The 144,179-nt window shown below is 42.8% G+C and overlaps 1 protein-coding gene across 4 annotated transcripts; it reads left to right on the forward strand.

Annotated features, from left to right (window-relative positions):
• Positions 1 to 1,416: 1,416 nt before the first annotated feature.
• Positions 1,417 to 118,058, forward strand: SGK1 (serum/glucocorticoid regulated kinase 1). Of its 4 annotated transcripts, XM_051854146.2 has the most exons (14): positions 1,417 to 1,741; positions 43,887 to 44,102; positions 85,892 to 85,967; positions 112,794 to 112,869; positions 113,247 to 113,322; positions 113,697 to 113,801; positions 113,914 to 113,997; positions 114,115 to 114,246; positions 114,465 to 114,577; positions 114,898 to 115,021; positions 115,453 to 115,548; positions 116,063 to 116,218; positions 116,338 to 116,427; positions 116,846 to 118,058. In XM_051854146.2, exons 1-14 carry the CDS (start codon positions 1,673 to 1,675, stop codon positions 117,011 to 117,013), a joined length of 1,581 nt encoding a protein of 526 aa, XP_051710106.1. In that variant the 5' UTR covers positions 1,417 to 1,672; the 3' UTR covers positions 117,014 to 118,058.
• Positions 118,059 to 144,179: the final 26,121 nt, after the last annotated feature.

A 144,179-nucleotide genomic window follows, 5' to 3' on the forward strand; every position in this document is an offset into this window, starting at 1 on the left:
TCTCATCCCTAATTAACCTGCATGTTTCTTTTCTCACCGGAGAATGCCATATAAATATTTTAACAGTGCTGGGCATGTTGTTTGAATGAGGTGACTATTAGTTTCCGTCAACTTGGCCTTGTGCCTTTCCCTTATTTATCGATTCTCTCCCTGTGATGCTGAAAGACTCCACATCCCTGGAATCTTTGCTACAGTTGGATTTGATCTGAGGGACTTAGGGCACAAAGCAGCAAACAAGTGAATGACTGAATAAATGAATGAATGGATGAAGGCAGAGTGGTCATCTCCATCTTAAGGCTGAGGCAGCCTCTGAAAGGCACAGTGAGGTCATGTGCCTGGCAGGAAGCCACACGCCACCAGGAGCAGCACCTGATCAAAACCAAGTTTATTTTCTTTGCTCTGTCCATTTAACTCTAATTTTTTACAATTCCTATAAAATACTAACATCAAAGAGCAAAAGAAAAAAAAGGAAAGCTAAATCACATACAATTAAATGGTTTTTAAAAAAAATGAATGGGATTTGCAAAGGATACTATGAGTAAGGATTTTGGGGTAAAATTTCCTTGGTAGGAAGTAAAAATATGTTTCTTAGTTACCAGATCTTCCTCTCCATTTAACAGATTCAGGAATACTTTTTGGTAATGCTCTCATTGGGGGTGGGGGCTATACCATAGAATACTGGGTATGCCCACTGTCTTCCTTTAAAAATATGTTTCCCTGTTGCCCACTACATTGCGACAAGTAAAGGAGAGGACGCTGGAAGGGATCCTACATGGTGACAGATACTCCATTGTTACATCGACGCCTGTACTTTTTAATTCATTTTTCTCCACATTTGGACAGGTCAGGAATAAATTTGATGCCCTATCTGTCGAGGGGCTTTTATTCAGGAATAGATATCCAAAGAATTTCAACGAGCATAAAATAAGAATAGTCTGCATTGTCTGAAACTCTGACTTGAAGGGTCCTAGCGGCGAAGAAAAAAGCTATTGAAGTCGCCTTGCCAAGGACAGTGCGGGACTGCCCTGCGTCCTGAGCTCTCTGCATCCCCTCTCCATCCGCTGCTCAGATATTCATGACTCGTTGCTTCTTCCAGCCTGGCGTTCTCTCTCCCTCTGCCTCTCTCGCGCGGCTCCCCCTCCCGCGCTTCCCTCCCTCAGGCTTCTGCTCCTTCGTACTCCTCTCCGCTGCCTAACTACAGCTCCCACTGGAACTTGCACAATCAAAAACAGCTCTGCTCTCCGGCACCTCCGGCAGCGCATCACCTGGAGGAGCGCGGCTCGCTCCCGCTCCCGCAGCCGCAGCCGCGCAGCCAGGTAGCCGGGGGCGGGCAGGTACCCTCGTCGGTTCGGTGCTGCCAGAGCATCTCCCGGGGTAGGTGGCCGATTCCCGCCGCCCGCCCCCCACCCCCGACGCGGGGTCCTGCAACGGGGATGCTGACCCTTCGGGGCAACGATGGAGAGAGAAAGATCACTGCCGGTGGCCACTGAACGTGGGGAGAGGCTGCGGCAGTCGCCGGCGCTGCAGAATGTGTGAGTGAAGGGAGCCCCGCCAGATTGCCCATCGCCCTCGGTCTTCACTCACTGTCCCCAGGAGGGGACCCCGGGAGACAGATGCACTAACCAGGCGGTGCCACCCTGGATCTATAACTGTGAATGCCCCACTGTGGAAGATGGTAAACAAAGACATGAATGGATTCCCAGTCAAGAAATGCTCAGCCTTCCAATTTTTTAAGAAGCGGGTAAGGACAGGTTGTGCTTCCTCTCTTTTGTTTTCTGTGCTCCTCTTGAACGCTTCTGAATGCTTGCCTGAGGTACCCCTAAGGTTTCCTGGCTGAGTCCTCAGTGACAGCCGGGCTCCTGCTAGCAGCGGTCAAGTCCCCAACTCTACCAGTGCCTTGATTCACGCGGGTTGGGGTGGGGTGGGGTGGGGGGCTGCCAGGAAGAGTTGCATTGGGAGGAGGGGGCTGGGCTGAGGTGCCCAAGAAAGGATTTGAGCTGACAAGGGAGATGTCTCCATCAAAGCCCCTAGGAAGATTACAGGGGCAGTTTAAACAGTCTTGGCTTGTGCACAGTTGTGGGTAGTAATTTAGGCAGGGGCTGGTGGAGTCCCTGGCTTTCTCTTGATCTTTGAAGGGTCCAACTTTCCCACACCCTTCACTCACCCCCTGCCGCATCATCACCTCTATCCCTCAAAAGCAGCAGCTTCCAGTGTCCCAAGTCCTTGCAGCTGGTAATTTGCTGGGTCTCTATCTGTGGGCATAAATAGCAAAGGACTAGAGTGACCTTTTGCAGATATGATGGAATCCGGCATTTCAAGTTGCTTCAGTTTTGCTTGGTGTGCTGCCTCATTTTCTTGTGTTTCTCTTTAAGAGAGAGTAAGGGGTGACCTGCATTTGAATGACAATTCAGGCTTATGCTGCTGTATGTGGTTATTGCTTACATTCCTTGTTTGTCTATTCATAGCAGGAGTATTAATAATGCTTCCTCAGTTGTAAATGAGCAGGAAACATTTTCTTGTCTTTTTTGTGTGCTTCACAATGAACTCAGTTCTTTGTAATGGCCACACTGGTGGTCTGTATAGATCTGCAGATTTTTACACCAGTGGGAGGGAAGAATTGAAGGATTGTTAAGGACTAGTGACTGACATCCTTAGGGAGAATATTTCTTCAACAACAGAAACATCCTGTGGTCCCTGGCTGCCCCGGACTATTTAATACCCAAGGGCACTTCCATTAATATGGTTCTCTCCATTCATTCTTCCTTGCCTTCATTCAGGTCCTTTCAGTGTCATGCCTGAAGCCCAGCCCTTCAGTTAACTCACCAGCAGAACATAATGAATTACAGGCTGGGCTGGACTACCTCCTGCACCAAGTGGGCAAGCTGGGAAGATAGGGCTGGATACGTGGACAGCCCAGCCTGTCAGGTCCCAACCAGAGGCTGAGCAGAGCCTCCCACACACCTTGAGGGAGCAAAGGCCTCCCCCTGAACTTCCTGGGCCAAAACACATGCACTGAAACCAAAACACAACCAGCTCCGGGAGCTGGGGTACCAGGTGAGGTCCTGCACTCGTGGAGTCTGCAGACTGAATGGCAGCAAGTCAGCACAACTTCTCAGAGCTCCACAGTGATGCTTAGCTTTTCCCATCAACTAAAATATTTTTCCAAGGGGAGGGACCTTTGTGAAGACCAATTTCCATCAACAAACAATTTTGCTAATAAAAATACCATAATCCATTATTCAGTAGTTAAACTCCCTACTTTATTTTAATGAATGATTTTGTCTGATAGTCTTGGAGGTATTGTAAAGCCCCTCCATCAAGTATCCATTAGTCACCAAGTAACTGTCACGTAGATTTTTTAAAAAATTGTCTCTTATGTTCTTTGGTATCGAAATATACCAACAGAAATATTAATTTAACATTTGATTTCCTGTTGCTTAAAAACGTAATTTACCGATGGAATTCAGTTGATGCTCCTGAAGATCTTGAATTTTGGGAAAGCTAAAGCAAGGTATCGATGTCCTACGTGATCTTATGAGTACATGCGAAGAGAACGTAGTTTGCACCAACATAACCTGGAGGCAGCGTCGTCTGCCTTCAAACCTGGCTCTAGCAGTTGCTGAAGGTAGGATCAGAGATGCCCCAGCTGCTCTGCTCCTTATCCTTCAGGACTCCCGGGGAGAAGGTGACTTTGTGTCAAGTCATCAACAGACCCGGGGTGAATCCCTTGATTCCTGTCTACTTTGGCTTCTTGTACAAACTCTATGTTCTAAATGTCCATTGAAGTTTGGACTGTGACTTTACTTTTGCTTTTTTCTTAGTTTTTGGTTTTTAATTATACAACTAAAATGTAAGTTAATGTGAAAAGCATAAAATAGTACCCAGGTCTATCTTGCCTCCTCCCCCATCTTCTTCCCTTTTCCAGAAGTGACTGTGGTCATGTTGGTGTTCATGTTTTCTCAGGCCTCTCCTACGCATTCACATCCACATCCCTGTACCATCACACCTTTGTTGGCTGCTAACAATAATCCGTTTGCCTATATTCTGTTGTTGAAGTTCTGTACATTTCTGCACTTTTTTTTTAACCTAGCTAGACAATCTCTTAGCATGAAACTTTGTCCAGTGTCCGCATAGAGCCTAGGTTAGAACACACTAAAAAGACTGAGTTTTGAACTCAAATCTGATTGCAAAAGGCTTACATAGTGCTTGCTCTGCCTCTAAGACATTCCAAAGAGAGTTAAAAAGCCACCAAGAGAGTAGAGATGATCTGCCATTGGAGCTGTCCACCAGTCCCCGTGTATTAGTGCTGACTGCGCTGCAGACGCTACAGCCAAGTGCTGTCTGTGGATTACCCCCACAGCAAGCTTACGAAGTAAGACAAATTATACCAGAGAGATTAGACAACTAGCCCAAGGTCACATAACTGAAAAGTGGCAAAGCTAAAATTTAAACCTTAACTGACCCCAAACTGGTATTTTTAATGCAGACTTCTCAATTCCAACCAGTCTACTTTATCCCTTTTTATTCCATAGCATGCTTTCTTTTTTCTAAATGAAATCTTCATGCCTCCATAACAGTTTATAAAGATTATAAAGGCGGCCGAGCTACAGCAGACAAACCTCTCGAAACTCTGTCCTTGCTCTCAGCATGACAATGATTTGAGGTAGCTTCGGAGATCCAGATTCCAGGAACGGAATCTAAAGAAAGGCAGGCTTGGTGCTAGCTCCACAAAACCCTTTGGATTTATGCTTTTCAAAGCTCAACTAAATCAGCTTAATTTCACTTAGCTGAGAATTGCTGCACTAAACTAGATAAGAGTCCCACTTTCCTTTTCTATGTGCTAATGATAAATTAGCATTAGATAGGTATGAATTATATTTTATCCTTAGAGTCTCCAACAATTCATTTGAGATGAATGAAAAATGCCCTTATCAGTTTTATTCCAACAATGGAGGAGCTTTAAAAGTTATCTGTCCTATTAAAAGTAATCCATTCCCAGGGATTTAAAGATTTGTTATGGCCCAAATTCTTACATAATGACTCAGAAAACACAAACAAATGACATTGTCTCCAACTTGATAATCCTTTTGGGAATACACTAGGTATGTGAAAAAAAAATTCTATAGCCACGATTACATTACCCTTTGTAAAATTTCAAAGGAGATCTAGCTGCCTAGAATTCTGGATTTGGAATGAACCACCAAAATCCCTTCATTGACTTCCCTGTTTCAAAGATGGGAAACTGAGTGTCTGGACCAGCAATCTACACCGATTAGAGTGGGTCAGCCTCGTGTTTCCAGTTCTCACTACCGGATCTTCATTATGCTATCAAATTAGTCTAGTGCTTACTGCCTCATTTAAGCATGTTTTTAAACAAATAGAGTAGGAACAAAATACACTGTTTTGTCCTCGTGGAGCTAATTGCCTAGTGACTGCTAAGTTTGACAAGACCCTTCTGTCTTGACTCAGTATTTCATGCTTATGTGCATTTGGGCAATTCCTTGTGTTGTCCCTTTATAATAGCATCTTTTATAACAACTCTCCCTTATATAGCACTAATCTTCCCGGGCACTGTTTTAACAGCTTTAAGTATATTGCACACTTAATCTGCACATACGGAAAACCTGTTACCTTATTTTCACCGATGAGGAGACAGGTGCACTGAGGTTGAGGAACCAACGCTCAGTCTACAGCGAGTGTGTGGCAGAATCAGGGTTTGGATCCAAGCCCCAAGTTCCAGAGTCCATGTACCTTAAACCACATGCACCCCCGCCCCCTGTGATGTGAAACAAACTAGAGTGCAGGTGAAAAAAATGAGAAGCTGTGACTGGCCTGGCTTCCTCCTTTTTCTGGCAATCATGGGGAACAAAGGAAAGGATTTCAACCTGCTGTTCACTCTAGCAGAGCTGAGAAATGAAACCAAGCTCCTCTCGAGGGGCTATTCTTCAGAAATGTTCTATAGACAGCGTCCTTTACCATTACAGTTCTATTAAAGAGCCTCTTCTTGCGGAAAACCCTGGATGTCCTCTCGGAAGCATGGCATTCATTGAGCATTTACAATGGGCCAAGCAGTCCTCAAAGCACTGCCCTTGTGAAACCCTCACAATCATCTCATTGTGCCCATTTTATAGCCAAGCAAACTGAGGGTCAGAGAGGTTAAGTAACCTATTGATGGTCATAGAGCTGGGAAGAGGTGTAGCCAGAATTTAAATTCTAGCAGTCAGTCTTTTTATCTGCATCACTGCTGAGATACTACAGTGATGGCTTTCCCATTGGATGTTACACGTGGGAAGACAAGCCAGAGAGGATTTCTGTTCTTTTGGTTAGGGTCAGGGCTATGGATGGAGGTATTTACCAGGTGACCTCTGAGGACATTAAGGGATGCTTTCCAGCAAATCAGAAACCTGCCTTGGATTTCTCCAGGATATATTGGATCATGCATCCTGGAACCATGGTGGGGACTTCAGTGCCTTCTGGTGTATTTTCTTCAGGAGTAGCTGAGGTCTGAGCTGTTGTAGTGCTTCCCATGCATGCTCCTACAGCACAGCACGTGGCCCCATTCCTCTGCACTGTAATGTTAGGACTGTTTGCTCATCTGAAGCTCCCACTGGGTGGAGAGGTTGTTAAGAGAACTGGTTACCTTGCTCCTCATATCTCTTACTCATCAAATCCTACTTGTTGAATGGAATAATGCATAAACGAGTGAAAGAATCCTCAAGTGACTTGTCACTGTCATTGTCTTCCTATCCTTCCTCCTTTTTGCTGGAAGCAGATCAATAATTTGGAGTCTCATCTATTTTAGTTCTCTGTATGTTTGGACGTGGGGTAGATATAAATTAAGACTTTGACAACTAACTTAAATCTGACCCAAAGATAGATTGTTACTACCCTTTCACAGCTGGCAAATGCTTAGTGAATCTTGACCTCAGCCTGTTTGCTGAACTAATGCCCGGACTACATTTTCTTTCTATGATGCTTTTCCTATCAGACCAAACAAGACAAATATGATAGTGATTCACTGACCTCTTTGTACTTTATATTAACAAAAAGAACTAACTTTATTACCACACTATATTTCAAATTATTATTCTTCCTCATTTTTCAATGTGGTCTTAGAACACAGATGTGAAGAAGAGTTTGAACTCAAGATGCGTTTTCCTCTTTGGCTCCTAAGTCTTAAAGAGTATTGGATTGGAGCAGAATGAGCTTGGCTGATAGGCTTTGTTTGTCCTGGGGAGTTAGTCCCCATTACCAGAGAATGCAGATGATGAGTGTCTTCACTAAATAGATGTATTATGACCCCAGCAGCTTGCAAGAAAGTCCCCATGGTGCCTACTTGCTCTGCTAAAGTACATGGGAAAGATTTTGGATGAAGAGTGTACCAGAGATCCTTGAAACTCTGTTCCATTTATTTTTCAATGTTTATTTATTTTCATCCTCTTGAAAGGCAGAGAGACAGAGACAGAGAGATCTTCCATCTGCTGGTTGTACTCCATAAATGCCCAGAACAGTCAGGGTCGGGCCAGGTCAAAGTCAGGAGCCAGGATTCCATCCAGATTTCCCATGTCAATGGCAGGGGCCCAAGCACTTGACCCATCTGCTGCCTCCCAGGCTGCAGCAGCAGGAAGATGGATTGGAAGCAGAGGAGCCAGGACTTGAACCCACACTCTTATATGGGATGCAGGTGTCCCAAGGGGCAGCTTAGCCCTCTGCACCATGCTAGCCATTCCTGCTCCATTTTTAAAAGAACTGATGTTTGTACCATATACATCAGTGGAATAAAGGTATTTGGAGCTTACCATACTTCATGATCTGTAAGTGCTCAACAAAGTAAAGCAAAGCTAAAACAGAGAGGAGGAAGTCATCCAAAAGTACGTTTGTCCCCAGTAGATTTCCGATTGTGAAAGCATGAAGGGAAGAACAGTAATGGAAACTGGATCAATAACAAAGTTAAATTAGTTATTTAGGTCAACTTAAAGATAGTTTACTAGAGTAAGCATTATGGGAGCATATTTTTAAAGTGTAGTTGTTGTTATAGATACAAGTTAATTTTTTTAAGATGTGAGTTCGAGAAGCTAAATGGTAGATATCAACATCACTAACACGGGCAAAGAGGCCCGCCTGCCATGCTGGCTGCTGTTTCCTTCCTGCTATGGAAAGCTGGGGCTCCTTGACTGGGTGTGGTGTCTCTACGCCCCGTCAGTGTGAGGGTGCAGACTTTTCCCCTCACTGTGGGCATGAAGAAGCTTCACAGGGCAGTTTCCCCCGAGGGTTTAGCTGAAGGCATAGGCGCTCCTGCTAGAGATCAATATCTTCCTCTTGAGAAACCGAACTCTGGAACTTAGCCTCAGAGTGTCTTTGTGACCAGAAGGATAGTTGTGGCCACCTGCCCTGGTCCTTGCTCTAAGAGCAGGTTTACCCAGCAAGCGGCCAGGTTTCTCTGGCAGAGTGCTCAGTGATGCTGGCAAATTTATAAAAGATTATATGAGGGAGGAGGAGGAAGAAGTGGAGGAGGAAAAGGAGAGAGGAGAAAAAAGGAGAGGAGGAGGAGGCAGGCTAGGTGCTGCCTTGGCTTGCTCCTGCAGCTGCTCCAGCATTTGGAAAAAGAGTTACAGTTATAGTTTGTTTACTCTCACATCTATTTCTTTGCAGCATTCTGAAACGATTTCGTGAGTATTTACGACAAAGGGAAATGAAAATCAAGGATGTAAGTAGAGCAAAGAGTGTAGGAGAATCTTCCATTCGGTACTGCAAGCTGACAAAATATTACTCTAATTGCTTTCCTGAGCCTGCTGTGGCATTTTTCTAAGCAGCAGCCAATTAGTGACTTTGACAGCATTGTAGCCACCTTGGCCCCTTTTCCTTCCTGGGTCAGGCATTCACCCAAAATGCCATTTGTTGGGGAGATGTCTGGTCCTGTGAGATGTGTGTGAGTCTGTGTGTGGCCCTTTCCCCGGCTCCTTCTCTATGTGTGGTGTGTTTGTGATCTGGGAAGGGTAAGCTCACAGAAAAACAAAAGAAACCCCCCTGAAATGCAGCACCCAGGGGCTGCAGGAGCACTGTGCTGTGTCCGGGTCCATTCCCGGGAGGTGAGCCAGCACACAAGACCTTGACAGCTGGAAGACTTCAGTGTCTAGAAATAGCAAGACGGGAAATATTCCCCAAATAGAAAAAACACATTTAGATTCGAGTCCCCATAAGATCAGAATTAAAATATGCCAAGGAGGGAGAGAAATGAAAGTTGGTAATTTGAGGATTAGAAATCAATCTGTATTTACAATGTTTATTATTCATAAATATAAACTTTGTGAAAACTGGCTGAATTTCCTTTGAAGTTTGTATCTTTCTGGACCAGTACTTATTAGGGTTATATTATAGGGGAAAAACCACAGGGAAGAAGGTTGTGAGGATTTAGCTTCCCAGGTGGATGAAAAGATCAGGATGGGAAAAAGCAGCAAAGCAGTGGACATAGTGTAAAAATAGAGACATTCAAAAAGGACTCTCTGTAGACAAGCAAATGACTTCTCTAAAACCCATCCTGAGGACAGGACTTTGTCGGTCTTGTTCATACTTCTGTCTCTGTGCCTGGTACACAGTAGACACAATAATATGGTTGACGAATCAAAAGGGATTTAACCAGGTCAGGCATGTCACACAGCAGTTGAGTAGCTGCTTGGGATGTTGGCATTCCACACTGGATGCCTGGTTCAAGTCCCAGCTCCTCCACTTCCGATTCATCTTCGAGTTTTTGTGCACCCTCAAGGCAGCAGATGATGGCTCAAGCATATGCATCCTATTACCCCTGTGGGAGATCTGTCTGGAGTTCCAGGCTTCTGACTTTGAGTTGATCCAGCCCTAGCTGTTGTAGGCATGTAGGGCATGATTCAAAAAATGGAAGATCTCTCCATGTGTTTTCCCATATCCCTCTCTCTCCCTTGAAAATAAAATGAAAATTTAAAAACAGAATTAACTGAGGGGTTTGGGGAAGAGACATCACATGTAACTATAACATTATTATTTGGTTAACTAGAGAATATTAATGAAGAGAAGAAGTAAAAATTTAAAGAAAAACTTGAAGTGATTTCCATTACTTCCAAGTAATGCTGTTTTGACTTTCTAATACATAAACATGAAGAAGAATAAAAAAAGAATGCTTAATAAATTAATATTCTCAAAAGTAGCTAACGAGGTGACATTTTTTGATTGGTTAGGCTTTGTGGAAAATACTGAGCCCTAAAGTGGGCTCTATTTTGATGATTAATTTGAAATTCATATATGAGGATAGATGTGAATAACTTTTTTAAAAAATATCCTCAAAATAATTTGGAAGGCTTATTTTGTGAATGCCTATATCTTTTGCATCAGTTTTACATGATTAACAAGAAAAGAGCAACAGAAATATTAATGATTTCTCAAAGAATATGTCTAAAGCAATTATGAAGCTTAAAAGGTTAAGAGATATTAAATATATCCAAAAAAAGAAGTTCATTACAGAACTCCTAATTCACTATTTCCAGAAACTGTCTTTGATTTTTATAGGGAAATGGAGGTTGTATTAGTTTGTTGGGGCTACTGCTGACAAAGGGCTATAAGCTGAGTGCTCCAATACCAGAAATCTGCTGACTCACAATGCCAGCAACAGCTGGAGGCCACAGGTCTGAGTTCAAGGTTGCCAGAAGGTTGGTCTCTTCTGAGGCTATGAGAGAAGTGTCTTTCTCTTTGGCTCATGGATAACCATTTTCTCCTGTGTCTTCTTCCCATCTTCTCTTTATGTCTGTCTGTCCAAATTTCCCTTCTCTGACACCAGTTATGCTGGAGTAGGGCTCACCTAACTAACTGCATTTGAACCTGATTACCTCTATGGCAGTCCTCTCTCCAAGTAAGGTCACATTCTTAGATACTGGGGTTAGGACTTCAATATACAAATTTGGGAGGGACACAAGTGATCCCATTACAGATTTTCCTCTCCCTAACCACAGAAGTCCCATTTATGGCTGAAAGGGAACATCTTCAATTGGATAGATTCTAAGGTAGCATCTTTCACTTTGTTAAAATTAGCAAGTTCTGTGAAATATCAAATATTACTAAAAACCCCTCTGTGTTGAGTCCCAGAGGGAACAGAGATGGGTTTCCTCTCACACAGAACATGTTCTTTCAAAAAAGAAAGAAATGTGATAGACAGATGTGAGTAGGGCTTGGAGGGGGGAGTGTTGTTGTTACATGTTATATAAGAGGTTAAGGGGGTAGATGTCTAATATTGCATTTAAGAGCTTACAGTTAAATAATAATCTATAAGCAGTTTTCTCCAAAGAACAGTAATATAATTGCCTTCTATTACAACCACTTGACCCCAAAGATTAAATGTTACGTATACAGGGCTTTAGTTATCAGCTTTGGCAAAGCAGTCAGATCTAATTTATTTGTCTATTAGTCAACTTTTACGTAAAAGGCGGGCACCTCCTCTGCATGGCCACTAGTAAGATAGTGTGGTCATGGCTAATGATCGATCTGGAACACAGAGAACGCATTGTGTCAGCCACTTGCGATTAACCCTTGGCAACCAACCTCAGTAAGGTGGGATTTCAGAATGTGTACATTATTTTTCCTCTTATAACTTGACAGTTATTGCTTGCATTGTACACTTCTTTCTTTTCCAAAACTCAGAGCAAAGGACATTTCTCATGTGTCTTCCTTCAGAATTCAGGTTTGAATGAAGGCTGAACTCCTCCCCAGCCCCTTTATTCTTTAGCATCATCCATAGCCAGTGATCTGAGCGCCTTTATGAGTCAGCATTATGGTGGTAAGAGGGTGTAAGAATCCTAAACTTGCTTGCCTCTCCCTAGCCCCTCCCCTTTCCTCAGAAACTTTGATTATCCCCCCCCATCGTATACTCTTTATAGCTCCCTTTACTTTTTATCAGTGACACCTGCCAGATTGTAATTAAATATTGCGATGACAATTTAATGACTGTTCTCAAAGCTAATCAATGTCCCCTTGGACTATGATCTCTAGGAGGGCAGGGCCCTTCCTTTTTTTTTTTTTTTTTTTTTTTTTTGACAGGCAGAGTGGACAGTGAGAGAGAGAGACAGAGAGAAAGGTCTTCCTTCTGCCATTGGTTCACCCTCCAATGGCCGCTGCGGCCAGCGCACCACGCTGATCCGAAGCCAGGAGCCAGGTGCTTCTCCTGGTCTCCCATGGGGTGCAGGGCCCAAGCACTTGGGCCATCCTCCACTGCACTCCTGGGCTATAGCAGAGAGCTGGCCTGGAAGAGGGGCAACCCGGACAGAATCCGGCGCCCCAACTGGGACTAGAACCCGGTGTGCCGGTGCCGCTAGGCGGAGGATTAGCCTATTGAGCCGCGGCGCCGGCCTCTTCTTTGTTTTTTACATACAATTCTACTCTCCAGGCCTGGCTCCTTGAGGGTTACCAATAAGTACTAACTGGAACCAAAAGACAAAAGATGGTGACATGCTGAGGCTGGTGTTGTGTTGTAGCAGGTCGAACTGCCACTTGCAATGCCAGCATCCCATAAAAGAGCACCCCCTTGGAGTACTCACTGTTCTGCTGCCAATCCAGCTTCCTGCTAATAAACTTGGGAAGGCAGTGGGAGATAACCCAAGTACTTGGACATTGCCACTCATGTTGGACACCCTGATGAAGTTCTTGGTTTGGGCCTGGTCCAACCCCCACCCCCACGCCAGCTGTTGCAGGTATTTGAGGAATGAAGCAGGAGATGGAAAATTCTCTTTCTCTTCTCTCTCCCTCCCCTTTCTCCTCCCCCTTGCCATTTCTCTGCTTTTCAAATAAATAAATGATGACATTCTGATTTGTGAGGTGGGGAGTAGAAGTTAATTAATTAATTTATTTATTTTTAATTTTTTGCCAGGCAGAGTTAGACAGAGAGAGAGAGAGAGAGAGTGAGTTATAGACAGTGAGAGAGAGACAGAGAGAAAGGTCTTCCTTCCGTTGGTTCACTCCCCTAATGGCCGCCACAGCCTGAGTTGCACTGATCTGAAGCCAGAAACCGGGTGCTTCCTCCGGGTCTCCCATGCGGGTGCAGGGCCCAAGCACTTGGGCCATCCACCACTGCCTTCCCGGGCCACAGCAGAGAGCTGGACTGAAAGAGGAGCAACCGGGACTAGTACCCGGCGCCCCAACTGGGACTAGAACCGGGGCTGATGGCACTGCAGGCAGAGGAGTAGCCAAGTGAGCCACGGCGCCACCGGCCTGAGGCGAAGTTAATTTTAACACCTACCTAGAAACTGAAAGTCCTTTTGTCTTATTCTGCTTGGCTAGTGGTTAAATTCCATTCCCTGAGACACATTTGTATTTTAAAGAATATCTCTTTTGAAATCATTGTCTCTTCCATCATTTACGGCCCCCTGTGAAGAGATCTGTGCAATAAACTGCTCTAATAATTTAGCGGTAGGTTTAAGATTTTTCTTTTCTGAAGGAAGTCACATTAGTATGATATAATCTCCTAGTGCATAATCCTCAGAACCTCAGTTGCCAAGAAACTCAAAACTAAATTTAAAGGTAAAATTCAGGAAGCAACTCAGACAAATCTTTAGAAATAACTTCTGATGGTGAATTTAGCTTTAATCTTGTATTTCTGTTTTAACTTTCCTGTCATGTGTATTACACTGTAAACTGCTTCAGTTAGCTGTCTCAGGGGCCCGGTCCTGTGGCTTAGTGGATAAAGCCACTGCCTGCAGTGCTGGCATCCTATGTGGGTGCCGGTTCCAGTCCTGGATGCTCCACTTCTGATCCAGCTCTCTGCTATGGCCTGGGAATGCAGTAGAAGATGGACCAAGTTCTTGGGCCCCTGCACTCATGTAGGAGACATGTAAGAAGCTCTTGGCTTTGGAGCTCCTGACCCAGCTCAGGCCGTTAGGCCATTTGGGGAGTGAACCTGCAGATGGAAGACCTCTCTCTCTCTCTCTCTCTCTCTGTCTCTCTCTCTGTGTGTGTGTGTGTGTCTGCCTCTGTTTCTCTGTAACTCTGCTTTTCAAATATATAAATAAATAAACTTAAACAATCTATAAAAGAAAGCATAAAGCAACTATCAAAGATAGTTCTAAATGTTAAAAGATCATCATTATGCCGATGCATTACTATGGTGATACAACAGACACAAAAGGAATGTAGTTCTGAACTATCTGAGGGCATTTCAAAATGTATGACAAGATGGAGCGAAATGCTAAGATTATTTTGGTGCAAATAACAATTTAAATACAGGCAGGGCTTTATTTCATAGTGCACATTTTCTATGAACTTTTTGAAGACCCCTGGTAATTCTTTACTAGATTTCCATTTTGAAAATGCTTGCTGCATAGCAGATGACATTAACCACAGAACCAGAGCTAATTTTTAAGCCATAGGTTTATTACCTCAGATGGACAACATAAGCCATCTAGACACAGAATATAACTATAGGAATGTTTTCTGCTTGTGTCACCAAAAGAAGAGTAATGTACTAAATTCCCATTACCTATTGTTGCGTAACAAGCTACCCAAAATTTGGAGATCCGAACCAACTACAATTATTTGCTGGATTAAGAATGGTTCATTTGGATGGTTCTGCACCCACTGATGCTGCCTTGGTCTTGGCCATGTTCGCCTGAGAGAACTTTACTCCTGTGTGTCTCAGTGGCCTCTTTCTCCGGGTGGTGTGGTTTCCTTATAACATTGTCACCTTGAATACTCAGATATCTTAGATGGCTGCTGGCTTCAAGCGAAAAGGCAAAAGATACAGTTCGTATAAGGCCAAGTCTTGGAAATTATACAAAGTCATTTCCTCCACATTTTATTCATCGAAAGAAGCCGCAGGCCCAGCCCACATTCAAGGGGAGGGGGAATAAACTCCACCTCTCTGTTGGAAGAGTGGCAAGGGGAAAATATGTGGAAGCTTCTATTTGTTCCACTAAAACAAAGCATAATTTTCCAAATTGTATCCAGCTGTACTGAATTTATCTAAGCTGTTTTCAAAATGAAAATATCTGATGGAATGGATAAGTCACTACGTGGGGTGACTGCAGCCCATCTCTGAGGACACGGTTAAAGTCCCAGTTGCTCTGCTTCCCACCCGACTTCCTGCTAATGCACACCCTGTGATGAAACACAGCCCTTGGGTCCCTGGCACCCCCCTGGGAGACTTGGATGGAGTTTTGTGCTCCTGGTTTTGGCTTGGCTGTTGTGAGCATGTGGGGAAGGAACTAATCGATATATGATCTCTGTTTCTCTCATTTCCTTTCTCTCTCTCTCTCTCTCTCTCTGTGTGTGTGTGTGTGTGTGTGTATGTGAAAACAGATAAATAAAAAAATTTAAAATAAACAAATATAGTGGTCGGCATTGTGGAGCAGTGTGTTAAGCCACTGCTTGCAACACCAGCGTCCCATGTCAGAGCACCAATTTGAGTTCCGTCTGCTCCACTTCTCACCCAGCTCCCTGCTAATGCACCTGGGAAGGCAGTGTATAATGGCCCAAGAACTTTGACCCCTGCAACCCATGTGGAAGACCTGGATTGAGTTCCAGGCTCTAGGATTCTCACTGGGCCAGCCCCAGCAGTTGTAGCTGTTTGTGGAGTGAATCAATGGATGGAAGATCCCTCTCTCTCTCTCTCCCTGTTGTTCTGCCTTCAGATATTAAATAAATAAACATTAAATATATAAATATTTAAGATAAATAAATAGTAAATAAGATAAAAATATTTTAATGACCCTAAAGAAGCAGAAGCACCCAGACTCTCCCAGGAGAGAGATGTTAAGGCCTGCTAACTAACATGAGATCAGAAAAACCTGATTGGATTCTTAACTACATTGCTTTCTAATTTGACAATATTGAGCAAGGTATTTGATATCCCTAAGCCTTTTGGCTTATTAAAAATGGGTCTAATGATAACACAAGGCTTGCAGAACTGTCTGGAGGGTTAAATAACATAATTCACATAATAATAAATAATGTGTGTACCAGTGTCTGGTGCATACTTAGCACTCAAAACATGTGAAATATTATCAGGACAGACCTCAGAACTCTAACCTACATTTACAGCTTACCTTTCCAAATTTTCCTTTTCTTTTTTTTTAATATTAAAGAAGAGGAAATGGTTTATTACCCTGCTCTAATCAGTACACATTTTAGACATATCATGAAATGTCACTCTATAACCTGTAAATATGTACAATTATAGCGAATGAAAATTTTTAAACGATAACATGGATTTTTCACAAACTTTTCTGAGTTGCCCTCAAATAGACAACTTTTCACATATTACTGCTGTGAACAGACAAAAAAAAGATATGCAATGTAAACTCTTTAAAGTATTTCTAAAATTTCTTCACAAACAGAACCTGCTGGAATCGTCTGCCTTTTCCCACTCAGCATCGTCCTCTGTGCCATCAAGGTGGTTGATGATGCAGCATTTCCTCAAAGAGTGACTCACTGTAGTCTGTAGGAGTTTCTTCCAAATTGCTTCCAAGCTGCAAGTTTGGATCTGAGGATTTCTCGCTTGGCCTTATCTTGGCAAGACTGCCTTTCCCAGGTGGGAGCTGATGGCTTAGAGGCAGAGGGAGCCGGCAGCATGGCCGGGGGCAGTGGCATATCTGTCCTCTGTCCTTGCTGCCCCAGGGAGTCTCTGTTCTGTTCTGTCACTTTTCGTTGAAAATTTCTCTTTTTTTTAATTTTATTTTTTTATTTTTTGATAGGCAGAGTGGACAGTGAGAGAGAGAGACAGAGAGAAAGGTCTTCCTTTGCTGTTGGTTCACCCTCCAATGGCTGCCACGGCTGGCCAGTGCACCGCGCTGATCCGATGGCAGGAGCCAGGTACTTATCCTGGTCTCCCATGGGGTGCAGGGCCCAAGCACCTGGGCCATCCTCCACTGCACTCCTGGGCCACAGCAGAGAGCTGGCCTGGAAGAGGGGCAACCGGGACAGAATCCGGCGCCCTGATTGGGACTAGAACCCGGTGTGCTGACGCCGCAAGGCGGAGGATTAGCCTAGTGAGCTGCGGTGCCGGTCGAAAATTTCTCTTAATCAGTCTCCTGGGAGTGTGGTCCTTCCTTTGTTTTCCCAGTATCTTTCTGTGGCTGAGGTCAGTGTGGCTCCTCACTATTCAGCCATCTTGGATTCCTTCTCTAAACTTTTTCTTATGGCATAAATTGTGATTTTATTTATGAGTCTACTTATAAACATGCTTTTAGAAAATCTCCTTGCTTTGGGAATATATAACTAAAGGTTATTTCTCAAAAGACCTGTCAGTCATCAAACGGGTTAATACTTTTATTATTTAATAGTTTCCATAGGCTCAGGAACTAGCGGACATAATTTATATTCTACAGATACTTGTCCCAAGAGCAATTTCAATGATCTGGCTTTAGTGCTGAACTAGTAACTCATTTGTACTGGATCTCATTAAATCAAATAACACCAAATTACACTGCTGTTTTAGTTACATGTGTACCAGACGCTGAGGGAGAAAGAGATACTCAAGGACATATGTCTAACATATATAATCAGTTATCGACAAGATTCTACCTAATTTTTTTTTTTTAACAGGCAGAGTGGATAGTGAGAGAGAGAGACAGAAAGGTCTTCCTTTGCCATTGGTTCACCCTCCAATGGCTGCCGCGGCCAGCGCGCTGCGGCCGGCGTACCGCACTGATCCTAAGCCAGGAGCTTCTCCTGGTCTCCCATGGGGTGCAGGGCCCAAGGACTTGGGCCATCCACCACTGCACTCCCTGGCCACAGCAGAGAGCTGGCCTGGAAGAGGGGCAACCGGGACAGAATCCGGCGCCCCGACCGGGACTAGAACCCGGTGTGCTGGCGCCGCAAGGCAGAGGATTAGCCTGTTGAGCCACGGCGCCGACTGATTCTACCTAATTTAATGAGTTGAATACAAACATGTGTCTTCTTATCTGCCTTGTGCCGTCCAGCCAAGACTTGAAATCTATTTAAAATTCAAGATCATCATCCATGGAATGTTCTTTAAAACCCCTTTCTTGTTCCTTGTTCTCTAAAATATTTCTCTTTAAAGGCCCCGGATGTCTATTGGAAGGCACTCCTTCCTTGTCTTGTCTCCAACGCTAAGACCACACTTTCATTCTGTGCTTGCTCTGTCCTACGGGCACTTCTCCATCCTTACCTTAACGTGCCCTGGTTCGGCTTGCCTTCCTGTAGCCCCTCAGCTGTAGCCTCTGTGACATACCTCTATTCAAGTTCACCTCCTGTTTTTGGGTAGTTTCTCAGTTTCCTTTCAGGCTCTTCCTAATCTTTCTTTCCCTAAAATGCATGTGGCTGCAGCCCAATGCTTGGCCAACCAGCTTTTTACCATCTCTTCCTGTCCTTTCCCTCCAACCTTGGTTCTTCAACAGTCTTCACTTTCCTATCTACTCTGCTTCTTCGCTTGCCTGTCCGCAACACGTATTTCATTTGTCTCCAGGCTTTGCATGTAATATATGTACCTTCTATAAATGTATCAGTTCCTGAATGCCAGACCCCTAATCTCAGTGAATATTTAATATTCCCACCAAAATGTGCCAGACACCTTGATCGAATCACATCCAAAAACTGAACTCTTGGTGCAAACATTTGGTACAACAGTAAATGTTGCTTGGTAGGCCTGCATTCTATACCAGAGTGCCTGAGATGGAGTCCTTCTGATACAGCTTGTTGCAATGTTTATCCTGGGAGGCAGCAGATGATGGCTCAAGGACTTGGTTTCTTACCACCTAGGTGTCCTCACACCTAATTCTCTCTCTGAAATTAGGTGGGAGTCCCTGACTGAGCCCTGGGCTCCAGGTTTTGGCCTGATCCAACACTGACTGTTATGGGCATTTGGGGAGTGAACCAGCAGATGGAAAATCTTTCTCTGTCTGCCCATCTCTGTCTGTCTCCCTATCTTTCAAATAACAAGAGGATAGCTCATGTACCCATTTAGGAGACCAGAATGGAGTTCTGGGGTCCTGGCATTAGCCTGGCCCAACTGTCGCTATTGCAGCCATTTGGGGAAATAAATCAGTGGATGAAGATCTCTCTCTAGTTTTGTTACTTCCTCTTTCTGCAGCTCTGCTTTTCAAATAAATAACTGTGTTTAAAAAACAAACAAACAAAAAACAAGCTCTTGCTTTTCCTTTCTATCTAATTTTGTTCTTTCTTAATTCACCCCATTTCTGTAACTGAGTCTGCCATCTGCTCATTTGTTAGAGACAGAAATCTAGAAATTATTCCTCCTTCGTTTTCTTACAATATCAAAGGAATCCATCAGCATTTCCTATTGTGTTTACCTCCAAAACATGTGCTTTTTTTTCTCTCTAGGGCTTATACCTTGGTGCAGGCCTCCACTATCTTTTGCTTGCCATGCTGGCACTGCAGGTGGCAGCTTTACCCACTACAACACAGTGCTGGCTCCTGCTGGATTTATTATTAGGTGTATGTGGTGGTACTTGTTGTTGTTGTTGTTTTTCCCTTTTTTTTTTTTAAATCAGAAGGGAGGTTTGTTCAGCTCTGTTGGCATAGTCTCATGCCCACCCCTCTCCTCAAAGGAGAACAATGCCTGGGCACTAGTCCCAGTGGGTGCAATTTTCATCCGCAGTGCCACAAGAACCACACAAAGGATCCATGCAGTCCTCATTGTGAGTACAAATCCACCCCACAGCAATGACTCTCACCATGGATCAGCAAGCCCTGAGCATGTGGAGCCACTCAGAGTGACTGCCCAAAGCCTCAGCCACACCTTGCACCCTCCCACACAGCTACAGTGTTTTTGCATTCCAGGCATGCAAGGCTCACACAGTCACAAGCTCCCAGCCCCCTGTCAATTTTCCTAGCCAGACTCAGATGTCTCCTCTCAGCTGGTTGCTGGGCACATGGACATGAGCTAGTGTAGCTATTGCGTAGGTTCAAAATGGCACCTGCCCTCTCTCTGCTAGTTACAGGACACCAGTCCCAGTGGTTGGGGAGAGACAAATGTGCTCCCTTTAATTTCCCTCTAGGTTGGCAGATACACCATACCCGACAGGGCTCTAAGCTGAACTTCCACCAGGCTCTTCTTGGAGCTTTGTCGTCAGCGGCTTGGGCTGCTGCAATATGGTATCACCTCACAGCAAAGCTGGTGCTGAGGCTCTTGGCTTATGGGGTCCTGAGTTGTATGCATCCACACCCTCCATGTAGGTCCACAGTGTCTCTCTAATTTGCGTGGAGTTTACTCTGTAGTTTTTTCCCTAACTCAATTGCACTCTCCATTTTTTTTTAACCGTCTTCCCCTAGACCAGAGCAGTGAGCTCCCTCCCTATTCTGCCATCTTGACTCTCTCACAAAAAACTTTTCATAGTTATTTATTTCCACTTCAAATGCATGTAGGATCCTTTTCATCTTTTTCTCCTACTTAATTTAATGCTCATAAAATGATTTCTTTTCCTGTTACATGCAGTCTCTTCCTGGGCCTTATTTTCCCAATGAAATCTATTTGGGTAGAGTAATGAACTCAGCGCTTCCATTAAAGAACTTCCCTGGGATTCACTTTCTTCATCTGTAAGATGGGTTTCACTTCCCCTGTCTACCAGATGGCAGAAGAAGTTCTTTTCACCTCTAAGAGTGTGCATTTCCTGTGAAATAATTTGCTCTTATAATGTATATACTACTGCTCTCCTACAGCACAGGATCTGATTCATTCTCCTCTGGACTCATTCAAAAGACTCCTAACAGAACTTTCCACCACCAGCCTCCTCTCACTCCAAATCCATCCCACATGTGGATGAACTGCAGGTCAACATTCCCTAGGCAAGTCATAGTTGTGCAGCTGGTTTGCTCGGAGAATTCATTACAAACCTCTATGTGGCACTGAGATCCTCAGCAACAGATCCCCAATCTACCTTCCCTACCATTTCGTCTGCATGCCCCTGCACTCATTCAATAGTTAACTCATTCAAATATATTCATTGAGGAGTGACTAGGTGCTTGAAGCAATGATAAACCAAACCAGATGGGAACTAAGAAGGGCACTGCATGTGTTAGCCTTGGATGGGAAGTCATGAGTAATTTATGAGAGGTGACACACAGTCCTGTGTGGCTCAAGTACTGAGCCCCAAAATAAGGACTGAGTTTGGGAAACAAATTAGAAAATAGAGAAGAACTTGTTGACCTCCTTAAAAAGTTCCAGAATTATTTGAAACCCAAAGAAAGGTTCTGCTTATTTTTGCTGTTGTTGTTTTAAGATTTATTTGTTCAAAAAAAAAAAAAAAAAAAAACAAAACAGAGTGACATATTGAGAGAGAGGGAGACAGATCTTCTACCTACTGGTTCATTGGCCAAATGGCCACAACAGCCAGGCCTGGGCCAGGTAGAAGCCAGAAGCTAGGAACTCCATCCAGGTCTCCCACATGAATGGCAGGGGACTGTGTATTTGGGTGCCCATATGGGAGGCCAGCAACACATCTGATGGCTTAACCCACTGAATTACAACACCAGCCCTAGGAGTCCCGTTTATTGAACAGAGCTGCTGTGTCCCGCCATGTTTCTATCCAAAGTTGTTTCTATAGGTCCTTCAGCCTCAGCTATACTCTAATTCTTCATTGATGCTTGCTGAATTCATAACCACTATTTGGAAGACCAATTTCAAATGCCATCTCTACCGTGGGCAGTGTCCTCCTAAACCAAATGGAGCTGGTATCACTGTCATTTATGTCCTGTCCTTTTCTCTTCTATGGACTAGACCTTTAAGGCTCAATCTTGTAGCTGCTAGCTACACATGACTATTGAGCTCCTGAAATGTTGGTGGCCTGGATTGAGATGAGCTTTAAGTGTAAGATAAATAGCAGTGTTTAAAGATTCAGTATGAAAGAAATATAAAATATCCCATTAATAGTTTTGTACAGGGTATATTTTTGAATGATAATTTTTTACTGTATTAGATTAGATAAATTGTACTACTGAAATTAATTCATCATTTTACTTTATTTAATGTGGCCCCCTAGTCCATTTAAAATTAAATTACTCGAGCCGGCGCCGTGGCTCAATAGGCTAATCCTCCACCTTGCGGCGCCGGCACACCGGGTTCTAGTCCCGGTCGGGGCGCCGGATTCTGTCCCGGTTGCCCCTCTTCCAGGCCAGCTCTCTGCTATGGCCAGGGAATGCAGTGGAGGATGGCCCAGGTGCTTGGGCCCTGCACCCCATGGGAGACCAGGAAAAAGCACCTGGATCCTGGCTCCTGCCATCGGATCAGCGCGGTGCGCCGGCTGCAGCGGCGGCCATTGGAGGGTGAACCAACGGCAAAGGAAGACCTTTCTCTCTCTGTCTCTCTCTCTCACTGTCCACTCTGCCTATCAAAAAAAAAAAAAAAAAAAAAAAAAAAAAAAAAAAACAACAAACAAACAAACAAACAAAATTAAATTACTCCACTTTATATACTTCCTGAGTGGTGAAGATTTATTCAATCATTCACCTGTTTATCCCCCCAAGAACACTAGCTTGCCTATAGTAAAGACTCAGTAAATACTGTTTATATGCATTGCCATTTTCTGAAGATTTAAAAAAAGTACTTTGCAGTTTTAGAACACTACCTACTTTCTATCTGAAACATTCAACAAAATCTCCATTGGTATCCATGGGGGACTGGTCCCAGGACCTCCATAGATACCAGAATCTTCTGATGTCCAGTCCCTTACATACAATACCAGAACCCATACACAGCCTCCTGTATACATCAAATCATTGCTAGCTACTTAGGATACTCAGGGCAATGTAAATGCTGTGTATGTTGCAGCTGTCCCAGGCTTTTTTTTTTTTTTTAGGGAATAATGAGAAGAAAAAGTCTGCACATGTTTAGTATAGACACAATTTTTTTTTCCCAAATATTTTCAATCTAAGATTGGTTGAACCCATGGATGTAGAATCCACTGGTACACAAGACTGATCCTGATGGATTGGGAAGGGGGACATGGTTTTCCCCAGGGCCACAGGAAGGCTAAATGTATAGAACATATGGTATGGCCACAGCAAACAGAGGAAGCCAGGCTGTTGACTCAGACGGGTTTCTGTGTATTCAAAACAAAAGCGTTTACAGCAGTGGATGGAAGGAGCATGCAGACAAGAGGATCCTGTGGTTTTTCATGGTATCTGTGGAAAATATCTGAGGTTAAGGTTTAAATGAAGCTGACATTAAAAGAACCTTTGTAGTTACTCTGCATGTTTCAACATCTGCTGCTACAGCTAAACTGACACTGGCCATTAAAAACACTGTTTTAGAAACGATGGAATAAAACTTGGTTCCCTGTCGGTGGATGTTATGTCAGACACCTAACCCTATCAGTTCATCTCTAATACATCATGTCTTGTCCTTATTACATGCCCACCTTCCATATTCCTCAGCGGAAAGACCTTGTTGCTATCAATAATGTCTTTAATCACATTCAAGACCTGGTACATGTTGGATGCTCAGGTCAAAACCTGTTGGCATATCTGTTGTTGAGGTCCAGAATTTTCTGTGGAAAGATGGCAGGAAGTAGTAGATAAGACTCGGAAGGCAATCAGACCTGGATTCTGCATCTTGCTTGCTGTATGACTTTAGGCAAGTCACGTGATTGATCTGAGCTTTGGGATCTTCCATGGGTAAAATGGTGATGATGTTGACCTTGTAAGGTATCATGCAAAAGTGAGTCTGTGACACAGGACACTTTCCATTCTAGAAATCTGCTTTTAATATATATGGATATTGTTGTTGGACTCATTGCTGTAAATTTGACTTCATCATGCTGAAATAAGAGCCCTTATTTTATTGAGTATTGATAGGTTATGAGTCTGGAGTCGAGGAGAAACACCAGACATATGCTCTGTAATCCCAGATAGTGAACTGTTCAGAAACTGATTGCGGCGCTAGCATTATGACATAGCAAGTTAAGCTGTTGCTTGCATTGTCAGCATTCCACATCAGAGCATCAGTTCAAGTATTGGTTGCTCTGTTTCTTATCCAGCTCTCTGCTAGTGTGCCTGGGAGAACAGCAGACGATGGCTTAAGAACGTGGGCCCTTACCACCTACCTGGAAGACCAGGATGGAGTTCCTAGCTCCTGTTTTGTTTTTTTTTTTAACTTTTATTTAATGAATATAAATTTCCAAAGTACAGCTTATGGAGTACAATGGCTTCCCCCCCCCACCCAATAACTTCCCTCCCACCTGCAACCCTCCCCTTTCCCACTCTCTCTCCCCTTCCATTCACATCAAGATTCATTTTCAATTCTCTTTATGTACAGAAGATCAGTTTAGCATATATTAAGTAAAGATTTCAACAGTTTGCACCCACATAGAAACACAAAGTGAAAAATGCTGTTTGAGTACTAGTTACAGCATTAAATCATGTATAGCACATTAAGGACAGAGATCCTACATGAGGAGTAAGTGCACAGTGACTCCTGTTGTTGACTTAACAAATTGACACTCTTATTTATGGCATCAGTAATCACCCTAGGCTCTTGTCATGAGTTACCAAGGCTATGGAAGCCTTTTGAGTTCACCAACTCTGATCATATTTAGACAAGGTCGTAGTCAAAGTGGAAGTTCTCTCCTCCCTTCAGAGAAAGGTACCTCCTTCTTTGATGACCTGTTCTTTTCACTGGGATCTCACTCACAGAGATCTTTCATTTAGGTTTTTGTTTTTGTTTTTGTTTTTGTTTTTTTGCCAGAGTGTCTTGGCTTTCCATGCCTGTAATACTCTCATGGGCTTTTCAGCCAGATCCGCGTACCTTAAGGGCTGATTCTGAGGCCAGAGTGGTGTTTAGGACATCTGCCATTCTATGGGTCTGCTGTGTATCTCGCTTCCCATGTTGGATTGTTCTCTCCCTTTTTTATTCTATCAGCTAGTATTTGCAGACACTAGTCTTGTTTATGTGCTCCCTTTGGCTCTTAGTCCTATCATTATGTTCAATTGTGAACTGAAATTGATCACTTGGACTAGTGAGATGGCATTGGTACATGCCACCTTGATGGGATTGAATTGGAATCCCCTGGTATGTTTCTAACTCTACCGTTTGAGGTAAGTCAAGTTCCTAGCTCCTGTTTGCAGTCTATACCACCCTGTCCATTGACGGGCATTTGGGGGGGGGGGGTGAACCAAAAGATGGAAGATATCATTCTCTCTCTCCCTGTCTCTCATTGTCAATGTCTTCCAAATAAGTAGATAATCTTAAAATAATAATAGTAAATAAACTGATGGCATTTTACATAATCATTGAGTGTATATATATATATATATATATATATACACACACACATCCCCAAATATCCAAGGGAAAAAAACAAATATCCCGGTCAATCATTCAGAGTTTTGCACAGCCAACATAACTGTCTTGCAGCAAATGGCATCTACTAACAATGTGCATTTGTATATGCTTTCACAGTTCATAAAACTGGGACTTTACAAATATTTCCTTAAGTAAGCCTCACAATAACTGTCTGGAGGTCACTGTGTGATGATGATGATTTGATGATGACAATGATGGTGATAATCACTAAGGAAAAGACTATAATATCTAGGTGTTCTGCCCTTGGGAACAGGACAGTGGAAGTCCCTCTGGAGCCCATTTATGTAGCGCCTTCTCCTCCAGCTTTATCAACCTATGAGGTGCCCAGACAATGCCCACCAGAGCGTGGCTCCCCCCTGCACTTACCTGGAGTTTCCCTACATAGGTAGTCCCAACCCTTCTGTCCACTTGCCCTCAGGTTGACCAGATGGTAATTGCAAGCAGGCTTCTGTTCACAGGTTGAACCCACAGTAGTGGGGTGGAGTTGGATGACCTTGGCTGGGGCTTCCTTTGGCACACGTGGCTCTGCCTCAGATGTCAAGTAGCCCCACATATGGCTACCAACATCTGTGTGGTGTCCAGGATAAACCACCAGCTCACAGTTTTATTTGGGGCAACCCAGAGCACTCGGTTCAAATTAGCATCTAATCTGCCAAGAAGAAAGAAGATCATCATTTCTTTTAGTTAGTTAGAAGTCTCCTGGTTCTTGAGAAGAAGGAAGACATTGTATGAAAACTGATTTTGACATACTGTGGAAAGAAAGGTTACTGTTTCTCTGCTTGCCTATTTGAATACTATAATCTGAAGTGGTCATTTAATCACCATTCGAAGATACCATCTCTTTAGCAGATCATTGTATGTTGAATTCTGAATTAAAGGCTGAAAATCTAGGTTACCAAGAAAATCAATGTCAATTGAACTTGGTTTTTAGAATAGCCCCAAATTCCAAATGAATGAACTTTTCTTCTCATCAAGAACTAAAAATATTTTTCTCACAACATGACAGCTCTGAAAAATTTTGCATACTAAAAAATGTCTTCATTTCCAGGAAAATGGGAAAGAGCAAATAGCTAAGAACACCATGGAAATTTTAAGAGCTGAAAAACATGTTCAAATCCAAGATTTGCTATTTCTTTGCAGATTGGTACTAAATAATAACTTCCCTTCTCAGAAATTTATTTTTAAAATACTTCAAAGTCTACATCTTACTGAATTAATATAATTGCATGTAATTTAATGAAGTAGAAGAAAGTAGAAACCAGATTATGTTTAACTAGAACCAGAACACACACAATATCTTTCAAGGTGACAAGTCATAGAGACTTAAACACACATAATTTCCATCTAAGAACTAATGATTAGAGTTAAAAGGTGTCTCATTTTAAATGAGGACATCCATTACATTCGTTTCCAGTGGTGAGAGATTATTATTAGATTGTAATTATGTTTTATATTGACTCCATATTTCAGCCAGAGTTGCTGAAGAGTAGCAAAAAAATAATAATTATAGCAAGAAATCCCTGGAGTGTGTATTGCAGCAGGTAAAATTCAAGCAAGTAGCTCCATGGGAGTTTTTGTATGCATTTTGGCATGCAGGCCTGGATGTATGGAGCGCACTTAAAACATATTGTTCACAGAAATAGTTGGCCGATTTCTAAGTCACCTCCAAGCTTTGAAGTTATTTTTGTGAGATTTCAAGACTTAGAAGATTTGAGAGATGAACAGAGTAGCATGTGACATTACAGTACAAAAATGCCATTTGTATATTTCAAAGATGGCCTTTTTTAAAAATCAGGTTTTCAATTTTATGCTTATCTAGAATAAAATTTGGCTATAATTCTATAGAAAAAAAAAATGTGGAAACTGCACATCGTGAAAGTAACTTAGCTGCAAAGTGCTGCCCAGTTTGGTTAGAAAAACATTGGCTCAAAGTTATGCACTTGCTGACTTTATCACAGCCCTAATATATCACAGAGTCGTTGGATGACTTCAGAAAAGCTTGATCTTCTTTAAAATGAGAACCATGTGCACAGCTTTACCCAGTGGGTACATATGCATCTGGGAACCTGGGGCTTTATACAATAATCCACAGATTATATTTTTATATTTTATATTATAGTATATATGGGCTGTGGTGAAGAACTCAGAAAAAGGGTTTTTACTTTAAACAAATAAAATTCCAAAGAATTGTAAAAGGGCCATAAGGAAGGTATTCATTTCGTGCCTGGAACCAAAAATGCATTATTTTGACACGTTGGGGAGTAAAAGATTGACCAGACTTCCTCTTTGATGGTTCTCTGTAGGGTTGTTGCCTCTTTAAGTGAAAGCCCTGTTTAATTTTTGGTATTTTGGAAGCACAAAAATGCCCCCCAGTTACCTGCAGCCGTTGCTTCCTCTTACACGTAATAGCTATTCACATACCGGGAACAGCCATAACTTTCCTAAGGTTTTTGTCTCCGTCTTTCCTGTTAGAGCTCTGTGTTAGTCACAGTTCTCTAGAACTCTTAGGAGACACATATGGAGAGACTTATTCAGATGAATTGGCTTGGGCAATTCTGGCGATGTCACATCTGAAATCTATAGGGCAGGCCAGAAGACTGGTGCTTCGTTCTCAGGAAACCTCACTTTTGTTACGAAGGCCTTTTAACTGATTGGATAAGGCCCACTCAGATTAGCAAAGATGAACTTTTAAATTTTTTTAAAAGATTTACTTATTAGCCGGCGCCGCGGCTCACGAGGCTAATCCTCCGCCTAGCGGCGCCGGCACATCGGGTTCTAGTCCCGGTCGGGGCGCCGGATTCTGTCCCGGTTGCCCCTCTTCCAGGCCAGCTCTCTGCTGTGGCCAGGGAGTGCAGTGGAGGATGGCCCAGGTGCTTGGGCCCTGCACCCCATGGGAGACCAGGAAAAGCACCTGGCTCCTGCCTTCGGATCAGCGCGGTGCGCCGGCCACAGCGCGCCAGCTGCGGCGGCCATTGGAGGGTGAACCAACGGCAAAGGAAGACCTTTCTCCTTTCTCTCTGTCTCTCTCTCTCACTGTCAAAAAAAAAAAAAAAAAAAAGATTTACTTATTTGTTTGAAAGTCTGAGTTACACAGAGAGAGAGAGGTAGAGAGAGAGGTCTTCCATCGCTTGTTCACTCCCTAGTTGGCTGCAACGGCTGGAGCTGCGCCAATCAGAAGCCAGGAGCCAGGAGCTTCTTCCAGGTCTCCCATGCAGGTGCAGGGGCCCAAGAACCTGAGCCATCTATTGCTTTCCCAGGCCACAGCAGAGAGCTGGATGGGAAGTAGAGCAGCCGGGACTCAAACTAGCACCCATATAGGATACCGGCACTGCAGGCAGCATCTTTACCTGCTACGCCACAGTGCTGGGCCCCATAGATGAACTTTTAAAAAGTTTAAAAAATTCAAGGGGTTGTAGATATTAACCACACCTGTAAAATACTTTCATAGCAACACATAGATCAGATGAGTGTTTAGTTTATCAAATGGTTACTCCAGCCTAGAAAAGTTGTTGCGTAAACTAATCATCGCAATCTTCTTCTCCGTTGTATCTGCTTTTATCTAGTTATATCTTAGTTTGTCAATACTCTCATTTGAATCTGAAGAACAAGTCTAGAACTGATGCTCCAGGGTTGATTTAACAGACTTCACTTGTCATGGCTCAAATGTAAACAAGTTCCAGTATGTACTTAAACTTCAGTAATATGTGAGCAACTTTCTCTTAGTAAAAGGTGTACATGGTGTTTAGCATATCAGAACTGAATAAGATTTTAAAGATCTTGACTGTCCTCTGCCCCTTACTTGCCAAGTGCCTGCAACTTTTTTCTAGAGCAACTCTAGTAGCCAAAAGCTTCCTATTTCGGGGCCGGCACTGTAGCACAGCGGATTAAAGTCCCAGCCTTTATCCCAGTTTGTGTCCCAGCCTGCATCGCCAGTTTGAGTCCCGGCTGCTCCACTTCTGATCCAGCACTCTGCTGTGGCCTGGGAAGACAGAGAAGATGGCCCAAGTCCTCGGGCCCCTGCACCCACATGAGAGACCCAGAAGAAGCTCCTGGTTCCTGGCTTCGGATCAGCTCAGCTCCAGCCATAGCAACCAATTGAGGAGTGAACCAATGGATGGAAGACCTCTCTCTCTGGCTCTACCTCTCTCTGTAACTCTTTCAAATAAATAAAATAAATCCTTAAAAAAACCCTTCCTATTTCTTCTGACAGCCAACTTCATGTTTGGAAAGCTAAAATTAATTATCCTTTATATATGTACATTTATTTTGCATATCACAGAGGGTTCATGTGCCATGCTGTTACTACTATCTGCTTGTGTTTGAATCCGTTACTGCTTATAACACAGATTAACTCATTACTGCTGAATTTTTATACCTACCTAAAAGCGCTTTTCTTTTTCCATGTAATTGCTTTCCCTGTTTCTAGTTACATCATAGTCCACACTAAAAAATGTACGCTCCTTCTGAGAAACTGGGTGTAATATATCTTTGAGTCTCACTTCCGATTCTCACTGGGTTGAATGTTATCTCAAGACTTTCCAGGTGACAAGAGATATGGCTGCTGGTACTTCCTACAGGTATACCCTCAGAGCTTGCAAACCAGACAAAGAGAGATGATTCTATCCAGTAAATCAGTATAGGAAAAAAAAGAAAAAGGCCCAGAGAAGGATCTGATTAGCTTTGTTTTTGAGTCACAAGCCAATATTTGGACTAATTATCATGACCAGAGGCATGAGGTCTTATAATTGTCTTTGTTCGAATCATGTACATATCCCTGTGGTCAGATGTCAGATGTACTGTTCTTGGCAGGCCTCCAAAAGCCATATTTGAGATGCATAGCTTCCAAATGAGAAAATGGAGGTAGAGGGGTATGGGGTGGAGTTGACTTTACCATCAAAACTGTAGAGTGCCAGGATGATAAAAATAATGAGTCTATTCAACATGAGACTTTCTAGGCAAAGCTAAGCACATGTTTATGTTCTTTTTTGGTTTTAGGGTTTTTGTATGTTGTTTGTATCAAATTGCTCTATAGAACTGGCTGAACACCTGCTAATTTCGCATCTGTGTAGAGATTCAAAATTTTATTCCTCTTGAGTGTTGCTTTTACAGTGAAAGATTAACAGTAAAAGATTAAACAAAATAATCAGAAGTTTCTGTTATTTTTAAAAGATTTTATTTGTTTGAAATGCAGAGTGACAGAGAGAGAGACAGAGAGAGAAAGAGATCTCCCATCCACTGTTTCACTCCCCAAATGGCCTCAGGGGCCAAGGCTGGGCCAAGCCAAAGCCAGGAGCCTGGAACTCCATCTGGGTCTCCCACATGCTTGGCAGGGGCCCAAGTTCTAGGGCCATCTTCATCTGCTTTCCCAGGTGCATTAGCAGGGAGCTGCATCAGAAGCTGAGAAATGGGCACTAAAACTGGTGCTCTGATATGGGATGTAACAGCAAACCCCCCAAGTGTCTATAAATCCCCTTTGCATGTAAACTTTCCTCTCTGAAGACCTCCCTGTGAAAGTGCAGGGCTTCCTGCTGCTGTTGGAGGTCTACTGAGGGCCACCCTAATGTAGTACATTAAACATAGATGGGTGGATTATATCCCCCATTTCCACTTTCTGTAACAAGTCAGCTTGTTCTGTCTGGTGTTGACAATCATTGGCAAAATACGCGGTATCTGGAGGGGGTGAGATCACAGAGATAATATCACTGGGGTCTTTGTCAATTCTGATTCTTTATCACTATTATGAATGTATAAAGGCATCGCTCCTGAAAAAAACATCTTTTTTTCCTTCCCCACTTATACGGATTTAGGTTAAGAGCATGTTCTTCTATTCCCATTGCCCTGAGGTCACCGTGCATTTTCCAGTTTTGTCAGTTTCCATAGGATCTTTGAACGTCTGCAACTCATTCTCAACCCACTCTCCTACCCGCCACATTCTCAGACACACACAGTTCTAGAACATAGTAGGTACTTTAAAAATATGTCTGCATTAGCATCGACTCTTACTTTCAGGGAACTGCTAAACCTTGCCATTTTCTTCATTTATAAAACATGAAGGGCGGGGGAGGAAATAGGAGACAGAAATAGAAGCCGTTACCAGTACACATAAGCATAATTTGGAGGGAGCTGGGTTTGGACAAAACCGAAACTGAGTGAGCGTGTGGCTCCTTTTGCAACGAGGACTCCGTGGCTGAACAGAAACAGCAGAGAGTGATAAGGAGTCCCCAGTTTGGATGTTAATCATCTTCCCCTTCATTTACTACTTTCAATTTAATTACGTAATATACACGGTTCGGATCATGAGACTAACATTTAGTCTTTATCCTTGCAATTTAAGTGGATTTTCTAACAACTGCCCTTAAGATCATAAGATTATTCGAAAAGTCTGGTAGATTTTTCTTTAGTTTAGCTAATGAAGGAAATAGAAGCTAGACAGGAATGTGAACAGAATGCCAAGCAGGGAGAAAACGTAGTGGGAGAAGCAAATGCTCTTTGATCATTTGTGCTTTCAACAAACCTGTGTGGCATGCGGCACCCCACAGGAGCAGGGGCTCCAAGTCCTGCTAACAAGACTGCAGTGAGAAGGTGACCCTGCATCTGTGACACGGCCGGAAAGGACTGTGCCAAGACCTTCATCTGACAGAGAAGGTCATTGGCGTGCAAATGCATCAAATGTCTGGTTCAAGGTCTTGGTTGCAAAGTTAGAACCAGAATCCAACTCTCTTAAACTACTTTATCATCCCTTTTTGTAGAAAATCATTTTCACATCCAGAGTTTTCTTGCTTTTGTTCAGTAAATTGTGAGGAAATCCAAATAAATCATATGCAAATAGACGGCATAGCTGCAGAGTAGTGTAAAGAAAATGCTCAGTGGCCTTTCATCTCCAAACTTCACTCTATATTTAGGTTCTAATCAGAATTCAATCGAATTTAGCAGCTACATGACACTGTGTTAGATTGAGGGAGGACTGGAGAATGGAGGGAAGGAGTTGATCACTGCGGAGCTGGCAGTGGGGACCCACCATGGCATTTCCACTCTGATGTTTGCAGGGAGCCCCCTCCCATTGTTTGCTCCCAAGACTGCCCATGGGTCTCTTCCTTATCCTGTCCCTCTCCCACATCTCCAGGGCCCTATTCATTTCATACTCCATTTCGCCTTCCCTGTCCTTTATCCAGGTCACATATAGCCTGAAAATAAAATTTCAATGCTACTCGTGCACCTGCATCTTTTAAAATCTCTCCTGGTGCTACCTAGGTTTGGAGACCCATGGAGAAGATGGTCCTTCTTGAGGCCCCTCCATAGATGGAGTTGTGCACCTGCTCCAGGCTGCTTTTCCCTGAGCCTACTCTGATTCCTGCAGAGCACAACAAATCTGATCAGAGCACTCAAAAGTTTGCAAAAATTGTCAGGCTCCCTCCCTGTGGGTGAGGGCTAACATTTCCAAGTCCTTTGGATGTCACCCTTGGCTCTTTGGCTTTGTATCTTGCTGTTGATGCTCACCCCCAAGCTTGGCACACCCTACAAGCATGACTGTAAACATGCTGCCCTCCATCCAAACCACTGCCACCCACCCCCATCACAGCCCTAGCCCACTGTCCCCAGAGATGAAGTCAGACTAGCTTTAACCCTGTTGTACATTGGCTGATGTCCTTGTCGGTCTCTCCTGTAAGACTCCAGCTTCTTCATGACAGAGTGACCTCTTAAGATTCACTTCTAGGACTTCAAAGGTCCCTAGGATTGGGTCAATCACTAAACCTTCCACCAGCTCCTTCTGTGTTGTGGGAGCTGTGCTAGTCTCTCGCGTCATGGTAGCGTCTCTCCATGTGAGCTTCTGCTCAAGGTGACAGCAAACAGCAAATGAGATGAGAACAAGTTAGGACAGAGGGAACACCCAGAAGAAAGTCTGTGAATGCTCCATTAATGAATCCATAAGAGAAAATGGTGTCTCGGTCCTTATGAAACTCACAATCTAATAGGAAATAGACCAACAAAGAACATGAATGTGTGCCATGTTATTAAAAAAATGTGGCTTTTTAAAAAATTATTTGAAAGGCAGACAGGCAGAGACAGAGAGAGATCTCCCACCCTTGGTTCATACCCCAAATGCCTGCAGCAGCCAGGACCCAAACCCAGGCACTGACTGGGATGGGGGATTCGGGTGTCCCAGGTGGCATCACAACAGCTGTGCCAGATGCTTGCCCCTGTCTGACAGATCCGATGCTCCATCCTTTCTTCCCATTCTCCAAGCTACTATTCCTGTTTGCCTTGTGTTGTATCTACTACTGTTTGCCTTGTGTTGTATCTAGTTTCTAACCCATTCCTGACTCAACTAGCCCCTTGTGTCCTTGATCATCTGAAATCCTTCCCACCGCATGGAAAGGCACCCTGGACCACCCCACTCCTGTGGCCCCGCATTGCCTCAGGACTCAAACTTTATCTCTGCCTCTCCTTTTTAGGGTTTATTTTCCTCACATCCCATACAGATTCCTGCCTCTGTATTTCTGTTTCTGCCAACCCTTCGGCTAGAGATGACTTGCATATGTCTCTTCATCTGTCCTCTTTTAACTCAACAGTCAGGATTCAGTTTAACTACCACTTCCTCTGGGAAGGCTTCCCTGATTCCCCCCTACTTGGCTAAATATCCTTCACCTTCTCTCCCTTGGCACTTTGTATAAAACTCTCTTACGGAACGGAGCTGAAAACCTCACAGCAAACTTGCATCGCTGTTCACTCAGGGTCAGGCACTGGGCTTACTTGCATGGCTTCATTTGGGCCTCACAAAATCTTGGTGAAGTAGGCAAAGTTAGTATGTCCATTCTACATGTGCAGAAACTGAGCCCTGGGAACACATCAGCAGGTTTCCCAAGTGGTGGTCCTGGGATTTTCAACCAGGCAGGGTTTGTTCTGGAGCGCATGCTGAAAGTGTTTGCTACATGAAATCCTAAACTATGATAAACCACAGACCCCTGCATTAGTCTCCACTGAAATGCAAGCATCTTCACTGAGTTCTGCATTTGGGTCTCCCTCCCCCTGCCTCCAACCTAAGGTCAAGCGAACCATTGCTGAACCTTCGTTGGAAGCTTCCAATGCTACACGATACAGTCAGCTCCCAGCATTTAGGACAGCTTGATTTAGGATTTTTTTTTTTGAGTTCACAGTGGTGCAAAAGCCATGCACATTCAGTAGAAACGATACTCTGACATTTGGTTCTGGATCTTTGCCTGGGCCTGTGATATGTGCTCCATTCTCTCTCCCAGCGCTGGCAGCAGCAGTGAGCTCTGCTCCCAGGCAGCCCCCGTCACGGAAGGGGGACACCGCTGACACTCTGCAAAGCACTGCTCCCAGGCTCCGACAGGCAGTAGGTTCGGTGGAAGGAGGGGGACAGTCAATGCATTTTTGACTGAGGCTATTTTGAATTATGATGCATTTATCAGAACAGAACCCCTGTGTAAGTCAAGGAGCATCTGCGTGTGTGCAAAGGAGGTAAGCACAGAGAAACAACCATGAAACTTGGCCATGCAGATTTTCTGGCATCTTGGTGAAAACTGTGTTCAAAGGAGTGAGACTCTTTGTCATGTTCTTCACTTTAGTCCCATCAGGTACGAAGTGACCCATAAATCCAACTTCGTGACTAAGTGCAATAGTGGAGAAGAACACGTGAGGGGAGGAAATGAAAGCTGGGTAAGAAGGAAAGGAATTGGGGTAGACAGGAAAGTAGGGGCAGAGCCCAAGCAGAGTTTGTGGCTGTTCAGGGCTGCTTTTAGTTAGCTTGCTGGCATTTGGAGATATTGCAAGGACAGCATGTTTAATATGCTATGAGACAGTAGCCAAGAGAGAGAGAGAAAGAGAGAAGGAGAAGGGAAAAATACTGGAAAGGGCGTATCTTGGAGGACAGCGGGGAGGAAGGGTCGAAAGCCTGGTGGATTAGATATGAACTGGGAGATCTCGTCCCAGGGATTAGTCTTGCTCCTCTATTTCCCTAGGTCTTACTTTTTAATTCCGCAAGCAGGTAACACACACTGCCCCTTAGAAATCGCATCTGAAATATCATCTCCTAACTTCCTCTTTTTTAAAACATATTTTCTAAATCCAGGAAAGACTCAGGCAAACAAGAATGATCAGTCTCCCAGTGTAAAGGAATGAAAAACAGTTCACCTCCCTTCCACAAGAAAGTCAGGTTAGTGAGTTCCGGGGCTTTATCTCTGCCACTCAGCAGGTGCCTCCCTGGGGAGGAAGAAGAATGCCACTGCATAGTTACTGAGCTGCAGGCAGGATGAGGACTTCAAACAGTTCACGGGAATGCAGAATGAAAAGCGAAGTCTGCTTTGTGGAAACCGGTTTGGAAATCCACGCTCCGTTTTTTCATACTACAGGTTTTCCGTGGACTTTTGGAAGACTCCTCATATGTATGGACCTCCAAGGTTCTGTTACACTAGAGCAGAGCGAGGGGAGTGTTTAATCCTCAGAGCAACCTGCCGTAGTGGAGGGGAGCACAGGGGGCAGGCCTCTGGGCACACACAGCTGTGTCCTCTCTCTCCAGTCCTCCCCCACACCCCATCCCCCAGACCCAGTCCAGAGACACCCAAAGTTAGAACCTGCAAAGCTAGAGCAGGATGCAGGGATGCGGCTCAGGAGGAAAGGAGTGGGGAATCCCAAGGGCACGCAGGATGGGGAATTCCAAAGGCTACCTGTCTACTCCGGTGTTTGTGTGCTGTATCAGGGACATCGCCACATAGGACTATGCATTACCTCATTAGAGGATGTGAGCAAAGCATGTGGCAATCCAGAAAGTCATCCATATTGTTCTCGTCAAAAATAATCAAGAGATTTCTATTTGTACTGCCTATTCTATTTTTTAGACCACACATTAGCCTCTGGGGAATTTTTTTTTTTTAAGATTTATTTATTTTTTACTTGAGAGTCAGAGTTACACAGAGAGAGGAGAGGCAGAGAGAGAGAGAGAGAGAGAGAGAGAGAGAGGTCTTCCATCCAATGGTTCACTCCCCAGATGGCCGCAACGGCCAGAGCTACGCCAATCCGAAGCCAGGACCCAGGAGCTTCTTTCGGGTCTCCCACATGGGTACAGGGGCCCAAGGACTTGGGCCTTCTTCTACTGCTTTTTCAGGCCACAGCAGAGAGCTGGATCAGAAGTGGAGCAGCCGGGACCAGAACCAGTACCCATATGGGATGCTGGCACTTCAGGCCAGGGCGCTAACCAGCTGCACCACAGAATGGTTTTCTTAAAGAGCCAGAGACATCCTGACCCTTGCGGCCCCACTGGAAAGATGACACAGCCCTCATAACCAGTTTGTATAAAAACCCCCTGGTTTTTAAAGATGGCAGACATTCAGAGAAAAGAGGGCTGTATGAGGACCAGGGACAGCAAGGGTGACAAGCTCAGATGGCTTGTAGTGACCTTACGTGATGGCACTGACACACGTCAGGACAAGGGCAATGAAGCAGCCCCCAGCGTGATGGGAGAAGAATCTGCTTCCAGAAGCCTCCTCCTGAAAGACATTCACGCCATCAACTCGTCCTGGAACAGGAGTGGGTATGGGGGGATACACTTTTAAAACTGATTCGATGATCCAAGTAATTTCGCTAGAAAACTGGGTTGACTGGATCAAGAAGTAAAAGCTATTAGGGCATTTGGTTACCATGCCAGTCTCCCATAAGAAAAAGACTTCTCTTCGGAAACTGGAGAGAGTTGCACCCAACTTTAAGTTCCCTGGGCTTTTCAGAAAGAGGTAGCTCTTCACAGAGCACAGGAAAGGGAACAAAACTACCACCCGAGCAGGTACTGCTGCTAAGCTCACATCCAAGTCCCTGACAACCCTGGAACTCCTCTGCGTCAGTGGATTTCACTATCCGATAAGCCGTTTGAAATGAAGAGTAATATCTGTGTACTATTACATAACAGAAAAGCAAAAACCACAAGTGGAAAATCCCCAGAAGCTGACCCACCTCCTGAGTCACAAGGAATTACTGCATCTTAGTAGCAGTATTTTTTTTTCTCAAGTAAAGAAATTAATAAAACCAAACTAGACTGGATCTAGCAATGAGTGCGTTTAAAATCTGATGTCCCTGCTGTTTGTCAGAGTAGCCATGTGGTTTCAAACGGCCTGAACTTTTTCACCTGATGTCAGTTGGCTTCTACAAGACGGATGCACTTTGGAGCGGGCTGTGATAAGGCCCAAACGAGGGACGTCTTGCTTTGTTCAGGATACGGAGGACGGCTCACCCCAGCCTGTGTTTGTTTACGGTGCTCCCCACCAACGGCTGTGGAGCTCTGAATAAACCCAGGGCCCAGATGGTGGAGCAAGCAGGAGTTTCTGCCGGTATCCGGGCATTCATTTTTGTCACACACACAGCTGTTTCTGCTGTCCGCCAGCCATTGTGACAGGTCTCTGAGGGCGCCCCACACCACTCCAGTCAGCTACTCCCCTCCCAGTGAAGCCATTCACTGCCTGGAGGGACACAATGGGCCAGTCGTAGCTGGATTCCCTAAGGGGCAGAGGGAGGGCTGCTCCCCTCGGCAGCTCTGGAGGGCACCTTGCTCCACCCCAAGGACAGAGGGAGAGCCTGGGGCACTGAGTCACGATCCCGCCACTCTCCCAAGACCGAGTAAACATCATAAACCCCTGTCCTGAATGGAGCCCATAAAACCCACTGGTGAGGCCTCAAAGCAAGGGAACAGTGTCAAGAAGTAACAGAGAAGGAACATTCTGGAGCCCATATGCGTGAGGACCCAGCCAAAGGAGACAACGCGTGTGGAGACAAAGCATGCAATGAAAACCAGCAATAGGTTGCTGTATACCCATTTGTGTAACTGACATTCTTGTTGATGCCCCTGGCTAAATGGGGTATTTCTCCATTTCCCTGCCTATGCTCTCCGTGGAGAGAGACACATCATGCTTTTCCCATGTCATAAAGCTCGGAATGGGTTATTTGGAATCATGAAGTTTTCTAATGAAACATCACTCACAGTCAGTCCTCGTTTCCTAAGGCCCAAGACACATACCTCAGAAAATCACATATTTTTCAAACTTTAAATTAAAAATATAATAGATTCTGGGGCCTACACTGTGGCATAGGGACTAAAGCCAGCGCCTGCAGCACTGGCATCCCATATGGGCGCCAGTTCAAGTCCTGGCTGTTCCACTTCCGATCCAGTTCTCTGCTGTGACCTGGGAAAAGTAGGAGGAGAGGGCACGGGAGAACTGGAAGAAGCTCCTGGCTCCTGGCTTCAGATCGGTGCAGCTCCGGCCATTGCGGCCAATTGGGGAGTGAACCAGTATATGGAAGAGTCTCTCTCTCTCTCTCTCTCTCTCTCTCTCTCCCCCTCCCTCCCTCCCTCTCATTCACTCTCTGTGTAACTCTGATTTTCAAATAAATAAATATTAAAAAAATAAAGTTGGGTCCTCAGTGTGGTTATGGTGAGAGTGGTGGAATCTTAGCAGGTGGAGCTTAGCAGACAGGCATCACTAGTCCCTCCCTCACTTCAACTTTCCCTCTGGCCAGGGTGATCCCTCCCTCTGGCTCCTGCTCTCACCGTTGTGACTTCGCTTGCCAGAGGCCCTCACTAAAGCCAAGCTAATGCCAGTGCCATGCCCTTGACCCTTCAGAACTCTGAGCTATTAAACCTCTTTTCTTCACAGTGTTACTCAGCCTCATGTATTTCATTATGGTAATGGGAAGTAGCCTAATACACTTATGTGTATTGTTTAAAACTGAACCCTCCTAACTTCTTTTTTTGTCTTTTTTTTTATTTAGTAAATATAAATTTTCAAAGTACAGCTTATGGATTACAATGGCTTCCCCCCCCCCATAATTTCCCTCCCACTCACACCCCTCCCATCTCCCGCTCCCTCTCCCATTCCATTCACAACAAGATTCATTTTCAATTCTCTTTATATACAGAAGATCAATTCAGTATATATTAAGTAAAGATTTCATCAGCTTGCACCCACACAGAAACACAAAGTGTAAAATACTGTTTCAGTACTAGTTATAGCATCACTTCACACTGGACAACACACTAAGGACAGATCCCACATGAGAAGTAAGTACACAGTGACTCCTGTTGTTGCCTTAACAATTTGACACTCTTGTTTATGGCGTCAGTTATCTCCCTAGGCTCTAGTCATGAGTTGCCAAGGCTATGGAAGCCTTTTGAGTTCGCCGACTTCGATCCTAATCCGACAGGGTCATAGTTAAAGTGGAAGTTCTCTCCTCCCTTCAGAGAAAGGTACCTCCTTCTTTGATGGCCCTGTTCTTTCCACTGGGATCTCACTCACAGAGATCTTCCATTTAGGTCTTCCTTTTTTTTTTCCAGGGTGTCTTGGCTTTCCATGCCTAAAATACTCTCATGGGCTCTTCAGCCATATCTGAATGCCTTAAGGGCTGATTCTGAGGCCAGAGGGCTATTTAGGACATCTGCCATTCTATGAGTCTACTGTGTATCCCGCTTCCCATGATGGATCGTTCTCTCCCTTTTTGATTCTATCAGCTAGTATTAGCAGACACTAGACTTGTTAGTGTGATCCCTTTGACTCTTAGACCTATCAGTGTGATCAATTGTGAACTGAAAGTGATCACTTGGACTAGTGAGATGGCATTGGTACATGCCACCTTGATGGAATTGTATTGGGATCCCCTGGCATGATTGAGCATGTCCCAAATTGTACATCTCCTCCCTCTCTTATTCCCACTCTTATATTTAACAGGGATCACTTTTCAGTTAAAATTTAAACACCCAAGAATAATTGTGTGTTAATCACAGAGTTCAACCAATAGTACTAGAACAAAACAAAGAGAAAATACTAAAATGGATAAAGTATTACATTGTACATCAACAGTCAGGACAAGAGCTGATCAAGTCACTGTTTCTCATAGTGTCCATTTCACTTCAACAGGTTTCCCCTTTGGTGCTCAGTTAGTTGTCGCCGATCAGGGAGAACATATATTTGTCCCTTTGGGACTGGCTTAATTCACTCAGCATGATGTTTTCTAGATTCCTCCATCTTGCTGCAAATGACCGTGTTTCGTTGTTTTTGACTGCTGTATAGTATTCTATAGAGTACATGTCCCATAATTTCTTTATCCAGTCTACTGTTGATGGGCATTTGGGTTGGTTCCAAGTCTTAGCTATTGTGAATTGAGCTGCAATAAACATTAATGTGCAGACAGCTTTTTTGTTTGCCAATTTCATTTCCTTTGGGTAAATTCCTTCTATGATCCTGACAGCTTGTCTGTGCTTTATTTCCTTCTTTAAATGCTATACTTCACTGAATTATTTTATTAAATAAATATCTCAACCCTTGATAAACAAGTGTATTTCCTTACCATAACTCCAACTCTTAAGACAAGTTTCTTGAGGGACTTTGTTGGTGAAATTTTATATTTCAATATACCAACATTTTTAATTAGTCAATCCATGCAACTTTTAAATGGATTTGAAGATAAATCTATTTAAATCCTGTTCATACTAACCCCGAAGTTAAATTGACTTGGCAAAGGAGACACTGAAAGTAAGCCAGAATAAAAAGATTGATTTTAAAATACAAGGCTGGAAACAAAGCAGGAACAATTACTAAACTTCAAGCTTAAAACCCACTGAGTAAAAATAACAAAAAAAATATTTTCCATTTAGAATGAAACTGAATACTTTCTAAGTTGATTAAAAACACATTTGGTACTAACACGAAAAAGAGAGATTACATTGTAGTCTCGGATTTTAGAGTTTCATTTAGTCTTTCATTAACAAATCAAATAAGCACTTTTGAAAATGCCTACTAATATGCTTATTTGGCCTTATTGTGCAAGAAATATTGATGAAAATTCCAAATTTCACTCAAAAAGTGATTTTACTTTTTTTAAATTTGTTTTTGTTTTTTACTTTTTTTAAAAGTAGAGTCACAGAGAGGCAGAGGGAGAGAGAAAGAGAGAGAAAAAGAGAGATAGAGACAGAGGTCTTCCATCTCCTGGCTCACTCCCAAGCCAGGACCCAGGAGCTCCTTCAAGGTCCCCCATGTGGGTGCAGGGGCCCAAGGACTTGGGCCATCTTCTTTTTTTTTTTTTTTTTTTTTTTTTTTTTTTTTTTTTAATGTTAAGTAGCCCAGCAGAGTTTATTTAGAAATACAAACACACACACAGAAAATAAATACATTAAAATCTTACTGAATAGTTCAGTGATAGTTCAGGATCCAATATAGTGTGCAAAAATTCTGGATTTCCCAGTCACTTTGTATAGGAAATGATGTGCTTTGCTATGTAGCATGTAACTTTAGATTCCTGAACACCTCCACTTTGCTTCTTTTTTTTTTTTGCTTTCCCAGGCCACAGCAGAGAGCTGGATCAGTAGTGGAGCATCCAGTACTCGAACTGGCCCATATGGGATCCATAGCAGTGGCTTTATCTGCTATGCCACAGCATTAGTCTCTACTTATTTATTTTTAACTATTAAATTATTTGAGAGGCAGAGGGAGAGAGAGAGAAGTAACAGACAGACAGACACTCCTCCAGGTGCCTGCAATGGCTAACTGCACCAGGCCTAAGCCCGAAGCTGGAACCTATTCCAGATCTCCCATGAGTATGGTAGGAACCCAATTACTTCAGCCACCAGTGCTGCCTCCAGGGTCTGCAGTGACAGGAAGCTGAAGTCAGGAGCTGTAGCTGGGAATCTAATCTAGGTACTCTGATGTAGGTCGTGGAAATCGCCACTGTTTCTTAACTGGTAGGCTGAACGCCCACCCTGAAAAAATTATTTTAAATGGTTATTAAAAATATACATAGGGGCTGGCGCTATGGTGTAGTGGGTAAGGCTGTTGCCTGCAGTGCTGGCATCCATGTGGGCGCCAGTTCTAGTCCCGGCTGCTCCACTTCTGATCCAGCTCTCTGCTGTGGTCTTGGAAAGCAGAAGAAGATGGCCTAAGTCCTTGAGCCACTGCACCCGCGAGGGAGACCGTGAGGAAGCTCCTGGCTCCTGGCTTCGGATCAGCGCAGCTCCCACCGTTGCGGCCAATTGGGGAGTGAATAGCGGTTGGAAAACCTCTCTCTCTCTCTCTCTCTCTGCCTCTTCTTCTCTCTCTGTGTAACTCTGACTTGCAAGTAAAATAAATAAATCTTAAAAAAAAAAAAGGTTACATAAAGATGAAGCACTTAAAAAATACATGTAACCAAAAAGAAAAGTATGGTGACTTTAATTACTTAAGATTCTTGCAAACTTTAAAAAGGAATGATTTTATAAAGACAGGATTTTGCCAAAAGAGGAAAAATAAAACACCCCTGATCCTAACAATGAACATAACAGTTTCTATTTTGCCTCTTCCTTTCTTACTTTGTCTATAGATAGTGTGTGTGTGTGTGTGTGTGTGTGTATTTGCATTTGTAATTATAGTGATTGAACAATTCTATATTTGGCTCTTCTCATATAATTATATTCTCAACATTTTCCATATTGTCATAGGATCTTCATAATCCTTATCTTTAGGGGTGGAAAAATATTCCATCAAGTAATATATATTAAATTGCTTAAACATCCTTTTGCCATTGTAATTCGAGTGTATTCACAGTGTATTTTTAAAAATGTAATTGTAGCATTACTAACTAAAGTTCAGTGTTGTGATTTTATTTTTTCATCCTTTTGCTATATGCTAATTAGTTAGCTATAAAAGAATCCTCAGGAGTTTTAAAGAGCAAGGAAGTGACACATTAAATCAAAATAAATTTTAAGCATTTGATCACCCAAGAGCTTGTCAAAAATTACATGCTTATAAAAATTCTGGATTCATGGCGCCTGAGTCCTTCCTCTATTCCATAGCAGCAGCTGTGTCCTGGGAAAATCAACTTTGTCTCTCTGTGCCTCTGTTTTTCCATCTGTAAAATGGGTTTAATAATAGTATCTATTTTTTTCAGACTGTTCTGAGAATTAAGCAAGATGATACATATCAAACACTCAAAATAGCACTTTTCGTTTTTGAAGTGTTATGTAAATATCATCTCTTTCACTGTTAGAGTGGGTTATACTTTTCTGTAGCTTACAAGAATTCTACATACAATCAAGACAAGTGGAGAATTTTAGGACATTAAACACAAACAAGATAATTTTTTAGCCAGAAAAAACTTTTGTAACTAAGTTTTTGCAATAGTGAAAAACATCAATTTACTTAGCAACAATTAGATTCTGAGCTGAATGGGGTTAGTAGTGTCCCAGTAAGAGTAACTAGCAATCCATTTTAGAAATGTGTGAAGTATCAGTCCATCCACACAATCATAATGTTAAGAGTCAAAGCAAAATAGTCCCCACCTCCTGAACAGCAACCAAGAGCCGGGCAAAGTACTTGGGCATTTAAAAACACTGCACAATTTTCTCTTCCTACAATCTTGCAAATGAGGTGACAGACTCAGCAAGGTAATTGAGCAGCCAGATATCGCGCACCCCTGGGGAGTGTCTAAAAAGCACTGACCAAACCCAGTCTTGTGAAGGCTGGGAAAATAGAGAGGCCATGAGACAGAGTTCTCCTTTCATGAGTATCCACCCCCCAAAATTTACATTAGAAGTCAAACGCACTCATTCTGTCCTTTCTTTTGCACTCTGTAGGTACGAAGATGGATCAAGAGCCCCATGGTCAGTGTGGACAAGCATCCGAGCCCCAGCCTGAAGTACACAGGCCCCGCGGGGGTACACCTGCCTCCAGGGGAGCCGGACTTCGAGCCTGCCTTGTGTCAAACATGCCTGGGCGACCATGCTTTCCAGAGAGGGCTTCTCCCTCCGGAGAAGGAGTCATGCTCATGGGAAACTCAATCAGGGTGCGAAGTAAGTTCATTTTTGCTCTGGGTTCATTCTTCTAGAGGATTCTAGGCCTTTGTTTTTCTTGTATTTATGACACAGTGTGCCAAAAACAGACTTGTGCCAATGCTTCTCTAGGGGTTAAAGAGTTATGAATGCAGGATGGCCCGCTGAACTCATTTTTTAAAAATACACTTTGTACCTTCGTTTGACATTCACTGCCATATTGAGCAGAAGATATGAACATGAATCCCTTTCCCCTACACACATGTTCAGTTATCCATATCCCCACTACATGACACATTTATTACAAATGGTGAGCTTGCATTGATCCGTCGTTATCACCCAAAGCTCACAGTGTACGTCCAGGTTAGCTCTTGGTGCTGTAGGTTCTGTGGGTTTGGACACATGGATAATGACATGGACCTACAACTATGGTATCACACAGAGCCTTTCCACTGCCCTAAAAGTCCTCTGCCTGGCCGGTGCCACGGCTCACTAGGCTAATCCTCCACCTAGCGGCGCCGGCACACCGGGTTCTAGTCCCAGTCGGGGCACCAGATTCTGTACCGGTTGCCCCTCTTCCAGGCCAGCTCTCTGCTGTGGCCAGGGAGTGCAGTGGAGGATGGCCCAGGTGCTTGGGCCCTGCACCCCATGGGAGACCAGGATAAGTACCTGGCTCCTGCCAATGGATCAGCGCGGTGCGTCGGTCGCAGCACGCCGGCCGCGGTGGCCATTGGAGGGTAAACCAACGGCAAAAGGAAGACCTTTCTCTCTGTCTCTCTCTCTCACTGTCCACTCTGCCTGTCAAAAAAAAAAAAAGTCCTCTGCCCTCTACTTAATCATCACTCCTCATGCCAAATCCTGCAACACTGACCTTTTCATTGCTGTCTCCATAGATTGCCCTTTGATGGAATTTCGGAAGCATACAGTATATAGTACTTTTACTCTAACACTGTCTTAGCTAAGTGATGACCAACCGGAAATTCCTCCTGAATTAGTTGATCACACAGAAGATCAGTTCTTGGATAATGCAAGAAACAGATCATACTGATTATCTACGGGTTTGTAGCTGCCACTAGAACATTCAGTCCAACATGATTGCACACATTTACAGAGGACTCTATCAACTTTTCACCATTCTTCCCAAGTTCTATATATTCATATTTTTACCAAGACTTTCTTCTGCTCCTGCAAAGTTGTTTTTGAATATTATTAACCCAAGAAAATCAGATAATAAATTCATCTTGCAAGTTCTAAGATTTCAAAAAATCAAGGTGTTTTTTAAACTTAAAACTTAATTAGCTTCATATTTATTTTGATGTTTAAGCCATTAGATAAAAATCTTGTATTATTTTTATTAACATCATCTTGCCAGAAAAATGCAACATTTAGAAGAGAGAGCATGTTACTACAAAGTATATGCTGTTGCAACTGATCTTCCAATAGATTATTTCAAGTCAGTGCATCCCAAGATGGCAAATGTTAATGACCACTTCTCCCTTGTTTTTTTTTTTTTTAAAGGTAAGTATTTTCCAGAGATAAAGAAACTATTTTACTGATAAAAGAAAGGATTGAAAACATTGAATCAAGTCCCTTTTCCAATTATTATTTACATTTTATTTGAGAGACAGAGAGTTCCCCCAGCTACTGGTTCACTCCTTAAATACCCACAATATCCAGGACTGGGCCAGGACAAAACCAGGAGCCAGAAACTCAGTCTAAGGCTCCCACATGGATGCCAAGGATCCAAGTACTTAATCCACATACTTAAACCAAGTACTTTAACCACCATCAGGGTGCACATTTTTTTAGCATGCAGCTGGATTGGGAAAAGCAGAACAGAGACTTGAATCAGGCACTGATTTAGGATGTGGCCATCCCAAGCAATATCTAAAACTCGTGCCGAACACCTATCCCAGCTGAGGCCATTTTAGCCCTGGGATACTGTGCAAAATGTCTTTGAATCTGTTTCTTCATGGAAAAGTGGTACTTGCTTGTCTATTGGAAAGATCAAGTGATATAATATTTATGAATGCTTTCATAATCAAAGTACCATGCAGGGACAAATATTGTGACTCAGTGGGGTAGGCTGACACTTACGATGCCAGCACCCCAGTCAGAGCACTGGTTGGAGTCTTGGCTGCTGTGCTTCTGCTCCTGCTCCCTGCTAATGTGCCGGGGAAACCAGTGCGAGATGACCCAAGTGCGTGGACTCCTGCCACCCACATATTAGACCTGGAGGGAGTCCTGGGCTGCTGGCTTTGGTCTGACCAAGCCCTGGCTGTTATGGTCTTTTGGAGAGTTTGAAACAACAGATGTAATTTCTTTATATTTCCCTCTCTGTCTCTCAGATAAATAAATCTTTAAAAAGTGCCATGCAGACATATATCATTATTACTTATATTTGCTGATTCACATATTAGCTAAACCTGAGCATCACTATACTAGACTTCCATCTTCATGTTAGCACTTTGCTCATCCATGAACCTTTGTCATGGCGCACTTGTTGTTTAGCCAGACCCTGGTTCACCTCCAGGTTGGTCATCAAAGACAATAACAGATTCTACCTCAGGGTTAGCATAGGAGTTATTTTAGGCCTTTTAGTCAATACAGTCTCTGTCACTTCCTGTCAGCCATGCCGCTGTAGGGAAAGTTGCTGAAAAAAAAAAAAAAAAAACAAAAAACAAAAACCAAAGCCAAAGAGCTTTTGGCTGGGTCACTGGCCATACTTTATAGACTTAGATTCTTAGAATGTAGACGTTTGCCAACTCCTTAAAGACGAAAGCACTTTCTATGACAGAGGCAGAGAGAGGGCCCCACACATCCTATACAAAGCACAAATGACATTGCTGAGTGTTTATTTGACAGCCTATCGTACACTCCACTTGATAGGAGCTGGGGATATGTTAATGAATGAATGGAAGTCCACACAAGAGGAAACAATAAACAAAGAGAAGGAATTTAAGGCAATATTGTGCTTCTTCTTTCTGTTTTACCTCATATAACAGGTGAATCATTCTCCAATTTATAATGATTACCTGGTTCTCGGACTTGGCTACTTTTTTCTTAAGGACACCACCAATCAAGAAGACACATTTTAACAATTCAAAAGCAAATCTATCTTCTGTGTTTCTATAGGGATGGAATAATAAAACACTTTCTTAAAAAAGTGGAATTGTGTGAGGAGAAGATGAGAGGCTGTGAGGTATACAAGCCAGGAAAGACAAACCCCAGATTGCTTTCCCAACATCTCCTGCTGCGGATTATTTTAGGGAAATTATTAATTCATCCTACCTGGTCAATTGTCACTCTTTGCAAAACTGAGAAAATACACGTTAACCATGATGTTTCATTCCTGGAGTTTTTTAGTAGTTCACAGATGAGATAGGATCTTAAAAATATTTTTGCAAATGTGAATTTATGTGTAAATAGTTAACTGGAGTCAAGCAAACTACATTCTGTTGCTGGTTCTGCCAGAGGTCAATGCAGGAGCTGGGCAAGTCATTAAGTGTCTCAAACATCATGAGATGATGTTTGAAACTCAGTGAGTTTCCTCAAAAGCCCTTGGAAGCCTAAGGTCTTGTGGTTGAAATCTGATGACCTACAAATGAAAATACATTCTATATTTGCAGTGTAAAGATACAACATGGAAAATAAAGTGGGAATGTTTTAATTAAGAAAGCAAATAATGTACAAGTTTTTAAGGAATATTTGTAGAGTTTTTTCCCCAGACTTTAAAAATAGGATGTTCCAAATGCTCCTTTCAGTGCCTGCAAATGCCAAGATTTTCATCGCAATTGATTTGTGCCAGGCTTTGCGAAAAGTCTGATTAGTGGCCTTATTCCCTTGGAAGACTCTAGGCTATTCATATGACAACAAGTCACCCAGAAGAATAGCAATGTCATGATGTCACTGGTAGTGCTGTCTAAAATGGATTGTTTATAAATTACGCAGACTTTTCTGAGAATGAGATGAGAGAGATGATAACACACAGCTGTGAAAGATCTCGCTGAATAACACATGTTTGTAGAACACACGTTGTGTCCGGCCTGACGCCAGCTCTTAGGCCATCAAGAGATGGAGACCAAAGTAGTGTTTCAGTAGATGAATGAGAACTAAACATTAGCAAACTCTGTGCTACTCCATGTCTCCCACTTCCAGATCAACCATAATCAGATCAACCCAGATGACAGCAAAAGAAAGGAGTGCGTTGGAAGGGAGATGGGGAAGGAAATTTGGTGTTAAGGAAAGCAGAGGCTTGGATTGAAATGGCAACCTGGCCATGTATTGTCATCTCTCCCTTCCTGCCTTAAATGACAGAAAAAAGACACAAGCACTTTAATTTATAATGGCATTTAAAAAAAAAAAAAAAACCCTGTTGTGACATCATATTGTTCAGAGATAATTAAGAATCTCCAAAAAGCAGAAGGCAAATAGGATTGGCAGGTTGATGAAGAAGCCCACAGCAAAGAATTGCTGTACAAGGTAGGAGCATTGCAAGCTCAAGTATTTGAAAGGACCCAGAACCCACTGAAGATATTCCAAGCTAAGTCTTTTCCCAAGAAAAGTCACTTTAGAAATGTAAGTATCAGACAAAATACAATGTAAGAGAAAAAAAAACTGGAGCTCAGAGGATTATATCACATTGGTAAAAGATACCAATCAAAAAGACAAAATATTCACACACTATTATGCACTTAAGATAAGATGGAAATATTTAATGAGAAAACAACTAATAGAAAGAAAAATTAGCAGATTCATATCTCAGAAAAAAAATTTTTTTCATATATCCTCCAGAAATTGCCAGTTCAAAAAGACAGAAAATAGGGGTATAATGGATATTAATGAAAAAACCAAATATGGTTTGTGCAGAAATTTGTATCTAATAAGCAAAAGATACACAATATTTTAAGCAAATATAGAGCAGTTACAAAATAGACCATAAATTAGATCATGAAGAATATCTCATCAAATTCCAAAAAGCAGAAATCACGCAAGCCCCTCTGGCTGACTAGAATTCGATAAAATTAGAAAGTGAGAACAGTATGACAGCCGGCCACCATCGCTGGCCAACCCACCCACTTGGAATTCATGATCACCCTTCCTAATAATAACCTCTGGGTTCACCTAGGAAATCATGGAAATTAAGAACTACTTTATGTGCTCATAATAGCACTGGGGAAAAGCAAATTGAAACAATGAAATCCCTAATTTGTCTTTAATCTATCAAATTTTCGAAGGTTGAAAAGATTAATAATGTTATATTGGTAAAAGTATGCGTAAAATTGGCAGAATATTTTAATGTTCCTCTATTAAAAATTTTAAAATCTCAAATCTTTCAGTTTACCAAATCCATGTATGTCTCCACATCTACCCTAAATAAAATTTATGTACTAATGTGGTCAGGTATAAAATCCATTGCAATACTGGAAATGGTTAAAAAAAAAAAAAAAGAAAGAAAGAAAAGAAAAGAAACATTACTGTATAACAAAATTGCAAACTCAGAATTTTTTATTATGGCACATCCATACTATTCAGTGGTTAAGAAGAATGAGATATGGGGCCGGCGCCGCGGCTCACTAGGCTAATCCTCTGCCTTGCGGCGCCGGCACCCTGGGTTCTAGTCCTGGTTGGGGCGCTGGATTCTGTCCCGGTTGCTCCTCTTGCAGTCCAGATCTCTGCTGTGGCCCAGAAAGGCAGTGGAGGATGGCCCAAGTGCTTGGGCCCTGCACCCGCATGGGAGACCAGGAGGAAGCACCTGGCTCCTGCCTTTGGATCGGCGCAGTGCGCCAGCCTCAACGCACTGGCCGTAGCAGCCACTTGGGGGGTGAACCAACGGAAAAGGAAGACCTTTCTCTCTGTCTCTCTCTCACTGTCCACTCTGCCTGTCAAAAAAAAAAAAAAAAAAAAGAAGAAGAAGAAGAAGAAGAAGAAGAATGAGATTTGTATGTATTGCCATAATCCAAAGTTTAGTAAGCTAGAAAATCAAGGTGAATATGAATAAGTATATAGCATTATCACATTAACTTTTTTTTTAACAACTTGGCATTCCTTTTTTTGTAAACATTTATTTATTTACTTCCTTACTTGAAAGAGGGGATGGGGAAGCAAGAGAGAGAGAGAGCTCTTCTATCCTCTGGTTCACTCCTTAAATGGCTTTAATAATTCGGGCTGGGCCAAGCTGAAGCCAGGAGCCAGGAATTCCATCATTCCATCTGGGTCTCCCATGTGTGTGACAGGAACTCAAATATTTGAGCCATTGTCCAGCCATCACCAGCTACCTCCCAGGCACATTAACAGGGAGCTGGATCAGATGCAGAGCAGCTGGGACTCAAACTGGCATTCTGATATGGGGTGCAGGCTTAACCCTTTACAGCACAATACCCACCTCAAAAAACTTTATATTTCTTTCTCCATGTCTGTGTTTATCTATGAGTGTGCACGTAAATGAAAAAAAAAAAGATTTGGAAGTGTATATATCAAATTGAAGTGGTGATTAACACCTTCCAGGTGATGAAGTATGGGTGAGTACAAAGACTCTGGCTTTTTCTCTTCTGTCTGAATTTTTTAGAACCATTTTAATACACACTCATTACTGTGAGTTTGGTGAAAACAACATACCCACCACGAGACTGACTTGTAGAAAGTGAATAATTACAGCTCCTCCCTATTAGTAGCAAGTCAGGCACCATCACAAAGATTGTTCACAGCGTGAGACTGTTCCATCACTACCAAAAAAAAAAAAAAAAAAAAGTGTGACTGTGGCTGGTGTTGGGGCGAAGCAGGTAAAGCTCCCACCTGCAATGCCAGCATCCCAAAGTGGTTGGTGTCCCAGCTGCTCCAAGTCCAATCCAGCCCTCTTCAAATGGCTTGGGAAAGCAGCAGACGATGGCCCAAGTGCTAGGGCGCTGCTATCCACGTGGGAGATCAGGAAGAAGCTCCTGGCTCCTGGCTTCAGCCGTCCAGGCCTGGCCATGGTGGCCATCTGTGGAGTGAACCAATGGGTGGTAGATTCTCTCTCTCTCTCTCTCTCTCTGTGTGTGTGTGTGTGTGTGTGTCCTTCTCTCTCTGTAACTCTTTCAAATAAATAAACAAATCTTACCAAAAAAAGACACCTGGAAGAAAATGGAAACACAATTTTCCACTCCGCCCCACCGTGCTTACCCTTTATCTGTGATTTAGTTTCCTCTGCCCTGCGTGACATGTGTGCTTGTCCATTTATTCTCTAAGCTTCTTGTGGTGGTGGAATCTAATGTGTTCATTTTCTCATCTCCTTCCTGGGCCCTGGGTCCATCTCAAAAGTTAGTGTGGTCTTTTTTGTCTTTGTCTTCATTAGCTAAGATCCGAATTTTGTCCATGCACAGTATTTTAACGTGAAAAGGAGAAATGAGGAGAGAAAGCGCCACAGCCCCTGCCAGCTGTAGATCATGTGCATTCCGGAGGCTGCGTGCCACGGGCTCGCGGCTGATTCTCATCAAGTTTGCCCTGTCATATGGGAGAGATTTGGCTGAGTGAGGATTTCCTTAGACTTCTCTGTCTGCATTTCAATTGAAGGCAGCTTGGAAGCTGCTTAGTCAGCAACTGAAGACTCAAGCCAGGGGGCCCTGTGTGCTGTTTTTAAGGCCTAGTGCAGCCAGAATTCTCTGGAAGGAGCCATCGGATGTGGAGAAGTTATTAACCACATTACTACAATTACTACAAGCAGAAGAATTAACATAGTCTCTGACACGATTCCATCTAAGGTCACTGCCTCTTCTGGTCCTCAGCATATTACCAGACAACAGTAGAAGGCACCTTTTATAAAAGATTTACTTATTTATTTATATGAAAGGCAGACTGCCACTCCCCAAATGCCTGCTCCAGCCAGAGCTGGGCTAGGCCGAAACCAGGAGCCCGCAGAGGTGACAGGAAGCCAAGTACTTGGGTCATCATTTCTGCCTCCCAGGAGCATTAGCAGGAAGCTGAATCAGAAGCAGAGGAACCAGGACACAAACTTGTTCTCCACTATCAGAGGCCATCATCGGAAGCACAGGCTTAACCTGCTGCACCACAACACAGGCCCTTAGAAGGCAATCTTTAAAAAACAAAAAAAGTTTTGTTGTTGCCGTTGTTTTATTTGAGAGGTAGAATGACAGAGAAAAAGGGAGAGATTGAGAAGCATGGAGCCAGGAAGTACATCCTCATCTCACACGTGGGTAGCAGGAGTCCATCATCTTTTGTTGCTTTCCCAGCAGCATCAGCAAGGAGCTGGATCAGAAACAGAGCATCCAGGACTCAAACCTGCTCTCCGATGTGGAATGGTGGTGTCGCAAGCAGCAGGTTGACCTGCTGCCCCAGAGCACTGGCCCCCTAAAAGGCACTGTTAATCAAGCTGACTTCTCGGGATTCCCGCATGGAATCTGACCCAGCGGGCCTGTTCACAGTTTCAGATGCTCTGTCTCCAACTCTCAGGCTCCAAAACTCCAGAAGGTGTATTGTTACCTTTATGCTTCTTCTCAACATTGTTGAGCTGTTCCTTTGAAGTCCAGGAAGCTTGTGGTGAAATGGTCAGCTAAGGGATGGTTTCCATACTTCTGGCTTTCATATTGTCTTGGGTTTTTCTGATCTTCTTTTAAAAAGATGCTATAAAAATATACTTAAATCAGCCAGATGGCCTTGAGGATTTATGACTTTTTTTAATTTGCATCATTAAAAAACTTTTATGAAGACTTGTAGGGATTGAAGTAACAGTGTTTCCAATTGGTCTCCTCTCCCAGCTCTCTGCTGGGAATGTGACATAACAGAGTCTTGGGCGTGGGCTGGTGGTTTTGACGCTTGTCATTCACAATAGTCCTTGTTTCCCATCAAATTTCTGTCAATGTTGTCCTTCAAAAAGCACTCATTGCATTAAACAAAAGGTGATACTTCGAAGGGAGAGATGAGGAGATAAATGTCTTTTCCTTTCGCTCTACTTGTGATGAGACGCAGTGGATGTGTTCTGTCCAGACCTGTGTTCTCTGCCCAAGTCGGCCATTGGCAGGCCATATGACCCTACAGGAGTCACCAGACACCCACAGGCTCACCTGGAGGTGGAGAATAAGACAGCACCGCCTCCCTCACAGGGCTGTTGAGAGGAAGCACTTAAAGAAAAAAAAAACAACCCTAGAAAACATTAGAAGTAGAATTAACTGGCAGATATCTTAAGGGTTGGTTATAAAGCTAAAAGGAGTTTAAAGCAAGTATCAGTTCTCCAAGGGTTCCTAGTTACACGCATGTATATGTGTGTGTGTGTGTGTGTGTATAATTAGGAATATATATAACAAAGTATATATACACATATATGTATAATAAAGAATATTACCTGAAAATAATCATGTCTTGAGAAACATTACAAATTACTCATTAGGTTGCCCTTTCAGGAAATGAAAGTTCCTATAACCCCTGTGGCCAAAACTTAAGTGACTATGATCGTAAACCGAGGAAGAATTGAAAAACAAGATAATTTTACTCAAATAGATGTTGAGTTTTTTTTTCCCCTGGAAAGTATTTTAGAAATGTTCTTTCCAGTCACGAGTTTGTAGAATAGAAGAAACTCTACTGATTTCTCTTTGGGCTGTCAGTATTTTTCTGCTTTTGTCTTCTTGTTTGAAATGTCCTAAGTTACTTTCAATTCTAGCAATTCTTGTTGGATAAGAACCACAGGAACAGTTACCTGGTTATCCTATAGCCCCTACTCTTTCAGGTTAGCTGAAATTTCCATTTTCAGATTTCATATATCCTTTAATATAAATCCACCGAGCTCATATAAATCCTTCCGGATTTTTCCTCATCATTTTTAAAAACTATGCAGAATTTTATAACTACATGCTTGAGACATTTGTAAGTAATTCTAGGTGCAAGCCTTTAGCTTAATAGTTAAGATACCCACATTTCAAATTAGAGTACCTGGGTTCCAGTCCTGGGACTGGCTCCAGACTCCAGGACCATGGGAGGCAGCAGCGAGGGCTCAAGTGATTGAGTTTCTGATACCTACAGGCCTGGATTGTGTTTCAAGGTCACAGCTTTGGCCCTAACCTGGCTATTGTGGGCATTTGGGGAGTAACTGGGAGATGAGAGTTCTTTCTCTTTGTCTATCTGTCTCTCTCTTACTATATGTGTCTCTCTGGCTCTCTAAAAATGTAATAATAATAATTCCATTTTCTTCCTATACCACTGGTTCTATTTTTTCATGTTCCCTCTAGCTTTTCGATGTCCTCATTTTGCATGTATTTGTTGCCATTGTGTAAAGTATGAAGTTGGTTTTTTGCACTTAACATTTGTTAGACACATTTATGAGTTGTAAGGCAAATATAATAGTTTTTAAAGATTTATTTATTTATTTATTTGAAAGGTGGAGTTAGAGAAAGGAAGAGAGAAAGAAAGTGAGAAAGAGACTTTCCACTTATTGGTTCACTCTCCAAATGGCTACAAAGGATCAGACCGAAGCCAGAAGGCTAAAATTCCATCCAGGTCTTCCATGTGGGTGCAGGGGCCCAAGCCCTTTGGCCATGTTCTGCTGCTTTCCCAGGCACATGAGCGGGAACTGGGTTGGAAGTGGAGCAGCAGGGGCTAGAACTGGTGTTCAGGTGGTATGCCAGCACTGCATGTGGTGCCTTAACCCACTATGCCACAACACTGAGCACTAATAATTATTATTCTGGTTAATATTACATCAAATTGACATTTTATGTAACCTTATATCTACTACTAGCCATTTCATTTTATTAGGTTTTTTTTCTTCGTTCAGATAAATCTTCAAATTATGGGTTTTTTTTTTTCACTCAATTTGAATAAACTCAGGATTGATTGAGCATCACCAGAGGTTGTCAGGAATAGAGTAGTTTCAAGATAATAATGGTGCCTGTCAAAATACTTTCCAGACCAATTTAAAGAGTCAACTCAATAAAAATGTTACCAGTGCTATATGAATAAACCCATCCTAATGGCACTTCATCCCTTGAGGATAGGGGCATGCTGTCATTTCTGTTCATTTAATCAAATAATATTTCGTTGGTTTGATATGCATGTCTGATTATCAAAGAAAGTTAGGAAACCTGGCGCCAGTGCTGTGGCATAGTGGGCAAACCACTGCCTGCAGTACTGGCATCCCATATGGGTGTCGGTTTGAGTTCCAGATGCTCCACTTCTGATCCAGCTCTCTGCTGTGGCCTAGGAAAGCAGTAGAGAATGGTCCAAGTGTTTGGGCCCCTGCACCCATGTGGGAGTCTAGGAAGAAGCTCCTGGCTCCTGGCTTCAGACTGGCCCAGCTCCGGCCGTTGCAGTCATTTGGGGAGTGAACCAGCAGATAGAAGACTCTCTCTCTCTCTCTGTCTCTCTGTCTCTCTCTCTCTGCAACTCTGTAAATTTGCCTTTCAAATAAATAATCTTTTAAAAAAATTAAGAAACCTTTGCATTTTTTAATTTAATACTTAGAATTCCTCACAGGAATTGTTTCTTCTCATTGTCTTTTTATATGCAATTTTGCATTCATTTTCATAAATTCACATTAATTATTTTTGTTTAAATTTAAATTCTCTCTCAATACTATCTGTGTGGCACTTTTTTTAAATTTGAAATTCACAAAAATGAATTATTAGGTCTATTTTTTGAGCTATTAGAGGGAGAATAGCTATGTTAGCTGAAAGCTAAAATCAATACACTGTCTTTCCTCCAAAAAATGCTGAGCAAGCTGTTCCCAACAGAACACAGAAGGTTTGCACATGAAAGGATTTGGGTGTAGCCAGCTCATCTTTCCGTCCCAAATGTACATTCTGTCACCCATCTGATAGCCTCAGGGCCAGGAAGCTGCATCTTCTTTGCTCAGGAGTACTTCCGTTTTCCCAGTTCTATTTCCTGGGGCTGTTAAGCCAGTAGGTCCCCTCTAACTGTGTCAGTGCTGTCCTTCTCTCTAGAAGCCAGGGCCAGGAATCTTGAGGGTTCTCCCAAGCTCCAAAGTAGACAAGGAAGCAGCATGGACCTGGCTCGCGCACTTACCCTCTAGGCATTAACCAAGTGACTGTTCTATCTACCACCTGGCACAGTACTCTGCTGTATTTAGAGATGTGATTGGGTTCACAAAAATTGGAATTTAGAGTCAGGACTTTGGGGTAAGGCAAGCTGATGCCTGCACTCAGCTCACTTCTTGTCTATTACATAAGCTGTCCTTCGAGTTACATGCCCTCATTATGCCACGTTCTCCGCGATGGGTCTGGAAAAGGATGAGGTACCCAGTCCAGGCTATTTAGGACGTAAAATATTCTAAGACTACTCCCTGTGCCGCCTGGAAATCTCCAGCCTGTGGTTACAATTACCCTTGGGGGTGAGCATATTTTGTTGGCTTTTGTTATATGTAACCAAATCTTTCCTGCTTCTAATTAAGTTTATTCCTTTTAGTATAGTCCTTCCCAGAAACCATATGGCTATTTTCCACTAAACTAATATCCCTTCTTAGTAGTTTTGAGACCTTTAAAATTTTAAAAGATGACTATTTTACAAACTACTAAAAATCCATAAGCCAGAAGAGAATTTAAGGGCTAAAGCAAAGCTTAATTGTATGCCAATAGACATTTTTTTGCCATTATTTCTCTTTTCTCTGGAAGTTTGTAACTACATATATTTTTTCTGGGACTCTTTGCAGAAATTATAGAATTTAATTTATCAAGTAACATATCTATAGTATAAACTACTTTATAAAGAATAGGTAAGCAAATGCTTGAATATTTGGGGAAATATTTAACAATAATTTCTTAAAATAGTATAACTTAATTCTAAGAACTCTGGGGGCCTGAAAAGACTCTTCTTATGAATCTTCTAAAGATAAAGGAAGGAAAAATTATTAATGTCATCTTGATATTTCTTATTCATATAAAGTCGACTGCTTCTTGTTCATTCTGCTTACATGGAGAGTGTTGGAACAACACCTAAATTTGCCAAGACACACATTTGCCCATTGTGTTCAAGATAAACAAATCATTCTATTTTCACCTGTTGCTGATGTTAGATTCCTTGTCTTTTTGAACAGACAAGTCAAACTATTTCTTGGCAAGATTGTAGCAAAACTCAATTTGTGTGACATCATCTCTTGAAAGAATCATCACAACCAACAGAATATATTGATATTATATAAGTGACTCAGCTTGAACTTCTCTTGTTGGCCTTGAGTGTATATCAGTACAAGAACATACTGAAAATCTCTTTGAAGTCAAGCCAAATTCCACAGCTTGCTCTCTGCAATTTGAGTTTACTTTTCCAATGTCCATCAGTCTTGATAGCTGTAAATATGCAAGTCTGTTCTCAATTCACTTCTCTTTACTCCACTGGAAATTCCCTATTGTTTTCTTTATGTGTTGATTTCAAAAGGACCATTTCAGAAGATTCACCTAAATTTCTACCTGAGGGAAGAATGCTATCAACCAACATTTCTGGCTTGGTTAGATGAATAGCAGATAGGTGAGTCTCTAGTTAAGTAACACGGGGAACAAAGGTTACCAGTCTTTGTAGATTGGAAAATGCTTAATGAGTTAATTTGGCAATAAGAGAGAGAGAGAGAGAGAGAGAGAGAGATGAGAGAGAGAGAGAGAGAGAGAGAGAGAGAGAGAGAACCATTGATGTGAATTACAGCTCTGAGTTTTTGAAAGCCAACATGAAGGCAGACCTTTCAGAGAGTGAACACCTAAGCAACATATGGAAACAGAGACACCAGAATTCAGGATCTCCTTCTAAGCCACCACAGGGCCTTGGTTTTTTTCTCTCAACTGGTGTTGATTGCAAGTTTCTGTTATGGGTTTGGTACTAACACACTATCCAGTGCTTCTGGGAGAGGGGGAAATACTGACAAATAATCAGGCAGTTATAAGAGGGAGTGATGAGTGCTACAACAGGGGAAGGTGTAGACTGCACGTGAGAGTCCCAAAGCCAAGGAAGATTCCCCAGCAGAAAAGCAATATAAGCTAGGAAGTGAGGAATGAGTAAGTTAGTGAGGTAGGGAAGGGTAGGGGAGAAAAGCTCAGCTAGATAGGACAAATAACGAGGCTTAGGATGACATGGTAAATTTGGAGCAAGGAAAATGGAACTCAACTTGGAAACAGAGTTCAGATCATTAAAAGTTTTTACAAACACCCTAAATCATTTCTATGCTAGCCTTGGGAAATAAGGATCCATTTAATGTTTCTATTACAAAGTGGTTATCAGTAGGAATAAAGAATGGATGGGACAGAGTTGAATTCCAGAAATTCTTCCATTGGAGATTTATGGCCTTGGATTAAGGTTTATGGCTCTGACCCTGTTAAGGAAAAATATCCTTGGGATTTAATACAATAAACTTAATTCTTGTTTTGCAAAGACAAATGAGGATTCCAGATATGAGAAAGGGTGATATTAACTAAACAGCCCTCATTCCTGAAATGAGAAAAATGATTAAAAGGATGGAGTCTGGAACCACAAACAAACTTTGTTATTTACCAGGTTTATCATTACTTAGTGACTGAAGGGAAAATGTAAAATTAGGATGTGGGAAAACTGAAAAACTTCAAAAAAGGTAGTAATTGAAGAGAGAGGAAATACTCTGGATGTGAGACAGTGGGTTTACAGACTGAACCTCATTTTGTGTTTGACATGAAAACTCTTAGTTTCTTGGAAGGGCAGAACCTGCCTGGTTGAGAGTAGTTTTTCTCATATATGCATTAATAAATAATTATAAAAAGACAAAAGATAACAGATTTTTCTAGGATGCTTCCACATGTATGTCATCTGTCTTTGTGAGGGAAGAGGCCATTATTGACCCCTTATCAATGTTAAGCTGTGGTTTGAACTACATTTGCTAACATAAAAGGCTGAATTTGTGTTATCTGTTTGTACTCTGGTGTAATCTCACTGAAGACCAATAGAACAAATTTTCAATCAAGTTGCAAGGTTAATCTAACTGACCTCCCCTGGGCATGAACAAGGAACCATCTTTTAGGACAGTGCCCTAATCCACTAGACAAATCAGAACCTATGGTTCATGATACACATAAAAGAAAAAAAAGCAACAATTTTTGATTGGGACTTTTTTCTACAAGGCCTTTAGCCATCGAAGATTGTGAAAATTCTCATTTTTTCATAATTGAAATCATTTTAACAGCTGTGAGAACTCATTTACATTGAAGATGCAAGCAGAAGTCACAGGCTTTATTTCATGGGTTCAGTTTAAAAGCTGTATGTATTTTTATAAGTCTCATAATTGATTGGCAATGGTTATTATAGATGATAATATTTATTTAGACAAGGCAGAAATACAAAGTACAAAAGATGTTTAAAGCAAAAAAAAGGCATAGGCTATATTGAGCATGCACAGACTAAAATTATCTATAATTTGAGTGAATGACATACATTGTATGACACAGATTTGACTCTGGATCCCTGAATAGTTTCATGGTCAGGACTATCTGTAAATCAGTGACATGACTCATCCGTCTCATGCATGGTGCATCAAACTAGCACCTGCTTTCTCAATCAGTCACATTACATTCATATCTAAACATTAATAGCCACATTATTAACCCCAGCTACCCAAATTAACCTTTCCATATTGAGAGGTTGAGCAAGTTCAATCTAATAGTGTTCATTTCTTCCATGCACCATGTACTACGCACTTAATTCATTAAGAAAAAAAAAACACCTGCTCTTCCTTTCTGTTCTGCATCTCAGAAGTGGCAAATGCCACTTTGAGTTCTGTGTTTGTGGTTTTGGGTGCACCATATATGGGTAAATTTTAGAAGAGACTGTAGCAGGTGTGACTTTGAATTGAGGCAGTGTGAGAAGCAGCAACAAGCCACCCCAAGCTAATCTAGGGGAAATCCAAGCTTCACAGTGGCCCACACAGGATGTTTCGTCAAAAAAGGGATTTTCCCTCTTCTGGAAGACTTTGCTTCCTCCCCCTTCAGTACCAAAGTGTGCTCAAATCTGTTAACAGTTCATTCTGTGTGGGGAGCAGGTTGAAGGGCGATCCAGCCCTGGGATATGAAAGGTGCAGTAAGAGCAAGACCCCTTGAATACTTTGGCCAGTCCATCACATCTCTGGCCATGTCGCCTGCTATTACCCAGTGTTTCTTGAAAAGTTAGGGGTGGATATTGTGGTACAGCAGCTTAAGCCCCACAGTGCATATCAGAGTGCCTGATTTGGCTCCTGACTCCTTTGCTTCTGACCTGGCTTCCTGCTAATGCACCTGGGAGGCAGCAGATGATTGCCCAAGTATTTGGGTACCTGACACCCATATAAGAGACCCGGATGGAGTTCTGGGCTCCTGGTTGCAGCCTGGACCAGCCAGTAGATGGAAGATTCTCTCTCTCTCTCTCTCTCTCTCTCTCTCCCTCCCCCTCTTTCTGTCACTCTGCCTTTCAAATAAACAAATAAATCTATTTTAAAAATTATTAGACCTTGTATGTATTAACTATGGTTTTATTGTTAGATATCAGTTCCAAGCCCAGCTTTGACATGAAACAGCTGTATCCTTAAATTTCCTCACTTATAAAATGAATAATAATACAAACATCAGGGTTGCTGGGAGATTCTAATGAGAGAATGTGTGGAGATTCACTTCATTTCTCTCTGCTTCCATCCTTCTTCTAACCCAACTCCAATCTACCATGACCCTTAATCTTGTCATGGGTGTCCATCAAAAATCATACTCATTAATCCAAAGCCCATGTCTTTTTGTTCAACAAAAAGAAAATTAGAAAAGGAAGGAGAGACTGAAAAGCAAGTCCATCATTAAATGAACTGTGCCATTGTGACTTTTGTAGAACAAATGAGATGTTTATGTATTTCTTGGCTCAATGTTAAATTTTGTTCCCTTATCACTTTAAATAAATTATGAAGAAAACTGAAATAAAGATTCAGCTTGCTTTTTCCAATTCCCACCCTCCAGTTCTGAAGGTTCTATGTCCCCTAAAGACCTATTCTTGACAGAATCTCAAAGGTTATTTGTCTATTCTACACAGAGATGTGACATATTCTCATATGAAAATAAATCTACTCATATTTTATCCCACTGCAGAGCAGCTCCCTTTGGACTGGCAGATTTTCCATACAACCTCAAGAGAAGGTATCTTAAACAGACATGTTCTTATCTTTAATTGCCAGGAGGTAATTGGCTGCTTGGAAGATTAAACTATTATGGTCTAAAATGTAAATAAAACCATAGCTCCTATAATTTTTTATTGTTCTTTAAGATTTTCTCAAATTTGATTTTATTATTTTAATGTCATCAAGACTTCATTTTCCTTCACCTATATTTATAGATGAAAAGGTAGCAGTTTTAAAAACATAAATAACAATTACATGTAGATTGATGAGCAACCACTTGAGCTTTCTGAGAACAAGCCAAGCAGTACAATTCATTAGTGCAAGGTTAATGAATTAGACAGATTAGAAAATCAGTAGCAATTTAATTTCATCAAGGATCATATTAGAACATAGTAAGGTACAAAGGAAGTGTTTCCAAGGGCATTAATGAAGTGTCCCAACCATAATTTTATCATGGATATTTAATATGCCTCCTCAGATAATTAACAATCATTTATAATATAAATAAAATCATCAATTTATTAATATTACCACATACTTTGATTATTATCTTGCTAATTCATTACTGCTTCCATATTTCCAAGCTAGATATAATTAAATATTTATGACAACATTTTTAACTATGTTTATTTGAAAACCATGGGAATCATTTTAAAGTTTTTAGCGTAAGTTGAGATATTTATTCAGGCAGTCAGTGTACAGTCAAGTTCATACTCAACAGCAGACTACTGTTTTGAATATTAAAGATAAGTTCTAAGTGTTCAAAGACTATGAAGTAACATTGAGTGAATTTCACATGTTCTAAACAGCTCCACCTTTGGCCCAAATAGGCCATTTCAAGGCAAACCTAGAGAGAGGCCTGGACTCATTGCCAACACTGCCCTCAGAGTGCTCTCCTCTCACCCATGGTGCCCTTGCACCAGCACACAGCAATCACTTCCGCTTGCTCAGTCCCTTCTCCTAGTTTTAATCCCACACATCTCTGCCCTTTCTTTTTTTCTCATTTAGCCATATCATTAATCCCTTCGCTTTCTGTTTCCTCTGGGACAATTGCCAATGAGCTCCAGTAAATCACTGAACTTTTTCTCAAAACCCTTCCTCTCCTCTCTCATTTTATTAGGTGGGACCACACAAGGCGTGTCAAATTTTACAATAGGTTTTTGGCCATGTGTGCTTTGAAAGAGCCAGGCTAGGGTTTTCAGAGTCTTCCTTTGGGCAATGTGCTCCGTGAATCTCCAAGAGGGAAGAGCCTGAGTATTCCTCCCCAGACAGATGGAAACAAACACCTGGTTTTGTGTGTGTGTGTGTGAGTGTGTGTGTTTTAAGAGACGTCTTCAGGAAAATGCTGTCTTTCTTGAGACTTGACTTCCTACTAAGATGACACATCTTCTCCGACATCTTCAAGCAGAAAGGGCTTCCCCTCCAGTCTCCGCCAGATACCCTCTAACTTCCCCATCCACGTCAGCACTATTACTCACCCCAACCCACTGCCTTTTATTGTCGACAGCTACTCTCCTCCGAGACACATCATATTCTGTCATCACTTTGGGTCTTCAGGCAGTAGTTTTACTCTCTCCTTTTTCATAAGCAACCATCTGCAGAAATTCAATACTCACATTGATGATTCAGATAACAATAACACTAGTAGTAAACTTGATTAACTAATACTCAGTTTGGAATGTCTACTATGCACCAATAAGTATCTTTAACACTTGACATGCATTATTTTATTTAATGTCTACAATCAGTGCACAAAAGAGATACAACTGTATTTTGGCTTCCACATCATCTGGCCCTGGCTTTGTAGGCATTTGTGGAGTCAATCAGTGGATGGAATCAATCTCTCTCTCTTTCTCTCACCCTATCATTCTACGTTTCCAATAAATAAATCTTTTTGAAATGATAAAAAGTATAGTGTACTAAATATGTAAGGTAGAACAGTCATTTATTATCATTATCAAGTACCATGTACCGTACATAACTATGTGGTTTTCCTTTATACAACTGATGGCACAGTGGGTCTGTTCACACCAGCGTCACCAGAAACACGTGAGGAATGCATGGGTTACAAAGCCCTGGTGACAGGAACTGTTCAGCTCCATTGCATTCATGTAAGATCATCACTGTATTTGTAGTCCATTGTTGACTGAAATGCCATTTTGCAGCACATGACTGTATTATTATTATTTCCTATTTGCTGGTGAGGAAAACACATTGTTTAACAAGCACAAGGATATAGCAGGTATGAAGCAGCAGAACCAGGATGCAGAGTTATCTTTGACAATGATAATGGCTTCCCTGCAGCACAGTGGTGAAGTCTCGTCCACCGTGCTTCTGAGGTCTCATCCCTTCGTCAGCCTTCCAGCACCGTGCCTCGTTGGTCCTGTGATTATCCTATGCTGTTCCTCTCCAAGTTTCCTCTTGGCTAGGGCTTTCTGGCCTGGGCAGCCTCATGATCCCTGCCTCCTCCGTGGTCATGGTCTCCAGTCACCCCTCTTGGGAAGGAAGCTATTCACCCTGTAGATGCCCTTGGGGTCTGCTGAGGCTTCCCTGTCTCCCTCCATCCCTGAGACTCCTGAAAAAAGCGGTGGGCGCATGGCTCAGAGCGAGTCCACGCTCACTTCATTTGCTGGCAGAATACAGCACATTTCTCGTCCTTTGAGAGGTCATCTTGGAGTGTACCTTCTGTCCCCAGTGGTCTGATGACATCAAGCAACCTGCTGTCCTGCATCCAGCTTCAAATATTTGCTCTCGTTCCTTGACCTTTAGTGGTGCTTTCTCGCTGTGCCCAGAACATTTTCTCGAAGATCACAAGATGATGGGCTGTTAGGACTAGAAAGGGCCATCAGCCTCACATAGCCCAGCTTCCCCATTTCACAGGTAAAGGACTGCGGCAGAAATTTCTGAAAGATTAAAGGTAGCAGAGTTTGCCCACACCCTTTCAAAGAGCGATTGATTTCACAAAGATATTTCTGGCTGCTTCTTATCTGCCGGGTTGTCATGGTTTTAGATCCAGGTCAGGTACTGAGCACTTTGCGCACATCTCATTCTCTGGATCACTCACCAGTTGAGAAGCTAGTGCGTTATCAGAGGGAAGTACCACCGACCGTTTTCCTAGCAGCACAATGAGGTTCTTTCTGCTGGGTGGGACACTTTGTCTAAATTTCCTTTGCACCAGATGGCCGTCTCCCAAAGGCTCCAAACTCCTGGGCTCATTAGGATTCCAGATGTGTGCGCTACTGTTGATATACAGGACGGCAGCTGTCTTTCTGCCAACTCCTTGTATGTGTTCAATTGTTAGACTGTATTTAGAAATGTGATGTGACATGCTCCAACTATATTTGATTGTTTTTAATCTCAATTTTGATCCACAAAATAGGCACTATGCAATACGCTAGAATATTTAGGTTTAAGTAGTTAAAAATCCTGCCATACAAATAGTGTGTTCTAAAAATGTATTGGAGAACATCTGAGACAATTTAATTCCCAGGTGCCAGAGTTCATGACATCCCCTTTCTTAATACATTGAACTTGTTCTGAATCCAATTATACTTTCCATTTTGCAAAATAACTCATTTTGTGTGGTAGTCAGTAGAATCTACTTTATTATTAGATATGAGAAAAATATATATATATATATATTTTCATTTTAATGTGCTCCAGATTGGAGACCCTTATTAAGGCCAGTCTGCCTCATTTCCCAGTTGTACTAATTAAAAGTACTAATTATTTCCATCCTGGTATCTCAGGACCATCTTTGATACATGAAAGTTTTGAGAGAATTAAAAAAAAAAACTGACTTTGGAAATCATGTGAGAGAACTAATATTCATTAGTGCCAATTAAAATGCGTCTTAAGTCAGTTCATGAGACCCTCACCCCCATTTCTTTAGTTTCAAGTCGGCTCTGGATTTCTGCCACATGGAGGCTATTACCAGAATTCCCTCTCCTTCTGTAACAGTGAGCCTAATTAATGCTGCAAAGGGATTTACCTTACTCGTGATGCCAACAGACTTCTCCACAGCAGGTTTCATATCTAATTTTTGTCATTTGTGAGAAAATTAAACCGAGATTCCAAGATCCTTCCCACAACTAAAGCCAATGATTCTCTAAGGCCCCGTGGTCACTTTCCTAATTCATAAATCAGCCCATCTCTGGCCCTCATGAGAAATAATCCAGGTGTGTTTAAGGAGGAACTTAGTTATTTACTTTTCTGATACAAAAGGTGGGAGAAAGGAGGAAATCCCTAGGATACAGATAATCTCCTTTTAAAACGCCTGAACTCTAGAACAACAGCACTCCACAAAAAGAATTTTTAAGTCACATGAACTGTGGGATCCACCATTTTGAAATTTCATGAGTTACCCATTATTTAGAGTGTCTGATACTCAATAGCAAGTTTGTTCTAATCTATAACTCCAGGAACTCCAAGCACATAATTTATTTACTCCCTTCAGCATACTATTGCTTAACAGAAGAGACTATTTTGATGGGAAATTATTTCAGTGGAGTCAGACTATGCAATAGGACAGAATAAACAAAGCTACAACCACATTCTTTAGAAAGTGTGTAGTTATGAAGTGGAGGAAATTGTGTTTATTTTATGAGAACAAAGCCAATGGAAATTAATTCTAAAAGTGGAATATATTCACTCCATTTATAAAAAAAAAATGCGGCAGTGACCTAGGGGATGACTGCTATGGGTGCTTTGTTGTTCAAATGTAACAGTTGGTGGGAGGTGTAGGGAAACTGAAAGCCATAATGATGGCTTCTACCTGAATCCCATTAGCACTTGGGCGTCAATAGACTCCTGATTTTTGAGAAGGAGAAAATTGGAGCTCAATAAGTAGCAAACCATTCTATGCTGCAATTAGTATAATTATCTCAAAAAAAAAAAAAAAAACATTTTAACAGGTTTTAGGATAAGGCTATTTTAGATATTTGAGTTGCAGACAAGCTAACTCCAAAGAGTCATCCCTTAATGATTTTTTAAAAATCACTTAAGTAGGGCTATTAAAGAAAATAACGACTGAAGCACACAAGCAATTATAGAAAAAGGAACTCCCCAATATTATGTAAAAAGTATTAGAATTGAGTCATATGTGAATTTTGTTTAACTTCTTCACTCTTGAATTCTAGTTCCTGGAATCCCTCCTTTATAACTGACTCACAGTCTATTTTGGAACAGACTTGCCAGTACTACAGTCCTTTCACTATACATGAGAATGTGTGCAGAAGTCAGGGATGGAGAGAATAATTAAATAGTGACTGAAGGACCTCACACACATGTGGCCCTCGGCTAACACTGAGCAAGTGGGCCTCAAAGTCAAGGATGACCTCAGTGCTCCATGGTTAGAAGTCTTGTTTCCTGATACTATGTTTAGAAAAAGGAGTTGATCAGAAAAATCTAGTTCATAGTTTAAGTGAAATACTTGATCTTGTTCTTTATTGAAAATATCTGTTTTTCCACTTCTTCCCATCAAAAGTCTGTATTTTTTATGATAATGAATTTTATTAGTTTTAAAGTGATTTTTTTTTTCTCTTTCTATAAAGGGTTTGGAGTTACAGGCTTGATGCTAGGTGCATACTCCTCCCTTTCTTCATGGTGTTTGTTAGTCTCCTTTCAGAACTGACATTAATATCGTGATTTCAGGAAGGTGCTCTCCAAGGACTTGAATCTGGGGCCTGGGAAGATGTGATTGTTGGTGCAACACATCCCGCCTCCCTAGGCGAGAGCCACACAAACACAGTGCTACTTTATTTTTCAGGGCTATGGGGAAGATTGTACAATCTCAGCCTACCTCTTGACATTTAGTTAGCCTTGCTCTAACAAAAGCCTTTATACTTTAAACCCAGCCTGTTTTCCTTTGTTTTGTTCTCAGTATAGATAACCAACCACCTTCTTATTAAAAACTCTCCATCAACTTCAAGAAGATATTCAATTACTATCTCACCTCCTCTTTTTATTTATGTATTTGAAAGGCAGAGTTTCAGAGAGAGAAAGAGGGAGACACACACAACACACATACAGAGAGAGAGAGAGAGAAGAAGGAGGGAGGGAGAGAGAGGGAGGGAGAGAGAGAGATTTTCCATCTGCTGGTTCCCTCCCAAGATGAGAGCAATGGCGAGGAGCCCGGAGCTCCACCCAGGTCTCCTATGTGGGCAGCAGGCGCCCTATTGCTCGGGCCATCTTCCACTGCTTTCCCAGGCGTATTAGCAAGGAGCTGGATCAGAAGTGAAGCAGCTGGGAATGGAACTGGCACTCATACAGAATGCAGGCAGCATATGCAGGTGGCAGCTCAGCCTGCTGCAGCACAATGCCAGGCCCCCATCTGGCTTCCCCTTTAAGATAGTAATAATCCTGCTTACTTCTCTCATTGGGCTTAATTTCTGACACTGGAATCATTTTGCCATCAAAATAATTTCCAAGTTCTCTCATCAGTCTTTAAACATAGACTCCAGAGGTTCATATTTCTGAAAAACACTAATTTGAGCCTAACAGTTCCTTCATATCATTTATTTTTCTTTATATAGGTCTTTTTTAAGTATCTTACTATTAAGACAATTTTTAAAACTTACATTTGGATTTGATTTTAATGCAATTGACTGGTTAGAGATAAGGGTGTCTACAGAGAGACAAGGTTCTATTAATAGAACACTGAAACATATGCAAGATTTCGCAATGAAGCATTTGCAGAAATTATAACCATAACTAAAATAGATTTTTTTGTTCCAGCACTTAATATTTTTCTAATATCTTTCCTCTATTTAATCTTGGATGAATTTTCCAGTTCTGTGTTTTTCCAGCAAATTTCTGGCCAAAAAAAAAAAAAGAAAACCAGAAATTAGCTGTATAATACTAGTAGAAAACTATGCCAATTTAGTTTGGCATCAGTGTGATTTTGAACAAATTTAGAGTCTTTAGAAATGTCTGGGGCTATTTCTGCATGAATTATACTTAAATCCCATGTTTATTGTTTTCTTTTCTTCTTTTTTTTTTCTTCTTGGAAAGCAGGCTGAAAATGATTACAACATATGCCAGTGTGCAATTTAGAGTTCATTAATCCCTCTTCAGGTTCAGGCCATCAAAATGGTAACCAAAAGTAACCTTGCCTGGCAGAGTTGGTATTGGTCTTTGGGAAGTTCAACAAAGTTTTCCTGACTTGTGGGTTTTCATTTACTTTGGGAGAGAACCAAGTCCATGGAAAAATTAGTCAACAGAAATTATGATTGAACTCCATAGGACTTACAGGAAAGTCCTCACTGTGATACTGCCTGCCCCCTTTTCTCTGATGACACAAAATGAAGCACTCCTGGGCTGGTACTAGAGAGCCTTATCTTTGCACAACTCTAGAACTCCAAGCTAGAATTGAACACTGGAAGGGGGTGAACTTGCCAATCCACCTATGCGTCTACACTAAAAGAGGTATGAGATTGTCACCTCAAAGCATACCTTTTTTTTTTTTTCAGTAGTTACATTTTACCTCCGGGCTTTTCAGATTATAGTAAAGTATCCATAATCACACTAACCAAAATAAGCCTAAACAAAATGAAATTAACAAAGCCAAAATAAAATCACACACTCATAAAATAAACCTTGTTTAGTATACTAATTTATCTGTTCTTTCATACACAAATGAAATATAATTTTATGATGTGACTTCTTGTATTGAACAGGATTCAGAAGACTGTTCTTCACAGTATTTAAAGCTTTACAGGAATCATGTAAGCAGGGATATATGGTACTTTGCTCAACTGTTTCTCCACTAAATGTTTAGGTTGCTTCAGTGTTTTGTGCATACAGATTTGTAAGTTTATTTGCTTAGTACAAACTACCTGAAATGAGGAAATAGGATGGAAGTGTTGAGCATTTTAAAGCTCCTAAAATATAGCATAATAGCTTTCAGAAGATGTGCTGCCAGCGCCGCGGCTCACCAGGCTAATCCTCCGCCTTGTGGCACCGGCACACCAGGTTCTAGTCCCGGTTGGGGCACCAGATTCTGTCCCGGTTGCCCCTCTTCCAGGCCAGCTCTCTGCTGTGGCCAGGGAGTGCAGTGGAGGATGGCCCAAGTCCTTGGGCCCTGCACCCCATGGGAGACCAGGAGAAGCACCTGGCTCCTGCCTTTGGATCAGCGTGGTACGCTGGCCACAGCACGCCGGCCGCGGCGGCCATTGGAGGGTGAACCAACGGCAAAGGAAGACCTTTCTCTCTGTCTCTCTCTCTCACTGTCCACTCTGCCTGTCCAAAAAAAAAAAAAAATGTGCTAATAAAGAACAATGAACAATCTATAAGAATATCAGTTTTACAAACCGCTTGTCAGCATTAAACACTGCCATTTTAAAAATTATATCTGAGGGCTGGCACCATGGCTCTCACTGTCTAACTTTATCTGTCAAATAAAAAAAATTTCTATCTGTGGGTTGGTATTGTGGTACAGCAGGTTTAGCTACTACCTGTGATGTTGACATCCCATATGGGCATCAGTTTGAGGCTGGCTGCTGTGCTTCCAATCCAACTCCCTGTTAATGCACCTGGGAAGGCAGCAGAAGATGGCCCAAGTTCTTGGACCCCTGCACCCACGTAGGAGACCTGGGTGAAACTCCTGGTTCCTGGCTTCAGCCTGACCCAACCCCAGCCATTGCAGCCATTTAGGGAATGAACCAGCATGTGAAAAATCTCCTTTCTCTCTCTCTCTCTCTCTCTCTCTCTCTCTCTCTCTCTCTCCCTCTGTGTGTGTATGTGTGTGTGTGTTTCTCTGTAACTCTGCCTTTTCAAATAAACACATTTAAGAAAATATTTATGCATATTATTATGATTATAATTTTCTGTTCAAAGATAAATAGTCTAATCAAATACTCTTATTTGGAACTTCTTCTCTTTACATGGGGCAAACAGTTATTATTTAAAAATACATGTAATAGCACTTCCCACTTTAGGTCTTAGGTAAGTAACTTGGATTGTAGAATAGTGTGGTGATAAATTAGGGCACCACCCAAAGTTTTGATTTGCCTCAATAATGTTGTTGTTGCTTTGAGAGGCAGAGACAGAGAGAGGGAGAGAGAGAGAGAGAAAGAGAGAGAGACAGAGAGAGGGAGAGAGAGAGAGAGAGACAGAGAGAGACAGAGAGAGGGAGAGACAGAGAGAGGGAGAGACAGAGAGAGGGAGAGAGAGAGAGAGCGAGAGCGAGCCAGCACCCATCTCCATCAACTAGTTCACTCACCAAATGTCCATGTCAGGTGAGGCCAGGCCAAAGCCAGGAGCAGAGAACTCATTGCAGGTCTCCCATGTGGGTGGCAGGGAACTCACCCACTTGGGTCAGCACTGCTGCTTCCCAGGGTCTGTCTTAGCAGGAAGCAGGAATCGGGAGCCAGAGCCAGGTATCCAACAGCAGGTATCCCAGGTGTGGGCTATAGGTGTTTTCACTGCTGGGCTAAATGCCTGCCTCTGCCCCAACAGCCTATGAGGTAGATTTTCCACACCATTGAAAGCTAAAGTCTCAGTTGTTTCTAGGAGAGTTACAGAAATGGGTACGTTCTGAGCTGTTGTCCTCCAGTCTTTCTCAGCTAATTATTAAAAGTCAAGTTCCACTAATTATCATCCAGATATGTATTAATCTCTTAGATCATGAGCTGGACATGGTTTTTGTTTTGTTTTGTTTTGTTTTTGCATATAGACTTTCTGGTGGCTTTAACTTAGGAGCAAAGCTGTGATAAAAGAAGTGTTGAGCTAATGAAACTAATTCCAAAAATTCTGATCCAAACTTTGCCTTTTCTTTTCCTGTTCCTGACCCTGAAAATACATTGTGGTATTCCATACAGGAAGCAAAGCACAGAGATGTATGTGCCTGGGTGTGGGTATGCACACACACAAGGAGGAAATCATTGCCAATATATATTCGTTTGTGCATTCATACACAGGCATTTTCTGAAAGAACCCACTAGAATCTGTTGGCGGTGGTTAGTGAGGCATGGAACTGGAGATAGATCTCTTCCCCTAAGCTCCATCTGACAAAATGGATTACATTTCCTCTCGAATATCACTTTAGTGTAAAAATTGGTCACCTCCATGAGTGTTCAGAAAAGATGTTCATCCAGTTCCTTTAAGAAATTAAGCATGTGTGACCAATATAAATGGAACTGGAACTTTTGTATGGTTATAAAGCAAATGCAACAGAATGGAATGAATTTAGCAGATGTTTAAGTAATAGGCCATTCAGATTCATTTTTCTTTGTTCAGTTGAGTGCTGCAGGCTTCTTCCTGTTGGATTCAATGGAAGGGGAAGGGAAGTTTGCAGACCAAGTCAAGATGACTAAGAAGCACAGCAAATATAAGACAAAGCCTTGCCATAAATCTTCCTCCTGGCATCTCTCTGCCACAGCCCCAGTGATTTGTTGTAATAGCAACTGTAAGATCTGAATTCTCATTCCTTTTATGAACAGGATTTCAAACTCCCCATGGGAGAACTTGGAAAACATTAAAAATCAGGTAACATAAGCAGCCACCTCTTTTAGTTTACATGGAACCTACTTCTTGTTTTGACCATAACCCAGTAATAAGATTTATATGCAAATAAAATGTGTTTATCATTCATTTTTTTAACAAGTCTCCACTGATTGGCTTCCATGGCCAGTGTTAGTATGCTGCTATGCTAAGACCCTGGAAATTGGCTTCTGAATAATTCAGGACATACTTCCTTCCTCTAAAGAGCTTACAATCTGAGGATATCTAAATTATAAATAATAAACAATAGAAATGCTTTGCTTTATTCAAGAATTATGTAATTTGTATGCTTTCTTTTCCTTCTGCCCCTCTTCTCTTTAAATTGCTGTATTCTGGAAATGAAGATTTGCCCCTAATTAATTTTGAACCATTGTTTTGTGAAAATGTGTCCCATTCTATCATCTTAATTTCCCCATAAGAAACTGATCATGAAAACAGCAATATGTTTTGTACCATCTGGGAAGAAAGTGAATGCTGATGCTGTCAACGAATGCATTCCATCCGTTCCTCTTTCACACAAGTTAATAAGACAGAAGGAAGCCCTAAAGTTAAGAGGAAGTGGATTTAAAATAAAATTTTCAAATAAGGTTTTATTAGCATACTCATTTATTACATACATACTCATTGCTAAGTAAGTCATTTACTTCAAGTCCATATATCCCTGGGGGCAGTATGAAGTGACTGAATGCCTGGACTTCCTTCAGTTTCTGTAAAATGAGGATGATGGTGATAATATTTTCTTGATAGGGCTGTTGTGAGAATAAGGTGAGTCAGCTAACGTCAATTGCATAGAACAATGTAAGGATTCTTCAAAAAGCTTGTGGAAAATGGAATTAAAAGATACTTATTACTTATTTTGGTGTAAAAACCTTTTCAGAAATCCACTCGGGTTCCCCTGCCTGTCCTCCTTGGCTTTCGGCAGAATCCTTTGCCCCAGGCAGTTAAAGGTTGATCATCTGCTTCACAAGATTTTCCAGCGATGCCTTCCACTTTTCTGGTCTGAGTGTGTGACAAGAGCCTCGCACCCAGACCACTCAGAAAAGACACAGTGTGCCAGGTACCAGGAACCAGGGACTAGGATAAGGACTAGCTCCTAAGACTACTCCTGAGCCTTGCAGGGGATGGGGTGAGAACAAGTGAAAAGACCACAAAGCTTTTAGGACAGCTTTTTGGGAAGGAATTCAGAATTTGCTTGGTTGCTCTAAACCTGTAACTGATTTCTAAAGTTGTTTGTTGTTGTTGTTTTAAAGACGGTGACACTTGCTGCTTGCTTTTTGGTGTTTCTTTTGGGGGACGGATGCTTGGAGCCTCCTATCCTAAACAAGATTTCCAAGGTTAACTTGTCACATCCCCAAACAAGAGTTTAAAGGTTAAAGTGTCTACAACTCCCTTCCTTCAAAGATGGGGCAACTGAGAGCGTCAGTTGTTCTAAGGATTAGCTGAGATAACAACATAATAAATAAGCCTGGCTCATTGTAAATGCCTCACAAGAATAGTAATTATTATTTCGAAATATAGCGTAACTTGAAATGCTGGATGGTCTAAGAAAACTGTGCTCTCAGATTGCACTGGCATTTTTTACTTCCTTCTTTGAGACAGCTGAAGGTAACTTCATTCACTTTTCAGTGGCAGTCTCGTGCCCTCAAATATCTGGAATGTCAGTTTGATCCTTGACCAGGGTCTAGATTCACAATTATAGTTCATAAATATTAGAGGGACTTCTGTGGCTGGACCTTGGCAAAACAATTGATAAAATATAAACCAATTCACGGAAGGATAAAGGTTATGTGTGGTAAATAGCAGCATTTCCTAGAGTGCTCTAAAAAATAAATAGAAAAGAAAAGGAAAAAGAAGTGGTGAAAATCAAGCTGCCTATGATGTCGTGCCAGAACACCTAGAGAAAACATATGGAAATGCCATGGAAAATACCTGCGAAGGGAAGCAACTACTACAGGATCCTCTTGGAAGGCTCCCAGGCTCACATTGTTATTCTTAACTTCCCAGAAGTTAAGAGCTCAAGTGATCCAGCTGGGATCAGAACCCGCACCTCTTAAAGTTGAAATTCAGTACTAAGTAAAACTATCCACTTCTCCACATGCTATACAGATATTTTCCATTCCCAGGACACTCTCCACTTATTTCTTCATGGGCCTAATGACCTACCCACAGAATACCAAAGAGATGTTGGATAAAGAATCATTTTCGAGATGTGTGATTAACTTGGCTTGATGCTAACCCAGTTTTGCAAGAAAAACCTCACATCGCTGCCATTTTAAACTTGGTAAAAGCTGGATTCATGGTGTTTTTGCTTATACAGAAAAGTGCATTTCATATTTGTCAGATATTGTTTTTAACATGTGTTTCATATCAAATACAATAAAGGTCAAATGAATTCTTTAAAAAAAATATTGGCAGGACCTGCCATGAGTGAGTCTTCCAGCACATCTGGGAACCTCTGTAAAAAATTAACTCCACATTCTGGACTCTTGGGATGGCCAGATTATTAACTGGTTCTGCAGAAGCACTCTTTGTGTAAGCCAAGGCTTATAAGAAATATTTGAGACCTGTAGACACCATTAAACACCCTACAGGTAGCCTACTGCATGAGAAAAACAGCAAATGTTTTAATGGGTATGTCTAGTTCCATTCACAACAGAAAAACGAAACCATACATTTGTTAGCAGTTGCACTTGGCAGTCTAAACTCAGTGGCCAAAGTGTTAATGGAATATTGAATATCAGAGTATTTTTTCTAAAAGAAAATGAAACATTTAAATTATAGCATAGAGCAAATTATGATATCGTATTGACCTGGGGTCTGATATAGCTTCTGCATAGAGCAATAGAAACACATCTCCTAAAACTTCTTATAAAATCCAGATCCAGATTTCTATTTTTTTCCTCCCTTGATAAGGACAGAATTTGGGGGAGATACTTGAGGACAAAACCATGAAGAAATATAGTATTAGTTTCAGTATTTAAAACATTTCTCTTTTCTCCATAAAGCCTTGCAGTGGATGTTTGTTCGTTGTTTAACCGAGGCCTGAGAATCATTCCTTCTGCTATTCCTTCTAGAGTACCATGATCTGCAAATAGCCATACTTACTTTCTTGCTTATGCTCAGTGGATAAACATCCCTCAATCCATGTTACTTCCCTTTGGCAGAAGTAGGTTAAGAAATTAGAGACCTCTGGGGAATCCTATTGGTGGGCCCCTGCCCTGTCTTGCTTTGGTCCCTGGCACTTTTATTTCATTTTGTAAATTTCTTACTGTAATGTGTAACCATGATTGAGAATTACTGGAAAGCAATATGCTTTAGGTGGGGAAGCAAAATCTACCTACAGTATTTTTTTTTTTACAGGCAGAGTGGACAGTGAGAGAGAGAGACAGAGAGAAAGGTCTTCCTTTGCCGTTGGTTCACCCTCCAATGGCCGCTGCAGCCGGCGCACCGCGCTGAACCAAAGGCAGGAGCCAGGTGCTTCTCCTGGTCTCCCATGGGGTGCAGGGCCCAAGCACTTGGGCCATCCTCCACTGCACTCCTGGGCCATAGCAGAGAGCTGCCCTGAAAGAGGGGGCAACCGGGACAGAATCCGGCGCCCCGACCGACACTAGAACCCTGTGTGCCGGCGCCTCTAGGCGGAGGATTAGCCTATTGAGCCGCGGTGCCAGCCCTACCTACAGTATGTTAACAAATCAAAATGATGTATTGAATTGAATTGAACTTGTGCAAGAAGTTTTGAAAATTACCTTTTCCAACCAGATATTGTATTGTAGTCACAGTTAAGTTTCCAAAAGATGAGACCAGTTAGTCACTAGTGATTTTTTTTTTCAGTGAGTATATGTGCAGCCTAAACAGTTTTCTATATCTTTAGCAAGGTAAATAAGATTGCATTAAATTGCAGTTTAAAGGAACAGCAGCCAGGTCACAGCCTTCCTGCTAGGTTGGGCAGTAGCTTCTGCCACTTTCCCTGAGTTAACCCCACTTTAGATCCTTTATCACTGCAATGTGAGAATTTAGGAGAATTAAAACACCAGAAAACAAAAGAAGACGCATGTGTTAAACCACAGCATTTTGGCATACTGATTACATCTTTAAATTCTAGTAGCTCAAATTAAGATTTATGATTCTCATTTTCAACTCTTTAAGGATTAATAACTCTCCATTCAACAAACTTAATTGAATGCCCATTACATGCTGAACACCCCTTTATGACCCGTAAGGTTTATAAGAGCCCATAAATAACAAGTAAGAAAATAATATACTGGGAGGTAAATTACACGGAGAAAGACAAAGCAGGCAGGGGATGGAAGTTTCCATTTCAACAGACTGTTGAGAAAGGCTTCCCGAGAGTGGGACATTTGAGTGGACACCTGAGGAAGATGAGAGTGATGAGCAAAGAAAGTCCCAGGCAGAGGGCTCAGCAAACACAAGGCCTGGAAGGAAGTCTTCATGCTTTTGTTGTAGTTATTTGCATATAGACTATTCAACTAATATAGCAATCTTTTTCTATTAAGAGATCCTGTCTTCTCTAATCTCTAAGTCATTATACCCCTTTTGGTGTGTTTGATGGTATGATCATTAATAGATAATAATAGATAATAATCACCATATCAATTATTGACGCAGAAGATCTCACCTTAATCCTAACCTTAACCTCAACTATAATGTTACCAACATTCCAGTAGGGAGACTAAAGCTAAAAGAGATTAAGCAACTTTCCCACGGGCACGTTCAAATATAGAACTGCTTTAATTTTACTTCAAGCCTGTCTGACTCCAAAGCCCTCCTGCTCTAAACAATTACATTGCTCTGAACAGCCATATATAATTATTTCTACCAACTCTGCTCTAAAGTAAGTGCAAGGAGACTTCTAACCACAGCAGATGTATGATAAACAACATAAATAACTTCTGTAAGTCATCTGTATGTCTTAGAGAGTTTCTCTCCCCATCTTTTAAATAAGGGGACTGAAGTAAATCATCTGTTAAGTATTTTCTAGCCCCAAAATACTGTGATTCTGTAATAAGTTAACTTTAACATATTTTGAGTACAACCAAATCGATGACATAGCCACTAAACATGCATTGATTGTCTGCTCTCTGAATCAGACACGATCTACAAACACCGAGCTACAAAATAATTTGTACTTGAGAATTTAATCATATGCTTTAGGATAGAATACCTGAGCTAAATAGCTTGACTTTTTTAGACTCCCTGGTGGAAACTCAAATGTTTGCAGGTTCAGGTAGGAAATTCAAGTGAACTGAGGTGAGTGCATGGACATGGCTGTTCCAACTGAAGGCAACCATTTTAGAAAAGCTGAAAAGCTATGTTCCAGGCAAAGCAAACTCTGTGTGTCTATTTTTTCTCTATGGTTCAACTTACAAATGCAAATATGCAATCACTGCTTTTGATATTACTGGAGAAAATATGTAAGATGGACTCCCTTAAGGATCTAAAAAAAAGTCCACATGTCATCTTGCTCCCTAATCATGTCGTGCAATTCATTGCCTGTTTGCACCCATTTCAGTCACCAGCATCCGAAAATAAGTTCCCTGACAGCAGGGACTCTCTGTTTGTTCACACAGATGCCTATGGCCCATATCACTGTGCCTGCTGCACAATCATTTACCCACAAATGTTTATTCAATGTATCACTGAACTAATTTCAAAACTGAGGACAAATCTGAGTTTTGAAAAACCAGTGTCAATACCTTGTAAACACATGTCAAAATATCACACAGTATCCAATAAATACCTCAACTTTCCTGGAAATGGCATTAAAAATATGAGTTTATTTTGTTGCAGAAACTCTTGGTACAAATATTTTCTCAGAATACATGGATTATGTATACTACTGAAAAAACTATAGTGGATTTCAAAAAGTTTTTTCACTGCAATAAACTCATACTTTTAATTCTATCTCTCCATGAACTTTTAGAAGTACCCTTGTATTATCATGTCAATTAAACATTTTTAAATAAAATGAGGAAATTTAGTTCTTAGTTGATATCTTAAGATTTAACACTTGAGACTTGGTTTCTAGCCCTCTGTTACTAATATAAGTTATATTACCCTCTGGTTCTCAATTTTCTCAACCATAAATATAGAAAAGAGGTAAGAAAAGTCCCTTCCAGCTCCCCACATTTCTGATCCTCTGAACCCTACTCCTGATGTAGAATATAGAAGACATTTGACTTTATAGAAATTTGACTGGAATATCTTAACCTTAATTAAATAGACTGGAGTTGAAAGAAAGCTTGCTGGGCCAAGCAGGAAGCATAAATAAGAAAAGTAGATTGAGTGGCGAATTGACTTAAGCAATTCACAATCACAGGGCCAAACTGCATAATGTCAAAACCAACAAGAATGCAAATACAATAAAACTCCAGAAGGAGGAACATGTGTCTGGTTGCTCGGAAGCACAATCTCTTCAGGGATCAAGAATAGTCCCCAAGCTCCAGGTCCTACGGATGTAATTAATGTTGAGCAACCGAATGAAGATAAATCATTAGCTTGCAGAGATCAAAATGGTAAGACTCCGGATTGCTAACCCCACACTAATCTCTTGACCAGACTTCTGATATCTTAGGCAAGCTGTCATCTTTATGAGGCTGGATTTTGATGACAACAGACACACAATCTGTGGGCATGGATGCTGGAATGACGCTGTGTGGGCACATCTGTACCCTGCCATGTGTAAAGTGGCAAGTTGTAGCCAGAGTACAGAAGTACAGACAAAAGAAACCTACTTGACTGTGTGTGTGTGCAGCCCCACCACTAAGCAGCCTAGGTGCTATGGTATGAAAGGTCGACGGTGGAGCACATGCTCCCAGGAGGACTTTGGCCGAGCACATGAGCAAGGGCCCTGAAGGTCAGCCATACTAGACTAAGTAAGGAATGGTGTGCTTCCTCCAGCAGCTGGAGACTGTGGACAGCTTTGACCCCCATGTGATCATCCCCCTGGTCACCAAGTTCGGAAGCTCTGAAACGCTTTGGGCTTCCCCATCTTGCTTCATTTTCAGTCATTCATTAAGTCTCGCTGTATCGTTCTGCCAGCTGCCCTCGACACGCATCCCTGCCTTTCCATTTTCACAGTCTCCATCCTAGTTCATGCTCTCATCAGCTCTCCACTGATGTTACAATAGCCTCCGGATCTCCTCATCTCTGTGTTTTCCACCTCTGCTCTTCATGCAAACTGCCAAGCCCCTGGATTCCCCCAGCAAGCAGGACACACCAGCTCTCACAGCCTAACACTATCAGGCTTCCACCCAGTTTCCTGTTTCTCCCAAGAGTCTTCTATTCTATTCTATTGTTCACCCAACTGTTGCCAAAATGTATCTTATTATTTATTTATGTATTTGCTTATTGAAAGGCAAAAATCCAGAGACCAAGAGACAGAGATCTTCCACCTGTTCATTTACTCCCCAAATGCCTGCAATAACCAGGGTGAGTCTAGGTTGCTGCCAAGAGCCTGGAACTCATTCAGGGATCTATGTGCCTGAGCCATCACCTGCTGCCTCACAGGGAGCATATAACCAGAAAGCTGGAATTAGAAGCAGAGGCTGGAATCAGGAGCAGAGCCTGGACTTGAACCCAAGGCACTCCAATACCAAATGTAGGCATCCCAAGTGGTGTCAATCCCTGCAAACAAACCCCATCCCCCCCCAAACATGTCATGTTAAGTTTTGCTCCCACACCTTTGCCGGTGCTGTCCCACCCACGTTTGACACCCTTCTACTGCCTCCTCACCAACCCAAATGTTGTCAGTATCCTGTCCTAGTCCCATCTTAACAGCTTTGCCCACAGCTTTGCTTCCTCCTTTGAACTCTGACAAAAACTGAAGAGCTATGTCACATTTAGCAGTCCTTAACATCAGGGTCCACATCTGTTTGGTGAAAGTTTGTCTTGTTTTCCAACAAGACAAGATACAGGTTTTGCTTTTGCCTGTATAGCAAACACAGTGGTAGCAATTTGTACTTAAATGTGGTCAAAAATACTCATTGAATGTAATAAGCTCATCCAAGGGAATCAATGGAGAAGAATTTGCCTCGTCCTGAATACAAAGCTGAATTTTATTAGTATTTGCAGTTTGAGAAGCAAGCTTTCACTTCTCGAGATAAAAATCGTTTCTGCTACTTTTGATCATGCAGCTTGAGATGGAAGAAAAACAGCTTCCTTGGCTAATAAGGGACAAGCACTTTGAGAACTTCTATTTTATTTTAAGAAGAACTAGTTACTTTAAGAACACACTGCTAAAATGATTATGAAAATTCATATTAAATTATTTGAATAAGTAAAAAAATCAAATAGATATGCAAATTTTCTAATTTAGTTCTATGTCAGCCTCACTGGTGATCTTAAAATTGCTTATGTGTACATGTTTGCATTGGTTCTTTTGGACCAAGGTTCATCAAGAGAGGATGTGGTGAAATGGAGGAACATGACTGTAACTGCTTCCTTTCTAGCAATCCCACCACTACTCAGCTTCTCACTTACAGAACTAACACTTTTTTTTTTCTCACATCTGAGAGTGTTAATGATTTATTCTGAGGTTAATTCCCCAGAGCTTGTCAAAAATTTCTGGACATACAGCATTTTTCTAAATGTGATATCCATCTTGTTTGTTTAAATCATAATAGTACTGCTACATTTTGAAACCATAATGATTAAGCATTTAAAAATTAGGGGTCGGAGACTGGGTCAAGTCACTCCTTGGAAACACCAGAATCCCACATCAGAGTCTCAGCTCTTTCACTTCCAGTTTGGCTTTCTGCTAATGTATCCAGGCAAGCAGCAAAAAATGATCCAAGTGCTTGGGTCCCTGCCACCCACGTGGGAAACCCAGATGGAGTCTGAGGCCATTTGAGGAGTGAACCAATAGATGGACGATCTCTTTCTTTCTCTGTCTCCTCCCTTCTGTCTGTTGCTCTGCATTTAAAAATCAATAAATCTTTAAAAAATTATCTTCTAGTGATGATCTTCCTCCCACCTTTACACTCCAACGCTTCCAATTCTATCAGACAAGAAAATTGTCATTTCCTATTTTTTTAACCTCCTGGGACTCATGGGAAATGTATTGAAAGGCAATGCCACTTTCATTAGAAATGTATTTTTAAATGCTGCTCTCAAAAAAAACCAAAAACACGACAAAGTTTTAAAGAACTGAAACTATGTTCTCTATTGGTTTCTCTGACACTTGCAATTTTTTTAAAGTTTATTTATTCAGAAATATTCACAAAGACCTCATGTTTAATTTAATCAGTCAGAGAAGATGGGGTCACTAAGTCTAACAGGGAAATAATATGGAATCTATAACATCAGCAGAGAGATATCTATTTGGGTAAACACTGCTGTCTGGAAGCATGTTCTACAGAAATGGATTGCCATGATGTCTGGGATTTGCTTTAAAGTATTCCAGCCAAAATAAGGCAGGAAAGATGAAATAAGATTGGAAAGATGTCATTCATTATTAAAGGTGAGTGATAGGGGCCGGCGCTGTGGCTCACTGGGCTAATCCTCCGCCTTGCGGCGCCGGCATACCAGGTTCTAGTCCCAGTCGGGGTGCCAGATTCTGTTCTGGTTGCCCCTCTTCCAGGCCAGCTCTCTGCTGTGGCCAGGGAGTGCAGTGGAGGATGGCCCAAGTGCTTGGGCCCTGCACCCCATGGGAGACCAGGATAAGTACCTGGCTCCTGCCATCGGATCAGCGTGGTGCGCTGGCCACAGCGGCCATTGGAGGGTGAACCAACAGCAAAGGAAGACCTTCCTCTCTGTCTCTCACTGTCCACTCTGCCTGTCAAAAAAAAAAATAATAAAATAAAAAAATTTAAAAAAGGTGAGTGATAGGTACACGAGCTGTATTACACTTCTTTATTTTTGTGTATAATTGAAATTTTCCATAGCAAAGTATTTAAAAATTCTGCAGTACAATTGTGCTGTTCCAGTTATATCCTTAATATTTTGCCTCTCCTGAGTCACACTTACAAGGTGTTAAAGAAATCCTCCTGAATCCTTACCTCAGGGAAAGAAAGATGGAAGGAAGGCAGGAAGAAGGGAAGGAGGAAGGGTTGGAAGAAGGGAGAGAGGGAGGAAGAAATAAAGAACTCTAGACAGTTGTGTGTTCAGCAGAGTCAAACCCCAGGTGCTGCCACTTCAGCTCCCAGCTCTGCTGAACCACAGGCATGTAATGAAAACTCAGCAGGATTGACATCTGATAACGAATTTTCTCACTTCTGCCAAGTACCTAAGGAGATCAGAGTTGGTTATGAAGCATGGCCTACATATTGCTGTGGTGCACACTGCTATTCATGGATTTGTATACACTTTTCCATTAAATAGGCTATATAAACTCTATAGATTATTCGCCATGGGTGCTTTGATTCTTGGGAATCATGAAAAATGGCATCCTAAATGTGTGCCATAACAACACAAAAGGAGTTTGTGATGACCTTAACTTTACAGGAACAGTGTAAATACACAGAAGATTTTTCAACAGTGATGAAGAATTACTTACAAGTAAGTGAGGTCTGGAGGAATGACCTTAGTTTCACAGAAATGCCACAAGGACACAAAGTAATCAGTGTAGTGGAGAGAAAGCTCATGGATGGCGATTTCTCCAAACGGCTATATAGTTATGGAGTCAATTAGGATTTCTAAGAATGAAGAATGTAGAAAGTGGTTAAATCATATGGCATTCTTTGCCCTCACTGTATTACACATATTGGTGCTTGGGAACATTTTATTTGCTCGTATTAGGAAATAATGCTAACACTCTTCCTAAGGACTGTCCCTCAAAACCAATGCCTTACTTCAGTAACTATTATCTGGCCCTGGCTAGAAGCTCCCAGAGACCTGGTTCACATGCAAACAGAATGACTTCTGGGGCAGAGTAATCTCAGTAAGGGACTGAAAATCATTCCATCAGGATCTATGGAAGGGAAGGAGCTGGTGAATCGGCAACTGGAAGGCTAAGGTGAGACGTAACAGCTACTTTCAAATATTTGATGGTTATTTTATGAAAGATAGTAGACCTATTTTATGTAACTCAAGAGTAGGCCCCCTCCATGTAATTTAAGAGTAACTAGAACTATGCTGTGTAACTCAAGAGTGAGTTAAAGTTTCAAGGATCTAGATTTCAATTCAAACTGCAAAATGCTTTCTAAAAATTGGAGCAGTACTTGGTAGACTTGGTAATTCTTTGGAAAAAAAATCACCCTGTAACTGCTGATTCAGGTATGAGGATGTTTTTGCAATGCCACTCAAAATGTGGTTTACACAGTGCAGGCATTTGGTCTAGCAATAAAGATGCCCATGTCGGACACTGAAGTATGTGGATTCTCTGTCCAGCTATGGCTCTTGGCTCCAGCTTCCTGCTAATACAGACCTTGGAAGGCAGCAGATGGCCCAAGTGACTGGGTTCCTGCCACTCATGTGGGAGACCTGAAATGAGTTACTAGTTCCAGGTTTTGGCCCACTGGCCTTTACAGGCATTCGGGCAGTGAACCAGTGGCATTCACTCTCTCACTCTCTCTTTCTCTCTCTCCCTCTCATAAATTTTTTCAGAAAAATTATAAATGTGGCCCACTGGGGTCAATGTTCTAATGCAAGGGGTTAAGCCACCACTTGGAATGCTGGAATCCCACATCAGAGTGCCAATTCAAGTCCTGGCTGCTTTACTTCCAATCCAGCTTCATACTGATGTTCCTGGCAAAGCAGTGGCTGATGGCTCAAGTACTTAGATCCCTGCTATCCATGTTGGAGACCCTGATGGAGTTCTGGCTCCTGGCTTCAGGCTGGCCCAGCCCTAGCTATTGTGGGCATTTGGAAAAACTGAACCAGCAGGTGGAAGATCTCCGCCTCTTCCTCTCTGCCGTTCTGTCTTTCAAATAAACAAATTTTCAAAGCAGATGTGGCCCATGGAATGGTGCTAGTCCACCCATTATTTTTTCTTCTTGACATTTAATTTATTGACTTTTTGCTGAAGTTTTACTTCCAAAACCGTGTTTCCTATAAATGGATAACATATAATAATTACCAAAAAATCCATTATAACATGTAGAACACTTATATATCTATGTATCAAATCTTTTATGTGCTTGTCTGACATACTGGTAGATATAGGAAGGCAATCTGTCCTAGATTTTTTTAATTATACTGAGGACACTTAGCATGAGAGTTACCCACTTAATGAATTTTTTAAGTGTACAATATAGTAATGGTAACCAGGGCACAGTGTTGTACAGAAGATCTCTAGAACGTAATCATCTTGTACAATAGAAACTGTATACCTGCTGAATAGCAACTTGTTTCCTGGTGCCACAGTGCCTGGGCATACTATCATTCTCTTTTCTGTTTCTGTGTTTTTAACTGCTGTATAGACCTCACATGAGATGATTCATGCTGTATTTGTCCTTCTCTGACTGGCTTATTTCACTTACTGCAGTGTCCCCAACATCCACCCATGTTGTTGAATATGGCAAGATTTCCATTTTTTTATTTTTTAAAGCCAACAACAAACATTCCATTGAAAGTGTATACCACATTTTCTTTATCCATTCATCCATCAATAGATATCTTGTTTGTTTCCTCATGTTGGCTGCTGTGAACAATGTAAGGAGTATGAGAGTGCAAACATTGCATTGAACCACTGATTCCCACACATTCTTTGGTACAGACCCACAAGAGAAGGAGTTTGTTCCAGGCTGTGAATTTGTGCACTGCTTTCATTTTCAATAGCCTTGCTATCAAAAGAAAATGGCAACAGAGCTACACAATGTCTTTTGTGGCATTCTTGAGCAGTTTGATTACTACTGCAATGGAAGAATTTTATTCATGAAGTACTTAGTGAGACCAGAGTATTTTCACAGTAATCAGATGATCACATTGCAAAATATGTAAAGTGGAAAGTTCCTTTCCAACACTAATATCAATGTTTCACTATTGGGAATGTGTTTCAAAGCTACACATCCTGGGTCTCTGTTGCTCCCTGGAACTTATTAGGAGTCTGTTACTTGGATCTGCACTATGCAGGGCCTCTGAGTTGAATAAATAATACATATTGCATATGTATGTAAGCCACCGTTTAAGAATATAAAGATTCTGTTAGTGGGACAGTGTTGTGGTGCAGTAGGTTAATCTGCCACTTAGGATGCTGGCATCCCATATTGGAGTGCCAGCCCAAGCCCCAGCTGCTCTACTTCTGATCCAGTTGCCTCCTAATGCACCTGAGAAAGCAGCAGAAAATGTCCCAAGTGCTAGGGAAACCCAGATGGAGTTCCAGGCTTTCTCTCTTTCTCTCCCTCACTCTTTCTGTCACTCTGCCTTTCAAACAAACAAATAAATATTTTTTAAAGATTCTGTGGGGCTGGCACTTTGACATGGGTAAAGCTGCTGCTCATAGTACCCATATGGGTGCTGGTTCCAGTCCTGGTTGGTTCACTTCTGATTCAGCTCCCTGCTAATGTGCCTGGGAAGGCAGTGGAAGATGGCCCAAGTGCTTGGGCCCCTGCACCCATGTGGGAGATGCAGAAGAAACTCCTGGCTCCTGACTCCTGGCTTCAGACCAGCCCAGCTTTGGTCATTGCAGCCATTTGGGGAGTGAACTAGTGGATGAACAATCTCTCTCTCTCTCTCTCTCTCTGACACTTCCTCTCACTCTCTCTCTCTCTCTCTAACTCTGCCTTTCAAATAAATAAATAAATCTTTTTTAAAAAGATTCTGTAAGGAATAAAAGAATTCATTTTAAAGTGTTATTGAATTCAAAGCAGTTCTTATTAATATGTATTTTCCCACAGAATATATACTGAAAGTACCATTTCTGTTACATGGATATCCAAAGCACTTTGAATGTAGTGCGTGTCCTTGCATCAATACTTTTGCTAATCCTTCAGACTCTGCATACTCAGCTGTACAGTGTGTGCACTGCACTCAACACTGGGTGAGGAAGCAAAAGGCGGCTGAACTTGAGTCCCATGTACTTATCCAGTCATCAGCCCTGGTGGTGAAATTGCATCAGCTGTAGGGTGACCAACTATCCCATTGCCTGGGACTAGAGTTTCCCAGAATATGGGATTTTCAGTGCTACATCTACACAGTGCAAACAACCCAAACCAGGGCACAGATGCACCTGTAACATCAGCCTGAGACTCCCTGCACGAGAAAAACCAGGCAGAAACAACTGCAAGTGGTGAAGCCATCTTCACATCATGTCTTTTCTCCTTATGTTTTCAAGGTGAAAGAGCCATGTATTCCCCCGAACATCCTGACCAAGCCCGATCCAAGAACCTTCTGGACTAATGATGAATCAGGTATTGTTGGAAAGATGCATTCTGGCCCTTTATGATGTACAGGATGCATTCTGTAGTAAAGCTCTATGTAATGGCAAGATTTGGGGGGAACTTCTGTTTGTTTTTACCTGACCCAACATCTGAACTCACTTCACCAATGTTATCATCATGAAAGTCTTTTCATTATATCTTCAGTATCTACCATTTATGTACCATCAGGTGCAGCTATATGAACTGTGAAATATCTTCAAGTGTGGGGAGGGAACAGAGGAGAGGGTATATTTCCTACAGTCAAGGACAGAATAGAATAAAGGGAGCAAGTGAACTGCTCCAAGTTTCTCTTCCAGGACAGGGGAAGAATTGGAAAACTTAAGGTGAAGTATTCTTCAGAATACTTTATGACTGGTACTCTAGATCCAGGAGTATAATTCTTATCAGAATCTTGGGGATGGCACTTCATGAGATCAGAGAATATGCTTCAAGTTACAGAATTTAAAATTATACTCAGATATAGTGAAATCTGTGTTCTTATAGGAAATAGGGGTTATCTTCTATATACACACATGTGTGCCATAAGACTGAATGACACAATGTAGATGCTAGAAATGAAAAGTGGAGGTGAAGCAAAACAGAGCTAAAACGATTAAGAGAGTGATAATAGAGTCTTCACCTTTTTAATTTAATAGACTCTACTGGGACAGAAAACTAGTGCTGATACAGAATACTTGTATTATGCCTCACAGTTTTCTGAAGTGTGTTCACGAAAATCTAACTTAATGTTTGTAGCAACCTAGTGAAATAGGAGGGCAGCCTATGCTCCATATCCTTGGGTTAGCAATGAGACAACAGGCTGCATATGTGAGCTGATTTGTGGAGAGCTCAAAGTCAGAAAACACGAGGACCAAGATAGGATGGATGGCCAAGTGTCCAGGTATATAGTACAAAGGTACCCAAAAGAGTCTGAGGGCAAATATAGTTAAAAGCCAAGTGTATTTTGTTTTTTAAAAAAAGTTTTGAAATCCGTGCATTGTTTTTCATAAAACACATTTGAATATATATATGGATTTCAAAAATGTGTGCAGAAAATAACTTTTATTTCCATAAACTTTTTGAGCTACCTTTGTACACTTCCTAGGAAGAAGTATCTCTGTGAGAAGCAGCTTGGGGTACATCTGGACTATAATTGTTTCTTCATAAAATGAGACAGAGACTATGCCTATCAGAAATAGGAGGAGCTGAGGAAGGAAGTAAAAACGCTCTGATGGCTTTTTTTCCCCAAAGTATAAAGGTATAAATGTATTATAAACTTAATCTGTCAAAAAACTTTTCTGTCTTATTTTATGTATTTCTTTTGAAGAAAGGTGAAGAAACATGAAAGTAAATTGTTCTATATATGACGCTACATTGGTCCATTATTAATACAACACCACAATAAAAATGTCATCAGCTGGTTAATACTGCTATTAAGATCTACAACACATATACTGTGAAGAAATAATATAGAAAGAAACATTATAATTGAAAATAAATGATTCTCTCTTTTTCCTTTTTCACACTTTTCATTTCTTGCAGTTAACTTTGTGTCTTCAGAATCAATTTACCTTTAAAAAAATTAGTATTTCTTATTCATCAATCTGCCTCCCCTTCTAAGAAAACAAACCCCAGGAAGGACTGTGTAGAAGAGATTGGAATCTGTAGAGAAAATGTTGCTCAGACATTTTTAGAAACTTTAAAAATTATGCTGTAAAAAAAACTAATGCACGACATAGACATAAAAATACTTCAGATCTACTCATTGTTTAAATGTTTGAATATTTTCACATCACCAAAGGTTTACAAAGATAGAGTGTCCTTCCAGCAGAAGTTCATGTAATGAAGATCCTACTCATGACCAACTCAGTATCTCTACCTACAGTGATTTTCTTTTTTGTCCAGTTGTTTAATCAAGTACTGAGATGGAGTATTAAGATCTGCACCTGTGGTGGTGGAATTGTCCCTTGTTATTAATTCAGTCAGATTTTGCTTTTTATGTTGTGAAGCTCTGTTATTAGGCACATGCATCTTCATGATTATTGTAATTTCTTGATGAACTGATAATTTTCAAAAATTAGTATTTATTTTAAAAAGAGACATATAGACCCAGACACACACAGAAAGAGAAAGGAGAGAGAGAGAGAGAGAGAGAGAGAGAGAGAGCCATACCATCTACTAGTTCATTCTTCAAATGTCTACAATGGCTAGGACTGGGCCAGAGCCAAAGATGGGAAGCAGGGATGCAAGCCAAGTCTTCCATGTGGATGGCAAAAAGCTAATCACTTGAGCCATTCTGCTACTTCCCAGGTGCAGATTAGTAGGAGGCTGGAATAAGGAGCCAGACATGGGTTTCAAACCCAGTCATGTGACATGAGATACAGGCATTTTAAAGATTTATTTATTTATTTGAAAGGCAGAGTTACAGAAAAAGAAAGGGGAGACAGAGAAATCTTCCATCCACTAGTTCATTCCTCAAATGGTCAAAATGGAAAGGGTTGGGCCGGGATGCAGTTAGGAGCCAGGAGCTTCTTCCAGGTCTCCCATGTGGGTGGCAGGGGCCCAGAAACCTGGGCCATCTTCCACTGCTTTCCCAGACGCATCAGCAGGGAGCAGGATTGGAAGTGGAGCAGCAGCGACAGGAACCAGCGCCCAAATGGGATGCCGGTAATGCAGGCTGTGACTTAACCCACTATGCCACAGCTCTGGCCCTGGATATGGGCATCTTACCTGGCATATTAACCATTAGGTCAGACACTCATCCCTTGATCATTTGTTGTTAAGAAATGTCCCTCAGGCTGGAGTTGTGGCACAGTGATGCCAGCAACCCGTTCTGGCCTCCAGCAACTGCTGATCTATTTTCTATCTCTGTGGGCTTCCTTATATCAGGAAACTCCAATACATGAAACCACATAACACATAATCCTTTGTGACGGGTTTCTCTTACCTAACATGTTCTCAGGGTTCACCCATAGTGTACCATGTAACAGTACTTCATTCCTTTCATGGAAAAATAACATTGCGTTGTACGTACTATTCTATGGAATCACATTTTGTTTATCCATTTATCAGTTAATGGACATTTAGGTTGTTTTCATTGTTTTAGCTACTATAAATAATTCTGAGTTTGAGTCTTGGTTTTGAGTATGAGTAAAGTATGAATTTTTGTGTGTTCTCATGTTTTCTTTTCTTATAAGTATATGGACTTTCTGGATCATATAATAACATTATATTTAACTTTTTGAGGAACTGCCAACCTTTCCCAAAGTAGTTGTATCTCTTTACATTTCCACCAACAGTGTTTGAGTTCTAACTTCTCCACATCTTTGCCAATACTTGTTACTATCTATCTTTTTATTTCAGTTACCCTGGTTGGTAAGAAGTAGTGTTTTGTTGTGGGTGGAGTATTTTTTTTTAGTTTTTTTTTTTTGCCACTTAAAATTTTTTAAAATTTTAGATTAACATGAAAGGCATGTAAATTTATGGGATATATGACAATATTTCAACAGATATATAGAGCATGAATACCTTTTATGCTGATTTTCTAACATGACAAGCATTAATTTTTTTTAAGATTTATTTTATTTATTTGAAAGACAGAGCTACAGAGAGAGGTAGAGACAGAGAAAGAGAGAGAGGTCTTCCATCCACTGGTTCACTCTTCAAATAGCCACAACAGCTGGAGCTGGGCCAATTCAAAGCCAGGGGTCAGGAACTTCTTCCAGGTCTCTCATGTGGGTGCAGGAGTCCAAACACTTTGGCCACCCTCCGCTGCTCTAACAGGCCATAGCGAGAGCTGGATCAGAGGTGGAGCAGCCGGGACTCGAACTGCTACCCATAAGGCATGTGGGCGCTGCAGGCCCAGGGCTTTAACCTGCTGTACCACAGCGCCGGCCTCTTTAAAGAAATTTTAACACATAATAATGGTACATATGAATGGATACGGTATGATAATATAATATCACCATTATGCTAGCTATTTTATATGTTCCTTCTCTTCTGTTTGGCTGTTCTTTGTTTTCAAACACCTCTAAGATTATTTTTGTTTAGAATTTAATATTAATTTTATCTATCAAGTTTCTAGCTATCTCTCTTTGTATATTAGTGGTGACTCTAGAGATTACAATAAATAACTTTAAATTTTCACAGACCACTATGGAAACTTAATATTGGTCCATTTACCTACCCCCACCTTCACCCACATGCTTTACATGATGGTTGTCATATCTGTTGCCTCTATAAATTAAATAAACCCTGCAGTAGAATATATTTAAAATAAAACAAGAGAAAAAAGGAAATAAATAAAACAAAAGGAAGCCCATCTTTCATATTTACCCCACACTTACCATTTCTGACGCTCTTCATTTCTTCCTGAAGGTCCTCATTTCCCTTTAGCCTGAAAATTGTTGTTTTAGTGTTTCCATATTGCAGGTCTCCTGGCAATGAACTATCTTAGTCTTTTTTTTATCTTTATGCAACTTTCTGAGTACAAATATCTTCACTTCATTCTAGAAGAACATTTTTGCTAGCTATGGAATTCTGGGTGAATGCTAATTTTTTTTTCATCACTTTAAAGATGTTGGTCTATCTTCAGGCCTCTCAGGTTTCTGGTGAGAAGTCAGTGATATTTAAACCATTGCTAACCTGCAAATAATTTGCTGCCTTTCACTGGCTGTTTTAATTTTTTTAACTTTGCATTTTATCAGTTTGGCTAGGATGTGCCTAGAGATGAATCTATATTTCTGAAGACGTAGACTCTTCAGGTTTAGAAAGTTAAATATCCTCGTTTCCTTGTAATGTTCTTGCAATTTGAATGTGAAAGATGCACTGTTTCTCCAGGGGTTTGCACATTGCTGTATGCCCTTTCTTCTTCACATCTCAGCACTCTGAAGCTCTTCCTAACAGCCTTCAATTTTGCTGAGTGCAAGCACAAAATACAGCATCCACACTGCAGGCCAACCTAGGCAACGTGGAAATTTATGAACCTGTCCATGGATTCTTTACGAAAGTGACATTCTCATCATTGTCGCAGTATGGATTTTATTGTAACTTTTATGAATTCCTGAAATAATTTTGATAAACATGAAAGGCATGTAAATTTATGGGATATATGGGAATATTTCAACAGATAGACACAGCATGAATACCTTTTATACTTTTTTAAAAAAAGATTTATTTTATTAATTTGAAAGACAGAGTTATTGAGAGAGGTAGAGACAGAGAGAGGTCTTCCATCTGCTGGTTCTAATTTTTTCCTATGAAAAAAATATACTCCTGTGAATGGAATATTTGTATTCAAAGCCAGCCATCATCAGAGAATATTTTATTTACTCAATCTAGTTTGTAGTCTCTTGATAAACTGTCTAAATAGAATTAAATATCAGAGCTAACTAGTCCACATTGCTTAGTAGAAACAAAAAAGAAGCCGAATAGAATTCACTTGAGGGATGGGCATTTGATGCAGGAGTTAAGCATTTGCCTGGTATGCTGGTATCCCATATCAGAGTGGCTGGTGGGTTCAAGTCCTGTCTGTACTCTTCAGTCCACGTTTCTGCTAATGTGCACCCTAGGAGGCAGCAGGTGTGCTCAAGTGTCTGGGCCCCTGCTACCCTATGGGAGAACTGGGTAGAGCTCAGAGTCCTGGCTTCAGCCTGACCTCCAGATGGGAGATCTTTTTCCTGCTCTCCACTCTCCCCTCACCCTGCTCTTTCATTAAATACAATTTGCTTTAAAACACACAAAACTTACTTTGTTAAGAAGTAAGGAATTACTGAGTTGGCTTGCCCTGAAATCTGATAGAATTGCCTACTAGATTTTCATATTCACAGTCTTTTTGTGAGAGTACCAAAGGGTAAGATTGGTATGCTTCCTTGTCACATGCAGGTGTTGGCACGTAATTGGAGAAAAAAAGTCATTTTAAAAAGCCTTTTTCTCCACAATTGTAATCTAAAAGTGGCCTACACTTGTCAGAGGGAGAAAAAAGGGAAATAGAAAAAGGGAAGAAAATTAGTCACCCATACATTATCTCACCTCCTCTACTTTTGTTCATTGGGCTTAGACTCCCTCATGCATTCCCAACATTTGTTCAGACAATAAACAAACTGGCTGCACAAGTTTAGGTTTTTCCTCTTATCTTTGTTTTCAGGCTTTGACACCTGAGTTGTTTGTTTTTGTGCACTTTTGTTTTCCAGTTGCTAAGATAGTTGTATAGTCACCTAGGGGCATCTAATATCCTTGAAATCAGAATTTCAAGGTAAGGTGCATTTCCCCACACTGTCAACATGTGTTTTTCCTCACTGCTAGTATTGACAACACAGATAATCTTATTTGCTTAGAGGAAGTCAGATAATGAAGAGGTTAAATGATAGGGTTTCTTTGCTTAAGCTGGTCATTTTAGAAGAGTGCTTGTTTTGCCAGGGAAGAAAATGTAACTTCTTCACTTCCTACTCCCCCACCCCTGGGCTTTAACTTTTAGTCTCCTTTTTTTTTTAACTTTTATTTAATGAATATAAATTTCCAAAGTACAGCTTATGGATTACAATGGCTTCCTCCCCACCCCAATAACTTCCCTCCTACTCGCAACCCTCCCCTTTCCCGCTCCCTCTTCCCTTCCATTCACATCAAGATTCATTTTCAATTCTCTTTATACACAGAAGATCAGTTTAGCATATATTAAGTAAAGATTTCAACAGTTTGCACCCACATAGAAACACAAAGTGAAAATTACTGTTTGAGTACTAGTTACAGCATTAAATCACCATGTATAGCACATTAAGGACAGAGATCCTACATGAGGAGTAAGTGCACAGTGACTCTTGTTGTTGACTTAACAAATTGACACTCTTGTTTATGGTATCAGTAATCACCCTAGGCTCTTGTCATGAGTTGCCAAGGCTATGGAAGCCTTTTGAGTTCACTGACTCAACTTTTAGTCTCCTTTTAAAAACAGTTCTACCCTTGGGATTTTAAAATATCTGTACTTCTTCTATGTAAAAATTGAAAGAACAAGAACCATTGTGTAAATTTTTTTCTAGAGGGAAAAATTCAGTATTCTCTATATTTCTAGGATTCAGCATTCTTTCTTTTTATTTTCTAAGATTCACCACATTTTCAAATTTGGCCCAAATTGCTGAGAACTTAGATATCAGTATAAAGAGGCCTATCCATATTTATTCAGGAGCAGTAACAGGTTATGTTCCAAATGTAGGAATGAAACAATTTATAGTTTAAAAACATATAGACCACAGAAATATTTTTATATTTCAGAGAATATATGAATTAGTCACTGAATTAGTGCAAGTACAGGGAAATCTTCATTATATAAATATGCAAAAGTGAAGAAAATAATTTCTGGATTTTTTTATAGAAAGAAAAACACCCCATATTTATATCTAGAAACCACTTCCTTAGTCCTTTAAAGTATGGCATTAAATGGCAAAAAGCGAAATATGATAAAGGTGAACATTTGCTTACACATAAATCCTGCATGTCACAAGGCACCAGAGTATTCAAGGTAACTGTGCCTTTGCTATTACAGATAATCATTGAGTTAAAAAAAAAAAATCTGTGGATACGTGAAAATCCTTTAAGTAGACTGATTTCATTTACTCAGGTCATAACTACAAAAACAATGGCTATCTCAGACATAGAGTCATTCTACACACAGTGAATTTCTGATGCTCTTCATTTCCTCCTGAAGATCCATGTTTCCCTCTGGTATCATTTCCCTTTAGCCTGAAAATTGTGGTTTTAGCATTTCCATTTTGCAGGTCTCCTGGCAATGAACTATCTTAGTCTTTTATCTTTATACAACTTTATGAATGCAAATATCTTTACTTCATTCTAGAAGGACATTTTTGCTAGCTATGGTACCATAGAGCAGTGTGAAGCTAGGCTTTGAAGAGAACAAGGGAATAATCCTTAGAACATAAAATTACTCTTTGGCCTAAATCTTATGTATCCTCTGCCTCATCAAACACATAAATGCTGGGCAAAGACTTGTCTCCTAAGAGTCCTCCCCTTGCATTTCTTTTGAATGCCCAGCCATAAAAGCAGGACTACTGTTAAAAATCATTGAGATTATCTGTGCTTTTCCTGTGTTGAAGTTTGATTGATAATGCTCTCAACACGACAATAACTGCTAACACTCTTGGCTGGATAATCAAATAAGAGTTGACCATCAAATCAAAGTCTCCCTTCAGACTCGCATTGCCCTATGCTGGATACAAATAAAAACCTAACACGCTTGGGCAGAGAGAGATGAGAAAAAGTGGTCAAATGGCTAACACCACATCTCAATTTAGTTACCAACTCCTTGGCTATCTCCCATTACTCCCTAAAACAATTTCCCATTACTCTCTAAAATAATTTCCCATTACTCCCCAAAATAAGCACATTCAGTTCTTAACAGAGTTCCTTGGATATGGTATATATGGTATACAATCAAATATATGTTTAAAAAATGAATACAATTAGCACTCTCAGAAATTAAGGTAAAAGGAGGTCTATTTTGAAGGTCATATTGAAGACTTACTCAAAAAAGACAGGAATCCACTCTGACACTCAGATTCTGTTCTTGGGATCTCCTACTTCTCTACTTGAAACTTTCCCAAATCTACCTTCATATCCATTTCCTTCATCTTAGAACAAGTAGCCACATGATCTTCAAATTCCTGAACCACATCTCTTTTAGTCAACAGAGCACACATGGGAGATAATTAGCAGGCCATTCAAGGAGCAGTAGGAAGCTGCCCAGTTGTGTAGTTTGCTGTGGTTAGTGTGGTCAACTATTGAGCAAGGTCTCCTGAGTTAGCCCCAGACTTCACTGCATGTTATTTTTTGACTTTTGACAAATTATTTAACCCTTCTGTGCTTTTGTTTCTTTCACCTGCAGAAATGGAATAGGAAAGTTAAAGGAGATAGTAAAATTACCTAGAACTGCATGTAATATAATTAATTAGTGGTCAAATTATGTCATTTACCAGGATTACATTTACATAGGATTTATAAATTATGGATTGAAAGAAAAAACACATTTTATTTCTTCATTACTGTTACTATTTTATGCTTTACTGGATCAACAGTTTGTTGTCTTTTTTTTTTTTTTTTCCTGAACTCATCAATTTTTACAGCCAATGATGATCGTATTTTCTGGGGCTGCAGACACAAGATTGATAAGCTTCCTAGAAATAGACATATGGCTGGACTTCAGAATCTCATGCTGGAGAGAACTTTAAATCTTACCTAGTCATTTAAATAAAATTTGCATTCTTTAGCCAGGATCTGTGGAGCAAAAATACATTTAGGTTTGATTGACTTTCACCGTCTATAATGGTTTAGAGAGCTTTAAGTTCAAGAACGGGTTATTGATTCCAGTGAGTAGTGAAATGTCACTTCTAAAATCCTGTGCTTAAAGATACTTAGAGCATGTACCTCTAGCACTTGAATTATGTCTAGCAGGAAAAAAGTCTTCAAATTCAATTTTTACAATTTTTCATCTGCCCAAAATGTGAATGTGTGACTTTAGACTCAGCTGAACCCAGAGAAGCACCTCATGTGTGAATGAAGAGTTTAGCTTCCTAAAGCTATACAATTGGCTGATTTTCTTGATTGTCCAGGATTTTTTTAAAAATATTTTCACATGGTACAGATTCTTCTCAAATTACAGTGCAGTTACACCCCATAAACCCATAACTTAAAAATATTATAAGTAGGAAATGCTTGTACACAATCGACCTACCTTAAATGTAGTGCCCAGCACTACATTTGCCAAGGGCCAGGCATCATGAGAGAGCATCTTACCACATATCCCCAGCCCAAAAAAGACCTAAAATTGAAGCACAGGTTCTACTAAACAAATACTGCATTGGCACTATAGTAAATTCAAAAAGGCCTAGGTCAGACCACCTTAAGTTGGGAACTGTGTATTTTCTTCTGATCATTTTATCCAAATCACTCATTTCATGCCCAAGAACTTTTGACTTTCATAGTCTTAAAATGAGAATTAAATATAGCTAAAGTGGCACAAAGAAATTTTCTCACTTAAAAATGCAAGGAAAATAGTATAAATGCTGCAGTATAATTTTAGCAAAATCATTTTTCTCATATTTCAATGAATCTTTTCATATTAGTTTACATAAAACTAATATGGCAAAAGATTGAAAAATCTAATGATTTTAATTGTATCTAAAGTTAAAATGTCCCAATGCATTTATTAAACATAATAAAATAATCAGCCTTTAATAGCTTTATTTTGACCAAGAAAGTTATCTCATAATACATGAAAATAATGCTGTTAAAAGAAAAACTACTTTTGACAAATTAAATTGACCTGCATTTATTTGAGTGAAGAAAAATTCAAGAATTGTGCAGCCTTCAGAACCAGAATAGGGTCAAAGAGCTTTGTTGGGCAGCCCATGGGCAGAGAGTATGAGTATTTATAGACAGAGAATGGAAGTGAGATACAGAAATGGCTTGACTGGTTAGAGCTCAGAGTTTGCTTTCTTTGGGCATGGTGCGATCAGTTGGCAGCCTGTGACTGGCTGAAGCTCGGCTGCTGTGGTTGGCTGGGACTCAGCGTCGGGAAAAAAAATACTATACTCCTAAAATAAGCATTCAATTAAATTGCTGCTTAACAGGTAGGGATGCAGAGGCAGCCTCAGGCCAAATTTAGCTTAATTTAACAATATATAAGATATCAGGTTATATGTCTATCATAGGAAAAATAAATGGGAAAAGGATTTTGGATTTTTATCAGCAATAACAGGAGTACTTTTTTCAAAATATAAACAGTTTTTCACATATAAAAATACTCTATAGTTTTAAAATTGTACTTAGTGAGGAAGAGAGGCCAATAATGCATAATGAAAACAGGCTATCTCAGGAATGAGAGGGCCCTCAAAAAGGGGCAGATGAGGAGTAGGGAGTTAGGGGCTAAGGACAGGGAGTAGGGACTAAGGACAGGCAGTTAGGGGCTAAGGACAGGGAGTTAGGGGCTAAGGACAGGAGAGTAAAATGGTGGCAGGAAGGAGACCAAACCAGGGATGTTCAGAAATGAGAGCAAAATTAGACCTTAGAGAGCCACCAAAAGAATCATTTGTAAAATGAGAGTTGGTTGAATTAAATCATCTCAAAGACTCTTTCTTAAACTCCTTCATTTTATTAAGGTGCAAATTGATAGTAAAAGGAAAATGCAAGACTTAGAAACTAAGATTGGTTCAGGGTGGACTGAGGTCATTGGAACACACTCCAGCTCTCTGATCTCTGACCTTCCCTCTTCAGAAATGTATGGCAATCAGCTTTTTTCACTGATTAAAATTTTGACTCTTAGAGGAAAATGTTATATTAATAGCTAGGCTGTGCCATTCTTATGAGTTTTAAATTATGCAACACACTTGAGTTTTCAAATTTTTCTCCCTTATTTAATCTCATCTGATCTTCCAACCATCCTGTGGGATTAACAGAATGACTGTTAACCCTGAGGATTCCTGGAGAAGTTAAGCACTTTGCCCAAAGCCAAGTTGACTCCTAAGTGCTGAGACTCAGAACTGAACATCAGATCTCCTGGAAACTCTTCTAATTCTCTTTCCTTCACTTCAAAAAGGTGAGAGGGCATCTGTGCAATGGCAATAGCTTGCCTGTGGACTAGAGTTTGGGGGAAGATATAATAAGTGAAGGATTGGGATTCAAACTGAGATTCGATGCTGCCAGTAGGTGGGGGGAACTGGGAAAGGGAAGGACTTAGGGCAAATGAGAGGTTTGTTTTACAGAATTGGGACTTGTCCTGTGCCTTTCAGCCCAGCTCTCTTCCAGGTTACGCAGAAGGAGACGATAGTTCTCATCCCGGAGAACACAGATAAATTTGACAGACATGGTCAAATATGATTAAAATCAAATAAAGCCAGTTAAAATGATCTACAGTTATGTAAAGGTCTGCATTTAGCACAAATAAGGATGCATACTACAGACGTTGCCCCACTTAATGAAGGTTTGACTTGCTGTGAAAGTTATTAAAATCAACATGGAATCATTTGTGTCAATCCTGAGACAAAAAAATACATAAAGCCAGGAGGTTAGGAAAGCAGGGTTCTTATGCGTGAATGCATGGAAGTGACTATCAACCAAGCTCCACCAGAATCACAGGCCTTCACAGAGGCCACTGCAACCTTACACAGAAAGTCCTCCTGCAAGGATATCTGCTCAGCAACTGATGTCACTCTGACGTCCCTCTGGTTATAATCTTTATGACCAAGGATTATTATGTCAAAACATGTGGTGCAATTCTCTTCATTGTTGCACTTAAAATCCTCTCTGAACACACTCACAGCGACTGTGGCAAGCGTATTTCAGTCGCAGTGCTCTGCTGCTCCCACCGCCATGCTCTGCTAAGCGCGAATTCCTATCATTATCCTTGAGAGAAATCTCTGTGTACAACTGGAGATGGACGTGATATGTTGGCACTTTTTGATGGTGTGGAAGTGACATACATTCAGTATTAACCGGACTTCAGTTTCTGAATTTGGATCATTCCCTGGGGTCACGACATGCAAAGTGATCCTCGCTTGCCAAGCTGGGGAGCTGCAATGAGCACAGTGCCCAGAGGGGAAGCATGTGCGCTCCACAGTGCACTGTGCTGTCGAGCTGGGAGCTGGGCTCTTTGGTACACTGGGTGTATTCAACGCATTTTTGACTTAAGATATTTTCAACTTACAGTGGGCTTATTGGAACACACCCCCATAACCAATTGAGAAGCATCTATATTTGAATTTGAATGTTGCCATCACTAGCTATGTCACATCACACACCTCTTTAAGCCTCAGATCTTAAAAATATGTAAGGATAGTAACAGTTTTTCATAGGATCATTAAAAGATTGGGAAAATGCTTAAAAAGCACTAAGCATAGTGTCTGCTACTTAGTGTAATCATTGAATCAACGAGAGCAGTTACAATAGATGGACTGACCCGTGGAACATACAGAGAGGATCATGCTCACTTCTGTTTAGCAGTACGTCCTTGGCACCAGCATTGCACCTGGTTTTACGACAGACAGAAGAGCTATTCCTGGGCCCAGCGACGTGGCTCACTTGGTTAATCCTCCGCCTGTGGCGCCGGCATCCCATATGGGCACCGGGTTCTAGTCCTGGTTGCTCCTCTTCTAGTCCAGCTCTCTGCTGTGGCCTGGGAAGGCAGTGGAGGATGGCCCAAGTGCTTGGGCCCCCGCACCACGTGGGAGACCAGGAGGAAGCGCCTGATTCCTGGCTTCAGATCGGCACGGCTCCGGCCTTTGCGGCCATTTGGGGAGTGAACCAACGGAAGGAAGACCTTTCACTCTGTCTCTCTCTCACTGTCCGTAATTCTACCTGTCAAATAAATAAATAAAAAACTTAAAAAAAAATTTTTTTTTGACAGGCAGAGTGGACAGTGAGAGAGAGAGACAGAGAGAAAGGTCTTCCTTTGCCGTTGGTTCACCCTCCAATGGCCACCACGGCCGGCGCACTGCGCTGATCCGATGGCAGGAGCCAGGTGCTTCTCCTGGTCTCCCATGGGGTGCAGGGCCCAAGCACTTGGGCCATCCTCCACTGCACTCCTGGGCCATAGTAGAGAGCTGGCCTGGAAGGGGGACAACCGGGACAGAATCTGGCGCCCCGACTGGGACTAGAACCCGGTGTGCCGGCGCCGCTAGGTGGAGGATTAGCCTAGTGAGCCGCGGCGCCGGCTAAAAATTTTTAAAAAGAAAAAAAAAAAAAAAAGAGGAGCTATTCCTTTAAAAAGCTTAATGAATTTATTGGAGCACAGCCTAAGGAAGAACAGTCAATGAGAGTTGATAGTGGTAGAAGCTACCTTTGGAGTAGAGATGATTTCACTGACAAATTAGAGAGACGTCAATACATGATTATCGGGAATATCAAAGGGGGAGTTTGTGTTCTTTAAGGTCCTTGTGACCCCAGGAGAATTGCTCATGATTCTGTGAATAGCATGAAATGCCTCTGGCAGTGCTGTTCAAATAAAAATATCAACTTTTATATAGAGCTTCAAACTTTAAAAAACAGGGAAAGCACATTTAGTGTGCTGGTCATGCACTGTCCTTCACAGAATGCATACATGAATATAACATGATATGAACTCAATAGTGCTAAAGTGAGCAGTGCATACATATGAGGTTGTTGAGTTGCTTTTAGAAATGGCAATGATTCTGCAATAATTCCACTACATGCCTCCACACAATCTCTTTGTGAGACAAGTGATCAGGATCCGAAAGCAATCAGTGAAAATCACAAAGCGTTGCTCTCTGAAGAAAAATAATTGGCTCATTTGAGAAGATAAGACCTTAGATTCAGTGGTGATCTAATTCATTCTGTGTTCTAACAAGGTTATCTGTTTTAGGTATTTTTACTATTTTCCTGGAAGGAACGTAGCTATTAATAGTGTGTTTGTTATTATTGAATGCCTCTTTGATATCTTCATGTAAAGACAATTTCTAGTATATTTAGTGTGTGCACTGTTAATTCTAATTCTCTAAACCTGCTTTGGAAAGAGATGGAAAAGGTTCACTAGTCCTGGCGAATGTACAAGGTCCTTGAAACCTTTCAGAAACCTGTAGTCCTCAAAAAGATGGAAGCCCTAAGAAAAGAGAACAGGAAAATGGCAGAGATGGGAAGAAGGAGGCAAGAAGGAACAGAAGTAAACGTGGTTAGACAGAAACAGTGCATGTCAAGGTCCGTTCCTGCTCTTTAGCTTTTTTGTCCCATAGCAAAAGGATAAAATCATCACTGGACCCTCAGTGATGATTAATGGTCATTTGCTCTGTACAATGTCATCTTTTTTTTTTTTTTTTTTTGGACAGGCAGAGTTAGACAGTGAGAGAGAGAAAGACAGAGTGAAAGGTCTTCCTTCCGTTGGTTCACCCCTCAAATGGCTGCTACGGCTGACACGCTGAGCCAATCTGAAGCCAGGAGCCAGGCGCTTCCTCCTGGTCTCCCATGTGGGTGCAGGGCCCAAGCACTTGAGCCATCCTCCACTGCACTCCCGGGCCACAGCAGAGAGCTGGACTGGAAGAGGAGGGAGCAACCGGGACTAGAACCCAGGGTGCCGGCACCGCAGGTGGAGGATTAGCCTGGTCAGCCACGGCGCCGGCCACAATGTCATCTTACCAAACCTCTATTGACAAATAACAAATAACATTATAGTAGTAACATCTTTAAGTGACCATATTTATTTAGTTTGAAGAATAGACATTTATAATTCCCATCTTTTGTTATATATTTAATTTCTTCTCTGTAATTTTCTTGTGGGCTTACAAAAAGCTTGTTTTTTATCCCTTGACCTTCCATGAAGTGGTGATTGTGAAGCATAGTTAGTATTATCAGACACAATAGGAGAGGTTAATATATCCAAAACTGTTAGCTCCAAACCATAAAATAGTTATTTTGGGATAAACAATTTGTTAAAATAGCAACTCAGAAACAGTTCTTCAAAACATGTCTGATGCTAGGATGATGGTTCTCAGAAAGTTAGCCTATGAAGGTGCTAATCATGGGAGTCCTGGTGCTTATAGAAGGCAGACGGCAATGACAGAAACCAAACTGAACTTACTCTCATGAACTGGTCTAGAGTAAACATCTACCACTGGACTGTGTTGCCTGAGCAACGAATGGAAGTTTTAATGTTCATCTTGAGTTTAAAGCAGAGAAATAAAGACAAATAGGAGAAATTACAGTGGGATCAGAATAGAGAGGATTCACTCACCAAACATCTACCAAACAGAAACATATAGTAGGAAATGAATAAAGAACAGTGCACAAAATATCTCTGCTTGCTCATTGTCTCTAATTGCTAGGAAAGTGTAAATATGCACAGATTCCTAAATTCCTGGATAAGCTAAGGGCGTTGTTGCTAGTGATAGGATACCCGGTGGTGGCTATTGGAGGTTTTGATAGTTGGGGATGAGATTTAATACTTCAAACTAAGCTACATGGAAAATGAGATTCTTGGCATGTTTCCTACAATTTTAGGAGTAGCGATTTATGGAAGCATAGTGGATGCTCCCTGAAGTGATAGATATCACAAGTTCTCTCTCTCTCTCTCTCTCTCTCTCTCTCTCTCTCTCTCTCTCTCTCCTTTTCAGAGCATTTTAAGCATGCAGGGACTAAGGTTTAGCATATTGGGTATTTGGCAACTCCACATTGTCAATGCCTTTCGTGGTTTTGCTCAATATTTCCAATATATTAAGGGTATAATCAGCGTAATTAGGGTATTCTATGCTTGAGAGACTGATGCAGTGCCCAATTGCTATAATTTTAATAGGACAGGGCTCCTGAACTCATGTAGATGATTAAACCCCAAAGCTGTAAGTCGATGGTACTTAAAGGGTGGAAGTTTAATTCAGTTATGGTGTCTAGAAGGTGGGCTGGAGCGAGATCCTTAGGTAATTAGGAGTGTGCCCTTGGAAGGTAGAGCTCATGATGGGCCTGGTTATAAAAGCCTGGGTTGAACCTAGCTACTGTCTCTGCTTCCTGGATCACCAGGTGATCCTTTTCCATACACACCTCACCATTGCCATCCCCGGCCTCATCAGATAGCCAAACCAATGGGACCTGCCCAGTCTTGGACTATCAACTTCCAAGACCATAACCCAAATCTGGCAGGACCCAGACTCTGTTTGGGTGAAGGTTTGGGTCACTGTGTCAGGTGGGGAACCACAAACAGCTGAGCAGCTTGCTGAATGCAAAGGAGGTGCAGAATGGTTAGCAGAAGGTTGTTATACCTACCAGCTCCATGACCACTGACAAGTTATAGAAAAAAGAATGATTATTGTCTTATTTCCCCTCCTAACTTGTTAAGAACACATTTGTGTCTATATATACAGTGTGTTTATTAAGCAGCTATCTTCATTTTTATTCCTCTCTTATTCCTTTGTCATGTAACACAGGATATATTGCTTTTAAAGCAGTATTTAAGAATACATCATGGTATTTAAGACATGTGATATCAAAAAAGAGTAAACATTACCAAAGGACTTTTACCTCCCCTTCTGGGGAAGGAATTAGCATATTTCAGTTGAAATAGGATAGTTGCATTATTTTAAGTGGAAAAATACCTTGTTATTGTGTTTATTTAGAGGTTAAGTATGGTTTGAAAGACACCTGTACATGCCAAACTGACAAAGTGTGGACTTTTAATGGTGAATTTCTAGGTCTTGATTGGGCTGGATTAAGGAATCGTTAGAAAACTGGTAAAACATTGCCTCTAGACGTGTCTGTGAAGACATTTCTGGGGAGACTGGGATGTGAATCAGTGAATTGGGTGGCAAAGATTTGCCCGCAGTGTGAGTGCACCATCCAATTGACTAGAAGCCCAGATTAAAACAAAAACAACAAAAAATGGTGAAGAGAAGATGATTTCTTCTCTGAGCTAGGATACTCTTCCAGTTCCATTCTTGGACATCAGAATTCCAGACTCTCCAGGACCTAGACTCTAGGACTTAAGCGAGCAGCCCCCTTTCAGCATCAGACTGAGAATTATGATGTCAGCTTTCCTGATAGTGAGGCTTTTGGATTGAACTGAGCCATGCTACCAGCACCCCAGGGTCTCCAGCTGGTAGAGACTCATGGGAATTCTCAGCCTCAATAATCATAGAAGCCAAGTCCCCTAATAAATCCCTCTCATCTGTCTAGCGGAATATAAATTGACATTCCTAATCTGAAATCCAAAATGTTCTAAAGGCTGAAACTTTTTTGAGCACCAGCATGATGCCACAGGTGGAAAATTCTGCGCCTGACATCATAGGAGGGGCTGCAGTCAAAATGTATGTGCATTGAAAGTACTGTATAAAATTCCCTTCATGGGGAAGCCATTTGGCACAGTGACTTAAGTCCTCACTAGGGACACCCACATCGCAAATCAGAGAGCCTGGTCTGAGTCCCAGTTTTTCTTCCAATCCAGCTTCCTGCTAATGTGCATTCTGGGAGACAGCTGTTGATGACTCAAGTACTTGGGTACCTGCCACCCACGTGGGATATCCACATGGACTTTCAGGCTTCTGGCTTCAGCCTGGCCCAACCCTGGCTGTTGTGGGCATTTGAGTAGTGAGCCAATGTTTGGAAGATCTCCTTCTTTCCCTCTCTCAGTTTGTTTCTCTACCTTCTGGGGGCCCAGAACTACCTCATCTGGTTTCTCTACCTATTTTAACTCCCTTCAGGCTAAGGGTACAGGTATTTGTGAAGCATAAATGAAGTTTGTATTTAAAGCTGGGTCACATCCCCAAGATATTTGCAAATATTCCAAAATCTGAAAAAAATCTAAAATCCAAAGCACTTCTGGTCCCAAATGTTTTAGATAAGTGATACTAAACCTAGATACATATCCTATTGGTTTCCTCCTTCCCCTCCCTGCCCCCAAGAACCCTGACTAATACAGGGGTAAAGAGGAAATTGGGTAGCAGTGTTAAAAGGAAAAAAAAAGTGGATATACTTATCTGACTTGTTGGAAGATTCTCTGTGGTTCTTGGAATAAGAGACTAAACTGGAATTTGCCCAAACAAGGCGAGAAAAGGCTGCAAAGTCACCTTGCCAGTGATACAATTCTGTGAACTTTTCACTATGTATATTCATCATTGTCTTTAGGAAGAGAGCATCAAGTTTTATTTTCTTGAAAAATTGCTACTTATTGCGATTGTTTGTTGGTCACATTGGATGAAAAGAACAATCTTGATTCAAAATCTTCATTTTACATCATCCCTAAAGGCTAGGATAGTCTTCTGAAGTAACTGGTGAGCATATTATGTAATATACAATGAAACAGTGAATCCTGAGGGGTTTTCTTATTTGGTTTGGTATATTGGTTTCTGTTTCTAGTGGGATATAAAGTCTTTGCTGTGGAAACATATCCTTGATTATTATGTGAAGGGAAGAAAACAAAATACGGCTGAGAACCAACCATGTGCCCAACAATACAGAAGGGGCACATTATTAAACCATTTCATTTCTCAGGCATTTCCTATGGCAAGACCCTCTTTGGAGCACCAAAAACAGAGTGGATAATAAGACAGGTACAATCCCCAGCTCATAGGGATTACTTGCTAAATAGGGAACATCAACAACAAACCCAAGAAGATTGTTGGAGACTCAAAGTCATATACAGGTCATTAAAATCTGGTGAGTGACAAAGGATGGCCTGCTGATTTCTTAGGTCCTCCACGTAAGTGACATTGACTTGGAAATCTAAGAGGTGACAAGGAGCCAGAGGAGGAAAGGTAGGAGGTGGAGGGCCCAGCAAAGACAAAGAGTCTCAGCAGACTCCAGCATGGTGTGGGAAGGGACACAGAACATTCGATGGAGTGAGCACACAGGGAAAGCCAGGGAGAGGAAAAGAAAAGGTTAAGAGAGGCAGGCAAGGACCTGACTGGAGAATGTTAGGCAAGTGAGAAACATGAATTATGCTACCTGGCTTCAAGGAACTCAAAGTCCAGAGAGGTGCCTGGGATTTAAAGAACCGAGAGCATAAAATTCCTGACTCAGAGCAGCAGTGGAAGGTGGGTGTCTGTGTGTGTGTGGGTCCTAAGGGTTTGAGGTCAGGTGCATTATTGCAGGAAACCAGATGAGGTAGTTCTGGGCCCCCCAGAAGTTGCTTAGGGATTCATTTTTTTTCCAGATATCACAGAACTGTGCATATCAGAGCTGCAGGAGACCTTCTAGCTTCTTCCTCACTTGAAAAAGAAGATATTTCAAATGGTCTGACATGCCCAACGTGAGAGTGTAAGGCATAGCTGGGCTTCAGGAAAGCAAAAATACTGGATCTGTAAGCTCACCTTTGCTCTTCGCAAAGCACCACTCACAGTGGGAAAACACAGACCATGCACTCCCTGAGAGCAGCAATGCTGCTTGGACATCCTTAATAGTCCACTGGCTCACTAAAGTGCCTGCCACGAAAGAGGTGCTCCATGGCGACCTGGAAGAGGAAAAATAACAGAGATCAGTGTCAGCTGGAGCCGGCTCCTCTTGTCTTTCTAGAGGATGAGCTGAATAACCTAGAAAAATGGTAGGCAGTGCCTGGCCTTCTCTGCTATTCTCAGCAAGCCCATGTCTGCCTTCTACCATTTCCCTCCCACCTTGAGTAATTAAAAATTTCTTTTAGTTGGTTTTTGGGTTAGTCTTTGCTTTTTTTTAACTCCAAACTTCAGCCTTTACTTCAAACACTTGGTGAGCAGGTTATCATGGATTTAGTTCTTTGATCCAGCACGTTCTGGAGCATTGTCTGTGGGGGAGACAATGGAGCTAGGGGAAGTTTGAAGAACAGATAGGATAATCTTTCAGGTCTCTCTTGGAATTCCTATCACACAGGCCTATCCTCGGCCCAGAAGATTAAGTGGCCTGTGCTATACATGAGGTTTTATTGTTTTTTTAACTTATTTATTTGAAAGGTAGAGTGATAGGACACAGAGAGAGAGAGAGAGAGAGAGAGAGAGAGAGAGAGACTCTTCCATCCACTGGTTCACTTCCCAAATGGTTGCAACTGCCAGGGCTGTGCTGAAGCCAGGAGCCAGGAACTCCACGTGAGTCTTCCTTGCGGGTGTCAGGAATCCAAGTTTTTTGGCCATCATTTGCTGCCTTCCCAGTTGCATTGGCAGGAAGCTGAGTTGGAAGTGAAGGAGCTGGGACTTGAACCCGCACTCTGATATGGGATGCAGACATTCTCAGCAGCAGCTGAACCCAGTGCACCCCAATGCCAGCCCCTGACACATCACATTTTCTCTATGAGATTCCAACTTGTAGGAGGCACTTACCAAATTCTTTACTTCTACTACTTTTCACAATGTATTTGCGGTAAGTATTAGTATCCCCCACTAGGCAGATCACAAGACAACAGCTTAAAGACTACCTCAGGTGAGTTCTCGCAGGTGGTGATTTCAATTGTAGCTGACTAAAGTGTACCACGAAGAGCCAGCCAGCAGCCTGCTGCTGACAATCCTGAGCCTGCGGGGGAAGTGACATAAAAATGGATGTGGCAAACAATGATCAGGGTTGCAGTCCAAAGAGGCTCGGGAAACTGCTACACATTAAAATCATGTGAATCAGCCTTCTGCCAGCCATCCCTGTCTGCTGCTTCCACGGCTGGCTTTTGTTGCTGCAATTTGTAGGCTCCGTGTCCAAGAAACAGTCCTTAGGGAAGGCCTGAGATGCTTCTGTGCTTCTTGTTAGATTAATTACAGGATCAGAAATGGGAGAGGCAGAGGAAGACATTTACACTGAGCGAATTAAAGCTTTCAGATTGCACATTTGTTTGATAAAAGCTGTCCGGCAAAAAGATAGACCCCTTATTTACTATTGGCACGTTGTAAATAAAGGGTAGGTGCATGTTGGTTACAGCTAGTATATGTTGTAGAAAGATCCCAAGTGCTGTGCTGCCAGAACCGGGGGCCTGTAAGGGAAGCAGATGTGCACATGGGTTCACCCCGGACAGAATAGAGGGAAAAGGAGACAGAGCAGGCTAGAGTGAGTGGGGCCCCCAATCTCAACAGTCTGACGTGTCCTTGCCATGGAGTTTGATGTTTTAGCATCACAAGTTAACTTCTCTAAGTTGGCAAATGGCCTTTTACAATGCTAATGCCTAGCAATAAATCTATGTCAAGGACACATAAGGCTTTCAATAAGGCTTAGTTTTCTTGAGTTTAAAAAGTCACAGAAAATTTTGAATTTTTACTTAAAGACTTTTCCAATTCATTCTTCTATCTAGACCAGTGCATCCTTTTTCATAATCATATGGAAAGTTCCCTGGACATCATTTTGTAGGTCAATTCTAAGAGCGAAATATAAAGCTGTCAAATATACATCACTCCTTATCCTTCATACTGTATTCCAGTTGATGGCTAGTTCTTATTTTTATTTCTTGTTCATTGGATTATGCTAAATCATAATTTGGCAACGTTCCAAAGAAGAGGTGAGTTTTCAGCCTGTTGTAGACCCACTGGTTTCTTGCCACCTTGATTTTTCTTCCAGGAACTTCTATTGACTTTCCCTGTAACCTATCCCCAATTAACATAAAAAAACTGCAACAAAACTTTGCCCCACCCTCCTATCAGCTTTCCTGTGGTCTCCCTTTTCTAGAAGGATGGCTGTAGAACATTGGTGTTATCACCTCTGTTTTGAAAAAAAAAAAAAAAAAAAAGGCCTGCAATAAATGATGCATATGGTTTTGTGGGTTTAATAACTCTTAACACTATTATTATAGGTAGTATGTTCTTCTCTTGGTTATCTACTTTATTTATAACCTCCATAGCTAGTTAGTTACCCATGAACAAACTCATTTGTCCTCATCATTTTATGTTTGATGAACACAGTTTAAAAAAAAAAAAACAGAGAGCAAGAAAAAAAAAGAGAGATATATACTTGGTAACTCCATTCTGTTGCTCTCTAGAGTAATAATCATTTTTTCTGATCTTTACATTTTCTTTGAGGATGCTTCAGGGAATGGTTTCTGCATTCATCAATCAATGAATTGAAAAGCATGGGAACCTAAACTATGCACAAAATTGTTCTAGAATTTATGGCACTTTGAGCAATAAAAATTGCCTTGTCTACGGTGGAAAATATTATCTCTGGAAACTCAAGACCAACATAGCTGACATATTTTAAGAGTAGCCCAGAGTGGATATATTTAAGTCTTATAAAGTGTTTTTTTCAAAATATCTCTTCTAATGTATAGAGAAATATCAGTGATTTGTGAGCCTTTAAATTATATGGCCATATTCTGGTAAAGCCTTAAGGTTTCAGTATTCATAGTCCACCACTAAAGAGAAATAAAGTAGAGAAGCAGAAAACAGTTTTCCAAAGTATTAAAATATGCATGCACCAGAAAATGTTTTGGTGCAAACTTTACAAAGTGGTGAGTGATTTCCATTGGGGAGTTTTAATTGCAGTTTTCCCAGCACGAGGCATAGCTGTGAGACGACTGGTTTGGGCGACTCGGGAGGTAACCAGTCTATCTCAGACCAAATCTTCTATATGATCTTTGAATGCAGAAAAGTGTGGTCTAGAAATTCTCTGAAGTGATTAAACCTCAGGAGGCAAGGCAGGGAAAGCAGGCGCGTCTGCAGTTCTCCCGGAGAACTCGAGCGCCCTCTAGGTTGCAGTTCCAAGAGCAGTTTGGCGAGGCACTTCAGGCCACTTTGCCACCAGGGAGGAAGAAGGAAGGGGCAGGATTGCTCCCGGTAGGAGGACTATCTGACCCAGAGAAAGAGACTGGCGACAGGAAGGAAGAACAGAATAGCAGCCACAGGCGACCCAGAGACTGCGCGGTGCTACCCGGCGCGCGTCACACACAGTGCCCTGCCTCCCCGCCCCGCTCACCGCCGTGTGTCACCTTCCTGTTCGGAAGCTTTAGTAGGTTGCTGGGACAGAACAGGGGGCGCCTGCTCCACCCATCAGGTATCCGGTTGGAAGAAAGGCCAGTCTCAACAACTTGATTCTCTCGGGTTAAATGATAAGTTTAGCTGGCCATTCCGTCTCCAAGCGCTGAACGTTCGTGTAGAGGGAGGCAGAAGCCCATCAGACATTCCTCTTCTGCTCTAACCACAAATCATATGGTTGTGTGTCTTCTCCATTCCACTGAGAGCCCTCTCACTCGAATTTCACGTCCCTCCTGGAACGCATGCCGCCGATCTTCTCAGAGAGAATGAACCCTGTGCATATGTTTTGAATTTTTTTCTGCACTGATTTGTGATGTTAATCAGTTAAGTTACATTTCTTGTGTGTCTTAGTGAGGGTGTAATAAACCTAGGACGCTGATGACTGTAATTTGCTGGATGATGTTGCAAGGGGGGGGGGGTTGGAATAAATGGCCCAGTGATGAACTTTGCAGCTTGCTCCCTTCCTGTATGTAAATTCCCTAGATATAAAGTGGGGTTCGCAGCAGAACCGGGACAGCTGGCCTCTGGCTCAGCCTCCCTTATCATCTCAGAGACAGAAGCAGGGAGGCAAGTCCCATCACAAGTGAGCTTTACTACCTCCAGCCTCCAGAAATCAGTCCTCCACCTTATATCCTGGGCAGCTTGAAGAATGAAAGAGGAGGCTATCAAATCCCCTTTGAAAGGTTAGTGCTTTCCGAACTCTGATTTGGATGGAGCCGGTAACACAAGGATGCCCAGAGGTTTTGAAATTACTGGGCATGGGCCAGGCACCTGTGAGGAGCAGGGAGGGGGGGAAGGGCGGGGATTTTGATTTCTTAATTTAGTGTTTTAAAACAAAAGGCAAGACTCTTCGGGCAGATTGATGTTTGTAGGCAGTCTGAGTGATGTTTGCTGTCTTGTCAAGGCAAGACTTGGCGAGGAACAGGTGGGAACAGGACCGGGCTGGGTTGGTTGACTGGCAGAACATGGGCCAGGGGTACAATGGCAATAGCTGGTATTCTGGGCAGAATCTGTTCACAAGGAAGCAGACACGGGCCAATTACTATGATATGGAATTACCCAAACCTTGCTTTAAGTTGGAGCCCGTGCTGTGTTAAGAGAGCAGCACTAAGCAAACTTCATCAACCAGTCTCCAAGAGAGAGAAGGATGCATGCTCTCTTCTCCCGAGCTGGGGCTGTTGCGACCGAAAAACCCAAGCAGGATACCAGACTAGATCATTTTAGGGCAAACGAGGTGGCTGTGCCTGCACAACAAATCCTTGCCCAAGACCAAGGGAAAAAGCGCCTCGCAGGCTATTCCTGGGTCGACAGCTGGTGTTTGGGAGTGTGGAGGCTCCAGTAGGCAAACTCTAAAATGGCAGGGCAGCAAGGGGTCAGGGCAGGGCAGCCACCGCAGACGGCAGCGGCGAGCGCCAGGTACCCGGCCCAGCGAAGAGGGGGAACTTGCAGCCGTCTCTGCCGCTCCCGGCCAGGTCTGAGCCAGAGACACCCCCCGGCCAGCGCTGGCGCGCGTCCCCGCGCCCGCGGTTGGGCTGCAGCGCCCCGGCGGCTCCCAGCGACGGGGTTACTGGAAGGCAGCGGCCTCGCCGCCTGCACAGCCCGGCCGCCGCGGGCAGCCTCCAGCCCCGGTCCGCGCGCCGGAGCGCCGTCACCGGCTCGTCCCTGTGGGGGTGCAGGAGACGCCACTTTGCGGGAAACAGCCCAACGCAGGCGACTCTGCGGGCGGCAGGGACGAGGAGGGCAAACGAAGGGATTCTAAGACAGGGTAGCGTTGACCTTGCGGAGTTCTGAGGCGGCAGAGCAGCGGGCGCGGGCCGGGCGCCGCCGCCGCCCTCTGCCGCCCGGGTCACGCCAGGTCCGCGCCGCCGCCGCCGCCGCCCTCACCGGCCTCCTCACGTGTTCTCGGCGTGGCGCGGATTAAAATGCAAGGGGGAAAAAAAGTGCACGCAAAACGGACAGAATGTTCTCTAGAAATTACAAAAGGGGTGGGGGGGGGCTGCAGATTGCACTTTGTCTTCAATGCAGAGCCGAATTTTGCTTCCGCCCCCTCCCCTACACATTCCTGACTCCCCTCCCCCCCCTTTTCCCTCCTTCTTTCCTTCCTTCCTCCTCTTCCAAGTTCTGGGATTTTTTTTTTTCCAGCCTTGCTTGGTTTTGGCCAAAAGCACAAAAAAGGCGTTTTCGGAAGCGGCTCGGCCGTGCACAAGGGCCATTTGTTTGTTTTGGGACCCGGGCAGGAAATCTTGCCCGGCCTGAGTCACGGCGGCTCCTTCAAGGAAACGTCAGTGCTCTCCGGTCGCTCTCGCCCGCCGCCCGCTGCCCATGGGGGAGATGCAGGGAGCGCTCGCCAGGGCCCGGCTCGAGTCCTTGCTCCGGCCCCGCCACAAAAAGAGGGCCGAGGCGCAGAAAAGGAGCGAGTCTTTCCTGCTGAGCGGACTGGGTAAGCGCGCCTCGGCCCCCGCGGGGACTTGGCTCCTCCGGTGCGCGCGGGCGCATGGCTCCGGCCCGGTTCTCGGGCTCGGGAGAAGGGGTGGGGGGTGGACGGAGAGCGGCGTGACCGGGCGGCGGGAGCGGGGAGGACCGGCCCGGGAGCTCCGGCCCCGCGCTGACCCTGCAGATGAGGGCGCGCTGAGACGCCTGCGCCTGAGAGAACTCCCGGGCGGTCGCACGCTCCGCCCGGCCTCGGCGGGGAGGAAACCGGGGGGCGCCGGGGCGGGGGTCCCGGGCTATCTATCGCCGAGAGAGTGCAACTGCGGGGGAGGGTGTGGGCTCGCGCAGGGCCGCCGGCCCGCCGGGCTGCGTCCGGAAGGCAGCTCGGCGCTGCTACCCTGACTTCCTCGCCGAACGGAATAAATGAGAAAAATGGAAAATTACTCCGCATCCTTTCCCGCCACCTCCGCCCGCGCCCCGGGGCGCCGAACACTGGCGAAACTGCCCTCCCCGGGCGGCTCCCGAGTCCCCCACCTCCGCCCGCGGCTCGCCCTCAGGCTGGGGACAGAACCGCCCGCCGCGGGCTGCCGTCCCGCCGGGACGCGGCGCGGCGGCCGGGGGCGGGGCCTGCGCTGGGGGGCGGGGCCGCGCCGCTCCTTTGTCGCCGGTCGGGCCCCTCCCCTGCCGGCGCAGCCTTTATAAAGCCGGGCGCGCGGCCCGAGCGCAGAGTTGGCTGAGCCGGTCTCTCATTCCCAACGACTCGCTGTGGTCTCACCGTGGCGATGACCGTGAAAACCGAGGCTGCTAGGGGCCCCCTCACTTACTCCAGGATGAGGGGCATGGTGGCCATCCTCATCGGTGAGTGCAGGAGTCAGGCCGCCGCGCGGTGCGAGTTTTCGGAAGGTCGCGGATCACGGAGTGTGTGTGGCGGCGGACGTTACGAAGCCATCTGAGCATTCGTTTATTTCTCCTCTTTCATTCACAGCGTTCATGAAGCAGAGGAGGATGGGCCTGAACGACTTTATTCAGAAGATCGCTAATAATTCCTATGCGTGCAAGCAGTAAGTTCGGGTGGGATTGCGGGAATTAAAGTCAGTAGCGCCGGCAGGGTAGCAGAGTCGTCTCCCCTCGCTGGGTTACGTCGGGGTGGAGATCTCATTTCTCCTCAAATCCTGGTTTACTTGAGACGTTTTTAACACGGAGACGGGCTTGCCTCCTTGTCGCCCGCCCTCCGCGTGAAAAACCACCTCAATTTCTGTACACAGCTGGGCTCACTGTTGGCTTCAAAGGGCCCAGTAGATGATTTTGGGTGTTTGCAGTTGAAGTCCTGGATTCTCCGGGGAAACTTCGAGCCAGAAACTCAACTGGTGGTGTTGCTGTGCCCCCTAGTGGGGCGCGAGGAGGCTCCAACGTGTGTGTGTTTTTTTTTCCTCTGCAGCACTGAAGTTCAGTCCATTTTGAAAATCTCCCAACCTCAGGAGCCCGAGCTTATGAACGCCAACCCTTCGCCTCCGGTGAGTATCGTTCCGTTTGTGAAGCATCTATGGGGGAGAATTGTTAAGTGAGTCACCTAGTATCCCTACATTGATGGATTAAAATAGCATTTCTGGAAATTAGTATGAAGGCAGGAATGTCTCATTAGTTAAGGACATAACAGGTGACATAACTAGTTAAGTATTGAGTCAGTGGAGTATTGTCTGAAGGCATATTTCATAAAAGTTTTATCCGTTTAATCTCCATACTCACTTGAAATAATGACATGGTGTGGTTGAAAAATAGTTTTGAGTGCGTTGATAGACGTATGGGACTTGCATCCAGCTTTTATGCTTTATTGTGGACGTCTGCCTTTGAAAGCGGTGACACTAAAGGAGAATGTTTTATTTTTCAGCCAAGTCCATCTCAACAAATCAACCTTGGCCCATCATCAAACCCTCATGCTAAACCATCAGACTTTCACTTCCTAAAAGTGATTGGAAAGGGCAGTTTTGGAAAGGTAATTTCAGATCCGGAGACCTTTGTATATACTCTCGTATGTGTTCATTTTACACTCTCCCTGGATGAGGACCCAAAAAGGATGATTTTTTTTTTTCTTATTGCAATTTCAGGTTCTACTAGCGAGACACAAAGCAGAGGAAGCCTTCTATGCAGTCAAGGTGTTGCAGAAAAAAGCAATCCTGAAAAAGAAGGAGGTAGGAGAAGGGGCTGGTGGGTTGGAGCTGTGAGTGGACGCTCACTGAATCAGCTTTGCCTTGGGAGTGGGTGCCAAGTTGAAGTTTGTCGCTCAGTCTGGGTTGTCATCCTCCTAGGAGAAGCATATTATGTCTGAGCGGAACGTGCTGCTGAAGAACGTGAAACACCCTTTCCTGGTGGGCCTGCACTTCTCCTTCCAGACGGCCGACAAGCTGTACTTTGTCCTAGACTACATTAACGGTGGAGAGGTGAGCGAGTGGGGAGCAGGGGCCGGTCTCTGCACAGCCTGCTTGGTTTTTTAGTCTAAAAAGGAAGTTTTCGAAGGTCTTTAGGGGGTAAAAGTTGCCGGGCTTCAAATAGTTAATAGATTACCTAGGGCTACTTCCTGCGATTGTTTTCGTTAGCTATATATGTCACTAGTGAAGTGTTTTGGCAGCCCAGACTAACTTTGTCCTGTCTCCTGCAGTTGTTCTACCATCTCCAGAGGGAGCGCTGCTTCCTGGAACCACGGGCTCGTTTCTATGCTGCTGAGATAGCCAGTGCCTTGGGTTACCTGCACTCTCTGAACATCGTTTATAGGTGAGCCAAAGAGCCCTGGTAGCCCTCCTGCTTGAGGGAGCCTTAAGATTGTGTGAGAGAGTGTGTGTGCGTGCACCTGGTCCCCTAAAACCAGATCCCCCAGCACGTGAGCTGCCTTGACTCCATGCCACTAGGGAACTGGCCAACTGGGATTGTCCCTAATCCAGACTAGATCAGCAGAACAAGGACTCCCTTTTTTTATTCACTGCACAACTGCAGTGAATTTAAAATACCTAATGCCCTTAGCAGTTAGCTTCACAGAGGACTTGTTATGAACTGAAATTAACATCAGCAACTACTCCTCTGTTCATTTTTTACAGAGACTTGAAGCCGGAGAATATTCTACTAGATTCACAGGGACACATCGTCCTGACTGACTTTGGGCTGTGCAAGGAGAACATTGAACACAACGGCACGACGTCCACCTTCTGCGGCACACCCGAGGTAGGCGCTCGCTTGCTCAGTCCGTCCAGGAGAGACTAGTGCCACAGTGCTTCTAACTTCCTGAACTCTTCAGAAATGTGCTTAGTACAGCTCAGTGAGAGCAAATTACATTCATGGCTTGGTGCATGCAGCGTGAGAAATTCTAAGACATCCTGTTGCTGTCATTGAAATGACCTATCTGTAGGAGCCACATCATAAAAGGGTTTCTAAACCCCCAAGGATGATAACTGTTAGCTACCCAGTAGCTTCCTAAATAGAGGCACCCAGAGGTGGCCGGTTAGCCTCAGAAAGGATAGCGGTTTTGTCGGGCAGTAATCTGAAGGAATACGTCCTGAGTTGCCTCTGGGTCTGTCCTTGCAGAGTACATGTCTGCTCTTGGGATTGCCCGGTCTTGCAGGTTCTAAGCTCTGTTTTCCTGTTGTGTCTTTCAGTATCTTGCACCTGAGGTGCTTCATAAGCAGCCTTATGACAGGACGGTGGACTGGTGGTGCCTGGGGGCCGTCTTGTATGAGATGCTGTATGGCCTGGTGAGTCGCACACAGGGAACCACGGGTACTGCCTCTACCTCAGTGATACGCCCTAGAACATTCTGCCACCCCCGCTTAACCCACACACGGGAGGACATGCAGGCCTGGCATTGGTCTTGCCCTTGTCTATAAGGTTTAGCTATCAAGAGCTAATAGGAGAAGCATGTTGATTATTTTATGAGAGTAATCTCCTACCTACTGGACTTTTCTCTTGTCCATTTCACATTGTACTACACAGGACAACATTTAAGCTGGGTGATGGTGAAAACCATGGCTTATCGCACCCACCCCTTCCCTATAAGGGTTGCAAAACAGACACTTAAAAATCAAGGGCAACTCACTGTCCACTCTGCCTGTAAAAAAAAAAAAAAAAAAAAAAAAAAAAAAATCAAGGGCAAAAGAAAACGTCCTTTCTCCAATCCAGCCTGCTGCTAGTTTAGTTTCAGTCTTTCTTCGCTGATAGGCTGTGACACAGAACTTCCAGTTAAGTGAGTGCCCTCCCTCGCTCTTTCAGCCTCCGTTTTATAGCCGAAACACAGCTGAGATGTACGACAACATTCTGAACAAGCCTCTCCAGCTGAAACCAAATATAACCAATTCTGCAAGACACCTCCTGGAGGGCCTCCTGCAGAAGGACAGGACAAAGAGACTCGGGGCCAAGGATGACTTTGTGAGTGACAGTGACTGCCCTCCCCCCCCCCCCCCCCGCCCTCCGGGAAGCACGCGGGGCCTCCCTGCCTTCACCTGAGTTCCACCCGTTTGAACTAATCATGGGCTTCTTCCCAACAGATGGAGATTAGGAATCACGTCTTCTTCTCTCTAATTAACTGGGACGATCTCATTAATAAGAAGATTACGCCTCCTTTTAACCCAAATGTTGTGAGTATCTCTCTCTCGCCTAACTAGTCTGAGGCCCAGAGGGCCTTTCTTCTAAGAACTGTTGGATGGTGAGGGGAGGGGACTTCAAGGAAGAAATTGCCAGTACTTTATTCATAGACCCATCATTTTCCCAAAGAAAAAGTAGAGTATTTTTTTTTGTCCTGCCAAAGTTATGGTCACTGTTTCAAACATTTGTCAATGAAAGTCCCCAAAGACAAAAGGTGACCATCCCCCTCATCAGTTAAACTCCTGTGGCCTTAGGGTCTGGTGCATGGGATGGATAATGGGAGCAGGTTTCTGTGAGCGTGTCCTGAAGACTTGAGCTCCACTGTCAACAGCCGCAGTCAGGATTTCCCTGTCACATACGCAGTGTGTGTGTGTGTGAGTGTGACACAGAGTGTTTTCCTTCCTATTGCAGAGTGGCCCCAGCGACCTGCGGCACTTTGATCCCGAGTTTACCGAAGAGCCTGTCCCCAGCTCCATCGGCAGGTCCCCTGACAGCATCCTCATCACGGCCAGCGTCAAGGAAGCGGCCGAGGCCTTCCTCGGCTTCTCCTACGCGCCACCCATGGACTCCTTCCTCTGAACGGTCTGAGGGTCGGTTTTGAAGGATTGCCTGTGCGTCTTTTAAATATTTTAGTTAGCCTTTCGGCGGAGCTGCCAGCTGACAGGCCATCTCGGAAGAGAATCTGCACCTCCTGGAAGCTTGGCAATCTTGCACACTGCTTGCTGGACGCTTTTCGAAGAGCACATTCTCCTCCTAGTGAGCTCATGAGGTTTTCCCTTTCTCTTCTTCCTTCCAACGTGGTGCTATCTCTGAAATGAGCGCGAGAGGGCCGCCTTAGAGGCCAGAGCCGTGTCAGGAGGAGGAGGGCCCTGCTCCGGGAAGGATCTTCCACCGCTCGGTCTGGGCTGTGATGATGCATACTATGAAATGTGCCTTTTCTGATGAGATCGTGTTAGCTCCAAAGCTTTTCCTACCGCAGAGCGTTTCCGTTCTTTATTTTCCCTCGTGGATCTCCCGTGTGAAGAGTGGTGTGAGTGTGGTGTGCTTGATCCCAGATGGATTTTGTTATAAGCATCAATGTGACACTTGCAGGACACTACAATGTGGGACATTGTTTGTTTCTTCCATATTTGGAAGATAAATTTATGTGTAGACTGTTTTTTTTTTTGTAAGATATAGTTAATAACTAAAATTTCTTGAAATGGTCTTGCAATGACTTGTATCCAGATGCTTAAAGAAAGCATTGCTGCTACAAATATTTCTATTTTTAGAAAGGGTTTTTATGGACCAATGCCCCAGTTGTCGGTCAAAGCCGTTGGTGTTTTCATTGTTTAAAATGTCACCTGTAAAATGGGCATTATTTATGTTGTGGTTTTGTTTTTGTTTTTTTTTTTTTTTTGCATTCCTGATAATTGTATGTATTGTATAAAGAAAGTCTGTACATTGGGTTATAACACTAGTATATTTAAACTTACAGGCTTATTTGTAATGTAAACCACCATTTTAATGTACTGTAATTAACATGGTTATAATATGTACAAACCTCCTCTCCTCCACACAACTTTTCTTGTGTGTGATAAACCAATTTTGGTTTGCAATAAAACCTTGAAAAATATTTACATAAGTTGTATGTCATGTGTTTTGTATTTTTGGCTTGGTGGGCGGCAAAATAGGTCAGTTTAAAATTGAAAACCTTTAAAATGCTGTAATTTCCAGCTTGATGGCTTGCTTTCTGTAGCAAGGGTTCTGACTCCAGGGGAGTATGGGATGGTCCTAGGCCAACCTATTTTCCAGGTATTTTTAGCAGCATTTGATGATATCATTCATAAATCTACTCACATCATTTTTAATTTGCTCATCTTGCAAGAACAGCTACTCAGTAATGTTCCTTGTATTTATGGGCTGACTTGTGAAGTCAGACTGTTTGTCCTGACATTTGGTAACAGCTAATTCTTTCAGCAAATATTTGTGAGTCTCCTCTGGGCCAGGCTGTGTTCTCAGTGTTGGGGATATGACAGTGAACAAAGAAGATAAACCAGTGACCTGGCTGAGCTTGATGGAAAAGGCAGACTCCCAGAATAAAGCAATTTTTGAGATAGAAATCAAGACACTAGTCTGAAGTTTAGGAGAAGGTAAGGTTGTAAATAAATGCGTACGTTTGTGAAGAGCTGACCTGGTTGGACTCATGATTTCCAGGAGGACCCAGAGTCATAACCTGAGTCCAGAGCAGGCTCAGAAAAGGAGCCCCGAAATGCACGTCCCTGGCAGGGACCAAAGCCTCAGAGCTAGTGAGTGGCAGCACTGCAAGTGCCCAGCAGGCCCGGGGCCAACCTGCAGAGTCCACCTTGGAGTTCATCCCACTGGAATCTGTACTGTTGGAGAAAGCAACGTGGCATGATACCAGGAGGTCATCATTGTGAATCCAGACCACACTTTCTCTGCTTTCTAGGCCCTACACACAATGTCTAGCTTATAATCCAGAGTCCCCAGACAGCTGATTCTGCCTGCTTTAGCCTGGCTCACATGCTCTAACCTGCTGAGTTCCCTCTCCCTGCTCAGGGCTTTTCCCAATGAAATGCAAATGTGTTTCCTCCTACTGTGGTTCTAGGGTCTTGCTTCACCCTACCTCACTCCCCATCCCCACTCCCCAGGTTTCTAAGGGCTGGTCAGATGTTTGGAGGTCACTTGGTCCTTCTTAAACCAGTGAAGGAATGGGGGATGAAAGCAAGTCAAAGACTTCTTCACCAGGGTGGGCAGTGGATCAAGCTCTGCTCTTGAATAGGCAGGCATGAGCTACCTGTTAAATTCCCTGCCAATGGGCCAGGCACTTAGCACAGCAGTTAACACATCTCTTGGGATGGCTACAATCCATATGGGCATGCCTGGGTTCAAGTCCCAGCTCTGTTCCTGTGTATTCCTGTGCATGTTTACCCTAGGAGACAGTAAATGATAACTCAAGTACTTGGGTCTCTGCCACCCACATGGCAGACCCTGATTCAGTTCTTAACTCCTGGTTTCAGCCTGGCCCAATCCCAGGTGTTGCTGGCATTTGGGAAGTGAACCAGCAGTTGGAAAATCTCTCACTACTCTCCCCCTGACTTTCAAATAAAATGAAAATAAACTTTAAAAAAAAATTTAAATCCCCTACCAAACCCAAGTGATAATAGAACCCAAATCATGTATTTTCCTTGTAAAAATGCCTGCTCTGATAAGGAGGGATTTTTTGCATATTTCCTCCCTCCTTCTCATCGTCATTAACAGTTATGAATTCATCCTCAAACAAAAAGTACTGAAATCAGATTTTTGTCTGAACACAGTGCCTGTAACCTACAGTGTAATTCCAGATAACACAGAAGGGCCAGTTGTGGATTACAACTGTTTCTTTTTTAAAGGCAGAAAATTGGTTGATTGGGTTGGGGTCAATCACTTCCTGAGATCTGATTTGCATGTCTCCAGAACTGAATGGTGCTAGAGGAGTCACAAGTATTGTCACACAAATAAGAGATTAGATCAGGTGCAAGTGGGTGGAAAGAGAACAGGGCAAGAACAGGGAAGTTAAGAGAGAACAAGTGATCAATAAACAAATGACAAATATTTGCTAAGCCCTGTGATGTCAAATAACATGCCTGCAGAGGTATCTTTTATCCAAAGGAAGGGACATAATCCTATCAACATAGTCCCTGAGGTGAGGCCCTGCCAGCCCAATTTGGAGCAAAATTGCAAAGGACAGCTTGCCTTCTCCATACCACTGTAGCTTTGAGTCTGTTCAAATATGAGTTTGGGGGGGTACTTATTCAGCTAGGATTCCCGTAAGTTTAAAATGTGACTCTAACACCACTGCTATCAAAGAATATGTCGATCAGGTCCTTAGGGAATTGGTTAGCTTTTTAGGGAAGACCATGCTACACGACAGACAGTGAGTGAACGGGGGATGAGGAGAAGCTTCTGAGGTCTAGAAGCTCCTTGTGAGGCCCCATGTGGGGATTCCCTAGGATTCCTACTGAACGAGGCTGATGCTGGGGCTCTGAGGATGGGGTAATGATAGTAATAGCGAAGGCTATTGAGCTCTTCCTATATGCTCAATCTTGCTTTAAGTGTTTTATTCACAATTCATTTAATCTTCATAACACCGCTGTGATGTCAAAAGTGGAGAAATGAGCACAGGAAGTTGCCAGCTGGTTGATAAGAGATGAGGCCAGAAGTCAAATCATGACAGTCTGGTTCCAAAGCCCACGCAGCAGCCATTACTTTATCCTGCCTAAGGGGCAAAACTATAAAACCAGACAACCATGTAGCTGTTTCTCATTCGTTTATTCATCCATCAGACTTTTGCAATGATGAACTTTCTAGGTGTCATGCTAGGCAAAGAAACGGAGATGGGGAGAGAAGGGAAAATTTGGCCGTTATGGACACAATCGGTGACTGATGGAGATGAGGAAGCAGTAGGACTATAAACTCTTGCAACCATTTTGGAAAGCTGTTTAGCAGTAACTACTAAAGACTAACATATATGTAGCTTATGACCCCTGGCTCTAGTCCATGGTATATACCCTGAAGGGTATACGTACATTCAACAAAAAATTTGCAACAAGGTTCACAGTAACACTGTTCATATTAGCCCCCAAAGGAGAACAAATCAAAATGTCCACCAACAGTAAAATAAATAAATCAGTGTAGGTGCATATAATGGAATACTATATCATGAAAATGACTAAAAAATTGCAATATACAATGACAACAAAAGAGTCTAAGAAAAAAAGCCAGAGTGGGTGATTTGATGTACATGAAATGTAGAAAAGCAGGCAAGCAAGCAAATTGAATCTGTTGGGAAGTCCAGACAATAATTCCCTCTGGGAGGAAGGTGGAACTGGTGATGGAGAGGGTGTTTCCGGGTGCTGTTAATTTCTCCATCTGCTGGATGATTTTGTTTTTTGCTGTTTCATTAAGCTATGGACCTATATGATACTGTGCTTTTCCTTGTATTTGCCATATAACAATTAAATGTTTATAAGAAACATGATAGGAAGCAGTTGTTTAGCCTAGCACTTAAGTTGCCCACATCCATATTGGAGTACCTGGGTTCAGTACATGGTTCCAGCTCCTGAGCTCCCCTCCTGTGCAGACTGTGGAGCTCAGCAGTGATGGCTAAATTCGCTGGGGTCCTCCCAGCCATGTGGGAGACCTAGATGGTGTTCCCAGCTCCCAGCTGCACCCTGCCCCTGCCCTGGCAGTTGTAGGCATTTGGGGAGTGAACCAGCAGATGGAAGATCTCTCTTTATCTCTCTGTCTCTCTGCTTTTCAAATAAAAAAGTAAATATTATGTGATATGCTAAAAGCAGGATGTCATGGAAACACATGGGAGGGACACCTTACCCAACCTGGGGGTGAGGCAAAGGAGCAATGTTTTCAGATAGAAAACCGGGTTTAGGAAAGAGGTGCTGAGGGAGGCCTGGGGCACCCAAGCCGGCTGTGGAGGAGGAACAGAGTCCTGAGAATGAGGTGGAAAGAAGGGGCACCCCAGGTGGGGTCGGTGGCAGTGGGGACCACCAGCATCAGTACAACGAATGGGATGTTGGCACTAGGAAGGAACTCAGCAGACCATGGTTGGAAACCTGGCTTTGGACAAGTGGTAACTCGGGCAAACCTCTCCTAACTTCAGTTCTTCAGCTTCTTCCTGGGAGGGTGGGGGAGGAACACATCCGGAGCATTTCTCTTCACAGTTATCCATGAGACAAAACCAAAGGAAACTGGAATTCAAAGAATGCTGTTTATTTCTTCCGTCCCCACCTGTTGCCTTTTCCAATTTCCCTTCCTCTTTACTAGATTCTCTGGGGAAGATCCTAAAAGGCAACGGGAAATAATTTTCAACAGGGAGATGGACTGTGTCATTCATGTTCTTAAAATCACATGCAGGGGAAATTTAGACTTCACGAGGCAGCAAAGAGAAGCAAGCGGCTGGAGGTTTTCTCTGAAAAGAGCAAGGCAATGAGAAAGAACTTGTGGTGGCTCTTGCTAAGGGATGTGAGAGTTCAGAGACCTTTGGAACAAGACAAAGGAAGAATCCACTTAAGAGACTTCAAAAAGACACCCCAGAGGTGGCAGGTGAGACATGGGCCCAGAAGAGATGATATGAAGTTCCCTAAATCAATGCAACTGAGTGGGTTACTGGGCATGGAGGGAGGAGATGAGCCCAAAGCAAAGCGCATTTAATGCCATTTATTTCTTCAATGTCATTGACTTACTGAAGAAGTTGACACAGCTGGGATAATGGTGTCCAGGATGAAGGCCATCCACCAACTTCTTCAGCATCCTCAGGATATAATGCGCTAGGAATCAATAATCAATCAACTTAATTGGCAAGGCAAGACGTTACACTGTCATCAATCTCTACCCCATCCTGTTAAGTAATTTCTCTCCTCATCCATCGTTTGAGCCTTGTATTGGGAGCATAATAGTGTTAGCACCTTAGCTGGTATCAATCGGAGCAATGCTGTTTAAAAAAACACTAACACACACACATTTAAGGTGGCATGTGATACAGCAGTTAAAATACAGCCTAGGACCCGGCCCCCCCATCAGATGGAGTGCCTGGTTCAGGCCCTGTATACTCAGCTTCCTGCTAATACACACCCTGGGAGGCAGCAGTTGGTGGGTCAAATAACTGGGGCCCTGCCCTCCACTTGGGAAAACCTAATTGAGTTCCAGGCTCCTTGTTGTTGGAGGCCTTTGGAGAGTGAACCAGTTGATGGAAGATCTCTCTATGTGTCCCTTGCTGTCTCTCTACATTTCAAATAAGTAAAAATTTTTAAAAAGAACAACACACTCATCCAAATATGCCCAATTTGAGAAACTATTTAAATGCTTTTCTTATACTGCATGAAAATTGTTAACTAATTATCCAAACCAAAACTTCAGTTATGATTGCTTAGATGCTGTTTTGGCTTTCAGGCACTCTTTCCTAAGCTAATGGACATCACTCACTTGCTAAGTGAGGATTAATTTATACATGTGTTCCTGGCTTTCTCACGTGCTTTCTATGAAGGATTTTTAACAGCGAGACTACAAGCAATCCTTAATGTTTACCTAGTGTGTACCTGTAACATGGTGTTCAGATCTTTGTGTATTTGGATGTCTTGGAAACCTGGGACTCCCCTGGGCAGGGCTCTCTTCTGTGTCCTCTGTCCTGAGCTCCACCTGATGTGTCATGACAGGAATGATAGCAAGGCTGTAATGACAATGTACAAGGTACAGACTGTCCACAAGGAGTCCAAGGGTCGTAGGCAAAAAGACATAGTGTCACTTTATATGCAAATACATACAACATATGCATAGCTGCCGATTTCTTCATGACACCTGCATGATTTTAACACAATTCTACTCCATCTTTTCTTGCTGTTTCAATAGTCATAGACTCTTTTATAAATGTATTTATTTTTGTTAAAACAGAATAACTACATATTGATGAGATGCAATATGATATTTCAATGCATGGATACAATGTGTGATGACCAGATCAGGGTAAGTGGTATATCATCACCTCAATCCTTCATCATTTCCTTGTAGGGGAACATTCAAAATCTCCTTTATTTACTATTTTGAAATGTCCAGTTCATTGTTGTCAAGCACAGTTTTCTACTGTGCTACAGAGCATCAGAAGCTATTTTGCCTATCTGACTACACCCCTGTATCCATTAACCATTGTCTCTCCACCCCTTGCCACACACACACACACACACACACACACACACTTCCCAGTAGCCACAGATTCTTAATATCAAATTCCAGAAGCCAAAATCATTGCCCTCCTGAACCTGGTCCAACTCATTTCAAGTATGTTGCAGTGTTGCTGGCTAAGCTTGGCACAGAATTGTGTTTGGAAATAATTACAATTTATTTCATTAATTTAATTGAACCATTTTAAAAAAGGAGACATACAGAAATTATTTGATGCTTAAATTTAATTGAATGCCACCTAATATAGGACACAGGGACACATTCAGAGAAAAGGTGATTTTTCTAATCCAACAAACAAGACAATTTTTTAACTGTAGCAAACATGAGATGACATAACAGGAGGAAAAATATGAATGAAGTGATATTTCCTTAAATTTTCTCTTATCTATAGTCAGATATCAAGCCCATGGATAAGTTAAAAAATAAAACACAGGAGGGGTGCCTGGCATTGTGGCACAGTAGGTCCCGCTGCTTGGGGACACATATATCCCATATGAGAGTGCTGGTTCAAGTCCTGGCTACTCTGCACTTACTGCTAATGCGCCTGGGAGGTAGCAGATGATGGTCTAAGTACTCCTGCCACCCATGTCAGATACCCAGATGGAGTTCCTGGCTCCTTGCTTCTGCCTGGCCTTCTGCCAGATTGTTGCAGGCATTTGGAGCATGAACCAGTAATAGAAGATGGATCTCTCTCTCGCCCTCTCTTCGCCTTTCAAATAAATAAATAAATATTTTTTTTAAAATCAGTGCCAAATTAGGCAATAATTTCACAGTCATCCGTCTCAGTCATTCCTGTCCCAGTTTCTCCCAACTGGGGACAGCTGGTGCTAAACTTTCCTGGTGCATCTTCTTAGAAATTTAGTATAAGAAGGCGGCTCTGACAACACAGGTCCTTCTCAATTAGAATTTAAAGGAATTTCTTCTCAGTCTTTTGGCTAAGACTAAGCGTAGGGTTTTAGCAGAGGGATGCAGAGGAGGGATCTAGCTGAATTTGTTTAATTTTATTTATTTAACTTTCATTCATTTTCTTTTTTATTTTTTGACAGGCAGAGTTAGACAGTGAGAGAGAGACAGAAAGAAAGGTCTTCTTTTTCCGTTGGTTCACCCCCCCCCCCCCAAGTGGCCGCTGCAGCCAGCGCATTGGGGCTGGTGTGCTGCGCTGATCCGAAACCAGGAGCCAGGTACTTCCTCCTGGTCTGCCATGCAGGTGCAGGGCCCAAGGACCTGGGCCATCCTCCGCTGCCTTCCCTGGCCACAGCAGAGAGCTGGACTGGAAGAGAAGCAACCGGGACAGAATCCGGCGCCCCGACCGGGACTAGAACCCGGGGTGCTGGCGCCGCAGGCGGAGGATTAGCCTAGTGAGCCGCGGCGCCAGCCTAATTTTATTCATTTTCAAGACAGAGCTTTTCCATCTACTCATTAATTCTCAAATGGCCACAGCAGGCCAGGGCTGGGCCATGCTGAAGGCAGGAGCCCAGAATCTAATGTAGGTCTCCCATGTGTGTGGTGAGGACCCAACTGCTTGAGCTATCACCTGCTGCTTCCATGGGAGACAGAGTGTGCATTAGTAGGAAACTTTAATAGGAAACAGAGCCAAACACTTCGATATGGAATGCAGGGCACCCTACCTGCTGCTCCAAAGGCCCACTCCCAGGTTGATTTTTGAAAGTTACCCTAATTGTTCATGACTTTTAAAAAATTCAAAAGCTCACTTGACCAATTTTTGGTGGAACCTGATCCTTGCAATGCATGGCAACTTTTTGCAGACACAAGGATCTGGTTTCCTGCTACAGAAAAGGTAAACAAACAAAAGGCCCAAACATTGGTTGTCGTTTGCAACCTCGCCTGGTTTTGGCCTTGCCTACACAGTCCTTAAAGCCAACTGCTCACGCTTCCAAGCACACCTTCCCTCTAGCTGTGTCCTCCTAAGAACATGGAAACCCTCTTGATTTTCTTGTCATTAAGGAGCTCCTCCCTGCTAGGACACGCCTGAGTGTTTTCCCAGTAGTTTCCTGATTGGGGGATACTTTACCTTCTGACCATTCCTACGTTTTTGCGAGTCACTCTCTGAACTATCCTACCTTTTCCAATTTCATACAATCATAAAAATGTCAGAGGAGGAGAGGTCTAGGGTTCATAAACTCAGTGCCTTCAGGAACCAGACTTGTAAATTGTGGCTGAAAAAAAAAATGACTGGAGTTATGGACAATATCTTTTCTCTTAAAGGCACTGAAAAAAACAATGAAAATAAAACCCAAAAACTGGCCAAGTGAAACGAGTCTTCGGCCAGAAACATCTGCAAATGTTCTTGGCTAATCTCATATGCAGTTATGACTTTTAAGTCAACAAGCCCCTTCCCCTTTTGCATTCTTGTGGGTTCCTTATCTCTGAGCAAGCAACATAACACAAAACAAAACGTCAAGCCCTGGGGATAGAGATCCCTTCTCCCAGCTGAGCACCAGTAAGGCAACCGAACACCGAGCACTGGAAAGGAAAGAGGGACAATAATTCAGCACTGGGTGACACAAAGTCCATCCCTTGAAGGCAGCAGTAACAGTCGGTCTCCAGTGTCTGATCTGAGTGGACTAACTAGGAGCGTTTGCTACATCCCCTCGTTAGCAGACCACTCTCAGTCACAAAGGAAAATGGATCCCATATTGTTTACAATAATTTGAAGAATTGTCTGCTTTCCCATAAGAGGACAGGGGGTCAGCTTGGCTGTGGTGTTCTGAGTTACAATGAACAGGAAGCCAAGGAAAGCTATATGGAGAGAGGCCACGTGGGAAGTGAAGAAAGCCTCTGAGTTTTGAAACCCAGCTCCGTGAGCCTTGCTTTCCTCCTTCCACTGGGTCTAAAAGCACTTGCTTATACTCTGGAGGATCTGAGGTTACAAGTATCAAGGATGCAGAAAAATATTTTTTAACTTAAGAAAAATATTTTGTGACTAAGTAAGTTCATAAATAATGGTGCTTTTAGCACTTGCATGGGGAACTGGGGCTGGAACTACTCTGCCCTGCCACATGTTTCATTCATTCCTTGAACGATGGCTCCCAATGAACCCCTCCTCTGTGTCTTTACAAACATGGAGAACAGCCACGCGCCCTCTGCTCCCTGGGCCTGCACACCTTTCCAGGTCATGATCATGAAGGATAACATAATAAAATTTTTTATTTATTTATTTGAGGGCAGACAGAGACAGCTCCCATCTGCTGGTTCATCCCCCCAAAGTCTACAATGCCTAGTTCTGGGCTGGGCCAAAGCCAGGAGCCAGGAATGCAATCCAGGTCTCCACTTGGGTGGCGAGGTAGCCATTACTACTACCTCTCAGGGTCTGCATTGTAGGAAGCTGAAATCAGGAGCTGCAACCAGAAACCAAACAAGGCAGTCTGATATGGGACACAGGTGTCTTAACTGCTAGGATAAATGCCTACACCTAGAAAGGATTTAACCAGTGTGGAATCAGAGAAGATAATAATGACATTCATTCACAAAATACTTTATGCTACAACATATTAACTCCTTTTATCTTACCAGACATGCAAGGCAAACAGAGTAAATTACTGCTAGTACCTTTTCACATATGATACTCCTGAGACTGAAAACGAGGGGTGGGCATTGTGGCACAGCAGGCTAGTCCAGTACTTGGGATGCCCACATCCCATATCAGAGAGATCAGAGCACTGGTTCGAGTCCTGGCTGCTGATCCAGCTCCCAGCTAATGCACGTGGGACACAGCAGTTGATGGCCCAAGTACTTGGCACCCTTTCCACTCATGTGGGACACCTGGATGGAGCTTCTGGCTCCTGGTTTCCACCCGGCTGTTGCAGAATGAACCAGCGGATGGAAGATCTCTCTTCCTCTGTCACTTTGCCTTTCAAACAAACAAATAAAACAACTAATAAATCTTTTTTTAAAAGATTGAAAAGATTTGAAAGGCAGTTGCAGAGAGGCAGAGAGAGAGAGAGAGAGAGGGAGAGAGAGAGAGAACCATCTGCTGGTTCACTCCCCAGATGGCTGCAATGGCTGGAGCTAATTCTAAGCCAGGAGCCAGGAGCTTCCTCCGGGTTTCACACATGGGTGCAGGGGCTCAAGGACTTGGGCCATCCTCCATTGCTTTTCCAGGCCATAGCAGAGAGCTGGATCGGAAGTGGAACAGCCTGGACTTGAACCGGTGCCCATATGGGATGCTGGCATTGCAGGTGGTAGCCTTACCCACTACACCACAGCGTTGGCCTCAAATAAATCTTAAAAAAAAAAAAAAGTTTAAACAACTAGCCACCTATGGAGTAGGTGGAACCCACTGCTTCTGCCACGTGAGCCTCCCCTCTCTGCCCAGCCTCTCTGGGCTACACTGTATTTAATCCACTGTGAGCAAAGGTGCCATCGCCAAGAATTTATAGACCAGCTATTTTGGTCTCCCTCCACAGAGATCGCCTTCTTATGTGGCAGATTCTTGAAATTGGAGAGAGGAGCCAAAGGGCACCTGCTAATAACTTTGGAACTCATAGTTCACGTGTGAATGGACCATTTTTAAAGAGAATAGCTCCATTAACATTCATTACAAATCTCCTGAGAGGCAGTTTCTTGTGTTCAGTGATGTCAAAGGTCTGTGTTTCAAGAAGAGTAATACACTCTGTATTTATCACAGAATTCTTGGGAGAATCAAAGGAAAGAAGGAACTTCTACATGAAAAGAAATACTGTAGTTCTACCTTGTGTTTGCTGATACCAGCGGTGTGCAATGACATCAGCCTCAGTCTACAGTGCCACCAAGTGGACACAATCATACATGTGTTTTCTTTACTCCATCTGTCGCTCAGGTCATTTTCTCACCTACAGTATTGTATTTCAGTATTTTTACATAAAAATTGTGTGAAGTTTTGTCGAAGAGTCTTTTTGGTATGTCTGTGAGAAAAGCCAAACTCCGGGCCAAGAATCCATATTCCACCTGCAGTGCTTCCCCTTGTCTAGCTCACCTTGACAGACTGTCAGCCCCAGTGTGTATCTTATAAAGCAGCTGTGAGCCAATGCAAGAGAAGGGACCGGGGTGTTGATGGAGAGCTCTGTTTTCTTCTTGCTTTTCCTATAAGTGCTCTTTGATTTTGCTGAGTTCGCATCTGAAACATTTCTTGTTACAGTTCAACCATTCATACACATACCACAGCCTCAGTGACAATCTGCTGAGTATTTGTTCATGTTAAATACCATGGTTAGTGCTAGGGACATGATAATGAACAATGAGGAAGGGAGCCGGGGTTGTGGCACAAATAAATAGAGTTTTAAAATTAAGAGGAATATGGTGCCTGGCTTTGTGGAGTTTAGTCAGCTGAGAGGGAAAATGCAGTGATGAAGTGACCACACCATGCTGGCCACTTAGCCCAGGAAACCAGAACATTCTACTTGTTGCAAAGCAGCAACAGCCTCACTTGTTCTCATGGGTTTCAGGGTTTGGGGAGCAGCAGGATTACAGTGTAAAAGCTTCAGGCTCTTTTGTTTAAACCTGACAATCATCCCAAAAGAAAGAAGTTTCCTTCACTTAGAGCATAACCATGTCAAATGGTGGAATTTGGAGACAGAAACACTAAGGTTTGAATTCTGCAACTGCTTATTCTTCTTATGACTTCAGTGAATGATTTTATCTCCTTTAGACTCACGTTTATTTTACATAAAATAGAGATAGTATTTATGTTGAATGCAGAAAGTCAGGACTAATACAACTTGTGATATAGAACAAATGATTAATAAGTGTTTTGCCTAAATGATCAAAGACCACATTTTTTTTTTTTTTTGTCAGGCAGAGTGGACAGTGAGAGAGAGACAGAGAGAAAGGTCTTCCTTTTCCCGTTGGTTCACCTCCCAAGTGGTCGCTGCGGCCGGCACACTGCGCTGATCCGAAGCCAGGAGCCAGGTGTTTCTCCTGGTCTCCCATGGGGTGCAGGGCCCAAGCACTTGGGCCATCCTCCACTGCACTCCCGGGCCACAGCAGAGAGCTGGACTGGAAGAGGAGCAACCAGGACAGAATCCGGCACCCCAACCGGGACTAGAACCTGGTGTGCCGGTGCTGCAGGCGGAGGATTAGCCTATTGAGCCACGGTGCTGGCCACAGTGGTTATATTTAAATTCCCATTAACAAATCTAAGAATTTGGGCAAGGTAGGTATTATAAATGTAATTGGCCAGGTGAATGAGGAAGCAAATGTTAATCAGCTGTCTTATGCCTCGTGACTCATTAATAGGAGAAATGGAACTCAAGCCCATGACTCTGAACTCCCTGGGCTGTCTCTTTAGACATCATCAGCAACTGTGGCTATAGCAGGACACTGTTAACAAGTCTCATCAAAACGTTGGAATCTCTTGGATAGTCTCCTGTGGCGGCCACCACAGCTTTGGTGGGTTAGATTTAGGGAAAAAGAGAAATCAAGTGAAACTAGAAAAGGGAAAGCCAGGGGTGTTCTATTTTGTGTGTGTGTATGTGTGTTTAATTTGACAGATAAGAGTTTGACAGTGAGAGGGAGAGACAGAAAGGTCTTCCTTCCGTTGGTTCACCCCTGCAAGTGGCCGCTATGGCCAGAGCTACGGAAATCTGAAGCCAGAAGCCAGGTGCTTCCTCCTGGTCTCCCATGCAGGTGCAGGGGCCCAAGTACTTGTTGGGCCATCCTCCATTGCCCTCTCAGGCCACAGCAGAGAGCTGGACTGGAAGAGGAGCAACCGGGACTAGAACCCGGTACCCACATGGGATGCTGGCGCCACAGGTGGAGGATTAACCAAGTGAGCCATGGCACCGGCCCCCTATTTTTTTTTTTTAATATTTACTTATTTGAAAGGCAGAGCTACAGAGAGATAGAAGCGGAGAGAGGGAGAGAAGAAGAGAGGGAGAGAGGAAGAGAGAGAGAGAGAGAGAGGTTTTCCATCTGCTGGGTCTTCCCCAATTGGCCGAAACAGGTGGAGCTGGGCAGTTCTGAAGCCAGGAGCCAGGAGCTTCTTTCAGGTCTCCCATGTGGGTGCAAGGGCCCAGGCACTTGAGCCATCTTCTACTGTTTTTTTCAGGCTATAGCAGAGAACTAGATTGGAAGTGGAGCAGCCAGGATTCCAAGTGGTGCCCATATTGGATGCCCACACTGCAGGCAGTGGCTTTACCCACTATGCCATAGTGCCGGCCCCATCTGTTAAAGAAAGTGGCAAAAATGGCCAGCGCCGCAGCTCACTAGGCTAATCCTCTGCCTATAGCACCGGTACCCCGGGTTCTAGACCCGGTTGGGGCGCCGGTTCTGTCCCGGTTGCCCCTCTTCCAGTCCAGCTCTCTGCACTCTCCGGGAGTGCAGTGGAGAATGGCCCAAGTGCTTGGGCCCTGTACCCACATGGGAGACCAGGAGGAAGCACCTGGCTCCTAGTTTCGGATCAGTGCAGCACGCTGGCCGCAGCGGCCACTTGGGGGGTGAACCAATGGAAAAAGGAAGACCTTTCTCTCTGTCTCTCTCTATTTCTGCCTGTCCAAAAAAAAAAAAAAAAAAAAGAAAGAAAGAAAGAAAGTGACAAAGAGTAGGCTTCTCTAAAGACAGAGTTGTCCTGAAGGTTATTTTAATTCCTCTTTTATGGGATTGGGTAGATTAAAATCTGGGCAGTGTTCATCGTATTTTGGGGAAAAGGTGATGATTTCTACGAGTCAGGAATACACACCCCCTGTGTTTCACTGAAAGGTTGCCATGGCAATTTTAAACTGACAGGGTGCCAGGGAGAGTGATTTTGACCATGCTCATTGATTGCAATGGGGTATTGTTAGGCAGGAGTTCAGGTAGAGGTTAACCTGGATCCACATTGGATCCAACCAGTTTGTACCCATCTCTGGTTGGCTTCCTGCAGTTGTGCAGTCTTTGTTAAACCTTGGTTTTGCTATCTGGTTTCTGATTGGTGGGGGCTGGGGCTTGCCACATGCTATCTCATTTCCAGTTATAAATGTTTCCCTTCTATAAAACACATAGCAATCCAAAATATCTCAGGGGGGAGGGAAACTGCCACCTGCCGACCCCATATATTCAGAAGACGTATCACCTTACCAAAACCCGCACGTGCTGTGGTTCCAGAGTTATGGAGGAGCAAGCAAGGATAAACAATTTTCCTTAGAGCTGGTGGACAGCAGAGACAGAATTCAAGTCAGATTTGCTGAGCACAGGGGCCCTCACAGTTCCATCACTTCCCGGTTGGAAGAGTGACTGATGCTCCACTCTGACCTGAATATATGTTATTCTTCATGATACCCCGTCCTCTGGGAGTAATAAGCTTTTACTCCACCTAGCATTGGAAAATTGAAGACTACTCAGGTCAGTCCTTCATTTTTATGGAGAGAGTAGGAAGGTTAAGATCCTCCTGAGAATATTAGGAGACTCAAAACAGTCTTTTAAATCAAGTACATGTTATATTTGTTAACTCCTTTGAAGAAATGCATGTCTGCTAAGTGTTTATGAACATTTCTTTGTTCTGAAGCTTGTTTTGACCACGTGTTTGTCATTTTTCTCTATGCACCAAGGACTTCTTTTATTCAACATTTATTTATCTATTTAAAAGAATTACAGAGAGAGAGGGAGAGATAGAGAGAGAGATCTTCTATCAAGTGGTTCAGTCCCCAAATGTCCACAATGGTCAGTGCTGGACCAGGTCAGAACCATGAACCAGGAGCTTCATCTGGATCTCCCACGTGGATGCAAGGACCCAAATACTTGGGCCATCCTCCACTTCTTTTCCCAGGCCATTAACAGGGAGCTGCATCAGAAGTGGAACAGCTGGGACTTGAACCAATGGCCATACGGGATGCTGGCATCACAGATGGCAACTTACGCCATTATACCATAATGCCAGCTGCACAATGAGGACTTCTAAGAAAGCCCACCTGAGTGGGTCATCCTTGTCTCATGTTTGCATTGTTTAATACAATCAGGAAAGAATGAAAATTGCAAGCCAAAGCCAATTTGGGCAAGAGGTAAGCGTCACTAGACCTGGAGATTAATTTCCCAGGTGCCTTTGTGACTAAGCTGACATCCTGTTGATAGTGCAAGTTTGAAGGGGGTATGCAGTCAGAGAGAGGACTGTGGTATAAGGAGACCCTCACACTATGCAGTAGTAGTAGCAGTACACAGCACTTGCACACACAGGTGATGCACACTGAGCTCCAGCACCAGCTGTGCCTCTGCAGCAGGAGCTACAGTCAGCCCCACCACCCACAGGGTCTCCATTCCTGGCTAGAAAGTACTCAGTTAAAAGAACCACCTCCATACTGACTGTGTACAGACTTGCTCTTATCACGGGTTTTTAACAACTATTGACATAGCATTTATGTTGTGCTAGGTATTGTAAGTCATCTAAAGATGACTTCAAGTATAGAGGAATATATCCTTAGGTTATGGATAAATACTATACATTTTATATAAGAGACTTGAGCATTCAGGGATTTGGCTATGCACTGGGTCCTACAACCAATCCACTCACTGTACTTCCCATTGTTTCTGGGCCTGCTCAGACTGTAGTTTCCAATTCCATGTTCCCTTTGCATGAAAATCCTGTACGGACCACCAGTTCCTGAATGTGTCAGGCCAGGGCTGGTGAGAAGAAGTCAGAAGCAAACCCAAGAATTCCTATTCCAGGGGCCACGGTCAGAGTCAGAATCAGAGAGAGAAATCAACCCAGATCAAGAATTCCTGGGCTCTGTCTCAGGGACTTGCCCTGTGCTCTCCCATCTTCCTGAAAGGCTGCCCCTACCTCCTCTTCTCCCCTTGGTGGGGGGCTATGTGCCCTTCACTCCGGCTGAGGCAGTCCTCTGTAAATCAGTCTGTCTCCAACGTGTCTATGTCTTTTGACACACCCCACCCTGAAATTTTTCATCTATTGTCTGTTCTAGAATACCGGCTCCAGAAGAACAGAGACCTGCTCAATCTGTTCTCTGTTAAGTCCTTAGTACTGATGTGTCCAGCATACAGCACGTACTCAACAAACGGTTGTTGAAATACTGAATGTCCAATTCAGTTGATAATACCATCCACACATTCTTCGAAAACACCTCTGCACTAGAAAAGCTGTGATGATAATTCGTGGATCTGTGTCAACTGATCAATCAGTGAAAACAAATAAACAGAAAACACTGATAGCCTGAAATTAAAACCTGAGACTAGAAAAGGGGGCTTTAACTTGCTTTACCATAGAGTCAGAGCTCAAAAGTTGATTGAAAGAATCAAAGAGGAAAAACTGGCAATACACACAGTTTCAGATACATGTCCAGAGACCAACCTTACAACCAGAAAACTGAAAAAGTCAGGCTTAACAGCTCATGTGAAAATTAGACCATTTAATTCATGGCAATCTCTGTGCGAGTCAAGTGCAAAGGAAGCTTCCAGAAATAAGATGTGCTCTTCAGCTGATGAGCCCTGAAGAAAAGCAGTTCCACGTTTGACTGCTGAGCCCATGGTGAGAGAACAGGAAAGTCACCTGGAATGAAAGGAGCAGAATGGCCCTGAAGCCAGGCTCCACGAGCAAACACAGGGATCCGGACAAGAGCAGCTGGGGGGTGGTCCTTAGCTTGGGAGCAGAGTGATGGTGGGACACAGACACAGAGAGTTCTGGCTGCCCACAAGTTGTGCAAAGCAAGGTTGTGTCTTTTCTTACTGTGCTATAGGGCCGAGCAGAGCTATGACTGTGTAGAAAAACAAACCTGTCAATCACTTAGAATAGGGACTAGTAGAAGGAGATCCCTTAACGCTTTTAGTACTATCCTTTAACATTTTTAAATACTTAATGCTTATGATTCAGCCATTCCCTTTCTAAGCTTCACCTCAGAGAAACAGAGGAACACTCACGGACAAGGATGGTCTTTGCAGCAATATCTCTAGAGGCTAAACTGTAACCTCTTCAGTGTCTATAAACATGATGGCATGTTTTTATAGCATATTTTACATTGGAATTAAAAAGAGGAATCTTCACATCACATTAAGAAGTGAGAAGCATAGCCTGGCTCAGCCCTGGTTGTTGCGGTCATTTGGGAAGTAAAGCAGCGGATGGAATATTTCTCTCTCTCTCTCTCAGCCTTTCAAATAAATAAAACAAATCTTTAAAAATTTTTTTAAAAACAAGTGAGAAGCAGTTGGCAAACATTCCATGATCATATTTATGTGAAAAAAATGCACTAAGTAAAGCTACATATTTTTGTAGATCTGCGTAAGTCTGTGTAGTGCTTAGGGGCAGGCGCTGGGGTGCAGTGGGTTAAGTTGCTTCTTGGGATGACAGCATCCCATATGGAAACACCAGTACACGACCCAGCTATTTCACTTCCAATCCACCTCCCTGCTAATGTGCCTGGGAAGTGGCAGATGACTACTCAGTTACTAGTCCTTGGCACTTCCATGGGACACCTGAATGGAGTTCCTAGCTTTAGCTTCTGCCTGTCTCTACTTCTCTCTCTGTCACAGTCTACTTTCAAATAAATAGACAAATCTCTTTAGAAAGAAAGGAAAAAAGAGAAGGGGAGGGGAGGGGTGGGGAGGGGAGGAGAAGGGAGGGGAGGAGAGGGGAGGGGAAGGGAAGGGAAGGGAATATCTGAAACCATAAAGTAAAACTTGATAACAATTTATTACTTTTAGGGGGAAGGAACTAGATATCATCAAATTTGGCTTCACCTGTAATGCTAATTTTATTTTCTTTTTAAAAAATTGTATTGATTCATTTGTTTATTTGAAGTGGAGAGAGGGAGAGAGAGAGAGAGAGACAGAGAGAGAGAGAGAGAGAGAGAGCAAGTGAGTGAGAGCTGTGACTGGCCAGGCCAAAGCCAGGAGCTGGGAACTCAATCTAGGTCTCCCACATGGTGTCAGGTACCCAATGACCGGTGCTGTCACTGGCTGCCTTCCGTGTGCATTTTATAGCAGGCAAATATATGGGAAACATGTGACATCGTTTCTGTAAGCAGTTGATGCAGCTTTTACACTTGCCTAAAACTACAGATGAATTACACCGAAGTGAACCCAGATTCTAGATTCCAGAACATAAAATGAACTGTCAGTAACCCTTAGCTGATGAAAATCAACTTCCAATTCCAAACCTGGAGCTAATTTTCCAGGAATGTGGGATAATTCCTTAGGATCTGGGAAGGGTTAGTCAAGTGGATCCTCAACAGAGCAAGCATTTCAAACCTACTGCAGAAACTGGCCATTGTCCCTCAAGCTCAGCTTCTTCTGAGCCCTACTGTGGATTGCTCATGTCTGTTTCACTTGGAAGCCTTTTTTGGCTTCATCCATCCCGTTTTCTCCTTGGAGTCTATCAGTATACCTGGCATCCCCAGTTGCCTGTAGTATTTGCTGACTCTATAACTTCATACTCAAAATCAGTCTTAAGGCATTTGATTAAGTAGATAAAACAATTGTATTTTCCTTGATGTCAAATCTTTTGCCTTTATCACAAATATAGAGACAACTGTTTTTAGTGGCTGTCTTCTATCTCCAAAAATAGGTAGATGTTTGAAGTTAAGCTTTCTATGGCTTGGTAATAAAAGAATAAGCAGCTTATGAAATTGTGTTACTGCCATTGCATTTGGCACAAGTTTTGAGGTCAAGTAACCAGTGAAATGCTATTAGTTTAACTTTTGCAAAGGAAGCATATTCAGGTCCATTATCCCAATGAGTAATAGCCAGGCTTTTTCTAAATTGTTTTTATCAAGAGTCATAAGTGCTGTGTCATTGTGGCATCTTGTCAATGTGGCAATATAGCTAATGTTACTTTTGTGGGCGCTATTATCATTCTGACTTTACAATGGAGAAAAGTGAGAGGTTAAATGGCCTAGAGCTAAAAATAAAGCCATCTCCTAAGCAAGGGTTTGAGGCTACTTCTGGTGACTCCCTGTGCTATTTTACCAACAAGGGCATGCTTCCTCCCTTTCTCTGCTACCAATGAACTCTTGCCCTTTGAGCAAAATCTGTAAAAGTTTAGCTGGTGAGAACACTCTATAAATAGGACAAGATCTGAGCTTCAATCCCTAATGACCTCTAAAACAGGCCTTCATAGGGACAAGGAGCAAAGGGGAGAGAAAGCCCAACCTATTGTCTTCCAAGGCTCATTCAACACAGCCACCCCCAGGACAAAACCTTTACTAGTCAGTGGCTCAGGTGGTAATAGTCACAGCATCAAAAAAGGAGCAAACACATTGCCACCTTCCAGTGAGAGCTTATTCATGACCCACAATACAGCACGCATTCTCATCCAAGGCGAGTTTCCTCCTGTCTAACCTAGAAGTCATCTGTCAGAGGATAGTTAGGGATGAGGACAATTTTTACTTTTTTTTTTTTATGGAGACCATGGAGTTATTGGCTCTCATTTGTAAAAATTTGAAGAAGACAAGATATTTATTTAAAATAGCCAATTTAGAAAACTAGAAATATATTTTTGTGTAGGTCGTGATTTTTCTGGTTGAATTTTATTCTTAGAGACAACAGCTCTGATCACAGAGCTGGTGATCACTTGGAGAAAAAGTAAAGAGCAAATCACATTTATCATCTCCCCAAATGAAACTGTTGAAATTCTTCCTCAATTCAGTATTTTGGATTGAAGGATTACTGTTCTCTTTCTTTTGTGACACAAATCAAGAATTGATTATTTGCTTAAGGTTTTACATCTATAACACACAAAACATTTAACATGCTTTTTTTTTTTTGGACAGGCAGAGTTAGAGAGAGAGAAAGACAGACAGAGAGAAAGGTCTTCCTTTCCCGTTGGTTCACCCCCCAATGGCCGCTGTGGCCTGCGCACCGCGTTGATCTGAAGCCAGGAGCCAGGTGCCTCCTCCTGGTCTCCCATGTGGGCACAGGGCCCAAGCACTTGGGCCATCCTCCACTGCCCTTCCGGGCCACAGCAGAAAGCTGGCCTGGAAGAGGAGCAACGGGACAGAATCCGGCACCCCGCCTGGGACTAGAACCTGGTGTACCGGCGCCACAGGCGGAGGATTAGCCTATTGAGCCGCGGCGCTGGCCTTAACGTGCCTTTTACTCCCAACCATTAATTATCTAGATAATATACAAACATCTCCTCATAGAAAATTAGGATTATAAGAAGCAGGCATTTAGCCTAGCAGTTGACATCTACATCCTGTATTGGAATAATTGGGTTCAGTTCCCAACTCCAGCTCCTGATTCCAGCGTCCTGCTAGTGTAGACCCTGGGAGGCACTAGTGATGGTTCAAACAGCTGAGTTTCTGATATTTATGAGGGGAGTCCTGAACACAGTTTCTTGCTCGAGGCTTCAGCTTTAGCATTTGGGGTATGAACCAGTGGATGCAAGCCCCTTCCTTCCTTCCTTCCTTCCTTCCTTCCTTCCTTCCTTCCTTCCTTCCTTCCTTCCTTCCTTCCTCTCTTTCTCTCTTCCTCTCTTCCTCTCTTTCTCTCTTTCTCTCTTACCAGCTCTCAAATAAATAAATAAATAAATAAATAAATTTTAAAAGAAAAAAGAGAGGTGTGCATTCAGTGCACTGTTTGAGATGCGGCTTTGGACACTTGCATCCCATATCAGAGTGTCTGTGTTTGAGTCTTGGCTCCATTCCTGATTCTAATTTCCTGCTAATACACCACCTTGGGAAGTATCAGGTGATAGCTCAAGTAGTTGGATCCCTGAAACCCATCTGGGAGAATTGGATTGAGTTCCCAGCTTCTGGCTTTCGCCTGGTACAGACCCAGCCATTGCAGGCTTTTAAGGAATGAACCAGCAAATGGGAGATAAGTCTCCCCCCTCCCCACCCATTTTATCTCTCTATCTCCTTTTCAAATAAATAAAAGAAACATAATTATAGATAAGGTTAAATTGTCTTTGATCATGTATCTATAGTTCCTTTTCTTAAAAGGTAATCAAGGGGCCAGTGCTGTGGCGTAGCTGGTAAAGCTGCCACCTGCAGTGCCGGCATCCCGTAGGACTTGGCTGCTCCACTTCCAATCCAGCTCTCTGCTGTGGCCTAGGAAAGCAGTAGAAAATGCCCATGTCCTTGGGACCCTGCACCCGTGTAGCAGACCTGTAAGAAGCTCCTGGCTCCTGGCTTTGGTTCAGCACAGCTCCAGCCATTGCTGCCACTGGGGGGTGAACCAGCAGGTAGAAGACCTCTCTCTCTTTGCCTCTGCCTCTCGGTAACTTTAACTTTCAAATAAATAAATAAATCTTTTAAAAAATAAAGGTGATCAAATATTATCAATTTTTAATTCATGTTTTCAATTTTTTCTTTTTTAAAGAGATTTACCTATTTATTTGAGGTGCAGAAAGAGAGAGAGAGAGACAGGACTAGACCAGGCCAAAGCTGGGAGCCAGGCACTCTATCCAGGTCTCCCATGTAGGTGGCAGTGACTCAAATGCTTGAGCCATCATCTGATGCTTCCCAGGCACCTTAGCATTTGAGCCAGCACAACAACATGGAATGTGGGTGTCCCAAGGGGCCACTTAACCCACTGCACAAAAATGCCAACCACCAAATATTTTTTCTTTTTTTTATAAAATTTTTTACTTTTTTAAATTTAATTTTATTTATGTATTTTTTGACAGGCAGAGTTAGACAGTGAGAGAGAGAGACAGAGAGAAAGGTCTTCCTTCTATTGGTTCACCCCTAAATGGCCGCTACGGCTGGTGCGCTACAGCCAGTGCGCCATGCCGATCCAAAGCCAGGAGCCAGGTGTTTCCTCCTGGTATCCCATGCAGATGCAGGGCCCAAGCACTTGGGCCATCCTCCACTGCCTTCCCGGACCACAGCAGAGAGCTGGACTGGAAGAGGAGCAACCGCGACAGAATCCGGCACCCCAACCAGGACTAGAACCTGGGGTGCTGGCACCGCAGGTGGAGGATTAGCTTAGTGAGCCACAGCACCAGCCATCAAATATTTTCTTAAGCACTATGCATATTCATGTAGATCCAAAGAATTATAGTTTTATTTAGTGTGTTTTCCACATAAATACCATCACAGAGTATATATTTTCTCACTTCATAATGTGAAATGAAGATTTCTATTTTTTAAATTCTGTTATAAAAAATGATGATAGGATTCATCATGGTAGAACTAACCTCTAATTTACAGACAATGAATTGGTTGCACTAAGGCCATTACAAATATTGCTGCAATGTGAGTGTTCCTCTCACTCACATGGGTGCCCTCCTTACCTTACTCAATTTCTAATAACCCACGCTGGGCCACCGGCCCACAAGGAAACCCATCTAACTTCATACGGGCTCCAAGACTACACCAAGCTGCCACTCTGCCACTTCCCTCAGACGGACACGGCTGTGCCAATCCTACCTCAGCTTACCTTGTTAAACCTCACCTGAGAGTTTTGGATCTAATTGTTCAGTTAGAGAAGAGGAAGAAGCAGCATGGGTGTGTGGTGTCACAGTGGCAGGCACTTGGCCTAGTTGCTGAAGACACCTGCGTCCCACATTGGAGTTTCTGGGTTCTGTGCCCAGCTCTGCTCCTGACTCCAGCCTCCTGCTAATGTAAAGTCTGGGGGCAATGTGGTGACTCAAATGACCAGATCTCCCATCCTGTGGGAGACCTGTATTGAGTTCTCAGCCCTTGGTTTTGACCCCAGCCAGTGACCGCTGCAGGCATGGGAGGAGTGAGCCAGCGCGTGGTAACTCTCTCTCTCTCTCTCTCTCTCTCTCTGTCTCTCTCTATCTCTATCTCTGTCTCTCCCATTATCTTCCTCTCAGCTACATATACATTCTATATATTTGGGAGAATAACTTTTATTGATCCTGTTTTGATTTTTGCTTATTCTTTTGGGGGAGGAAGTGAGGGGAAATGCTGCTTTTAAATCAGCTATCGCTGTGGGGCCGGTGCTGTGGTGTGGCAGTGAAGCCACCGCCTGCAGTGCCCGCATTCCATATGGGCACCAGTTTAAGTCCCAGCTGCTCCACTTCTCATCTGGCTCTCTGCCATGCCCTGGGAAACCTAAAGATGGCCCAAGTGCTTAGGTTCCCACACCCATGTTGGGAGATCTGGAAGAAGCTCCTGGCTCCTGGCTTTGGATCAGCGCAGCTCTGGCCATTGTGGCCAAGTGGGGAGTGAACCAGCAGATGGAAGACCTCTCTCTCTCTACCTCTGCCTCTCCTTCTCTCTCTGTATAACTCTGGCTTTCAAATAAATAAATAAATCTTTAAAAAAATTAGCTATAGTTGCAAAATCTATCTGACATTTTGAAGTAACTGTTATATAAATTAATTTTTACGGGCCGGCGCTGTGGCTCACTGGGTTAATCCTCCGCCTGCAGTGCCGGCATCCCATATGGGCGCCCGTTCTGTCCCAGTTGCTCCTCTTCCAGTCCTGCTCTCCACTGTGGCCTGGGATAGCACTAGAAGATGGCCCAAGTGCTTGGGCTCCTGCACCAGCATGGGAGACCAGGAGGAAGCACCTGGCTCCTGGCTTCGGATCGGGACAGCGCCAGCTGTGACGGCCATTTGGGGAGTGAACCAACGGAAAGAAGACCTTTCTCTCTGTCTCTCTCTCTCACTATCTATATCTCTACCTGTCAAATAAAAAAAATTAATTATTACATTGTTTATGGGGGGTCATGGGCCTTTTAAAATAGCAATAATAAAGCTGCAAGCAGTCCACAATGATTTGGAATTCGGTCTGCAGATCCCTCTGTGTGTTGTTCCGAATCATACTGCCTCATGTCTTTATCCTCACATCTTCATTTTCCCCTGGAGGTAACTATCTCCCTTCACACGACTCTGTCCCTGGTATTTCTCAGGCTCCTATTTGCAGGTAGCTCGGCCCAGCTTGTTCTTCAGATCTGTGCCTGGAGGTCTCAGTGCACACATACTCAGGGAAGCCATGACTTTCTGGAAGTACAGTTGGTTTATGCAGTGTCTGAGAAATTCAGGTCACTGGATCCCACAGTTCACCAGGAAAAGCTGGTGATTCATGGTTCCTGAGCCAGGGAGGCCATCTGTGACCTGGTGTTTGCCCCTTAGCTCCTCACAGAGTGGCCTTTGTCAGAGCTCAGCCCCGTCTGGGCCCAGGCTGCCCTGGTGCAAGGACACCTGGCCTCTCTGGAGCGGGGCATGCTTCCCAGAGGAGAGCCGGGGCCTGGCAGCGCCGCCTTTCCAACAGAACAGCCTCGTGCTCTTTCAACGGGGGAAAGAGAGAAAGAAATTCCAATTAAGAATGTCAAATGACTTGAGCCCGTGCCAAAACCCAGAAAAGCAATTAGAATGGGATTGTTACCACCAGTCTCCAGGAAGCACATGCTGGCCTGGAAGGATTTGGCATCCATGTGAGTCATGCTGTTGACCACTTGCACACTTCGGTTTGTACTGCCGATGGCCAGTTACTACCGCAGAATAGCACTAACACGTTTTCCTTCCTTAGTGGAGAACACTGCAGGAGAGCTCCGAGTGCAGCAGCACCACAAAGCTGTCTTAACGTAACTTGCTGCTCAGCTTCCCTCAAGTGCAAAGTGTTTCGAGGGTGAATGATGAAAGCACCCAGACTCCACACAAGCCAAGGAGCCACTGCTTCAGGCCAGGAGGAAGCAGTACAGTGCTTTAAAGAATTCGCCCCCCACCCCCGGGGGCTGGCGCTATGGCGCAGTGTGTTAAAACCCCGGTCTGAGGTGCCAGCCTCCCACATGGGCACCGGTTCTAGTCCTGGCAGCTCCTCTTCTGATCCAGCTCTCTGCTGTGGCCTGGGAAAGTGGCAGAAAATGGCCCAAGACCTTGGGCCCTTGCATCCATTTTGGAGACCCAGAAGAAGCTCCTGGCTCTTGGCTTTGGATCGGTGCAGTTCCAGGCATTGTGGCCATCTGGGGAGTGAACCAGCAGATGGAAGACCTCTCTCTCTGTCTCTACCTCTCTCTGTAACTCTGTCTTTCAAATAAATAAAATACATCTTTAAAACATAATTTGCCCCAGTAGACAAACTTGGGCAAGGTTAACTGTGGGTACACCAGGTCATTGGGAGATTTGCACAACACTGGGCTGACTATGGAATATTTGCAATCACTTTTTCTTTAAGGGGATGGAAAACAGTGTCCACTTGAGTGTTTAGGACAGGAAAGATGGAAGAAGGGAAGTAAGTTCAGGATAAAAGAAACACCACTATGAGTGACACGAGGGGCTGGGACCCCAGGGAAAGCTGAGGATCACTTTGTGCCACCATTGAGGATATCCACAGGGCCTTCGAGTTAAAATTACTCTTCTTTGTTTTATTTAATTAATTATTTATTTAAGAGGCAAAGAGAGCTCTCCCATTTGCTGGTCCACTCCCTAAATGCCAAACAGCAGGGCAGAACACAATCTAGGTATCCTATGTGGGTGGCAGGAACCCAATCAGTTGAGTTGCTATCACTGCCTCCCAGGGTCTGCATCAGCAGGAAGCAGGAGTCAGGGGCTGGAGCCAGGTATCAAACCCAGGCACACTGATGTGAGATGTGGGAGTCTTAACCCCCATCTTAACCACTAGGTCAAACGTCTGCCCCACTTTTCTTACTGTGTGTCAGCTCTTCACCTTAAAAAGAATTAAACTAAATTCTACCAGTGCTTCCTTGGTATTCCATAGCTCTTCAAGAAATACCTTTTTTAAAAACAAAAATGTTTTTAAAAACAAAGGCTGAGTTACAGAGACAGAGAGAGAGACCGAGATCTTTCATTTGTAGATTCTTTCCTCAAAATAGCCCCAAATGCCAGAGTTGGGTCAATCAGAAGCCAGGAGCCAAGAGCTTCTTCCAGGTCTTCCAGGTGGGTGCAGGGGCCCAAGTACTTGGGTCATTCTCTGCTGCTTTCCCAGGCACATTAGCAGGGAGCTGGATCAGAAGAGGAGCAGCTGGGACACAACAAGCGCCCATATGAGATGCTGGCGTCATTTACCCGCTATGCCATAGCACCAGCCCCCACGAATGCCTTAACAAACCACTGTGCTCCCAGGATGTCCTTTTCTAACACCTGAATGTGTTTCCAGGCTCCTCCCTCTACTTGTACCTTCTGAGGACTTTTCTTATTCCCCTGGACAACTTGTTAGTA

Source organism: Oryctolagus cuniculus, chromosome 5, assembly GCF_964237555.1.
Source record: "Oryctolagus cuniculus chromosome 5, mOryCun1.1, whole genome shotgun sequence".
NCBI classification, from domain to species: Eukaryota; Metazoa; Chordata; class Mammalia; order Lagomorpha; family Leporidae; genus Oryctolagus; species Oryctolagus cuniculus.

Bases quoted from the DNA above. Each gene is read 5' to 3' on its own strand.
- SGK1 (XM_051854146.2), top strand. From the start codon at position 1,673: ATGGTAAACAAAGACATGAATGGATTCCCAGTCAAGAAATGCTCAGCC. The intron at 113,998-114,114 runs GTAGGAGAAGGG...TCATCCTCCTAG, and splicing joins CAATCCTGAAAAAGAAGGAG to GAGAAGCATATTATGTCTGA. The intron at 114,578-114,897 runs GTGAGCCAAAGA...CATTTTTTACAG, and splicing joins TCTCTGAACATCGTTTATAG to AGACTTGAAGCCGGAGAATA.